We start from the raw sequence: 141086 nt of genomic DNA on the forward strand, positions 1-141086 counted from the left end.
GTCTGTTGGTGCACATACAATTTTAAATTAGACTAGAAAACGTGTGAGAACGTAGAGAATTTCTAGTGCTAAGGTTAATACTTGTTTAAAATTAAAAAACAGAGTTGAAGGAGTAAAATATATGAGAGGAGTTGTTAGCGGCGGGAAAAACAAAGTATCAGAAGATAGAGTCCAAGAAGTAATCTGACACATTGATCAATTTCCAAAATACAAGTCACATTATTCTAGGGGACAAACAAGCTGCATATATCTACGATCGGATACTACATTAAACGTTATGTACAACCTGTACAAGGAAACATCAGAGAGCCCAATCTCATTTTCAAAATATAAAGAGATTTTTCTGAGTAATTTTAATCTTAAGAGAAAGCCACTAAAAAAAGACACCTGCAGTTCTTGCAACAAACTAGAAGTTTTGAAAAATACAACAAATCTTGAAGAGCAAAATAGGTATAAGATGGAAAAACAAAATCATTTAACTTTATCTAGTGAGACGAGAAATGCAATGAACGCAGACAGAAAAAGGGCCGAGGAAGACGAACACCTTGAAGTACTCACCTTTGATATGGAAAAAATATTGCCTCTTCCTCGTATACCGACAAGTGTTGTCTTTTATAAAAGACAGCTCTGGTTATCTAATTTGGGTATCCACACAGGAAAAAATAATAAAGGGTATTGTTATTTATGGTTGGAAGGTATGGCAGGTAGAGGTACTCAGGAAGTGGGTTCCTGTTTACTTGTAAACATCTGATTTTATGGTCAGAAAGCTGCGGTGGCCAAAATCGCAACATCAAAATGGTTTTATTCCTTATGACAATGTTTGTTAATCTTTCAATAGAAAAGATAACGTTGCGTTTTTTAACATCTGGTCATAGTTATCTACCTAATGACACAGATTTTGGAGATATCGAATGCGCATTAAAACTACAACGAATATTGTATACAGCTGATGACTATATAAATATTATGAAATCATGCCGCAAGAAAAATCCACTTCTCCATAAAATGGAAAAAGAACATTTTTTTCTACTACTAAAATCGAAAAAAATATTAGTAATCGAAAAGTAGATGTGACAAACAATAAAATAAATTGGCTTCAATTTAAAGAAATCGAAATTCGAAAAGACAGTCTTAATATTCCTTCAGAATATTTGTTAAAACTTCTCTTAGGGATGAAACCAGGAAATTAATATAGAAAAAAAGCGTGGAAGACCACAAAATAAGGAAACTTCAAAAACCAACTTTAAAAATCTACTTGAAAATTTATGGCCAGATGGAAAGCCTATTCCAGAGAAAACACTGGAAACATAAAGTTTTTGCTTCCTCTGATACCAAAAGATATTTTATAAAAACCTCGTAGGTGATCCAACTATTGAGGAAGACTTGGAAGGGTATGATGGGCAACCGGATTTTGACATTGAGGATGAAGCAGAATAGAATTCTTGGGTAGCTGGTAATGGTAATGTTCCAAAGAAATATGCAGTTTTTTTTGACGTTTTAATTTGCTTATAGCATATATTATTAGTAAATAAAGTTTTTCAAAGGTGATTTAATTTTACTCTAATCTTATTGTTCCTTTTATTTAACTAGCCTTTTATTTTATTTTTAAACTATATGTTTCGACTAACAGCCCTACTGCTGATTAGGTTTTCGATCAGCCGAAAATATTCTAAGGAAGGCTGACTCAAAATAAAAAGTTCCTGTATACGTGGCTTTTTTTAGAACTGTAACATTTTAATTAGTCACTTTTTATTTTAAGTAAAAAGTAGGACTCTTAGTCAAAATATACAGCTTTAGAATAAAATAGCTTTGCATAAACGAGCTATGCGACAAATTTGGCGTGCGGTTCAGTTTTGTAAAATACAAATACCCAATAATATGTAAAAAGCATTACAAGACTAAGCGACAATTTTTATCATAACTTCTAAAATGTTCAATTTTTTGCTAAAAGCTTTTGTAGAATGATTTGAAATAGTGCCTTGTATATATCTTGCAAAAACTGATCTTCATTCTAATTTATCTACTTTTAAGGCCACTTGAAACTTAATTGTGTTTTCCCAAAATTGTGATTTTGGCGCTTGGTCGCGTTATGCATAACTGCGTCCATTTGTAACAAATGCTTAACAAAAAAGTTAATGATATAAGTTAAACAGTTTTCTTCGACAGAATAAAATACAGTCAAGTCCGCCTATAACGAACTTTTTTATAGCGAACATTTTTTACCGGCCATAACGATTTCGCTTATAGCGCACTTCCGTATATAGCGAACCTGTTTTTGCCGATCTAGAATACTGTTTGCCTTTTATAACGAACTTTTTGTGTGGTATTCACAGCGGCAAAAACAAGTTCAAAACTCCAGCCTATGGATCAAGAAGTAATACGTTCTTTAAATTGTAATTACAGAAAAATTGAATTTTTTATGAAAATGTTAAATGCAATGGACACAAACAAAAAGTTCTCTATAGACCTTTCAGATGCCATAATGGGATTTTCAAGTAAGGAGTTTGAATATGAGTCACATGATGATATACAATTTAAAACAGCATCAGTTAGAAGAATCGGAACCTGATTCAGATGTTGACATGGAAAATTTGGTGGAAGAACAAATTAAGGAGAAATTTCCGAATTTCCAATTTAGCAAATATGCTGAAATCGATAATGACATGGTTACAAGAGAAATTTCAACGGATGATAAAATTGTGGATAAAATAAGGAGTTGATGAAGATGATTCTAATAAAAATAATAATGGCCGTTCCTGAAATCATAATAAATATGTCAGAAATTCGTAATTTTTTGGCATCATGTCATCGGAGCCTTCCTTTTGTAATCTCGAAAGCTACATAAACACCATATTTTTCTTACAGGAATATTACTCAATCAAAAATTACTGATTACATAATGAATATTTAGGTGTTATTTTTTTATTTGTGTTTTCGATTAACAATATATTAATGTTTAATTTCTTATTAAATACATATGTATAAACATACAAAATTTATCTACATTATGTATGCACATTTAGAATTTAGACATATTAGTTTTTGGCAGTATATGTATTTCTAAAGGGTGTCCCAATAGGAACGCACGTTTTGAATTGCGCAGCATTCTTATTTTATCGCAGTATGTCAAAAAAAAAACTGGAAAGAATAATGTAAACAGTTTGCGGTTAGTAGCAATGGAACGATATACGGTCGAGCAACGAATTATTATTGTTAAAACACACTACAAATATGGAGAATGTTTTTCGGAAACAGTTCGTAAATTGCGGGGCATTTTTGGTCGACACGATGCACCAAATCACACGACCGTCCAAAGACTAATTGATAAATTTGAACAATATGGTTCTGTCGTGGATGTAAAAACACCAGTGCGTCACCGTACTACCGTTCTGTTGAAAATATTGCCGCAGTGCGTGAAAGTGTTGGCGAGAATCCGGGAATCTATCCGTCATCGTGCACAGCAGTTGCACATTTCGAAGAGCGCTACCCACCGAATTCTAACAAAAGATCATCATTTATATACCTATAAGATTCAATTGACCCAAGAATTAAAGCCAGTGGACCATGCGACGCGCCGTACATTTTCTTCTTGGGTATTGCAAAAACAACAAATGGATGTCGATTTTTCGAAAAAAAAATAGTTTACCGATGAGGCACACTTTCACCTTAATGGCTGTGTTAATAAACAAAATTGCCGAATTTGGGGCGAAGAAAATCCTAGTCATTCATGAGAAGAAAATGCATCCATTAAGAAGTCACTGTTTGGTGCGGACTTTAAACAGGTGGAGTAATTGGACCGTAGTTCTTAGAGGACGAGGCTGAAAATGCAGTTACCGTGAACAGCGAACGCTATCGTAATATGCTCACTGAGTTTTTATGGCCTCAATTGGATGGTATGGATACGGGCGGTATGTGGTACCAACAGGATGGTGCGACATGTCACACTACACGTGAAGCAATTCAATTGGTGCAAAGAAAGTTGAACCAGAACTGGCCCGCAAGATCATGAGATTTAACGCCTTGTGCCTTTTTTCTTTGGGGTTTTTTAAAATCCCTCGTATACGCTAATAACCCAACAACAATTCAAAAGTTGAAAACGAAATTAGACGTATTATTAGCGAAATTGGGCCGCAATTATGTGAAAATGTAATTGAAAATTTCTCAAAACGAATAAGAGTCTGTCACGAAAGTCGAGGCGGCCATTTGCCAGATATTATTTTTCACGTTTAATTGCAGTGTATTAGCTTTACATTAAAATATAAATAACACTCAGTTTAAAATAAATTATGACTTTTATTTACCAATTAAAACGCGCGCTCTTATTGGGACACCCTTTATATACTATATATACAGGGTATCCCAAAAATCAACGATAAGCCGAAAACGGGCAATAAACGACTCACAGATTTAGAAAACCGAACCAAGGACAAAATCCTGCCAGAACAAAAATCATGAGTCAGATGGGGTGCTCGAGTGAGAATTGCAATGCATTTTAAATTGGACAGACCGGTAGCAGGTTTTCTACACGTGTCAATGAACATTGTAGAGAGATTGAGAAGAGCAAGAACCGAAATATTTGCCCTACAAGCATCAAATCTAACTTTGCATGACATGTTTATACTAACAACCATAGTTTTAATCCAGCTACTGACTTAAAGCTTTTACATTTCTACCGGAAAAGCAATAAACTTGATCTGTTGGAAATACTCGAAATAAATAAAGCTACACAAAACAACCATTACTGTGTTAATGATCAAGTACATCATTCTTGTACTCACTTTTTCAACTCACTGTATCTTAGCTCTTCATAGTCTCTTAATACATTGTTCTTGCCCTTTACAATTTCTTTTATATAGTGCTGATTCGTTGCTTTCCTTCTTCACAACGTACGAATCATTATGTTAACCGCGCCATCTAATATGTTCTCTAAGAACCCTATGCTTTCCTCTTGGTTTAACCAGAAAGTTGTAGTAACACGCCATCAGGTACCATGGTACTTCTAGAACTTCTTCCACAGATGTCACCTACATTTGAGTTTAGAATATATATTTTTTAGCATACTGTTCGGTCCTTGCCAACAACAGAATGTAAATAAATAAAACTAAAAAAAAATAATAATAAATAGAGGGTTTTTTGCCATGGAATCAAACCCTGGGGCGTATATCCAATACCAATTTTAAACCGTGACTTTTTTGATGTTACTATATGGTGGCAAAGTACTTTTTTTAATACGAAAAAAATCCAGACTTAATAAACTAAATATCGAAAATTGATATTTTATATGTAAAACTAGGAAGCACATTTCTTCCAGTGGTGGGCAAACTACTTTTCCTCCCTAGAGAGAAAACGAAGTTCTTTCTTCACGAAACACAAGAGCAAGATCAGATTTTCCATCGTTACTTATAGTGATATTATAAGGGAGCGGTGTTAGATTACCTCCACGAATGAAAATTGCTTTCCAATTTATATCTACCTACCACTTATTTTTTTTCCGTTGTTAAATTATGAAGTGGTGTCCAATTTTATGAAATTTTCAGCAACAAAAGTTAGGGATGTGTCATTTTCTCCCTAAGGAGAAAGAATGTAGACGTGTGACTACACTGATCCAAAAAGTAAAAACAATTCATAAAAAAGGTATATTTTATTTAACATAATATAAAAATTATTATTACAAACTTTCTTTGGCTAAACTTAAGATAAAAATTACTCCATAAATATCATGAATAATGAGTCTAACTAAACATGGCACTTGCGGTAACATAACATATTTTACTAATTATTTTATACTTTACAGTTTAACGCCCTACAAACTATTATAATATGAACAAAGAAATGCATTATTTAATAAACGTAATGTAAGAAAATCATTTTAGTCTGACATATTTTGCCAGATACGTCAAAATGGGAAAAAGCACATAAGTAAAATTGCACAGCTTTTTTAAATGCCCTAAGTTTTAATGAAAATTTCCTTAATGTAAAATTTAACCTAAAACGTTTTGTACAATGTGCAAAAATAACAAATAAAATTGTACTTTATTTGAACATCTTTGGAAAATTTTAAAGCTTAATTTCTAAGCTAACTTGGATCGGACTTATTTGTTCACAACAAGCGTCTCAAGAAAAAAGCAAAAATTAAATTTAAATATGCTAATATTAATTAACTAGTAACAACATGCAGTTTGGTTTTTGGAGGTTTGGGAGGAGGTGTGGGCGGCGCATCCGTATCCAGCTCCTCATTGGTGTTGGTAGAAGGGAGGGGCATTTGTAACTGGGAGAATCGCGTTAGTGACGCGGTACGCGAATGTAAAAAACTCACGTTTTCGTTTATGCACAGGCTGCCGAAATTTTTGGAAAATTCAATCAGACTATCCTTGTGCTTAGCGGGAATTGGCGGAGGAATTTCCTCACTTATCTCGCTAGTATTAGAGTCCGTAGTACCTGCAAGTAATAGGAAATTTACTTAATTTAAGAGAGGTCAAGTTTCAAAGATAAATAAATATAATCTTATCACCATCAAATAGTATGAATGGCGAAAGAAAAAAGGGCCATCATAATGCATGCAATCACCTGAAAATAGCAATATTTTCGTCCGTGCCTTTGCATCCACGGTCGGCCAACACATACCAAACAGACATCCGTCTGTTTGGTATCTGTAGGGTGATACGTCGCTCGCAAGGAGACTACAGGAAAGAGTCCGATCTGTATGGTAAACGTACTTATCGAAAAATTAACGATAACGGAAAGTAGCCACTTTCTGAATCTGATTCTGTTTTGCTTTTTCTCTAATCATCAAAGGTGCCGCTCACGGAGACTTTCCAAACCCGGTTATTGGTCAATTATGCGTACGCGTAACCTAATTTGTGAAGCACGGAGATTAGTTCCTCTCTTCTTGGTGGAAGGTTCGTAACTATCCATTATTTATAATGACAATAGTTCCCTCCACCAATATTATTTTTTGTGGTTTATTTGTCAACGGTGCTGCTGAAAGTCTCCGTCAGCGGAGCCTTTGATGATTAGAGAAAATGCAAAATAAAATATTGATAGAGGCAACTATGACTGCATCTTAAACCCACATTATTTTTTTTTGCTTGCGTGGTTAAAGTAGAACAGTAAACGAGGGTACGAGTATAAATTGAATAAAAAAATCATAACATAACATTTGTATTTGTCATATGGTTTGACAATGAGGATGGACAGGAGTGATCATTTACAAGTTATTTAATAATCACTTGAAGATATGGTCAGTTAAAACTTCAGCGCAGAGCAAGAAATGGTTTTTCGCCGTGAATTTTGTGCGACTTCCAATAAGCAATTCATATTTATTTGTTTTTTAAATTATATACTATTTTGACCCTTGTCATTTATATAACTAGGGAGTGAACACTTTGCCTCACAACACTCGTGAAAAGGAGAAAATGGCACTGCAACCGAAGTTGACCAGTTTTTTCCTATTATAATAATTGCTTAACAAGGGGAGTAATTAGAAATTAGAATCGGGAGCACATACTGGGGTGAGTAGGAGCAATAAATTCTTAATTTTCGAACATTTCTACTTCAGGACACGATATTTTTTTCATTTGTGTCAGGAACCTTTGTTTACTAAATCACAAGATTGTGCCAAAGGAGAACTTTATGGGTTTTATGCAGGACTGTTATGAGCCATTGTTTTGTGGAAGGACGTTTAGAGTTCTTTAAAGTCTTTATTTACAAAGAATCACAATGCTTTATCAAGAATGATTTAATTCATCATTGGTTCAATGCAGACTTTCAACGCATTATACTATGTGGTCAACAGGATATAACTATATCCGACCATAGGATGATCTGATTAGAAATCGTTTCGGATAAAGAGGAAGCTCTCCTGAAAAGAAATTGAAGGGCCACCGACTGGATTAATTTTAAAGAGGGTCTAGTTGAGTCTATGGATACTCTAGGTGAAGCCATCTCCTCCAAAGAGGAGCTAAGTACAGAGGTAATGAGGCTAAACAGTATAATTATCCCTGGTGAAATGACACTCTGGACTGTCTTAAAAAATACTTAAGAAAGTTGCATCATCGCGCTCCCAAGGGGGGAATTCAGGAGAATTGGAATGCACACTTAACAGCTAGAAGGAAATTCAAAAATGAAGTCCGACGCTGTAAAAGAGACTGCTGGCGCAAGTTCTGTGGAGATGGAATCTCTCTCAGATACAGCACTATTTGTGAAGCTACTAGGATCTGACAGGAAAACTGAGATAGGATGCTTGAAGAAAGAAACTATGGACTTTAAACAAAGAAGAGACTATCGAGCATCTTCTTAAAATTCATTTTCTTAGAGAAGGATATGTTGCCCCTTGTGGCGAGGAACCAGAGCCAAAGCCATTCTGGAAACTCGCCAAAAAATAGTAACAAACGAAGCCATTGCTTAGGAAGTGGCTGAGTTTAGTCCATATAAGTCTGCGAGGCCTGATGAAATCATACCTATGATGCTGCAGGTAGGCCTCGAAACTACATTCCTCAACTTAAACAGCATTCTCGAGGCCAGCATTGCAATGGGGTATGTTCCATTAGCATGGAGGGCGGCAGATGTGGTATTTGTTTCAAAACCGGGCAAGAAAGACTACCGGCAAGCAAAGTGCCTACATGAAAGGGAAGTCGACGGAAAAGGCCCCTCTGAGCTAGTCAAACAGGGCTGTCGGTCAACTCAGAGAAGACCGAGCTCATTTTCTTTAATAAGAGGCGAAATTTGACAGGCTTTAAACCTTTCACTAATGTATCAGACTTGCATTGGGGCAGTATATGAAATACGTTAGACAAAAGTTACTTTAGACAGCAAACACGTTCAAAACTCACGTAGAGCAGGCATTAAACGAGCCCATATATGGCAAGTACAGCGAACAAGAGGTACAAGATGGGGTCTAAAACCCCATCTTCTCCAGTGGATTTATACTGCAGTCATACGACCTAGGATCCGTGGTATGGTAGCCAGTGGCATTAAAGGTCATCAACACTGACTCCAAAGACAAATCTGTTTGAGAGTGGTCTGTTTTCATTAGAACAACACCGGCACCTCTAAATATTCTTGGGCTATCGGAAGTCCCAATATGATCATCCAATCATAGATGGAAAGATCATGGATGGAAAGTACCAAATCAGTCGAAGCCAGATTGCACTGGATGAACTGGATGGAAACGAACACCGAAAGAACTCGGGAGTCCTTTCGGCTAGCGAAACACACAACGGGTGTCCAGGGCAATGAATGGGCTGACGAACTAGCAAAACACGATTCTAGTAAAAAACAAATTTTCCAGGAATTTAATAACTGGGCCTGGGAAAAAAACAAGGAAGAATTGAAGAAGGACAGAAGGATGTAGACAGGCCAAGGAAATGTTACCAGATGATGACGGCTCTAAAGTAAGGCTACTGCTAACAAAGAGCAGACAGGGAATCAAAGACTAGAATCTTAACTAGACATAACTGCCTAAACAGGCAGGCATCTACACATTCTTGGTATAAGAGAAAGTCCGCTCTGTACGAATTGTCGTACAGGGGAGAAAACTTATAACACCACATATTAGGAATTTCCGATAGGTGGAGTCGTCTGAGAAGGGACATTTTTGGAGCAACGACACTCCAACGGGAAAATCTGGATTTGGACACCGTGCAAGTCTTTATTAAGAGGACAGGCCGACTCAGTGAAGACCGTGCATTGAGACTGGAGGCGTGGTAGGCAATTCTGGAGTTGGCGAAAGGGGACTTTTAGGCCTACTTGCGGAACTCTAGCTTCCCCTTATTACTCGTACTACTACTACATGTGGTACACAAATTCACAAAACTGTTGATCAAAGTTAAAAAAATGTGTGTCAATTAAGACAAAAATCCGGCAATGCGGTCACAAAAGATTTTTTTTATAAGCTTTGCACAAGTAGTCAGTATGCAACAAATTCAACTTGAAACTGTTAGTTTAAGGTGTTTTCATATCGAAATTATGTGAAGTTTTTGACCACCCTGTACTTAAAATATTACTAAAGTCTACTAAAGTTTTCCTGTTTTCTTTTCATCGGAATTCTCACACATAAAACAATATAAAGATAATAAGACGACATTTCAAAATTCGGGCCGCATGAATAATTCAATCGTAAACATGTTCCTATTTAGCACGTACTTACCAACTGAATCTCTGTTACTGCTCGTTCCAGAACTACTATGGCCTCTGATTTGCAATGACACACTGCCTGGTCTAGAAAACTGTCCGCTGGAGGGGCGACTTAGTCTTTTTTCTTTTTCTACTTCTGACCTTAGCGGCCTTTTTGGATGTAGCTAAAAATTTTGTTTCGTTAAAAAATTGCTAACATATCGAGAATTATATATGTATCCAAGATATATTCCACAAAGTTCTTAATGCTAACTAATCGTAATATATTTTTTTAATTAATCCTTTCAATAAGTACTATATGAGGTTACAGAATGTAACCTCTTATAGTACTGGCTGTTTATACTCCTTCCGAAAGAGTTGAAATTAGTAAATGATTTTATGGAGGCAATGCGGGAATATAATGTAGGGATTTGTTTTCAATAACATTTGAAAATCGACCAATTCCTTGCGAAAAAACAAATTATGAGGTTTTGAATTTTGAGACACCATTTGTCTTGAACATTGTCACCTTCTTCTATCGAAAGGATCCAGGAACAAGAACGACTGTCGTAATTTTTGAATGTCTGCTAGTCGAATTCGGCCAACTTTCCATTTATACTATTAACATTTTAAATTTAGTAATAATTCAAGTATTAGTCTTAGTGTGGGATTTAGTCTTAAATTCAGAGTGACCACTAAACCCAACGTGTCAATTTTAAACATTCATATAGCGTCTTTTTTATTAAAATATAGGTTTTTTTCATAAAGAATTTAAATTTCTGATGATCCTAATAGTGGCTCTATAGACATAAAGTTATAAGGAGAAGTATTCTTTCTACAATACTGTTTATGTGGTTTAATGTATCTTTTTTAATGTAATGTTTCAAGATTCTTTTTAAGAAAAGGTGTCTGAAATCAAAAAGTTTACTTTACTAAATAATTTGATTTCGTGCCTATAGGACAAAAACATTAATTATTTAAAATCAACTTTTCTTGGAGAAATTGAGGTTCAATTTTCTACCATATTTTTTCGAAAATGAGTGGTATTAATTGGAACTTCTTTTAGTCTAACATCCCACCATATTACGACCTTCACCCATAACGTTACGGGATGAAACGTATGTTTTCATAACATGTAGTATATTTTAAAATGTATTCCGCAAAGGTTGCTTGAGAAATCTTGTGCAAAATATTAATTATTTAAAAATATTAATTACAATGATAACAAAAAATTTTTTAACAGAAGAAGCAAATAGTAGATTATCCCACCATACTACGATCTTCACCCATAACGTTATGGGATGAAACGTATGTTTTCATAAAATGTAGTATATCTTAAAATGTATTCCGCAAAGGTTGCCTGAAAAATCTTGTGCAAAATATTAATTATTAATGATTAAAAATTATTATTTTTGAAACATTGCACTCATTCTGTTACGCATTAAATTGTGTACTAATCGAAAGTACGTAACTTGTGAAATATGCATCCACTGGGTTGCCTTCTTTTTTCTTGTGCAGTTACTACGCAGCCCAGGTGCGCGGAGGTGATTCGTAATAGTAATTTGCCCCTATTGAGTTACGCAATAAAACATTACATTAAATTAAAGTTAATTTTATTGCAAACAATATGGCATAGGGTTGCTTGCGAAAAACCTGTGCATAATCCCGGTTGCCGATTTTTAAAAGTTCAAATTCTCGCGCAGCCTAATGCGAGCGACAAATATATATATATATATATATATAAGTATATATATATACATATATTAAATTCATTAATATATGTATATATATATATATATATATATAAATATATTAAAATTTACCCCTATTATCTTGCAAATTTTTATGAATATATCGCGAATTTACATATTTTAGGCTAAAAGTGCTTATAGGCATGTTTGGGACCAGTTTGAGGTGCGGTCCAAAGACATCATTTTATAAAGACCACTTCCAGGAAATATGATTTTTAGATTCTGTATAAAAATATAATTTATTGAAACAACAAAAATATTAGAATACAAAAATTTTTTACAAATCCAAAACACTTTTTAACCATTTTTTAGCACGTTTTTTTTTCAAAATGAGGTTAATTCACTAAGATGATGCTCCTACTACTAGCATGTACTACTATCGCTCTCTTTCTGTAACTCATACACAGAGCATGCGCACTCGATAAACTAGTGGAATACAGCTGTAATGCTGTGTCTTTTATCGTATTGGATATTATCCTCGGACCTCTCTATCGCCCGCATCAAGCCGCGCGAGAATTTGAACTTTTAAAAATCGGCAACCGGGATTATGCACAGGTTTTTCGCAAGCAACCCTATGCCATATTGTTTGCAATAAAATTAACTTTAATTTAATGCAATGTTTTATTGCGTAACTCGATAGGTGCAAATTACTATTACGAATCACCTCCGCGCACCTGGCTGCGTAGTAACTGCACAAGAAAAAAGAAGGCAACCCAGTGGATGCATATTTCACAAGTTACGTACTTTCGATTAGTACACAATTTAATGCGTAACAGAATGAGTGCAATGTTTAAAAAAAAATTAATTTTTAATCATTAATAATTAATATTTTGCACAAGATTTTTCAGGCAACCTTTGCGGAATACATTTTAAGATATACTACATTTTATGAAAACATACGTTTCATCCCGTAACGTTATGGGTGAAGGTCGTAGTATGGTGGGATACTCTACTATTTGCTTCTTCTGTTACTTAGGTAATTTTTATTCAGATACTCAAAATCATTCCCAATGGATTAAGGTCAAAAAAACCGGGTGGACCAACCAAGCCAACTCAACCCTTAAGTCTACATTTTCCAAAAGATAAAAAGGTACTTAAAACCTAGATCGAGATCGTAGAAGTTCTAAAACGATCATGCCCTTGGTGGTTTTGTTGCTTTTTTTTAAATAAATTTGTACAAACTAACATAAATTTGTTAACCCCTAAATATGCAATGGAGCACTCCAAAACGAAAAGAAAAGTATTTTATATCCGTTAACATATTAATTTTTCCGAAAACGTAAACTTTATGGACAATGCCGGGTTTATACACCTTTCTTAATGCACAGTAATAACTTTTATCTCACAATTCGTAACTCGTAAAAATAAACACAGTGTCGCTAAATACACCCATATTTTTACACCTTCGCTTTCATAACTCGTAATACATAATGCATAACTTAATTTAAACTTTTTACACTTATTTTTTATGTGTACCGAACATAACTGCCGTGTACCGTACATAACAGCTAATCACGAGGTTTATAAATTTTTCTTTGTGACAGGTGATAATTTAGATATAATTTTGGATTTTTAATTAATTTGACTCTGTCACATACATATTTTTCATAAAAAGTGCACCAAAAATAAACTCAAACTGGCAATAGATATCAAAAAATATTAATTAATTATTATTAATAAAATGGATATGAGTTATCACTATGAAGTTGTATAAAGCTTATCATAAGAATTCGTTTAACCTGGAGAAATAAAGATTATCATTATTGTTTTCTTTTACCGGTTATTGTATAGTTATTTACCGTGATTTAAGTTAGGCTTACGACATTTTTATTAACGTATTTATAATATAAATTTAAAACTACGTTTCTTAATGGCTTTTTGTCGTATATAGTAAATCCATTGACGCATATCATAGAACTTAGAAAGACTTACCTCCTGTGTTAACTCTATTATAGGTCCAGCAGTTCCGTTGGAACTAGTCTCGATACTCGACGCAGGACTATCGTAACTAGTATACCACAGAGTTTTGCCACTGGTAGACAATGTCGCTGGTAGTGTTTCAGTTTTGCTCCGCCTCCTTCTGGCCAATTTGTCCTTTTTCTTACTGGAAATTGGCGTTCCGGTAACACTTCTAGATGGAGAGTACATTAGGCTTTTGGTACTGTATGGGGTTGATTGACGGCTAGAAATTATAAAATATTATTATCGACTTTTACTTAAAATAGTTTTTACGAAAACTGCCATGCATATAATTCTACACCCAAATTAATTGGCAACCACCACATAAATACCAACTACAATTTATTCGAGAAAGATTAGTGCACCAAACAATACTGTGATAGAAAATATTTATAATAGTGTTTGTATATGGGGTGTCAATTCGAAAGCTTCCGACCCATATCTTTAACTTCCATATTTTTAACTTGCAGTTGAAAATATTTAAAAAAAACGGACAACAATGTCCCTTTCATTTTAAGATGGACACTATAATTGAATATTCTTACACTTCTTATTTCACCCCTAGGAAGGTAGATGTCACCTTAAAATCTTAAATGGGAATTGGAGTCAACTGGTACATCATTTTAAAACGTTAGATTCTCTTGTCAGTGGTGCCCTACATTGTTGCTTTTTATGTAGATGTTTCCAATTAATCGTTTCAAAGTTCCTGCCTTTTTATAAGTTTAATTAAAATGTTAATTAAACTATTAAACCTGCCTGCTTTAAGATTTTGGTTTTCACCTTAGTGTTAATTCGCTTTTGCTTGTTGGGTTGGAATCCCTGTTCAGCGATAACTTTTATTATCACTAGGATGAGAATGATTTGGTGGCAAAATTCTCCTAAACGGGTTCTGGAATAATGGAGAAAAAAAAATAGATAGAGTGAATAAAGAAGCTCATATGTGGTTTTGAGATTATTTGGTGCAGAGCTTACCAGCTCCTTGCGGACAGTAGCTGAACAGACAGGAATATCACTCAAGACGATAAGAAAACGCACTGAAAATGCATAAACTCCATCCATACAAAATGCCGGTACTTCAAGAACTCTATGACGATGATTTTGATAAAAGAAAAGGGATTCGTGAATTCAGAGTCGTCAAATGCTATTTTTTTCTAAATAGAAATGTTAAGAAAAAAAATTGCCGTTACTGTAGTGACGAAAACCCGCATATTTTTTTTTTTAAACAGCATACACAATATCCCATAAAAAGTTAATGTTTGGGCTAGCCTTCTTAGAAATGCCGTTACTGGTCCTTTATTTATTGAAGGAAATTTGACAGTTGATCTGTAGCTTAATATGCTTATCTTTCAGATCACTGGATTTTAGAATCTTAGACTTCTTTCTTTGGAGACATCCTAAATCCACTGTTTATAAAACACAACCTGCTAATATTGCTGATCTTAAAAGGCGAATTAAAGCAGAATGCTGAATGAAGTTTTTCGAAGTATTAGGGATGTGTTCGAAAAGATACTTTATTATTGTTTTAAGGAAAATGGACATTTTCAGTAACTTATAAAATAGTGCGTAAGTAGATCCCATGTGTTTTAGTGTAGAAAATTCTCTTTTGCAAATAAAAAGGTATTTTTGCCAGTAATGTAAAGATAATCAATAAATAGAAAATCAGTTTTTTAAACAAGATTTTCTTCCTGTTACTCAACGATCTTACGAGGCGTAACCTACTCTTCTAATTATTTGTACTACAATGAGACTCAATGCAATAGTTTTTATCTAAACACTATCCTGAAAACCAAAATCTCAATGCAAACAAAATTAATTGTTTCTGCAACTTTAAAACGCGATTATTCAGAAACCTTTGGACAAAAACCAAAAAAGTAGGAAACCACTGAAAAGAGAATTGAACCTTTAAAAATAATGTGCCATTTGCTCGCCATTCTCATTTAAAATGGTTCACCTCCTAGAAGTTTGAACCAAGAAGGCTAAAAATAATAATTTAAAGTATCTACCTTATAAACGTGTCTTTCCGATTTTTCATATTTTTGCAAGAAAGACATTAAGGGTGGAAGTTATCCAAATAGATCTCGGACATCCTGCGTATGTAATGATATTCCGTTGATTCTAAATACTGTTAATTCGCTTAGAAGTACATGTCTTTGTCCAATAAAAACCAGAGAAATAATTAAAAAATATGTTTTCTTGAGTTCTGTGGATGCTTTTAATCAATAGAAACGAGTAACCGCTTTTGTCTTAGTTTTTGTACTGTCTCTTGCGACTGAGATTTTAGGTTTTTTTAATCTTATAATTGTTATAGTACTTACTAGAGGAGCGTGTTCAACAAATAAACCCAATTTTGATATGTTCAAAAGAATATTAATGCAAACATCAATATTCATTTCGTTCCCTTCAAAGTAGTTCCCATAAGATAATAATACGCACTTTTTACTTTTGAAAATAAAAAATCACACATCTAGTAGATATGGAGGCTGGGAAAAATTGTTTCGATTTTAGCCAAAATGTTAAGAACCAGCGATGATGTGTTGTAATCAGGAGCATTAACGTAACTCAACAATCATAATAGTGGATGAGCATGGTACATTTTAATGATATTATATACACAATTATAATCAAAGAAAACAGTAAGTAAAACCTTCATCTGCTTATTTTGGGGATTTGAGTCTTTTTTTGAGAAAACTCTTATTGAAGAAGGTTCTAAAGTATATTTATTACACAGCAAAATTAAAATATCCAATTCGAATACTCGCAAATACCTGCTTTTTTTTGTTCATGATTAATTATGAATAGTTAAATGTACTGTAATAAAACCTATCCCTAAATTTGACGAAATGCAAAAGTCTGTCTATTAGACCGCAAGTCTTTTCTAAAATATCACCATCACAACACGGGTTTATTCCGAAGCGATCAATAGAAACAAATTTCTCTATCATAACACAATCAATTGCCGAATCCATTAACGTCCACGAGAGTTAGTTTTGGGACCCCTCTTTGTTGATGTTGTTGTAAATAACGTCGGTCTGGAACTCTCCGTAGATTACTTAGACTTTAAAGTTTACTGTGCAATTAAAACGCTTCAAGACTGAAAACCCTCGATAGATTCAATGTTTGATATGAGAGAAATATGCTTCATCTGAACATCATATGACATTTGCCTACAAAAATACCAAAATAGTTACTTAATAGACCACGATCTTGATATGACATTCGATCCTAAGCTTTCATTAATTCCACATATCGAGGATGTATAGCTTTATACGGTGCATTTTTTTATCTCGGGTCATACGTGTAATATTTTCAACCCCATGTCAAAATTTGCTTTTTCTGCACCTCGTAACCTTCATTACCTTTACACTTCAAAGCAGGTAGACAAATATCTGACAGTGACACAAAATAATTTCCTCAAAATCTCAAAAATATATTTTCAAAAATCAACAATAAACAAATAAAACCTTTCAAATAAATTGTTCAAAGTGACCTCCAAATTGAGCCAAACAAAAGCCCAGACAGTTGTAGAAATGTCTTTTAACATTTAGGAGCTGCCGGGGAGTAATGGTACGCGAAGCCTCGATAATTCTATTACGAAGTTCTTCGATATTGTTGGGTCTGCCTCTAACAATATCAAACACTTTCGATGATAGATAGCCCCAATAAAAGTTATCTAAAGGCGAAAGTTCGGGGCTTCGCGCTGGCCATTTAGATGGCCCAAAACGTCCAATCCAGCGTCCTGGGAACGTGGCATTCAAAAACTCGGTAACAGTCGCTGCACTATGAGCGGGGTCTCCATCATGTTGAAAAATTATCCTGTCATTTTGAACAGCGTTTCCTAATGCGGGAATGACCTGCACCTGAAGTAATTCTAAATATTTTGCAGTATTCAGGCTACCTTCTATGAAAAATGGTCCAATTATTCGATCTCCAAGAATTCCTGCCCACACGTTAAGTTTCTGTCTTGTTTGGGTATGCGTTTCCTGGATGACGTGAGGATTTTCTCGCGCCCATATTCGAGTATTTTGTTTGTTGACTGTACCATTTGTACAGAAAGTACTTTCATCTGAAAATAGTATTTTGTTTGTAATTGTGGGGTCGTTGTTAATTCGTTCCATCCACTATTCACAAAACTGCATTCTAAGAAAATATTCATTAGGCAAGAGTTCTTGAACATTTCTAACTTTAAAAGATTTGTATTTTTCTTTTCTGATTGCCTTATAGCAACTACTCCTACTTTTTCCGGTAACTTCAGCAAACTGAGTAAGACTATTTGTTGGATTTTCTTCAACGGCCAAGCATACCTCCATTTTAAATTCTTCGTCTATTACAGTTTCGGTTCTTTTTCGTTTTAAGTGAGAACTGGCAATGCATCCAATCGTAATAAATTTTTCATGAAACCGTTGTACAGTTGATCTAGACGGGACGAGACGGTTAGGATAAGACACTGCAAAATTATCTACCACTTCTTGCGCCGACATTCCTCTAATGTAGTTCGAAACCATCTCAATACGTTCCTCCGTAGTGTAAATCGACATTTTAAAGAGTGTTTGAACAATTTCAATGGAGCAATTTAAACATTATTTTGTCACTGTCAGATATTTGTCTACCTGCTTTGAAGTGTAAAGGTAATGAAGGTTACGAGGTGCAGAAAAAGCAAACTTTTTCATCAGAAAAACGTATTTTAAATAGGTTTCTCGCAAATTTTTTTGCAAAATAATGGGATTTTTAAAAGTCTTGATAGCAGTGTTTTTACACTATAATAGTGAATGGGTTTTACTTTTGCACACATTTGTACACAAGCAAAAAATTAATTCCCTTATGCAAAGGTTCGTAGCCTCCATATTTTCTAACATTTTGAGATTCTATTCAAATGAAAAAATATAGAGAGGGCTCGTAAATGTCGAGCACAAGGAGGCTTACGCCCCCCATATGCTCAACATCCTAACTTAAAACAATTTATCCCAACCCAACCCAATCCAACCCAACCCAACCCAACCCGAGCCAACCCGACCCGACCCAACCCAATCCAATCCAATCCAATCCAATCCAATCCAATCCAATCCAATCCAATCCAACCAATCCAATTCAATCCAGTCCAATCCATCCCATCCCATCCCAACCCGTCTCATCTCATCTCATCCCAGCCCAACCCAACACCGAGGCACACGGGGGCTTACGCCCCCCGTGTGCTAACGCAACCCAAAATCAACCCAATGCAATTCAACCGAGCCCAAAACACTAAAAACATTCATATAGAAGAAATAAAAAATTCTTTAATCAAGGAACATGTATGGCAACGCTGTCACCTTATGTCAAACGTCAATAAAAAAGAATAATGAAGGAAGGTGGAAGGGAATTTTGTTTTTGTTATTTATATGAAAAATATTCTTTAGACTTAATTTTAAATAGAATATGCCTATATTTCATATTATCTTTAAGTAGGATCGAAATCTAAAAAGTACCAAAACAATAAATAATATATTATGGGTGTCTTCGGTATGTTTTTTTACACGAAAATAAAGGGACTTAATTACAAGAAAAGGTAAAATCTTTTTTTTTTATGTTATATAAACAATTTCGTCTTTTTGGTCATATTTTATGTATAATTTCATTTAAATTAAATAATTTTTCCTAAACTACAAAATTCTTAGTCACAAAAAAAAAAAAATCTGAACCCAGGCCGACCGGCTCATATTTCACTCTCATTACCATTAAGCCATAAAGCGCTTACGGCGAATGTTCGAAAACGATATCGTACCATAGGTACACATTGTCATGATTTTTTTTGTTTTTATTATTTTATTAAAGAAAATGTTATTCATCCTCCAATTTTTTTTTGCTTAAAATAGTCCAAAAAAGATTAGCTTACTATTTCATATTCAAAAATGTTAAAATTCGGAGATACCTAAAGTCGACTAGAACCAGTCTGTTAACTTAAACTTCACTTGTTCCAAGTTTCAATCCAATCGATTAAATAGAACAGGTTCTAACATGGGGTTGAAAATATTACACGTAAGACCCTATGACCCGAGATAAAAAAAATGCACTGTAGTGCGGTCAACAAGGAATTCTCACGACTTACAAATATTAAAAAGACTATTATGCCATAGTTAGGTCAAAGCTTAAATATTTTCCGAATATCTGTTCTCCAGCTTATCAACTATATGTGAAGAACCTTAAAAATGTTTTTTTAAATGTCTATAAATTAGACAGATAGATCTATCCCATACAAGGTTGTCCACATTTGGAATTTATAAAAAGAAACATAACATAAATTCATTTCAAACACAAAAGTCGTGTATAAATATCTAAGACATAAAGTTGATTGTCTACAATTATTGGAAAAACTGGCATTTAAATGCGCGAATGTACGTATTCAGAACATCTCTAATATAAGTTTAATAGAAAATTTATTTAACTAACCTGGATGTACCTATACTGCGGTATTTTTTGCAGCACTTAAAATGGATTTTTAGTTTCAAGTAAGTATATTCATAATTTAAATGTTACATTATAATGTTTTTTTTTAAATTAAAGAATATTATCTTAACATTATATAATTATGTTCATTGCTCTGTAACCGGGCTTTAGCCTGTAGAGCATACGTATTAAATAAATAAATATTATTTGCTAAGACAAAAAACTGCATATAAATTTACAGGCATATAACGATTTTTTTTTGTTTGACTTGGTAGATTTTGCAATAACAGTGTTCTAAGATAAAACTTCTACTAGTATGCACGGGTGAAAGTAAACCGATTTAAATTGAGCCATGGCAATTTTTTAAAAAAACTCCAGCTTTAAAACGTGCATACAATAAAAAGATATTTGAATTCGAGTCTTAACTCTTAAAATTTCACGGCATATTAGGTGCACTAAAATCTTTTGGAAACAAACTATACAAGGTCCTAAATCCCGTGTGACACTATTCCACCAAAACGTGCTACAAGTTCAGTTAAATTAAAGTTGTTGTTTTTGATACTTATTCAAGATCTATTCACTCATTATTTTACTGTTTTATACGCTTCTTGAGCATTCTTTTCTTTGCTGCTTAGATTAGTTAATTACTTTAGCACAAAACATAATATGAAAAGTAACATCCATCTGTACCCCCCCAAAGTCCAACCTAAAGGGAAAACAAAGCGTTTATAGGCACCTACTTCACGTTACATAATTTTATTAATTAAAATTACGCTGGCTACCAGCCATTAACATTAAATGAACAAAGTTAAGCTAACCAAGTCTACAATATATTTAATTGTTTTCAATCTTTAATGTAATTTATTTAATGTCCTGTTATTAAATTTAGTGTTCTTTTAGCGATATGCAAAGTTTGATGTAAAGCAATAACTTAAATTTGTGTAACTTGTATAAAAACTAACTGCAATAGGCGAATAAAAAAGTGGTTTATATAAACATAAAAAATCCTAATTTTTTGTCTAATTTATCCAACTATGTAGCACTTAATATACAAATAGTGGCACACAATTTAAAACACCTTGTACTCGTACATAATACATAAAATACTGCATGCAAATTTAAAATTATCCAAGATTAATTACCAATATGTTAGAGTCCTTATAAACTAAACTGTTATTAATTTAAAAAGGAATTTATGCTAGAAGTTAGTCGCTCTATTAGCTACTACGGGTGGGAACCGCTTGCTGAAACTTTAAAATTATTTACAAATTATTATAAGCGGATATTTAGTTTCTTATTCGTGAAAATATTATCTAACTTACTCGGGAGTAATGGTTACATCTGATAACCGCGTATCGCTGTTAATACTGTAATGCCTTCGGATTTGTACTTCTGTTTCCAGTTTTATATCACAGTCCTAAAAAAATATATAATTATGTTTTCTTCTTGGTCTTATATTTTTCTTACAAATAAAAAAATGAACATGAGAACATTTTTCTCTAAATATTGTTTCTAAATATCTCTCCAATGATCAATTTTCAAGAATTTTCAGTTTACCAGAACTTCGCAAATCGGGAATACCACTTAGAAATTCTTGAAAGATATCATAGTAAATGTAATGCAGAAAAATAGAGGCGGTGAAAATACCTCTAAATTCAAACACAAACAAGTAAATAAGATTGCACCAATTTCAAATGTTAACCAAATTATTATTCAACCCAATTAATGATGGAAAATCTAAACAGAATATTCCAATTCATTTTTTTACAGGTACCGAGATGATTCACCGCGGTCCCAAAAGAAGAATGTATAATTTAACAATTTCAATAGTGAACTTAATTCTCTAAGAAATTAGAAGACCAAAATAAGTTATTACTTTTTTAACCTTCTGCAACGAAATATGTAATTTAAAAATTCAGTATTATACATCCATAATAATTTGCTTAGGAAAAATTCAATTAAAAAACGCTAAAAACAGACAAAAAAACAGAAAAAGAAACAAAATTTCTTGAAATAACTGAAAAAAAAGATCCAAATGCACTAAATTTAAAAATAGCGAATATAAAACAGATAAGCAAAATACAAATAAAAAATATAATATTAATAAATTTCATTCTACAGGATTATTCCTTATATTTAAACAGCACCTGGTGGGGCTATTATATGAGGTGGGAAAAAAGCTTTGAACACAAAAGTTGTAGAAGTCATCTTAAATCACATAAATAATTCTAAAATAAAGGATATTACAAAGTTGAGCAAAAAAAAAACACAAATCCGCTAACTTTTTAATTAAACTCCCTGATATAAAAACAAATATTATTAGACCTTTTTTTAAAATCACAACATATTTGATATGATGACGTTTGCTAAGCCTGTTTTGCATTTTAAGGTTGTAAAATTGTAAGCATTTATCTTTTTGCACTGTTGCTGCATTTATCTGAAGCCCTAGTTCTTTTTATAGTCAGCCTTAGAATATATTGAGGAATGAAAAAAGTGAGGACATGTTTGTCTAAGATAATAAAATAAGTTAGTATTAACATATTATTAATATTACCCTATATTTATAAAGACAAGACAACAAACTTCTTCTAATATTGAATTTAATTTTATTGTAGACAAAAGACATTGTTACAAAAGATTTCAAGAGACTATTCCAAATTTTGATTTTGTTCTTCATATACTTCGCACAGACATAGGGGAAATCTCTTACTTCCACAACACCGGCTTAGTCTGACCCATAAGGGCTATATGACTAATGCCATAAAACTTTTTAATGCAATACCCCAAACCACAAAACAACTACATTTAAATAGATTTAAGCAAGTAACGAAAAACCTGATTTTGGAGATCTGTCTATACTCATTGGACGAATTCTACAATAGTATTTAACCTAGATTAATCAAAATTTATGGAATATTATACTTTCATACCTGTGTAACAAATGTTTCATATATACTTAGTGAGCATTTCTGATGTGAAACAAAATTGTATTTTGTTTTATATTGTGAACAAAATGTAAGTTTTCTGTTTGCTATGTTAAGTAGGTAAAACTATGATACATTAATGTCTGCCTTTATGCACTGTATTATTGGCGTTTGACAGTCTATATTTTTTGACGATGCTAAGCTGTTGGATTTATATGAGCAAATAAAAAAGTATTATAATTATTATTATTAATATTCCGAAGAAAAATTTAACTTAAAAATATTTAAATTAAGATTTTCTTATGAATAAAAAAAAGCAACAACCTAAGTATATATCTGGAAAACCGTAATAAACCTATTAAGTATATTTACTTTTTTTATAGTCACTCGTTTTGATTGAGTTTTTGACTTAAATCTGCTTTGATTTATTTAATTTTCAAATTAATAAAATTTTGTTTTGCTTCTCCTGTAAAATGGATTTATTTATACCTATTATATTTTTCTTGAGGAGGTGTGACTTAATCAAAAAAAAGTCCATAAAACTGTCACAGTTGTTGTTTTGATATTGCCTATTGATTTAGGACCCAGATATTACTACTATTCTTTTAAAAGGCAATCGATAAAATGTCGTTATATCGATAATTTTAACTTAGCGTTGATAGATGGCGCCTGTGATATTTATTGTCAAACATATCTATTTAAAGATTTCATCAGTCGCTCGCACCATAACTTTATTTACGTACTGGCTTTGCATTGTTTTGTTTTAGAGAAAAAAATGAAAACTCCAAGTCTCAGTCTCAAAATGAGACTTGGAGTTTTCATTTTTTTCTCTAGTTACGTAGGTCTCTTTGAGATAATGGACGAGTTCTTTCAATTTGTTTTGTTTTTTTTATGAAACATGGATATCGCTGATTGGAAGTAAGTTTTTTTAGTACTTGTTAAACATAAGCACTTTAGGCAATATGATTTTGTTAATTCATTTACTTGAATGCAATTATAGTGTAAATATTTTGAGTTTTTTTTACATTCTTGCGTACGACCATTTTTGTTTTGTTCTTTTTAAAGGACAGTAGTAATATGTACTACAATGTTGATATTTTTTTAGGAGACCGTTAAAATTGCACGAGTTAGTTGCAGAACTTGGGACAGATGAGATTCCAACGCCTCCTGATGGTATAATTATTTTTCCTCCTGACAATGCAAATGATGATGTGACAGATTGCGACTCAGGAGACGAGGATGTCACAACTATCGATCATTTACCAGAAAGCCAGCTGAGAAATGACGTAGGGCTAATTTTTGATAAACAAGATCAGCGTGCTCAAGAATCGGATTCAGATGAAGACATGCCTCTTTCTGAACTACGCATACAAGAAAACAATGCTTCAATATTTCCGGAAAAACTAACATCCGCATCCTGGCTTGTCGGAGATCTTTACCAGCATTCTAAGGATGGAGACCAAAAATCGAACCCAAACAAAATCGTTTTTCAAAACTCCATTACAACTCTTCACGCTTTTCTTTGACGACGACCTATTCAGTAAGATAACTACATTTACCAATACATACGCGGCACAAAAAAACTTGATTAGTGATGTTACAGATAGCGAAATTCGGTGTTTTGTGGGTGTGCTTATTTTGAGTGGCTACGTAGTATTACCAAAAAGATATATGTATTGGGACAATCGTGATGACAGTCATAGTACCAAAGTTGCTGAGGCTATTTCGCGAGATAGATTTACCCATATAATGAAAGCTCTTCATGTGTGATATAATAATAATCAAAATAATACCGACAAGTTTGCTAAAATACGACCATTATAAGACGCATTGAATAAAAATTTTCTAAAACATGCTCCTTTCGAGCAAGAACATAGCATAGGTGAAGCCATGGTACCATATTTTGGAAGGCACTCTACGAAACAATTTATACGAAACAAACCCATTCGCCTGTGGCGAAGCGTGAACTTTCTTTTCGGGTAGACAAACAATAAAAATCGTTAATTAGAAAAAAATGTGTATTCAATATTATTTATTTTAATGAAATAGAGAATGAAAGCGCATGAAATATTAACTCAAAGAAAAAAATTATGTAGTGATATAAAAAAGAAAAAAATAATTACTACTAGCATAAAAAGATAGATAAATAAAAATAAATACTACTTACAAAAAAACACAACATAGATATAACTATAACTTATAAATCCATAATATCCATTATTTTAAAATTAATTAAAGACAAATAAAAACACAACTAAAATACAATAGAGAAAAGCTCGAATGTCTTTCCCGCGAGTAAATTTTGCATACGTAATAGGCTGAATGCTGATGCGGCCGGACCTCTGCCATCTGCTTGATGCGTATATGGTTCGATTAATTGCTCTAAATTTTGGAAGACAAATATCAATGTGTCTTTCTGGGGCTCGTATACAATAATTGGGTGTCAGCCCTGCATTTTTATTTTAATTGGTGCGTCAGGCGGGGCGCGCCTTAGATATTATAGATGGATAGATGTTATAGCCGTTAAGATACTATATAATAATAGTAATGAGCGACTACGTTCTGTGTTAATTTTTTTTAAAATTGTAATTCAACAATTACATGAAATAATTACGTAATAAATTAATGACAAATAACTGGATAATTTTGGGTAGACAGTGTCTACCTTGTCTACTCGTACGCTTCGCCACTGCCATTCGCTGGGGTTATAAACTCTGGGTGGGTACTCTTCGCCTAGGATACATTGTGTGGTTTACACCATATCAAGGCAATTCATCGCAGATAACAGCTTTATACAAAAACTTGGGACTTGGTTCGTCAGTTGTTTTATCCTATGCAGATGTGCTTCAATCATGTTGGCCAAAAACGAGATTCCACCTTTTTTTTGATAACTTATTTTCATCCATGCACCTGCTAAATGAACTAAAAACTAGATTTTAGGCATTTTCGGTTCAGGTACAATAAGGGACAATCGTACACTAAAATGCCCCCTAATCCCAGTAGCAGCTATGAAAAAAATGAAAAGAGGAACATACGATTACAGACTAGATAAAGACACAGGAATTGTGGTTTGTCGCTGGCATGACAATAGTGTTGTTACGATCGCGTCTAACTTTTGTTCAGTAACACCACATCATCTAGTGAAACGCTTCTCCCAGAATGAAAAAAAAAACAAATTTTTGTTTCTCAACCAAATGTTATAAGGCAGTACAATTCTTTCATGGGCGGCGTCGACCGCAGTGCTCAAAACATTAGTCTTTATCGAATCTCTATAAGGGGAAAAAATGGTACTTTCCTCTAGTTGTACATGGTATTGATATGGCTATTCAAAACGCTTGGCAATTGCACTGAAAAGATGAAGGAAGTCTTGATCAGCTTGAGTTTAGAAGGCAAATTGCTTGCAAAAAGATACCAAACGTGGCCCAACAAGACGGAATCCCACTACGGTTTTACACTCAAGTTTTGACGGTATGAACCATTTAATTATTTATCAAGCAAAACAATCTCGTTGTGGTTACTGCAAGAAAAAGGTTCAATTTTTGTGCGAAAAATGCAATATACCATGGCACCCAAAAGAATGTTTCAAGAACTTCCATACAATGTAAATTTTGAATAAATAATAATAATAAAGTTCTATTTTCCAGTACCTACCGGCTTTTACTACTGTCTTACTTTTTTAAAAGAACATGACGTATTTTCAAACCTAATGCAAAAATTAACCTTCCTATTTTTTTGTCGTCAAATAAGCCACATGTGCTAATATTTTTCATAAATAAAACTAAAAAAAAAATTGTTTCAGTAATATGTGGGTTAGGAAGTAAGTTTTAATAAGTAATAACGTTGCAATTGACTGCCTAATAACAAATTATTGCGTTGCTTTTTAATTTATTTATGGCAAATGCGAAATGTTAATATTGTTTTTAATATACAGGATTTTGTATTAAGGATTTAAGATGTTTTTGATTATTTTTTAAATTTTCCGATATCCCGGTATTATATTTTCTGGCGATTTAGGAAACATTCTACCAGCCGCCGTTTAAACATAAAGAATGACCCTGAACATTATCTTATCAGTTACAAATACATCAATTAATTGTAAAATAAGAACAAATTCTCATTGAAAAATTAACAAGATTAAGAAATGCCAAAATAGTTAATAGTTTAGTTGTGTCCCCCCAATGACTATCACGCAACTACATTTTCAATATATTTGACTTCATAGTTTTCCTATAATCTATCAATATTTCTCGGAGAACCCCGTATAACACAAAAAATTAACAATAAAATCTTCCTTAAGAACAACTTATTGATATAAGTTTTAGTATTTATACTGAAATCATATAGACCTATTTAAAATTAATTTTTTTTAGTTACTTGACTTACACTTTTTCCGTATTTCTTCTCAACTTCCGCTTTCATATCGGCGAAGCACTCCTCCAACTTCTTATGCAAAGGTTGCAACATTTCCGGTGCTTTTAATCGATGAATTTGAACGCATAAATCCAGCAAAGGAATTTGGTCTGCTATAAGATCTTTGAGGCGATTGACTAATACTTCGTCGTCAGGATGATATTGCAGATACTCCGGTATGAAAAAAAAGTCGTAGTTCTTTATACCTCCCATCACAGCGGCATCAAGAATACCTAAATTAGGAGTAAATATAGAATAGCGCCGTGTGGGTTTTATGTTAGGATTAATTACCATTAAGAGTCATCCCAAGTATATTTATTTGAACAGTCTTGTCTCTATTATAAATTGTTATGAAGCCCCTGAGTTCTTTGTTTGCTTTGTCTAAAGTGTCGATGGCATTCTCCAAAGGTGAGATCTCCCGTCGGTTGGAACATATTACAGGAAACCACCTGGAAAAGACATTGTAAAAATCTATTAGTTATCTTTAAAGAATTTACTTTTTGACTATATGTAGGTCGTTATACGAAGTAGTGGCTGAGTGTTAATAAAAATTAGGGTAAAAGGATTATTTTTTTTTATTTATCATTAATCGCAGAATATCACAAAAAAGACATACCTCATCTAAATGTAAAAACTACACACTTACTCTTACTAACATAAATAAAAATATAAAATATAATATGTCTACAACATCGTGTACCGTTATTGACTAAAACAAGAACTTAAACGCCACATATCACCGAAATCCAGTACATTTTATACATATTATCTTATAAAGAACCGAAACAAATACAACCACGAAAGAACAAAAGCGACCAGAGACCATTCGATCCCTATATAATAAAAAAAAAACTTTTTTATTTTTGTTCTTTCATCGTATTTGTTTTGGTTCTTTATAAGATAATATGTATAAAATGTAGTCGGTTTCGGTGACATTTGGTGTTTTAAAGATCATATTTTAAAACTGTTTAGTTATGTTAGTGAGAGTAAGTGTGTAGTTTTTGAATTTAGATGAGGTATGTCTTTTCTGTTAATTAAATTCGTTTTTAATTCTCTGCCTCGAAACTTAAGTAAATTTAAATGTTATCAGCAAAGGCCCAATATTGAACCTTGAGGGACGCCACAAATAATGTTTATTTGATCTGAATATCTATTATCTGAGAATATGCACTGACTTCTGGTGGTTAAATATGATTGCAAAAGAACAAAAAAATCATTGTTAAATCCGTAATATTTGAGTTTAGCAAGTAATAAATTATGATTGATGGTGTTGAAAATTATATTCTTATGCCAAACTCTAATTAGGTCATCTGTAACATTAGGCAATGCGACTGAAATATTAAAATTTTCCTGAAGCGCTCTGTGTAATAGGAATTAAATCGTTCATCGTACAATATCCATATAAAGTATTGGCCATAATAGTTAGAACTTTTGAAAATTTATTATATTTTGTGTGCCTTTTAATTAGCATTTTATTTTCTTTTATAAAGTTGTTGTACACGAAAAACTAGTGTTAATTAATTTAAATGTTGACAAAAATTCAGCACCAGTAGCAGTTCGGAATAAAAATTTAAAAAAAGCTGGACAAAATACTTGGAACTAAATGATTTTTATTCAAAAACGACATAAAACATAATTTATTGAAACCATAATATTATAATTAATATTTGGTATGGTAACCCTTAGCATTAATTACTGCCTGCATTCTTCTGGGCATTGATTCAATCAAATTTTCAATTATTTGTCTGTCAATGTGAGTCCAGGCTTCAACAAGCTTATGAAATAGTTCATTAGCATTTTTGACTGTTCCAGATGCCCGAATTTTGCGATCCAGATGTTCCCATAAATTTTCAATCGGGTTTAAGTCTGGACTCTGGGCCGGACACTTTAAAACTGTGATCTTTTCTTGGTCCAACCATTCTTTTACAAATGTGGATGAATGTTTTGGATCGTTATCATGGAATAAAAAATTTACTGGCATAGACTCAAATGTTTGACCTCTATGTTTAACCGTAGGTCAGATAAACTTTTTCTTGAGTCTTTCACCTTTCGGTCGTCTTACATGAAGTATTCCATCACTGGAAAACAGATTGAACTTGTCTCTTTCGATCTCTTCTCTTTTGATTCGTCACTGAATAGCACTTTTTTCCAAACTTGTACAGTCCAGTTAAGATGATCCATTGCAAATTGTAGGCGTAACTTGACATTTTTCTTCCGCAGCAAAGGTTTTTTAGCAGGTCTGTAGCTGTTAAGTCCACCAGAACACAATCGCCTTCTTACCGTTCTTGCACAGATATTGGAAGGCTCACCTTCATTTAATTTTTGTAAAATTTTGGAGGATGACAAAAATGGGTCATTCTGCGGAATATTTTAAATTCGCCTATTTACACGGGCAGTCGTGGCTTTAGGTCTTCCAGTGCTTTTACCTGGTACCACATTTCCAAATATACGATATTTCTTAATTATCCGTGACACGGTGTTCTTAGGAACGTTTAGTCTTTGAGCAATATTACGCTGCCTAACACCCTGATTATAAAAATCTAAAATTTTGGCGAATGTCGCTGGAATAGGCCTTGCCTTTTCCCATGGTAACACAAAATAAAATAAATAAAAAGAACCCACTTGCACACTGGTGTGTCAAAGACTGCCTGTAAAGGTATCTTTTATAAAAAGTTCCAAGCATTTTGTCCAGCACAAAAATTTAAACTATTTCTTATTGTCTGAAACAAGATAAGGTTGAAATTATGGTATGCTTTTTTGTTTACTTATAAATATGTTTATTGATTGGATGTACAAAAATAAAATATAAATTTAAAACATTGGAAAAATTTTAAATTTTTAAAAGTTCCAACTTTTATGGCCAATACTGTACTTGACTGTAAAGTATTCGCTCAAAAATCTTTGGAATTGCAGGTAAAACCCTTATTACATGCAGATCATTAAATGTGGATGTGTTTAATTTTTGTGTTAATTTTAGAAAGAGGTTTACCAATTGATATTTTTCATTGGTCTGGAAAATAACATGACTCAATGCAACAGTTTATAATGTAAGGTAAAAAATATGAATAAAAGGACTACAAAACCTTAACATTAATGCGAAATATAACCAACACCCACGGCATTTGTTTTTATATGATTTAAAATTGAGCTAACCATTCCTGAAAATGTTACGATTAGTAGAACGTAGCTAAGTAGTTGTATAACCCGTTGAAAAAAATTATTTAAATTTTACTTTTTCTCTAAGCTAAAAGACAACAATAATGGAAATAGTAGAACTGTTTGACATAAATCTCGGTTAAAATATAGACAAGAAAATTAGAAAAAATACTTAAAAAGACAAAGATAAAACCTGATGAAGGTAATAATGTAGACATTGGTTTAACAGAAAATATTTTATAATATATTGATTAGAAACTTATAATAAATATTTTGTTGGTACCGTCTTACCGCACATACCCACTGTGGATAGGGAAACGCTTATAATTGCAACATTTTTAATATCCAACCGTCAAGTGGATGCAAAATTTAAAACTTTATTATAAGAACGAACTACATACTTACTTGAGAATGCCAGGTAAAGGGTAAGTAGTCTCAAGTTCGGTCTGCTCCAGCCACATATGCGCAAACTCATTGTCACTTTCTATGTAAGGGTCTTTCCGCACAAACCTACGCGAAAAACTGAACTTCTTTATGTTGTTCACCCTGTAGAAACGCACGATTTGTTCACAGACCGGCTTTCCGGAAAAACGTTGCTTCTTCTCTTCCATTAAGGGAATTACCTTGTTTATTTGGATGACTGAAATAATATGTTAAGAAAAAAACATAATTTTCTAATTAAATGTTAGTACATATATACAGGGCGGGTCAAATTTCACGTTTTCTTATGGACATAGTCATGATATGAAATTTATTGAACTCCGTTTTCTGAAGTTTTTTAGAAATATATTTGCATGTACAAATTTTCTTATGATAAATTCTTTGCCTGTAAATTGACAAGATATAGATAGATAATACCGTTATTGAACAAATTTTTAGCAGATATTATAATAATTATAAAATAAGAAACGATACATTCTTTTTTTTTAGGCAGATTCGTGAAATCCAAATCTAGCCATAGACTACTCTTGCTCAACCCGTGAATTGCCGTCATCTGACCTAAATTACCACTAAGTTACGATTATCATAACAAACGACAACAATCAAGAAAAAATTACTTATCGCTAAAAGTACAACAATCATTAGTTTAAGCAAAAAAGAGTAAATAAGACAAAAAAAATCATTAATTTTTACAAGCCATTCACAGAATCCAAACAGCCAACAACCCAAACTGCCGCACCCAATAGTATACAGTTTGTTTTCACTATTGCCCAATTTGTTTTGAGAATAATGTTTCTCGCACCTTATATTTAAATTTTTGGATATTGAATTTTTTTATTTCGTCTGATAAGGAGTTGTAAAGTTTAATCGAGTTGTATGTGAAAGGTTTTTTAGTGTGATATTGTGGAGCAGTGAATGTATTTTTTTTGTCTTATATTAACGTGAAGTACTTTATTCCTAGGACAGAATTTACTTTTTTGAGATGAAGAGGAATTATTCGTCGTTCTTTGTTGATAAAGATAATAGATTTAAAAAGATAATAGTTGACCCAGAATGTAAATATAATCAAAAGGATACATTGTCCTTCGGCATTGATGACCTCCTCGCCTGGAGGGGTCAATTCCTTTAACAACTTCGCCCTGGGAAACTCATTCAAAATCCTATTGTTAAAATCTTCAAGTCTCTCGTACTCCATTCCCCTATAAACGAACACCTTATTTTGCAAAAACACGGGAAATCCCTTCCCGTAATATCCGACTCGGAAATATTCGGGTTCCGGTCGTGGGTGCTTCATAATACTATCATACAACTCTGCTAATCGTTGATGAAGTTCACTGAGTTTGTCGTACTCGAACGTTTCGAGCTCGTATTGTTCTGCAAGCTCTTTTACCCGATCTATAGCGTATTCCCACATCTGAAGTTGAAACATCATAATAGATGTACATACAAGAAATTTTACATTATATAAATATGATTATTACCTTTCCCTTACGGTAGTTTTCAATAATGGTATAATACAGAGCTTCTTTTAACTCACGATGGCTTTTAGCATGATTTGAGTATCGTTCGCTCTTTAACAATGGTGATAACGGTTCATTTGACCATTTGAGCAACTCAGCGTGTCGCAAAAGTGTAAACGCGGCTTCGGTGTAGTTGTCGCGCTCTTGGTGCAAGTCGAATAACTTATTCAGGTAACGAATATACATTTCACGTTTGTTGATTTTTGAGTAAAAGTCCTAAAAATAAAAATTTATAATTATTAGCTACCTGGTTATAATTATTGAATTTTTAAGATTTTCATCAATTTTTTAAAAAATACACAATTTTCTGTGTGCTTGTTAAAAAGTACATAATATTGTCAAAGAAAGAAAGCTAGCACGGAGAGTTCAATGGTAAATAAATAATTTTTTTGGGATACTCAGTAGGACGGGAAGCCGCTGAAGTAAAGGTGGTAACAGCCGAAACTTGTCTCTTCTTCAGTGCAACCAGACAACCACAGAAAAAATGAAGAAAAAAAACATAAGGGGTCATAAACAGAAACTTGTGCTAACTTAAAGAGTTAAAATTAACGAAAACAAAGAAAAACACAAAGTCGTTTAATTTATTTAAAGTGTTTCTAGAACTAACCTCTAATTTATCCCTGAATAAACAGTCTAAAGTACTAACTTCCAAGTGACTTAAAAATGAGTTTAACGTGTTATAGAGGTATTTTAGTAAAGAGTTCACCTTGTTTAAAGTTCTATAAGGGCACTTCACTTCTTCCCTCAACCAAGTTGTTCTGGCGACGTTCACAGCAGTTTTTGATTAATTCGTTCTTGTTTTACACCTTAGATTGATGAATTTCGGGGTCAAACCGAAAAGTTTTGAAGCATTGTTGAAGAAACCATATTTTTAGCAGCAGATTCTTCCGTGCAAAAAGGTTCTTTTGGTAGTGGCGGATGGGTTTAGCTTGAATAGCATTTTCAAATCCAAAAATCTCATCCATTATTCTCTAAGAGACCAACATACAAAATTGACGAAAACCAAGAAAAACACAAACAGGGGTCAACACACGGTCTCACAACATGTAATAAACGGGCTGCACGTGTTTCGCTCTAGTTAGAGCATTACCAGGCCTTTATAAGCCATCCACACACTTCATAGTACATAAATAAACTGGATTTAAAGAGTTAAGTTGAGTATGTTATCAATTCGTTAGCAATAAGTACTTTTTGCAATTAGGATTTTACTTACTTACATTACAGACGAGCATAAACACATAAAAAATCTATTCTATATTTAAAACTAAACACATTTTTGAAAAAATTATCTTAAATTACCTGTTATTATGTTTGAATAACAACATTAAGACTTGAGCACCTTAATCTTACTTTCTAGAATGCTTGTCTAAAAATTGAAAATAAATTTGTAATGGTTCAAGAATAAGCTATATTTAAGATTAAGGAAAATATTCCAGTTAAATCAATTTTAAGTTCCTGATATTATAATTACATAATTATAATCTTCTCTAAAATTTATTTTCAGTGCCTTCACACAAATATTTGTTATACTTGAATCAACGAATATAATTTTTCAAGTAGAAATAATTAACCTTTCTTGAAATGTATAACAGATTAATTAAATTATATTTCCATGCTCTGCAAGATGTCAAATTATTTCGCTCCATATTTGCTATACTTGGATCCAGGTACAGAAACACCACGTAGTAACGCTTGTTTCGAGTTTCGAACAATAGGACTGAGTGAATCGCATTTAGGCTCGATCCGTTCAATAACTTGTCATTTTCCTTTTCAAATCGTTTGTTTAATGATGTTGCTTATGAACTATTATCAAACTAGAGGCATATTCTCAATTTTTTTTTTTTTTAATAATTAACTTATTGAGTTTATGAATAGCCAAGATGGTACTTGTCTTTTTTTATATGAAAGTTATGCTTAATTTGTTTATATATTGAAATTTTGGAAAAAAGAAAAAATAGGTGGTAACGGAGGTGACAGGATCGATAACGGAATGGACAATTAAGTAATTTATTAAAAAAAGTACAAAACCTATTATGAGAAATAAACTGAAACTTCTATATGATATTAATGAAAGCGTTTTAGTAAACCTGTACCTTTTTACCAATTTTCCATTGACCAACCTAACTAGATCTGTTTTCTTCTTCACCGATTTTATGGTTTTAAAATTTTCCTTTAGCAGTTTAGTTATGACTTAAAGCAATTTTCGCTTAACCTCTTTTGTCACATCTCGTGAATCTTTCAAAAGTTTATTGACATCTGTATTTGGACTATAATTTGATTTACACGTTAACTTTTCTTGTGCCCTTGCGTATCTTTATTTATATTTTTCTACTTTTTTTGTTAGCTCCTTCACTTTTTCTTGCAATTCTCTGTTTTAAGTTTCTTTCGATTTTTTCGGGATACATCTTTACCAGTTACATTTTGTCTACTTGAAGTAGCCTGCTGACCAGCTTCTACATTATGAACCCATTCTAACGGCCTTGGGATTAAAGAAGCAGTTGCAGGTGGAGTATTAACTGCCAATTCTTTTTGAAAGTTTGCATTTTCCCTTTTTCTTAATCTTGATCTTCTAGCCCGTTCTTTCCAATCTTGCGAACGGTTTTTTTTCTCTATTACTTAATTGGGAAATCGTTTTAATTTTTCGAACTTGCTCTTTTCGCTTTTCAGCGGCTGCATCTACTGAAGATCGCTTTGCCTTTGGCATCCTAGTCTAAATTTAAGAAAAAATAAAATAAAAAGGGTTGTTATTTGTAAGTTGGAGCATCTGTTTATTTAATCAAATTTTAACCTTGGTAGGCTTAAACTATAAACATTTAGTTAGAAAATACAAAATATGGTCACCTCCATGATCACCTGTCACCACCGTTATCACCAGTTGATAACGGTGATAACGGTGTCAAACCATTATCACCAGTTGATAACGGAGGTGACAAAAATCGCAGTTCTTATAAAAATAAAAAGATTATCGATTACGTATAAATACGTAATTTTTGATTTGTGGTTTTAGCGACTGCTATTTGTTTCTTTCGATGCAATCAATCTTTTAGAATCATGTAATAAACATTAACTCAATTTTTATTTCTTGGCTTTATTCTTGTTCTCCGCTAGTCAAGTGATTAGTGACCCATAACACGCGTGTCGAGTGCACCTTGCAAGGCTGCCATTGCTACCAATTAAAATGGTGCATAGGTACTATTTTTTCATAGGTACTATTTTTCCATTATTTCTTGTTTTTTATTTATATAAATATCTAGTATGGATAAAATTAGTTTGTTGAAAAAATACCTATAATATAATATACAGGGCACCTCCGATTAAGTTTACCAACTTTAAATTCTTCCGTTATAGAATTAATTCACTCCGAATTTAAAAATATAAACAGAAAAAGTTGGGAAAACTGTGTAAAACATATTAAAGCATTGAAAAATCGTACGTAAATATAGATCTAATTATCAACTTAGAAGACGACCGTATGAGTGAAACTGAATTATAGTCAATGTAGTTGTATAAATTACAATACTGCATATATTTATTTTGCATTGCACTAAACATATTTATGTGTTAAAATCTGTAACTAGTTTTGTATATTATGCTATTTTATAAAATTTTATTTTACAATTCATCTTTAAAGATAGGTACATATACATTTTTGCATATTTTTCAATAAAATATTAGCATAAAATAATATATGTAAAAATATTTCAATAAAATATATAGCACTACACTTATTTTATTAATTCTTAGATCTATGGCACGACTATAATACCATCATATTGATTTACATACGCTCTCTTTCACTCAATATATTTTACTTTTTCAATATGAAATCAATATTATCTAAATATACTAGTATCCTTTTTTAAGTTTTTAAAGTGCCATTTAAATTAAAAAGTGACCGTACTTATGAATTCTATGAAAATGCGGTAATAATTATTGCTTATATTGCGATAGTTGGAAAACCGGTGAAAAGTGCAAAGTACAATGAAAGTAGTAATAAATAAAAATTTATTTTAAAAACTAAACATATGAATATGTTCTATCTAAATTTAGATATATAGGAACGAATTAATTAATTTATTTTATATAGATCACATAAATAAATTCCATGTAAGTGTTTCTCCAAATTAAGTTCTTCCCGGTCATCAAAATAAAAATATTTCTTATTTATTTGCTATAATATAAAGTAGACATTTTGGTAATGCATGTATTAAATGTGACTCAATAACAATTGCCTTCTACATAAAAAAATGTTTTAAAAATAACAAATACTGCTTTTTAAATTACTACATATTAAGATCCTATAAAAGTTTGGACCCCTTAAATGATTATGTATTTGCACATTTATCTAAATTTAAGACAAAACTAAACTTTAGACAACATAATATGCGTCTTTTTAGGGTTAAATCCAATTTAAACAACTTATTAATATATGACCAAAGAATAGTTATTGATTGGTTTAAGAAATTTTAAAAATATCATACAAGCAGCGGGCCTTAAACACTTTGTCTCTCAGGAGACTCAAATTACAAATCACTCTGCAACATTAATTGATCATATATACACATGACTATAACTTAATTGAAGCTTCTAGAATTTTTCAAAAATCAGTCATCATGAAATCATTGGTACTAAACCAGTGTTCAAATTTGTGCATTGGTATTGTCTCACTCTTAAGTTACCCTCGTAATTTCAACCCAGAAAATATCCATCAAATCATTGAAGCATTAATTGGACATGATTGGAACTATACCTCAAGTAATATCAATGTCATTTACAGCGATTTCAACAAATACATCTAAGTCAAGTCCCAAACCGGCAAGCACTATAAATAAAGTAGGACAGTTCCTATTCCAAAAGTGTCTAACTTTATGAAATAGGTGACCTTCTGACTTATTACCTGTTGTGGACCAAATATTGGACATTTTTGTATCAAGGCAATAACAAGAGTACTTTTAAAATCATGCAATTTAATATCAGGACTAATAGGGATTCAGAAGCAGACAGTGGTGTGAGTCAGCACTCCAATATGTTTGCACTTTGCAAGTGGAGGGATTATATTAGTGAAAAAATAACTTTAAGCGGATTTGTAGACCTAAAACCTGCATTTGGGACTATTGACAGAGATATACTTGCACAGAAATGCAGTTTGTATGTTGTAAAAGGTAATACCCTAATCTGTATACAAGAGTTTTTAAAGCATATATTTCATTGGTAGAAGAAGTATCTATCTATATATATTTAAAATCTTTTCCCGAAGATGCTAACATCGTTACCGAAACACGTGCCGACAATAAAATAGAGAGTTTTGGTTAACGGTAAAATTGTTTTGTGATAAATTTCATTGTACTAAGGTTGAGCATAATATGTCATCTCCAGGAAAAAATATGTGGGATCTGTCACAAGGAAGTATGTTGGGACATCTGTGGTATGCCATTTATGTTAATGATATACACATATGTTTAACCAATTCATTTTAGAATTTATTCGCTTTTACAATTTATCTCCTATTCTGGTACAGATTTTGGGCAAATTACCACCATCTTCAATAAAGGAAGTTCAATTATTGTACAAATGGCTTGGTCAAAATAAATTGAATTAAATAGCTTGAAGACAAAATATATGGTGATCGGTTCTAAGGTTTTATGCATTTTGAGGTTTTTGGTATATAAAATGCAGGTCATATTAATTTTGTTTCGAAACAACATGTTTCGTTGTCGAAAAATGCAATGAACGAGCGAAGGACGATTCCAATTTATAAAATGTGCATGACTGCATAAACACAATTTGGCATCAAATTAAAATTTTGATATTTTAATGGTAAGAACAGCTACAATTCAAAAATCATTATTTGATAAGGGAACGTACAACTGAATGGGTTAAATATGCAAGAACTTTGAAGGCTTTTTGTAAGAATACTTTAAAAAAATTGAGCTAGTTTTAATATTATTATTAATAGGATTGTATCTAAATTCGTTTCAAGCTAGTCAGGTGTTAAATAGATGATATTTAATGATTAGATATTTCATTTCATTATTAGATTTATGGTCTGAACTATTACGAGTAGACAGTTTTTTTTAAATATTATAAAGGGCAATGATAGCGGTCGAAAAAAGAGCATATCTAATTGTTATTACTATACCTAAACATTTAATAATTATTATAAATTACTTTGTAACATCTAATGTAGTTACAACCACTTACCAATAAGCTAACGGTACAACTCATAGTACTCTCCTTACTATCGCTATAAATAATATGCCTGTACTCCAACAACCTCTCCATCAGCTTGGCCACTATCGTAACGAACTCGATCCCCTCCTTCCTCATAGTGGTATGTTTGTCGCATAAATCTTTCATAATCGTGAAAAATAAATCCTTATACTCCCTATCACCTCTGCCCCCTTCGAATAAAGCATCCAGCTTTACAATCATCTCGTTTTCGAATTCGTGGAAATTGCCCTTGATATGTGAGGAGTCTCGTTTAGTGTCTCCGTAACTTTCGAATTCAAGACGAGAAGAGTAAAACTCGCACTGCATCATGTCGAAGAAGATGGGAATGGTGACTGTGCGCAAGACGTTTTCGGGGATGAGGGTCATTTCGAGGATGAGACCGACGAGTGAAGGAACGAATTGTACCTAAAATATAGATAATAGATAAGTTGTGTTGTATACTGATAAAATAAATAAAGTATACGGGGTATCCCAAAAGTATATTTCAAACAAACAAACTTCAGGGAGGGGTAGAGGACATCACAACAAATATTTTTTGTCCAGTAAACATATGTCCGCAAATGAGCCGTTTGGGCTCTAGAGCAAAAAATCTGATTTTGGTACTATTATTTTGCTCATTAACTGAATTGAAGTGCGGTTTAGTGCAGATGATACTATCGTGTAATTGGATATCAGCAATTACACGAACACTTGTAGATTGGTTATACTTCTTCTAGAAGCTGAACTGTACTAGCTGTTTTTGGGCGACCAGCTCCACTAGGACGTCTTAGTGTTCTAGTCTCTCCAAGGCGACGGAATAGAAAAAAAGGTTGTATGAGTAGTTTGCCTACAATTTGGTTATCTCTACTTCATACAAGCGAGCACTGCAAACAGCGATTCAGTGAGCAAAATAATAGTACAACAAACAGTTTTTTTGCTCTAGGGCCCAAACGGCTCAGTTGCGGACATATGTTTACTGGACAAAAAATTGTTTTGTTTTGATGTACCCTAATCAAAAGCTGGCCAGTAAGTGGTCGCCACTAACGGAATTTCCAACAAGCTATCAGTAGTCATTTAAATTACCTCTTTGTTGAAAAAGTTAAAATTCTATTTTTGATTGACAATATTTACAATGCATTATATAACTCAAATGCATTTAATGCATTTAACTAAGAATTGAAATATTAATTATGCTTGGCTGTGGCGAGAAAACTAGAGCATACAACAAAGTTAGAATAATCTTCAACAATACCTGTAAGTAGCTGTTAAGAATTCTAGCAGAGCAGGAAGGAATGGCGTTCCTAATAATAAAAAACTGGATATGGTTTCATTAAACGTAAATCCGAACCTCTCAATTACTCAGCTCCACGTTTGGATAACACGTTTTATAGAGCAAATGTAACAGAATTTTTAAAGGAGGAAAAGTGGCAGACTTCTAAACTTCAATCACTTTAAGAGCTACTTCGAAGGATGTTTCTCTCTCTTAGAGTTTAAATTATAATAAAACAAAGAAATATATTTTTAATATCAATGAAACGGCCTTTATGCGCAGCGTTTGCGGCCGTATTTCGCCAATATTGATTTTCAGATGTTCAATTGTCTCTGGTTTATCGCCATAGAAAAGTGACTTTACATAAACCCAACGAAAATAATCCAATGGGGTAAAATCACACAATCATGCTGGCCAATTAATTGGACCATTATGTGAAATTATTCATTCATCGAAAGTTTCTTTGAGGAAATCAATTGTAGCACGACCCGTGTGTCATATGGCTCCGTCCTCTTGAAACCATACGTCAGTAAGGTTAATGGTACATAATTGAGGTACGAAAAAATTTCTCCTATCATGTCCCTATACTGTTCACCATTGACAATAAGATTCTGAATATCATTGTTTTTTGAAGACATATGGACCAATGGACTGTTCGGCGTCGTTCATGGGATGCACATTATCATTAAGAGTAAACATGGTCCGAAAACAATCCACTGTTATTCGAAGTAGACACTCTAAAGGACGATTTTGTACTCCTTAAAATCGACGAAGTGCACGACAAGTTTGACGAACAGAACCGTTATTTTCATAGAAAAAATTTAACAAAAATTTGCAAGCGTTGCTCTGGTGTGAGTCTATCCATAGTAAAATGTCAGAACAAACTAAACAAAAAGCAACTATCAGCTGTTGTTAAACACAGTAGTGTTGCCAACTCAAAATTGTGAACCTCTAAAAACACCTTTTTGAAGATGATCCATATGGCAGAAACGAGTTTTGTCAGACCATGAGCGAAAGAATTGATAATACCCTAGATTAGTGAAATAAATATTACAGGCGAGGCAACTTTTTGTTTAAATGAACAAGTTAATAGGCATCATTTTATGTATTGGGTATCTGAAAATCCACACTGGTTGAGTTAAAGTAATCCTTAGAATTATGAATGGACAGGGATTAACGGGACATAGTTATCATGACTTTTTAGTAGACAACTTGATTCCAGCACTGGCGATACTGTATCACTATACTACGATTGTTAGAAGATTCCTAGATAATGTTTTTCCAAACCGGTGGATACTCACGGGAATCAACAGAGTGGCCCCCTAGGTCACCTTACTTTAATCCATTGGACTACTTTCTTTGGGGTTATGTCAAAAATGAAGTGTGCAAAGATAAGCCACTTACCCTTGATATCCTTAAAGATCGTTCATGATGTAATTAAGACTATCTTTCCAGACACAATTGAAAATGTACAGCACGAATTTATCTACGAAGCTGTTAAAGGCGGCTACTTCCAGCATTTGATAAAATAAAATTTAAGAATAAGGAATGTAATTTATCAATGTATGTTGCAATAAAGTGTTATAATTATTATTTTTACGTAATTATTTCGTAAACAGTTGAAGATACACTATCGGACAAAAGTTTATAAACTTTTAAAAATTATATTTTATTTCGGTAAAGTTATAAACTATATAACGAAAACCAAAGATTTTATTTCAATGAACAAATACTCTAGGAACAAAACCAGAGAAACCATTTTTTTTGCTAAATATTTCAACATAATACTTATTTCTAAACTAATAAAATTAATAGTGGGAGTGATATCTCTTATTGGCAATAACCTCGCGATATTGGTTTGGCATGGATACCAAAAGTTTCATAATGATTTCATCTCAATGATTTCATCTTCAATGAAATTCCAGGATTCTTGCAAAACTTTTATTAGATCATTTTTATTGCTGATCTGATGTTGTCTTATATACCGGTCTAGTTCCTCCCAGAGGTTTTCGATAGGGTTAAGATTAGGAATTTATGCAGGAAAGTCCATAACCCTAATCTTTTCTGGTAAAAACCATTCTTGAATTACCTTTGATTTATGTTTAGGGTCGTTATCCTGCTGATATATCTAGGTCAATAGTAAATTATCCTCAGCACATAGTAGGAATATATTTTTTATATAAAAACGTATGACGAGCATCTTTGGGAAAATGGATGAATTTTTCGAGTTATATTCACTAAAAAACTATTAATAGATGTCACGTAAAGCGAAATAAACTTGGTTAATTCTTATGTGAGTTTCTCCATTTATGTCCAACCTAAAATACTTCGATTCATACTATAAATAAACAACTGATAAAAGGAATGTGGAAAGTGATGGGAAAAAACGGCGTTATTAAGAGCCATAATATTTTTACGAAAAAGTAATTTTAATACAGAAGGTTTTACAATATAAGGAATTTTAAAAAGTTTCTCTACTTTTTGTCCGATAGTATAGGTATAGATAAAAGTGTATAGGACATAAAACACGTCTCGAGTTTTCTGGAAATCCGAAAATGCACAGTAGGTTAAAATTAAAAAAAAAAATATGTTTACTGTCACACTTATTTGCGGCACCCTGTATGTTCATATTTGATGTCAAAACATTCCGATCCAAAAATAAAATCGATTTCTCCTAGGATTTACAAAAAATCCCCCTCCCCCTCTTTTATTGAATTTATCCGTTATTAAATCACAACCCTGCAAGATATACTGTTAAAAAGTTTAATTTAAAGGCTCTTATTACCTTATATTGTCCCAAAGTAAACCACATACTCTTAATCTCAAATCCCATCTCTCGCCTCATATCCCTCTCCATACGGGAGTTATTGCACTGATTCATAATTCGCATTCTTTTATTAAAAGAGAACTTGTCTAATTGAAGGGGTTCCTGTGTCATAAACGCAATGGCACAATGGAAAAAGTTGTTCCAGGCGTCGTGCTCGAATTTATCGAAAAAACGATCGCGAATGGTTTCAGAAAAAAATCTAAAATTGAAAGCGATTTATTAATAATTAATAACCAAATATAAAATCTTACCTTAATGACTTTAAAATAATACTGTTTTGTAACATTATCATATCGCACCAGTCTTTTGGGAATACAGAGTTGTTAACTAGTTCTTTAAACACCACCAAAATCTCCATCAGAAAGTCCAATTTATCGAAATCCGTAGTGAATTTTGCCATATACATGTCGTAATGATCTTTGGTCATTTGCCTGAACACGTCGAGCATTACTGCCACCAAATGAGTCTAAAAACCGTATTTGGTAGTTGATAAACAATTTATTCCCTTTTGAGTGATGAAGTACATACAGCTTGCGGGTTTTCTCTTTCCATCTTAATATGGCTTTGTATAATGGTTCTGAGATCTGTGTGTATGACTTCCGTGATATCATTGAAGGTAGGCCCTATATCGTCTCGGAACAAAAGCTCCATAATATCGCTAAGAATTTTTATGCATAATTCAACCTATAAAAATAGGGACAAATTTGTATTGTTTTTATATTAACAAAATTGGAAGGTTGTCAAGGTTTCTGCCTAATTTTTTTTATATATATGCTGCCTTGGAAGCTTATGATGATACAAATGTTAGAAGCGTTTGTGTTGCACTAGATTATTTACAACGTCGAATCTAGTGCGTTCACTGAAAAAGCACTTTTTTGTCATATCTATGGCGTTTACCAATAAAAGATATTGCAAATGGATTCAAAAATCACTTTTTAAAAATTGTTTATATTTCAAAAAATCTCAAAAAAAGTATTTAAATTTTTCTTAGTGACTTAGCTTTAATACCAAACCTGTAATAACCTGTTTGTTGTTGCACATTTTAGCAGCTAACCTAAGATAACTTATGAAGGAATGTGCCATGCGTAATATGCATTGTGTAAATCGAAGCTACAGTAAAAATTCGATCGTCAGCCTGGTGGGTTGTATCAGGAAGTGTGAACCAGGTATCAAGGATAATGTAACCCAGTATTGTTGTCTGACTAAGAGAAAAAACCTTCTAGTTTAAAAATCTCTTTTAGTATAAGAACAAGGATTTTAAGCAAAATTTATTTAAACAAAGTTGAACAATCCATTATAGCCCGTTTTCCCGAATTCCGATTCCCAAGTTATGTTTTTTGGAATTCCTAAGTTGTGGTTTTCCCGAATACTATTCTCCCGCAGCCATTTTCTCGAATATTATTTCTACCGAACAACATTTTTCTCGACTAACAGTATTTTCTCAGTAGTCAAATTTATTCACGGTTGGATTGAGTTGGCTTGGGTTATTCAGTACTTCCATCCAACGACGCATATTATTATTGAGAATTTACGAAAGAAAAATATTTTTTTTTCTTGATATAGAAGAAAAACAACTAAAACTAAATGCATCATTTTCTTTGCTTTTTGTTTTTATTAGGAAATTAATCTCAAAAGGTGATCAAAAGAAATATCACAACCCTTAAATGATACTATCAATTCTATAACGATTTTTTTCAAAGTTGATATAATCATAGTTACTCATATTAGAAACGATGCAATTTATATTATATTAACTTATAGTACAAGCATATCAGCAAAGTATTTTCGGATATTTCACTCAAACTCATGGCTCTTGAACGAGGAAGTTAATGACTTATGTTATCAAACGCCTTAGAGAAGTCTATAAAGATAACATCTACCCAATAGCCCTTCTTTCTACGCGCTCAAAAAACAATATATTCATAACGTCCCTTGACAAAGCTATGTTGCTCATTTGCAATAATTCCCAGCAGATTGGTTGACACAATAATATAGCTCTCTTTCCAAACATTCAGGAGTTCACCAGACAATTGTGATTTATTAAACAAAAAAGACTGGTAACGATTCCATCAACAAGTCTGGGATTGACTGGCCATCAGCCTACCCTGGTAAAACAATTAGAAAGAGGCCATTCTGTATATATCATTATCAAATAAATATTAAGCAAAACTTAAGAGATAGTTGATTAAACGTTGAAATATTGAAAATTGCTTCCTTACTATATGATTGATAAATTTTTCCTGGCCCTTTCAATTCGGATTACTTTTTTTAAGATTACTCTTTTAAAATTTGGCATGACACTTATGTTCAAACAGGGTTTTCTGGCGGCATACATTTTGTCTCAACAGTTATTCAACTTAAGTATGATATGGCGTAAAACAATCTACGCACAATGGTAACTCACAATAAAGATCCTGCACAAAACTTCTCTTTTCAATTCTTCTTTAAGAGCACCTTCTTGTTACCAGTTCTCCCATATACTATCACTGAATGCGCTAGTTTTACAATATATTTAATGAAAGTAGTTTTTTGTGATTTGTAGTACACTTTTCACCATTCCTTTGCAGATTTTCCAATGATGTATAAATAAATCATGTCATCGGTAAGGTCACGCCGACATAGAACTTCTACTCTTAATATGTCTTTAATTTTTTTTTCGAATTGTAGTTATGGCCTTATAATCGTTGAAAATCAAAATAAAATATTGTATCTTGCCATCTAGTAGCTACAGTTACTCGATTACTAGATCTTATTTGGGATTACCTCCTTGCGAGTTTTAATTAATAAATCCTTACGGTTTTACATACTGCAGCAAATTCAATATCACTTATTAACTTGATTGCTAAAAATCTGTCAAAACATAGAACTACATTTTTATTTGCGTTTGGCGAATGGAAGAATTCAGCCTTTTTACTACACGTTTACAGAGGGTTCCTTCAGTGACTTCTGTTTCCCTGCCACTATAATTATTTAGGTCATAAACGTACCCTGTCAAAGAAGTACATCTTGTACATATTTTACTTCCACGTTTTACTGCCTTGTATTGTTTCATGGTTGATCTACCCTTAAATGTCTCAATTGATTGGTCGATATTCTGAAACGCTGAGTCACACTTTTCTTGAAACACGATAGTACTTCGTCCATATAGTAGTTTATTGAATTTGTCAGGTTCGTTGAAATACACTTTATATAAAAGTAATTGAAATTTACTCCTGGATATAGTTTTTTTTTATTGTCTTTTTATAATATTATACTAGCATTATTTCTTTGGAATTGGTCCTTTCTATTTTTTTGTATGATTTTTACATGATTCCAGGTCTTTTATTTGTGCAATTGGCTATATGAAGAAAGATATGAAGAGAGTTCTTGGAGTACCGTTTATATAGATTTCACTGAATAATATGTTTTACTTCAGAAAGTATAGTTTTTTCTAAGAACAAAATTTTCCTTCTTAGTAGAACACAAGAATTTTTTATCTCCCAGCTGTTGATCTTCCCCTTCAATGTTTTCATATTTTGCTATGTTATTGTCCTCGTCATTAGAAGGATCACACTCACTCTTCTTTCTCCTTAGGATGGAAGAAAATGCAAAGTCTTAAAACTTACTTTTCCACTTTCAGTTGCCAAATTTCTATACAACGCCAACAACTAGTTAATACAATAACAATACTAAAAAGTTCACAAAACCGTGGTTCAATAAAAAGTTGCACCAAGGCAGTTAATCACAAAAATGCTACTTATCGCAAATAGCGCCAAGACCCAAGCCCTGCAAATCGTATCAACTTTGTTGCATTGAGAAATGACGTGCAAACAGATGTTCGATACCTGCAAAGAAAAATATAATGAGAGAGTAAAGAACAAACTTCTCAATTGCCCAAATGGATCAAGATGTTCTAATCTGCAGTAAAAAGCAGTTTTTTACAGATAAAAAAATCCATCATTGACTAGGGAAGATGGTTCCATTGCAATGGAAAAGGCAAAGTTGCTGGGTTAGATGTTCACATCAAACTCTACCGCAGATCCACAACGCAAAACACCGAGTTTGCTAAGAAGGCTTCTTGCTTCTTCGATTCCAGACAGTCTGCCGTCAGAGATCTTGAAAAAGTTCACACTAGCAAGTCACTCTGATGGAATACCGCCAATAGTATTAAAAACAACTAACAGGTCACAAAAAGTGTTTGTTAATGGTGTGTACTCGGAGTCTAGTGCTATACTATCAGGAGTACCTCAGGGCTCTATCCTTGGTCCCCTTTTCTTTATTATTTACACGTGTGAACTTATAAGCTCTCTTCATGTCGGAAAGATACAAGCTTTTGCTGACAATACCCAGATGTACTTCCCTTCAAAAGACTTTGTTACTTGTAACGAAACTATTAATCATGAACTAAACAACCTAAACGGTCTCTCTAAAAAACACGGCCTTGAACAGAATCCATCAAAATCAAAACTTTTGCTGTTTGGCAAAAGAAATCAAAACGAATATTTAAAAAATATCAAAATCAAAATAGATTACCAAATATTACCATTTTGTAATTCTGCTCGTAATCTGGGTGTTATACTTGATTGTCAGCTTAATTTTTCCGATCATGTTAAGCAACTTCTACAAAGGTCATATATATCGCTAAAACAATTATATTCCAATAGAAGTACCAAGTTAATGGGAATGTTATGTAAAACTCTTGTACTTTCCCACTTTAACTATGCTGATTTTATTTATGGCCCTTGTCATCGTCAAGCGGAACAATATCGTATTCAAAAGGTGGAGAATACATGTATTCGTCTAATTTTTAATTTAAGAAAATCAGATCACGTATCACATAAAATTAATGAGTTGAACTGGTAAAATATGTCAAATCGTAGAACTCAACATTTGGGTGTTTTTATGCATGGTTTAATTCCTAATTCAAAATTCATATCTAAATCTCTAAAGAATAAAACCAATTTGAACGTCCATGATATAAATACCAGAAATAAATTTAAACATATTATTCCTCGACATAATTAATTAGCGATTAAAACATGTAATTCCTTGCCAAACAATGATTTACTACTTCATAATTTAACTAAGTTTAAGTCAGGTCTTAGGTTGTATTTGTTTAGAGAACAGTTGAGCTCCTATTTCTTAAATCATTAGTATCGTGCTCCAGAGGTGACATGATGGTTGTATACGATTGCATACAAGGGTATTTGTTTGTGTACAGTATTGATTTGGTGTGAGTTTTATATCTCCCCCGTGTTGGGTATAAGTATTGTTTTAGTGGGAACTATTTTTTCTTTATAATATTTCATCTTTATATTATTTTTCTTATATATGATTACCGAAATTTTTTTATTAGGGTTAAGTTTGAGTAGCCTTAGGCTAGACTTTTTTTTCATTTGTAATATTTGTCAATCTGTTGTTTTTTTTTTTAATAAAAGACGATTATTATTAAAAACGTGCGCGGTCGTGCTAATACCACCGTTGTGCTAATACAACTGTTTTCTCTTTCATACAAGAGAGGTCTCTTCCCTGGAGACCGGACTCTTGCACGGATTTAACCGATCTCCAAAAATGGCAAAAGAACGGTACCTGTCAAGTACCGTCTGATTGCTTTAGTCCTGGCAATTGCCAAGGTAACTTTAAAGTAAGGAACTTGTCAACCAGCAAATTTTGAAATACCTTTTGACATTCGCGAATGACATTCACATATTAATGCTCAGAGGCCAATGCACGTTCTGTTTATTGTACAAATTTAAAAAAATAAAAGAGGGCTTCGCTTAAGTAGAGACGTCCCTTAACGAAGTCATAACTCTGATGATGACATACGGCGAAAGCGCTAGGCAGACGTCAATATATTTCTTACGCTGCATACGTTCCAGTTTTTATTCCAGTTGACTCTCGATAGTAAATTACAGCGTACAACTGACGAAATTCATGTTAAGGCTTTTGTAATGATTTTGCTTAGCAAGCATGTTCGGCTGATCGGCCTGAAATCTAGTGGTTCAAATTTGAAGCCTTTCTTGTATATTGGAATTACATGTGCTGTCAGCCAAGTTGAAGGTATATTTCCATTTGTTACAATGTTATTAAATGCAAATGTTAGTTCTTTTATGCTACCAAGAAATGAGCCTTCGTAGCACTGGCGCTACTTGTGATACTCGAGTAACATAGGGCCAGTGTATTCCGGAAACAAAAAAAAACTGGCTAGATGTACTATAACATCGCGTTGCCAAGTCACGAATTATACCATAAAACACTAATATGTCCCAGTGGAAAGTGATTTAAATAAATAAAAGCAATTTGGGAGGTTTATGAAAAGCTACTGGAACAAATGTATCCCTACCGAAGTCAGAGGGCTAGGTTTAATTGAAAAATGTTCATTTACCTAATCAGCTGATTTTATTGCCTCATTAATAAGAACTCCCAAAAGGTTCACTCAACCACTTCCGACAAACATGCAGCAACACCATTATGTCCAGCTTCAATAATGTAATTAGCGAAAGGAAAAGAAGTATTAGTAATAAACCTTTAAGTTGTTTTCTGAACGCTTTTAGCCACTCAATTAAAGGCAACACATTTTTGGTTAATAGGATGGTTGGAAGAAAACTGAATTACACTATCAGTTGCTGTACTGTTTTGGGCCTGTTTATAATATATGTTTAATTACTTAAATCAAGGTTATTTCAATCTTAATTATTTATCAAGTTATCAATGCCAGACTGTAAAAAAATAGGGACGATGCTCCAGTCACACTGAAATAAGGTGATCCCTCTGTTTTCGACGCACACCCTCAGTGACTATGTAATGAGCGAAATAAAATAGAAACAAAATAAGAAGAGACACAATTTAACGTGAAAGGAAAAAAATGACTCGACTTACCATAGTAATACACGAAGTAAAGGATGTTGATATAAGGAACATCCCAATCAGCTTTCATTAAATCGACAAAGACATGATGCACTCCAATAGTTGCCGTAGTACTACTGCTTTACGGTATCGCACACATGTTCCGTATTTTAAGTTTTTGGCGAACACCTCGGTCAAATAGCTTACTCCTCTCGCCCCGGGGAGTCCATAAGGTAAAGTAGGATAAAAGAGCAAGGCTTTATGGAAGGAACATTGGAGTAAGAGAGTAAGAAAATGTAAGATAGGTCGAGTTTATATATTAACAATTTACCAAGAAACGCGTGTGTTATACCGGGTGAACTTTTATATGAAAAATCAATGTAAATAAACCAAAATAAACAAAGTATTACCGAACTAATTATTAAATATCTTAAACTTTAAAGAAAACTTATGTTAACTAAAAATAAGTAAAATTAGCAAAAGGTAACAAAAGGAGAGAGAACGAAACAAAGACCAAAAATTATATGGTCGAGTGGATAGAAAAGTCCCATTTCTAAGCAAAAAGAATATAAAACAAAGACTGGCATTTATTAGGAAAAAATTTAATGAAAATTTCAAAGAAATTGGTGCAACTTTCTTTTTAGTGATGAGACGAAGATCAACTTATTCGGATCAGATGGAAGATTATTCGTTAGAAGGAGGAAGATTAAAGAATATAATCCTAGGAACCCAATAGGCACAGTTAAACACGGAGATGGAAATATCAAACTTTTCCTACAATAGGGTAGATCCCATTTTGGATTAAAGAGGAAAAGGACGACAAAACTACGACAAAAGAAAATTAATTTGGATATTCGATAGAGTCATGCTACCATATGCCAAAGAAAACATGCCTATAAGGTGGGTGTATCAACAAGATAACAACCCTAAACATATGGCACGGATTGTTAAACAATGGTTTACACAAAATAGGGTTTCGGTTCTGGAATGGCCATCACAATCGCCTAATCTTAACCCTATTGAAAACCTTTGGAAGAAGCTGAAAAACCGAGTAGCTTGTAAAAAAACAACAAATAAGCAAGATTTATGGAAGGAAGTTCAGAAAGCTTGGTAGTCCATCCCAGTTGAAACATGCCAAAATTTGATCAATTCGATGCCACGAATATGCGCAGGCGTCCTCCAGAATAAAGGTTATTCTACTAAGTACTGATTCGCTTATCTAATGCTGTCGTTTGTTTTGCGGTACATTGAAATTATAATTTTTTATGGCCGTTTTTGAAAAATACTCTTATTTTTTTGTTCACCATAAAACGTGTAAGAAATAAATTATTTATATATAATTACAAATTAAACTGGCAAAGAATAACGTATATATATTTTTTTATCACTAATGGCATGTTGTACAAATACGGAATCGTTATTGTTTTTTTCTCTATAGGTAGCACAATATATTATTAGGAATATTCAAATAAAACCAGGCCCTCTTATTTTTTTGGCCACTACTGTAAGTTTGAACCTGAAGGGGATACTGAGGTACTGCATGTTTATCGGAAGGGATTGGGGTTGGATCTTTTGGAATAAAATCATTATGTTTGTATTAACGAACAAACCAAGTTCGAAAGCATCTTATTTTTTACTTCTTTGAGTCCTCTGAATCCTCATTCTCATATTTGAATTTAAAACCTTTCCTTTAAAATATAATCTTTTAATTTATATTTCATTTATCGTCCCCCTTAATAGAATCTAATTAGTCGAAAGTGGTTCGAGTTTCATCCTTTGATTACAAATACATTTCAGAGTCCGATGATGATGAATTATCTCATGAAAACTCTTAAAAAATTGGCATTTATTTTGTTAAGAAAAGACTTCCTTTAAGAAAACATCTTCCTTCTTAACATATGATCCTGATGGGACCACATTGCTGATGGTCACCGCATATTACACCATTTAAGTGATTTTAAAATACATTTACAATATTTTTAAGCTGGTATATACATTAGCAATGTCGATAAGCGATCATTAACAACTGTAGCAGCAGCATGTTTAAAGCACTTTTCCTAGTAAATATATATTTTTTTAATATATTTAAAAAAAATGATGAAAATGGAAAAAACGTCACCTCTTCCGAATATCCGACGTGCTGATTGACGCAATGGCGTGTCGTACCAAGCAGCTGAGCGACCTTGGCCACGGACCGGTTTTGTCTACTGCGCCCGTCTTGCGTCCGCATCACAACACCCTATAAGTTAAATCATACCCCCAACACTACTTTACTACTCACCAAAGCCTTTTGAAGATATTCGAAAATTGAATAATGTAGGCCCGTTAGTCAATACTGAATTATGTTAAATAAAAAAAAGAAACTATTTCTGAAGAAGTTATATTGCTTGGTTAGGTTATGGAAGATGATGAAATAGTATGGTGTTAAAGTAGCAGATTTACAGAGATATAATTAAGAGAGAAAAACTGTAAAACAAAGGATTTTAATGTCTACTGAATAACTTCTAGTTTAAAAGTATAACAGATAATGGTTTTTGATACTATAAGAGGATGTCAATAAAACATTTAAAACACTATTCAGATATTGTGTACTAATCAGACTATGGACAATCCAAAATAAACCATTTAATTTTAGAGAATAAATTATTGGAACGGGGTTCTAATAACAAAAATTAAAGCCATTTTCTTCAAATGTCCACGTTTCGACTTTTTAATCAGATTATGTTTATGAATGCAACTGAAAAATTGAACCAAATAGGCTGTTTTTATAATGGCTTTGTTTCCTTACCCTTTTTAAATATAGCTGTATAATATTAATATATCCCATTGAATTAGTATTAAAAGGCTAAGCAAAGGATCGAAGATTTGAAAATGACGCAAAAATTCAAAGAAATAACAAATTTTGTGTACTAATAGATCGAGGAAATGCCTCTATTTAGGAAAATACACTTTCCAAGTGAAGGTCTTTGCCGTTCTAAAGGTTGCATACAGGGAGAAGTTAAGACGGGTCTATAAAATGAGATAATTTTATATAAATACTGTACACACCCGATCTAATGTAAAACAGGAATTCACAAAAGAAGTTGTGTAATAATGCTTCAAAGTGGGGACAAGAAGTAAAATTCTTTCCTAACAAGGAAGGCCGGAATTAGCCTTACCAGGAATAGGTTGCTTGCCAGCAATGATGTCTCATTAGAGTTCCAGCTGTACTGAAATTGGACAAGGAGATTACAATGGGACGAAGGACATCTATTAAGAAAAATTTGATTCATCCCAAGAAGACAGAAAAATGTGTAGGGTATAGTTTATCCTTGAGTTTTACTTGGTTTTCGAACTAACCTCGTTCCTATTAAAGAATTTTCAAATAAATGTTGAGATCATATGCTCCAACCAGAATACATGCCCGCATACTTCCAAAATCGTGAACAACTTATTGGAGCAGCACAATATTCAAGTACTGCCATAGCACTATCCTCTGAATTGAATTCTATTAAGTCTGAACCCTTGGGAAATGCTAAAAAGATTCGTTGCAAACATTTTAATGTCCAGATAATCAAACAGCTGTTAAATTGCATGCAAAAGAAATAACCACATTTGATAGAGACGATGTTGAAAATTTAATATGTAAAATAGTCAAGCATATATCGAGCTGTCAGTAGAACAGAGCTGATCGTACAGTCCACTTGGGTATTGAAAAATGCATAAAGGTGCAATGACGGAATTGGAATAGGAGTATACCAAATACTCAGTCAGAGTCACTGCGTCTAAACAACACACCATCGTCTGTCAAGGGGAAAACACGCAATTTAAGAAGTGCTTTACTAATTCTTGAGAGAAAATACCTCAAGCAAAGCATCGTTATTTTCACCAACAGTCAAGGGGCCATATCAGCACAGAGCTCCTATATCATTAGTTCCAAGATTAAAGGGGAACGTTCACACCATCAAACTCTCAATTCGTAAAAAGAAAACAAGGAATTAACATTACAAGGAAAGCTTCACTTCATGAAAAGTCAGTCGGATAAGGAGATTATAACGACACGAAGAACATAAAATTTGTCAATAAAGAGAATCGATATGCATTCTTATCATCTTCATCATCCCAAGAAGGAATTGGCGAATTTGTAGGGTCATTTGGGTTGAAGTTTCGACTGGTTTTTTTAGAACTAATCTCGTTCCTATTGAAGGTTATTTCAAATACATGCCGAGATCATATTATCGAACCCAGTGTTCTCCCATATATTTCAAATAGATAATAAATCGGATAGTTAATAAATTGGAAAAAAAATGTGTACTTATGGACAACCCATGTCAATAAGTATACAATTTTTTAGAACACAATATTTAGGTATGGCCTGCGCTTTTCTCTGAATTGAGCACCTTTGGGATGCTAAAAAGATTTGTTGCAAATATTAGTGTTCCAGATGAAAAAACAGCTGCTAAATTATATCTAAGAGAAATAGTAAGAAATTAAGCAAAACGATATTGAGAATTTGGTGAGAAGTATGTACAAAAGATACTGTATTGCAAAGAGTCTATTACTTAAGAATCGGAAAAACTATCGACTTCCAGAAGAGCCAAGCCTGCTGAGCTCTATCTTAGCCTAGTAGAGAGGTCAGTAAAGACATAATGGAAATCCTACCCACTTACTACAAAAAAAAATTAATTTGGTACAAGGATGAGTGACAACTATCTACACACCAAATATCCGGAGTCACTGGGTAAACAATATACCAGTGTTTGTCAATGGGAAAACATGCAATCAAAAGATTTGCTCCTTGAGAGAACCTACCTCAGGCTATTTTCACCGACAGTGAAGCAGCCATATAAGCACATGGATCATTTGTTATCAGATCCAAGATAATAGGATACTGTTTTGGAAAACTCAATTAGATAGAAAAGAAAAACAACATTAAGCTGATATGTTGGAAAGAAAGGGATCAAGCTCTCAGTTCGTAGAATCAGGACTTGTCTACGATATGGTAAGAAATATATATGCAAGTGAGTTAAGCAAAAAGAAAAAAAACTTAAAGAATGCCTATGGAACAACCTCTTGGGGTTAATTGAGTCTACGATAATAGCAAAAGGTCTACGGCTTCAATGGGTTTAGGTAAATTGTCCTATTGACTGCATGCAAGGTTGTCGTTGCAGGTCGTGCGATACATCTTCGTGCCTATGAAATTTTAAAAAACCTATTATCTCTGAAACCGTTACAGTTAGTAGCCTTTATCAAAGCCACAGAAGGATAGTTGATATTATGATTTGAGACTCAGACATCAATTCAGCTGCTAATAGCTGCAGATGTTTCACCCTTTTCTAACCTAATATGCATATAGAGCCTATGACATGTGTTTTTTTTCTAAGGAGAAAACGGGTTGTCTAAGGTTAGCCAACTAAGCGCAACTGAAAGGGGTCTGAAGTGATATTGTCTAGTATTGAGTCTTCCAGGCTTACCCGCAACAGATTTCTATACGTACTAGTTCAATGGTTGCTCTTTTCACCATTACTGTTGTAGTGCTACTACTATATCTAAAATCAGTATCTTGGGATTGATGATACTATCAAGTATGTGTATTTTGTGTTTCAGTTATATTCAATAAAAAATTACATAGTATTGTATAAATGGCTAAACTTATCGATTGAATCTCTGTGTTCGTTAGGGAATCATCGAGATATTATTCGTTTTGTTTTGGCTTGTAGGTGCTTCACATAGTTGCACTGCAGAAGCATTATCTGCAACCAAATAATGACCCTGAGGATTGCCCAATAACCTGGACTATATCGCTCGGATCAAAGAAAATAGATTGTTGATGGCAATTTATCAAAACATAAATAATTATAGAAAAGCTGGGCCACTAACAGCATTTTATTTAGATAATTAACGACATCCTTTATTCCAATATTTGTTATATAAGACAAATAATTAATTTGATTTAAAATCCTTTGATTTGATGATGTATGATAGTCATATGGTGCTACATACCATGCTAATACTCAAAACCATTATTAGGTATTTGTAAGTAATTGTGTAACTATGTTAAAGTAATTGTGTAGAGGGGAAAAATGAATTTATTTTTGATAAATTGAAGATGGATTAAAATAAAGTTGCAATAATCTAAAAGAAAAAAAATTACAAAAACATATATTTTGGAATTTTTCCTACGTTTAAGACAGATTCGATTCAATATTTTGTAAAGTTTAGTTTAAAATCAATTTTTATCCAGAATTTCTAACCAATAAAAAATGACTTTTTTTGTCATACTTAAAATATTTAATTCAACTTTTAAAATTTTTATTTGAATACAAATTAAATCCCCATAACTTTTACAAAAAACTACAACTACAGGATACAAAACGGCACTACAGACAAGATACAATCTACGAGAATTCGGTGCAAAAGCCATGCCTACAGGAAAAAGAGCTAATTTCATAAACAACTTTAAATACTTGACTAAAATTTTATTTTGATGTATGAAATTACCTCCACAAATAAAAAAAGTAGTGCATAAAAACAAACTAAAGAGTAAAAAAGAAAATACCTAAAGGTGTAACTAGCTTGGAACGGTGGCCAAGGTGTCTCAGTGCAACATAGATTCCTTTCTGTTTTCAAAAATTCATAAAAAATGAACCATGCGTGAGCTGTACAAAATGTACAAATAAGATTTATAAGCGACAATAACGACTGACGTTTTTGGTATATTTACTTACAGTTCAAGAGAGAGTAATAGTTAAAACACAGGTTTCTGAAAAAGGTGAACGCTGAGAAAAATGTATGTGAAGTTACTAAGTATGTGAAAAATAGTGTTACATTCAGAAAATATCAAGTGCAATGGCTTAAAATGCACTGAAGTATGTTTTAAGTTTTGAATATTGTTATTTACACACCATCACCAATATTAACATAAACTGCCTTAATAGCAAATAGAGCAAACAGTCTTTATAACATTTAATGCGCTTTAAAGATAAGTCACATATAGATGGGAGGTTGATACGTGCATAATATAAGATTAAATGTGATTTTTTGTAACAAAGACAAGAGATTGAAAAATACATGAATATAGACTAGTAGATATTTAGTGTTTAGGATAGATAAAATAAGAACAAGTTATGAAATGTGTATGAATTATTCTTACAATTGCAATTTAATATTAATGTTTTTATGAATTTTTACTAAAATGTTTAACATTTTAAATATTTTTTTTAATACGTAATAAAGCTGAAAAATAACGGGGTCGCTGCCTTTCTGTTCTATATAGAATTAAAAAATAATTTTTATTTAAACATAATAATACACATTTTCTAAACATAATTAAAATAACATACAAGGTGCCTCATGATAGTAGGAAACTAGCAACCTAGTTAAACCTTTAGCAGTAGTGGATTCTAATTGAGTTTGAAGTCAATATTTTCAATTTGCTTAAATCAAGTATATCTAATATTCAAGTAGGATTTGTTATATTAGATTGGACATTGATACGATTTTCTGATATTTAATACCTAAAGTGCAGACTTTAAATTAATATATAGGCTCTTGCATTCTTGGCTTTGTAACTTATTATGTAATTGTAAATAGTATAATGTAACTTACTATATCCTGACGATAACCTATACTTTTATTTACAAGTGATATGAAAATACTACAAATTTAAGTTGTAAATTGTTTTATGGATTATATTATGTATACTATGGATGATATTATCTTTTTTGCTTATTAATTTAAAGAGAAAAAAAACTATCAAAATATCATATTTTATATATTGTCTTTTAATTGATATATAATTTTATTTTAAAGTTCTTTGACTGGGTTAAACAGTAACCAACATATAAATAGAAGAATTACCATTTTTAGAAATTTCAGGCATGCCCTATCTCTGCTGTTTTGGGACATTCTTTGTAAAGGTGTCATTAGAAAAAGAATAATGGTTTAAGTTAAAATTTGGATATATAATTATAGGGTGTTTCAGAACTATGGGATCAAACTTCTGGGGGTTGTTCAGTGCAACAGAAGAATCCATTTGAGTATAGGAACCCATGTCCGGAAATGCGTCACTATGGCACTACGGCCCTAAGACGCGTTAAAATTTATAAAAAACATTAATTACCTAAATAGGATGTGCTGCATTTATTTTTACCTTTTGTACATGATACCATAACAACAATTGTTTAAAATCAACGCTTATCAATGTCAATTCTCAATGTCAAGTTTAAAAATTTTATAGCTTACAATTTTTGAACATTTATTGCTAATGGAAAACTTCTACTAATCAAGAATTGGCGCATATGCATTTGGCATACGGAGCAACAAATTGCAATGCACGAGCAGCATCGCGGTTGTATTATGAGCGTTATCCCGAACGAAAACATCCTGGATACAAAAAGTTTATTGCGGTTCATCGGCGGCTCGCTGAGACAGGCATGTTTAAGACCAAGATGCATGATACTGGTGTTGCTCGAACCGTAAGAATGGTCGAATTTGAAGAAGAGGTGCTTTAGCGAGTTGCCGATGAACCATCAAATAGCACACGTGACGTCGCTAAGAATATGAATACGAGTTACGCTTCTGTCTGGCGGGTACTACACGAGCAACAACTCCATCCTTACCACTTCCAGAAAGTTCAAGGTATGACTGCAGCCGATTATTATCCTAGAGTTCAATTTTGTCGATGGCTTCTGGATCACATCATTGCACAACCAAATTTTTTACGATATGTTTTGTGGACCGATGAAGCCTCTTTCACAAGAGACGGTATTTTTAATAGTAGGAATAGCCATGTTTGGGACGAAGAAAATCCTTATGCAATTTTTCCAAGAAAACATCAGAATCGTTGGTCTGTCAACGTATGAGCAGGCATTGTTGATGATTATTTAATTGGGCCATACCTTCTACCGGAACAGTTAACAGGACCTATTTATCTGCGTTTCTTGGAGGAAGTTCTCCCAGAACTCCTTGAAAATGTTCCACTAAACCTTAGACAGCAAATGTGGTTTCAGCATGATGGAGCGCCGGCTCACTTTGCTGTACAAGTACGCGAGTATTTGGCTCAGCGGTTTGGGCACCGTTGGATTGCCAGAGGTGGAGCAGTTTCTTGGCCTCCTAGGTCACCCGATTTAACGTCGCTCGATTTTGTCTTGTGGGGACATGTAAAGTCTTTAGTCTACGAAACTCCAGTAGAATCAGAGCTAGACTTAATTGGACGAATAACAGCAGCATTTGAAATCGCTCAAAACGAGGATCAAATTTTTAGTGTAGTCCGCCGAAATCACGTGCGGCGTTTAAATCGGTGTATTAAGGTTGGAGGAAGACATTTGGAACAATTGTTGTGATGGCATCATTTCCATTTACATTTCCGGACAGTCGAGCACAAGCAACAAGTCGAGGGGCAAAATTCGCAGACGAATTAAAGAGTGCATTTTTGAACAGCATTCGAAATTTCATTCGCATACGAACATGAAATGTAGTGGCAACGTAGCAAAGTCGAGTGCTGTTGGAGGCTATGTCAACCGGGATGAAGACGATAAAGATTTTTTAACCTAACCTAAAATTTAAGTTTAAAAACATCAGGGAATTTTAAGGTTTTTTCATGGAGTTTCTTGGGTTTTTCAAATTGACTTTTTTTAAGATGGATTCAAAAAATAAAAAAATATTGCGGTTTTGTGTCGAGTGAGCAAAAGAAAGAACTAATTTCATTTTCGGAAGAGCATCCATAATTAAAGTCGGGCAAATTCACCAAAGATTTTTCAGCTAAAACTGCACAATCCTTGTGGATAAAAGTAGCGGACAGTTTACACAGTCTCCGGAGCACTTAAAGAGCACATCAATTCCAGCGTAATAGGCTTGCTTAATCTATATAAATTATTAAATTAAGCATCTGAATACATTTTAAAAGGGTCAAGAAATGAAGAGTACATCTTATTCCTTCTATCAGCCAGAGTTTCAGTCTCTTCCAGTGCATCGACGATGTTTCTTTGCACAAGATTGATTAATCTTGCCATTTGATTATAGTTGTTTTTATTCAATAAACAACAAAAAAAAAACTACGAAAATACTCACACAAATTAAAAAAAAAAAACAAAGCTAGTTTAAAATCAAAATAAGACAAGTGGCAGAATTAAATTGAAAATCGCACACGAACTTTGAAATTCGAATGTTATATACCCATTCGAGACACTGCATGCGAAAAAGTTCGCATACGAAGCGGTCAAAAATACGAATATCGATTTTTCGTGCGAAATCCTTTAATTACGTATGCGAATCAAAGTCGAAGGGTTTCAAAAATACGGCCCCTGGATTATACATTCTTGAAACATTAGGTAATTTCACGTAAATGAGATAAAATGTGTCTAATGTTTTATTACCAGCTGATTAGAAGCTGCATATTCAGCAATTATAATTCTTTGTTAAGTATGATGATTAGGTTTAGAATTGGTTTCAATTTATAATTTCTTTTTCATATAATTCTCACATTTTAATTACATAGCCCATTAATAATAAAAGTCTACTTCGCTTAAAATTTCTAATTAATAAATAATTTATGCAAGCCAAACACTTTTAATAATTTAATGATTATTTGATATTTTTAAAATCTAGAAAATTTACAATTTTTAAAATCTCTTACCACCTATCTAGAGCATATCCTCTGAAAAATTGAACATTATTTACTATATATTTAGATTATTCTACTCTATACCTTCTATGGATACGTCAAATATAATTGTCACTTTTTGTAAAAAATACAAAAATATTCTTAGAAAGATGTTTTTAAAAGCATTAAGAAATCTTTTATTTATATTTAAACAAATCTGTCGGTTTCATTTAACAGATAGTAACATAAGCCTGTTATAGTAACAAAGGAAGTCCGATCATTATAAAATATGCTCCCTGAAACCTACGTAAAATATAATTACTAGGTTTTGTAGGAGTAATTTACAGTAAAACTAAAGATAACAACTCAATTTCTAGTATCATACATGGTGGAAACAAGTATAGAAGCTTTGTAGATCGACGAATCTAACTGTTGTTGTCTAGACAAGAAATCAAGCAATGTTTAAGAGCATTTTTTTCTGGTGAAATTTGCGACCACTTTCATGATATTAACACTTGTTTAAATTCGAATAGGGGTATTTACGACGTCGCAAAGATTTCAATGGGGCTTAAGTCAAGGACAGTTGGGATGGCCATTGAAGAAAAGTTAAGTTTTCTCAGCAAACCAATTTTTTACTATCTTTGACGCGTATTTCTAATCATTGGCCTGTTGAAATATCCATAGCCATGGTACATCTTCTGAAAATCGCAAGGTCTCTTTGTATATAAATTGATCGATTATACTCTACACTTTATGAATTTGGGATTCAGTTTCAATATTCCTAAATTGTTTTATGAATTTGAAAAGTAGTTTTACTAGGTTGTAATAGAGAATGTACTCTACCCGTAGCCGATCGATAGTTCTAGCCTGGACACTTATCCCCGCTTCCATCGATACCTCACAACAGAAGCCGAAATCATGCGAGGCGACGACCGCATGCGATGGCAAAAATTCCGCGCTGGGGCACATATTTTGCGTTGATTCGAAATAATATTTTACTGCAGTTATTATTGTAGTTTATAGTAAGACTACGCATTTACAATTTTAAACTACCAAACTATTTTGATACTCGCTTTGAGTTTTAAAAAGAATAAAAATTCGGTATTTAAATTAGGTAGGTAAATTAACAATTTTATTTTTAACTTACATTTTACAATCTTAATTTTATTTAGAATAATGCCTACCTCTTGTTGCATTCCTGTTTAAGCTCAGAAAAAATTAAAATGGATTTAAAATTTTTTTTTTTGTTTTTTTTTTTATTATCTTCGGAATCATTCAAATTTTCGATTTTTTAAATAAGCAACAAAAATTTGCCGTAGGTACCTACCTAATTTTGTTTTCGGCATTAACATTTTTACGAAAAAGTAATACAGCAATGCAAAAACTTTCCCATAGCAACCAAGATAATCCACAAAAGTGTCAAGGATAAGTTTTTGAAAAATTGTTTTTTTTTCAATAATCTTCAAAACCACATAAAATATAATATATATTATATTTTTTTATATGGCATATTCTTTTACAAGTAAATAATGTGCAACTTTGGGGTAATTTATCCATTTTCGTATTTTGAGGGTAGACGAATTTGAAACACCGTTTATGTATATTTCTCCAATAAAATACATAATAAAAAATATTTAAAACATTTATCATATACCTAAAAATACGTAATAATAAAAAAAAAATATTATCTTGTAAAATGTAAAATATTAGGTCCCGCGGTATCTCCACTTAGTCGTTCCACTGTACGGCGTGCGCCACCAAATCTCGGCTTCAATTTTGACGCCACGAAACCAGTGTCACGGCTAGAACTCTCGATCGGCTACGCTCTACCTCAATACAATTTCACCTTTAAGAAACATCCGGTGCCTGTTTTCTTTATTTTCTCGAAATCTACGATTGTTACATTCTTGGCTAACCATTTACTGATTTTGTATTTATTTATTAAGAAGGTAAAATACAAGCCCCATTCAGCAATAAATTGTGATTTTCTACTAATATATTGGTTTCTTTGTCTACAAACCACGGGATAAAAATCCTGTTAGATCTCTTCGATTTCTAGCATTACTTAGATTATCACGATTCTCACATTATTGTACTATTTTCCTTAACTCACTTTTTCAAAACTTTGCAATTACCAAAATTTTTTCCAATTCTAAATAAGTATACAATTTTTCAATTAAAATCAGATGAATGAAATAAAGCTACGTCCTGATATGAACAATTTATATTTAACCCGATATATGTACTGTAAAACAAAGACTGCACACTTTAAAATGCAGAATATAGTTCAAGTTTCTAACTGTATTTTCAACTACAAATTCCTTACCACAAAAAAGTAAAAGCAACATTTCTGTTTCAGTGGCGTTCTTACATTTTAGCAATATTTAAAACCCTTTTTTATGATTATATAGTACAAACCGATTTATAAATTTTCCACTACTGCAGGTGCCATTCGAATATAAAACAAACTAAAAAATATATGATATGCTAGCTTCCAACTAACGTGAGACACTCTTTATGTAAAAATTTGCTGCAGATTCTTAATTAAAGATAATCATGATGAATTGAAGTTTTCTTAAATATATACAATTTACAATATCTGTAATTTAAAAGCGATAAAGCATACGCCAAGCGTTTAATAAACGTGAACTTACCTCATCTTTTTCTTCAAGCAAATATTTAACTTGCCTGGTAATGAGAGGCAATAGAATCTGCCTACACTCCGGATACGTGCATAACTTGCTATGTACAATATCATTTATCGTCATCATTTTTTGTTTGGTGAGTCTACCGGAAGGAATGCTATTAAGAAGGTCGCAAAGAATATTACTAAAACATGTACATTTTTAGTTTATTCCTTGAATCTTTAACAGATTTATTACTACACACCTCAGTTCACACTTATCAAATATCAATAAAATATCGGGAATAGTACAGGGTAAATATTTCAAACAAGCCCCCTGCTCCCTTAAGAAAATATCATTTTGGGATGACATCATATAACTTATGTCTCGTAACAGCTCTCTCATACTATCCTCAAATTCGTCTTCCGGATCGATTATCGGATAAACTTCGACAAATAGGAGCCTTGATCTCGAAACGAATCTCATGATATACTGGAAAGCTTTCATTGTTCGAAATATTAGGTTATCTTTGGATGGGGGGTGGTTACTGTAACTGGCCCTTCCTATGATTGATTTGAGTATCGATATAAGTTTCCTAAAAAAAATTTATTCGAGAATTACTTTACAATCTAATTTTTTTTTAATTTCAAGTAGCACATTATACAGGTTGGCAAATAGAAGACTAAACATAGGCATTATAAATGGCAACACCGCTTCTCACTTACTTTGTGGTTGATAAGCGGCGCGGCGGATTCCGATCGTCTTATTTGCTATTTTCGGCAGGGCACAATCAGCAGCACTCATTTTGGTGTGTGATTGCATACTGCACCGTTGAGTTTTAAAGCGCTATTTTAATTTTTATAAATATTTACCATTATGGCAGTTTATACCCCTTCCGAAAATGTTCAACTGATTAAATGGTTTTATCAAGGCAGTTCGACAGTACAGTGCAGGGATTTATTCTCAGTAAAATTTAAAAATAGACTGATTCCTTGTGCTAAGACTTTTAAATGTCGTGTCAAATTTTGAGACATCTTTTTGCCTCCAAGAATGTAGAAATTGCTACATTAAAGCTCAACCTATTGAAAAGGTCCAGGAAATAGAACGGCGGGAATAAATGGTTTGGAGTGCCTTAGCTTTGGATTCAAAATTCAATCAGAAGTGTTGGCGACGACCTGGGTATACACCATAAAACTGTGACGAATATTTGGAAAAAACATGGATACAAATGTTTTAAACAAATCTCGAGAGGTGTTTTCTGAAGCCCAGTGGCGAAGAATGGCATTTTGTGGAACGATGATGGAAAAGGCAAATAAAAATTTCTTAGATAATATTTGTTTTCAGATGAGTCCTTTTTTTCATTGCATGGTAAACACAATCCTTCCATTGTTCGTTAGTCTCAGAAAAACGAGCACAGTCTCCTCAAAAGTTGAATGTTTGAGCTGGTATTTTGGGCGACCACATTATTGGGAGGTTTTTCATTCATGGTACTTTGTACGCCCAAAAATATCTTGAGTTGCTACAAATCCAAGTTCTTCCTGCCGTTGAACTCCTCCCTGATACCGACCTGGGATCAGTCTATTTTCAACAATATGGAGGTCATGCTCATAATGCGGTTAGAGTAAAAGATTTTTTAATAAATAATTTTCCTAATCGCCTTATTAGTGGGACTGGTAAAATTAAGTGGCCTCCAAGATCTCCCGATTTGTCACCAAGTGACTTTTATTTGTGCGGTTAACTTAGGGAGACTATTTATATACATCATAATAGTGGGTTAACGAATTTAGAGGAGTTGAGAAACAAAATTTTGATCTTGAATCTGCCATTTCCATTTTCCCTCAAATTTATTTGGCAAGAAACGCTTTAATTTTCAATATGCAATGCAGAGCATAAAAAAATTGTAATTACGAATCTATGCGGTTTTTACACATGTAATTCCTGCATTAGAAAAATATTATACCAATGCCAGGTTATATTTTTTTAAATTTTAAAAGAGATACAGCTCTGGTACCTCTGACCGAAGTCAGACGCTTACTAAAAAATCGAGCTGGAACCTCGAACACCAGCGTACTGTCACGGCGGCGGCGTTGCAACATCTCGCCTGTTAGGAGCTTATAAGTGTAGTGATCCATACGCCAACCTGTATATTAACTTAAGAGTAAACTTATAGAATAGTAAGGATTTAGTTGACATTGGTAGACAAGTTTTACATCTAAAGGTATAGCCCATAATAAGATAATTATTGGCAGGCTGAAATTTGGATAAAGGATACTGGGTATAAACAAAAGTTTATAAAATGTTTATTGATAATTTTACTATTTACAAATTATAATACATATTTATCGCATTTCAGATCCAAAATCATAGCCAAATATGTAAATTTATTAACTTTTTTTAATCATCAAAACTTAAACAATTTATATGATGTACATAATTTGGTATTACAAGGGTTCAAATATTGCTCCATTATCTACAGAGATACATAACGAATTGAGAATACATAACGATATTGAGAAATTTAACACAAACTTAAATAATTTAAAAAAATTCACCGATGATCATAATTTAAAACCAAATTCCTCTAAATCCTATACGCTATTTTTTAATGCTAAATATCAGATTAAGAGAATTAGGCAATTATAATTTGTTCCACAAATAGATAATATGCCTTTGGCCTTAGTTTCTGAAGAGGTGAAAAATTTGGGTATACTTTTTGATGATTCGCTAACATTTCAAACACATATTCATAATAAATTAGAAATTGCGTATAAAAGATTTAAAAAAAATTAATTATTTTGAAAAAGGCTACCATCCAAAATAAAGTATCAATTATGTGACAGTTTAATACAAAAGAGCTGTGTCCGTTTTTCTTACAATATTTTATTTAGAGAACCTATTTAAATAATAAAAATATCCTCAATATGAGTTACCGTCAAAAACTTCTTATACTTTTTTACATAGAATCTTAAAAACTGAACAATTCTTATACCTAGCGTTATTTAATCCATTTTTCACAACAGCATCATACAAGATTTGTTAATAAATACAGGGTACCTCAACATCGCACTTTACATACATAAGGATTAAATTGTGGAATGATGAAAATGAGTGAAGGAATTTACTTATAAAGATCCTAAAATACGCTAAGCAATTTCTTATTAATGGGCAAAAAAGACCTATATTTCTTCCAAATCATGTGTTGTCAAACTTTTCCGCTAAAATGAGATAACCTGTAAAATTAATATATTTACTGTTAGTTTCCCTTGTTTGTCTCACGCACGCCTTTCACCTTTTTTTCTGCCATTTGCTATGCCATTCGAAACTTATATATGTAGGTATATTATTGTATATGTACTTGCATATGTATATTATTAACTTATTAATAATTTTGGTTACACAGGGGTACACAGCACAAATACACATCACTTGTGTATTTTGTGTTATTGGCCACTATGGTCGCGCTGTAGTCCTTTTTATCTTCGGGTATATATTTGTAAAATTGTTTGTGTGTAATTTGTATATAAAGGGCAAATAAAAAAAAATTGAGTTTGAATTTGAACTTTAAAGCAATTGAACATAAGATCATGAAAAAAGTGACGAAATGGCTTTCAGAGGCTGGGAATGGTAACATGATATTTAAACATTATTTGCATTTAATATCTGTCATTAACCAATATCATAACGTAAAAAAAACAAGTGTTTACATTACTGATTCTATTTTTTCAAATATTACATTAAATTTTCTTTAATTCCCCTTTTTTCGGAATATATGCGTTCGAGCTATTTTCATTGCAATACCCGATTTACCGAATTATATAAAGACTCGAACTAACATTTCAAATAATTCATGCGTTAGATTCTAAGTAAATATAAGCCCTTAATCTAGCAATTCCTCTCAAAATCTAGAACAAATATTAAAAGAAACTTACTTGTAAGCCAACGTTGCACTAAAACTCTCCTTAACATATAAATCCAACACTGGCTCAAAATGTAGATACTTCCAGTCATTTGTAACCAAACTGATAATGTACAGAAGACACTCAAATACCATAAAATCATATTTATCACTAGTAATATCATCTATAAGAATATTAAAGAGAGCATCCAGGATATCCTGCAAAAACTTCACTATTTCTTCACCACAAACGTTCATAAACGCTTGAAGTGAATCTGTGATGGTGTGCTTATGAGTAGCCCAATTCAGGAGGCCAAGAAGATTAACTGGAAAAGAAAACTTAGTATGGTTCAAAAATCTTATCTATCTGTCTTTACCGTTTTGTGTTAACTTTGTAGAACAAATATTTGTAGATATATTAAATGTATCTTTTATACTAAAGGTCAAGCCGGGCACAGTAACTCGCTGATCTTTCGCTTTACTGGCCAACCAAGGTAGCTTGAAGTAATCCAGCCCAGTCTCGTCGAACTTCTTATAATCTATTTTATAAACGGCTAAATTGTGTAAAGCGTCTGATAATGTCACTCCGTTTTCCTGCATAAGTTTAACGTAACTCATCGCAAACGGTTTTTCGGTTTTATCCTTTGTCTCATTAGAAGAGCGATGTTTGAAAGTGAACTTTAAATGACTAGATTTGAACTCTTCGATTCTTAAAGCGATTTTAAAAGTCTCGTGCCATTGTGGTTTGTCTTCGTGCCGGTAGATTACCGAACGGTATTCGTCTAACGGTTGGACACCACCACCTAAACGTATAACACCCTAAAAAGGAGAAATATAAAAATATATATGGTGATATTCAGTAAGAAAATGATATGTTCTATAAGAAAATTGCTAAGATCGCTCTGAAAAATCGATACTGGTATTGTTAAAAGCAGATAAAAGGTGGTTAATAAACCAATTCTTAAAATAACACTCTAGCTATCCACTGTGCTGTTATCCTCTCTTTTGATAATTGAAAATAAAAGTTATCAAACTAGTTTTCCATTTTCTGCAAACACACCTTAATTTAATTTATAAATAAATAATAATAAAATAATAATTTATAATAAAATAATAATTTAATTTATAATAAAATAATAATTTAATTTATGTAATATTGGTAATAAAGTAAATCTATAAAAGTTATTATTCAATTTAATATAAAGACTACTCAGATTTAGGTCTGCACACAGATATGTGCGAGTATGTAGAGTTAAAATAGGCATGTGACACAGAGAGATACTAGTAAAGGTAGTAATTTTTTGAAAATTTCCTTAACTGATACCCAAAGAAACTAATATTAATTACCATAGGTCAGCGTTATTCAAAGTGTGCTCCGCGGAGCCCCGGTGCTCCGCGAAACGTCCGGTAGGGCTCCGCCAGCAGTTATAATAAATGAATGCATGTATTAAAGTGGACCCTATAAGAATAAAGTTACCTAAGATAAAAATAAACAACCAAAACGAAACGCCTACTTATAGATGTTACTGGTACATATACGAAAATTAAATACATGTATTATTAAGTAAATGCCCGACCTATTACATCGAAATGTTACAGCGTTACTCGTACGCCACCATTCGCCCCCGGACTATAAGCAATCGAATGACCTCGGTTCGTCGCGCTGTTTCTCGTGCTCGTGCGTCGACGCGTACTTCGGAGAAAATCGTCTGGCTCTCCGAAGTTTCTGAGGAATTCGAGATGATTCGATGGTTACTGATATAATATAAAGAAGGATTGTTTGACGCGGAGAATTTATTAATCAAACAACGTACCGCAAAATTTACTCACACCCCGCTCAGTATTTCATGTTCGCTTGTCTTGCTGTTGTTCGTAGTGGTTGTAAAATCTTGTATTTCGTGCGTCAAGAGATACTATTTGTCATCAAATTGACCAAATCAAATTAGTGTGAAAGAAGAATGAAGCGCTGGCTTAAAGGTGTTGCAAAAAATGTGGTTCGCTTGGATGATGCATCAAATTCAAATCAAGGTGATATGACGGCGTCAAGTTCTAGTTTTATGGTTTCAAGTTCAAGTAGTAAAACATCTAATGACACACTGAAGGTGAAAAAATGAAAGTATGACGAATCATACATTAATCTCGGATTTGTTGATTCCAACGGCTCACCTCTTTGTATGTGGTGCAGCAAACTTCTTCCTAATAGTTCGATGGTACCTGCTAAGATGCGCCGACATTTATAAACTCTACATCCCGACTTCAAAAATAAAAGTAAAGAATGTTTTCTACGTAAAAAAGAACAATTATTAAGAAGCCAAAAAACTATGACGTGTGCGACTTAGACTGTGAATGAAAATTGCCCAATCAGGAGAAGCGCACACTATCGCTGAAAGGCTAATAAAACCATGTGTGGTTGACATAACAAAATGTATGCTCGACGAAAAGTCTCACGCGCCGAAGTGGGGATATCGCAGCAAACATAAAACAAGAACTGGTTTCACGGCTTCAAAATAACAAATTCGTCTTGCAAATGGATGAGTCGACTGACGTTGCTGGACTGGCCATCTTGCTCAGTGGCGGCTGGTGACTTTAGGAAGAGGTGAAGCGCCCCAAACCCAAAATATACCATAAGCAGCAAAAACAAAATTTTATTATGCAAATTGGGTCATATAACGGCAACATTTTATAAAAAAAAATCCCGAATGCGATGGAATTTACTTCCGATAAACAAGAACTAAGTCAATAGAATAAGAACCTTGCTGGCAGCGGCAAGCATACGCCGCGCCGTTCTGTAAATTACCCCGAGTGTTTGTCCGTCCGTTACCATAGCAACCGTCGTAAGCGCGGGGGGAGGTGTTGCATCGGATTATTGTTTCTGCTAATTGTGCTGCATTGACACATGCGGTGGCGGTCGCAGCTGCTCTTATGAGAATATGTTTAGCGCGCTCGGGTTTCTGAATACTTTTACAAATATATTCTTTATAGGATTACACTAATTTTGATAAATCAGATAAAATAAAGAATTAATTTGTTATAAAATATAAATTCAAACTAAATTGTAAACGTAAAGATGTCGATTTTAAAACTCTTAAATTTTTTAAAATTTGTGGTGAAGCGGCGCTCCCCTGACGAGCCGCTACTGATCTTGCTAGTAATTGTGCGATATCCATATAAACATTCACTCGAAGAAGACTTGCTTATGTGCTCATTGCTGCCTGCTAACACAACCGGAGAAGAAATTTTTAACACGATTAACATGTTTTTTGAAGAAAACCAACTCGATTGGAATAATTGCATTGATATTTGTACCGATGGAGCCAAGGCAATGACAGGTAGAACAGCAGGAGCAATATCACGAATAAAAATGAAAGCGCCAAATTGTAGTTCCAGCCACTGCATCCTGCATAGACTTACTCGCGGTTAAGAAAATGCCACCAAATCTAAAGTTGGTTCTTGATGAGTCAGTAAAAATAATTAATTTTGTCAAGTCACGTCCACTACAATCCTGATTGTTTTCAATATTATGTGAAGACTATGGTAGCGATCATAAAACACTATTGCTCCATACTGAAGTAAGATGGTTGTCCCGGGGTAAAACTTTGACAAGGCTTTTTGAACTAAGAACAGAATTAAAAGTTTTTCTTACAGTTGTTCCTTTAACTTTAAAAGACCGTTTGTCCGATAAAAGCTAGTTATTTAGACTAGCATTTTTAGCAGACATGTTTGGAAAACTTTACGAATTAAACCTGCCACTACAACGAAAACAGACAACAGTTTTCAATGCTAACAACAAAATAACTGCCTTTAAAAGAAAATTAGATTTTTGGATTACTTGTTTTGGTAAGAGAGAAATCGAAAGCTTTTCATTGCTAAGTGAGTTCCTTAGTCACCATAGTCTTAGTGATAAAGAAATATTTCAAAATTAAATATTTGTTGAATTGGTGCAATATCTCAATGATCTACAAGGGACTTTTGAATCTTACTTTCCTGAAAAACAGAATACAAAACTGAAAATAAACTCATTGGATTCAAAACCCTTTTTGATCTAAATTGCAGAAGCCTGAAAATATGTCAAATCAGATCTATGAATCATTTCTAGAAATGAGATCGGATACAAGCATGGAATCATTGTTCAAAACAATTTCAGTAAATGATTTTTGGTGCAGGGTTCGTGATGAATATCCACAACTTGCCACAGAAGCTTTGAATGTTCTTCTGCCGTTCCGAACAACGTATTTGTGTGAAACGGGATTTTCAGCATAATACAGCTACAAAAACAAAATACCGCAATAGACTGGATGCCGAACCAGACATGAGAATTCAACTTTCTTCTATCAAGCCTGACATTACCCAGTTGATGAGGAATAACAAACAATTACATGCCTCGCATTAACTGAACTTAGCGTTATCATTTGCTTACTAACTCACTACTTACTGTATCTATCTTTTTTTGTATGATTATTAATAAACAATTCACATATAACTGCTTTTGCTTTTAGTTTAGAGTTTAGGGTTCCGTCACGAAAAAAGTTTGAGTAACACTGCCATAGGTGCTTATTAAACCCATAATAGGCCACCATAGGGTGAGTACATAAACTGAAATATTCCATTTCCCTGAGCTTTTTGCACGATCCTGTATAATTCTTGAAATTTTTAGCGTTATTTCAGATCTGGCAGAGATGGTCTTGTTTGTTTAACAATAATCATAATGTAGTTAGTTGCATTGATTTAATATTTGCTTCAGCACTTATACATTACTTAGTTAATACGTAGACGTAGTTAATTTGAATTTTTAAGCTTTTGTGCTATTGGCTTTGTAATTTACAGCAAATTAACCTAAATTTCTGGCACTTAATAATGTTAATCGCCTCATGGAAAGCCGCTTTGGCAAATAAATTTTACATTTACAGTCTGTGAGCCTGTGTGTTACAAAAAAGAAACCAAAACATATATTACCTTTTATTGTTTAAGTAGTTAATAAATAATACTGTACTAAAAATTTAAAAACATGCTTTATTTAAAAGATACTAGCTTTGACTGTGACTAGCTTTCTGATAAGCAGTAAGATAAAATAAAAACTGATTCAGATTTAACTAAAAGTGGTGCTATCTTGGGGCTAAACCTGAACTATTTTTACAACAAACAACAAAAAAAACTTTACAGAGATATGTTGTTGTCAAAAATATACAGGATGTCTTTAAAAGGTCTGTACAAAATTCTAGGACATATTCCTGAGGTCAAAATAAAAGAATAGAAAGATACAGTTTTGCAGAAATGACGGATATGTTATTAGTTTTTGGGTATTGTGATGGAAATGGCCGGGAAAGTGTTAGGGTACATGGGCAAAGATTTTCAAATCAGCGTTTACCAAATTATTAAATATTCCCTGCTATGGAGTGACGCCTTCGAGAAGCTGGTAGTGTTACTCGTGTAACTGTCACATATGGATGGCGCTGTATGATAAGGACTCCTCAGATGGTTTATCTAAAAGGTACAAGACCTTTTGCCTACGTATTTTGAACAACGTTTGAGCTTCTGTCAATTTGTCATTGAAAACAGACAACAAAATTTAAATTTTGCTAAGCAAATTTTGTTTAAAGATGACGCATGCTTTACGAGAAGTGGTGTAACTAATCTTCCTAATGAATGAATCCCAATGATACTAGAGTAACTCATTTTCAACATGAGTTTAGGGTCAATGTGTGGGCGGGAATCTTTGGCAATTTTAAAATTGGTCCTGTAATTTTACCACCAACGCTAACTGGTGTGAATCATTTAGAACATTTACAAAATACGCTGCTAGATTTATTAGAAGAATTGTCATTACAATTTCGGCAAGATATGCGGTTCATGCATGATGGTGCTCCACCGCATTTCACTTTAATTATTCGGAATTATTTGCATCAATAATATCCAAATAGATGGATTGGAAGATGACGCTCCTATAAACTGACCACCACGCTCACCGGACTTGACTCCATTAGATTATTTTTTGTGGGGTACAAAAATAATTTTGGGGAGTACTTTTACGCCATATTAAGATGTGTATTCTTGTTGACGGAGGTCATTTTGAATAAGTGTTAAAAGTTTATAATAATTGAAATTACTTTAAATAAATAATTATTTTCATTAAATTTAAAAAAATATTTCTGCAAATTACGTTAAAAGTAACATCACAAAAAATTTCATTCAAATTTTGTATTATTTCGGTGCGGCATCAAAGACTAAAACAGGGAATATCTTGGTAACGGTTAATTTTAGCGGGTTCTAACATGAGTACCTTGTTTACTCAAAAGCGCTAGGGAATTGTTTCCTTCCTTTAAAAAAAAAACCATGTCTGCAAAAAAGTTATGGCCATTTTACGCCATCAACAGTGCAGTATGGAGCATCCTCTATCGGCCACAGCAAAAAGATGCCCATTTTCGAGTTTCTCATGCCAAATATCGCAAAATGTTAAAGAGATTAAATAAAATCAATTTTTATTTTTAAAATTTAATTTGCTATAACTAAGAAAGCATCCAATAACTAGTCCAGAAGCAACTCTGGACTAGACTTTAAAATCGGCTTATTCTGACCTCAGGAATATGTCCTAGGATTTTATACAGACCTTTTAGAGCACCCTGTATATCAGAGAACAATAATTATATAGGGTGCAAATATTTTAAGGGCGTATTGTTGGAGTCAAAATAAGACGTTTTTTCCTATGAACATGTGTCCTAAAATAATTCCCTTCAGAGCAACAGCCTTAAAATTGCTAAAACTTAAATTGCTTAAAAAAATCGATTATTTAGAATCATGTCTACAGTTATTCGTCAAATTTGCGAAAAATTCTCGTTTTTTGGCCGCTACTTTCATTTTCCGTCCCAAAAATGGTGTAAATCCAATTTTAGGTGAGGATTTAGAAGACCTTAATCTTCTGATTTCTCCTATGTTATATTTTCAATAAGAAATTTAAAAGTCTAACACCATCTAGTTTATTTTTTCTTTTGTATTTTTTTGATACAATTAACCGCTTTCGAGAAAATCGTTGATAAGCGAAAGCGTTATTAAACTTAAATAAATATCAAGTGAGAAAAACAAAGTGGGCCGTGACTGCTTTAATTTTTGTAAAATTAAATCAACTGTAACAAAAAATTACAAGTAACTATAATTTTAGATTTTTTCAAGGCTAACTAGATGGTGTTCTAGATTTTCAAATTTCTTATCGGAAACATAAGATATGGGACATCGTAAGCCTCCCTGAATCCTTCTCAAACAATGGCGTAAGCTTAATTTTCGGGACGGAAAATATCAAGAGCACCGAGAAAAACACCAATTTTCTTGTTAGTGTTTCAAATTATCGACTTTCTTCAAGGAATTTGCGCAGGCTGTAACTCTGAGGAAGTTCATTTTAGGACACATGTTTATAGCAAAAAAGTCTTATTTTGACTCCAATAATATGCTGTTAAAATATTTGTACCAAATTTTGTAACACCCTGTATATGCATTTTCTAATAATTATATAAATATTTATTGAAATATTAGAAAATTCATCTTAATTTTTAATGTTGCATTTGTGAGGTTATGATAAGTTTAAAACTCATAACAGCTTCTTCAATTTTTTGCAATTAACAGTTTTAGTATCAGAAGATAGCTCTTTATACAGCCTAAATGTTTAATAAATTTTTACAAATGAACTACGTGCATTTTCATTTCTTTGAGAAAAAAAGACTTAAGACAAATATAAATGCATATAATTACACTCACGGGAATTAACTGGCCTTTTTCGTCACACACTTTAACGACCACTTCAACATTTTTTTCGGTAGTTTTGCTTCCCTTAGTAAACTCCCCATTTACTAGGGTTAAGTAAAGATCATTTCGGACATCTCCTGGTAAAATAACTTCAGGGAACCCCATTTTTCTTGCTCGGGATACATTGCCTAAAACCAAATGTGGGTTTTCTTCTCGGACCTAAAATTTAAAAGAATATATATAAAATTTTTAGCAGCTTTTATGTGCTATTATTGATTTACCTGTTTTAGATCCCCTCGCAGTAGTTTCATGCTAACAAATAAAGATTGGTCTTTGTTCTCAATCTTCTCCCTTGTAATAATTCTTCTAAGAGTCTGATCTAAATTGTCCTTTTCGCAACTAAATGTTACAAAATACTTTTTAAATCTTAATAAACATAATAAATTATTACCTCACCTTACAAAAGGTATTGCAAACTCTTTTTCCATATCAGTCTCAAACTTACAATTAATACAACTAGTAACATCCATTGCAGCAACTCCACAAGGCCTTCGCATATTCTCATAGGCACTTTTCTTGTTTAATATGTTTAAAGAACTCCGCCTATGGTCAACTTCCTTAATGTCTATCAGGCCTACCCTTATTACATAGCACACCAAATATATTTTCTCTCTTTCAAGATCCTTTTTACCTAAATCCTACAAAAAGTTTAAGTAAGAAATTTTATTAAAAAGTAAAGGCATGATAAGACATACAGTAAACATGACCCTAAGACTGTATATCTGGTCCACATCACTCATGAGTCCCTCTTTGGACCACTTGACTACATAACTTTCCGTTATTGGTTTCATTTCTTTAGCATCATAAAGACACAAGAGTAATTCTAAGTCTTCAGCGACTTTACAAATAAAATTTTTTACAGCCACAAGAAATATGTTTGAGTATTGTTGTATAGCAGATTTTGGTTGGTATTCTTTTTCATCCACCTAGATATGGAACTTGAGTTAATACTAGTGCCTTAAAAAGAAATTGGTTGCATTGACCTTTGCCTTATTATTCATCCTTTCAGTAGCAATTTTATGATAATTAAAAAGCTGAATGGTGCTTGTATCATGCGGATTGATTAAATTTCCATCCTTATCTCGAACCACCATGTCCAAACCTAAAATTTTGTTACCTATGTCGATTTCTTGAGTAGCCTGTCTTGTCACTCTTTTTATTTCATCGAGTGGAAGTGCACCACTAATAAGTTGACTCCTTAGAGAAATCAGATCATACATTTTGTTCTTCATTATTTCAAAATTTACGTTCTGATTCTGAAAATTAAAATTTTGTAAACTAAAAACTTACATTTAAGAGACTTGAAAACTTACCACATAAAATTCCTTCCAATGACTTCCCCATTCCCTCAAAACCGAAGTGATTTCCTGACATATGGGAGGATCTTTAAACACTGGTATGCCTCCAGATTCAAATTTGACACAAGGTTTTCTATGGACATAATTTTTCGGAAATATGCCATAAACGTGCCGATTATTGAGGAGCGAACCATAAAACCAATCTTGTTCTTCTTGTTGGATATAGACCGAGTCTCCAACTGTAATATTGAGTTTGAATGGTTCTGGTGCATTGTAATTGTATATAACTGAAATTGATAAGTTTTATTGAAGTAAAAAACCTTTTTGTACTTTAATAGGTAATTATTACTAATAATAATATGTCAGGGTTTAAGAATATAAAATATCAGTTTATACATATATAAAAGTGCATTGCATCAAAAACAAAACACAAACACAAAGCAACTACATAATATCCAATAAATACATAATAATAAGCTCTTTCAATTAATGTCTTGTTTTCATGCTCCTTGATCTTTTTTAATTTGATAGCAATCTTACTGCAACAGGAAGGTGGTTAAATAATTTCTTAGTGACATAAAAAATTAAATTGTATGTCAAGGCCGATGATGGTACATCAATTTTAAAAGAGGAACGAGTTTGGTTGAATTGATAACTAAGGATTATTTTATTAATATTTTTTGAGAAACAAAAAATGTACTGGATTCTCTTCTCTCAATATTACATAAATATGTAAGTCCTCTAGAGCAATTTTCCCAAAAGCTGATAACGCAAATGGGAGTCAATGCAAAATAGGTACTTTTTGCTATCTTTTTGTTAAGTTGACTCCCGACATGGTAATCAAATTTCGTCTTATTATCTATTATTAGACCTAAAAGTGTATTCAAATTTTCCGGCAAAACAAGCTCTGTGTTCAACAGTACATTATCAATCAAACATTTAAAAGTATAAAATATTTGTTTCTGATGCATTAAAAACCAAAAATTCGAATCACACCACCTTTTTATGTTTGCCATGTCTTCGATTAACTTTGAATGAAAAGTGTTTGCATTCGTACCAGCAAGTTATTATCATTAGCAAGGGATGTGCATTGGCCATTCTTCATTATTATTGGCAAATCATTAAAGTTGAAGAAGTAGTCCATACTTGCAGTGGAGTTAATAGATCAATGGGTAACTAAAAGTGTTTCGGTCATCCTCCACTAAACTTTTTTTTTTTAGTATAAATTATAGTATATTTTAGAGTATGATAGTTTTATGAGTATAAATTTAGTGGAGGATGACCGAAACACTTTAAGTTACCCATTGACTGCAAATCATTAACATAAATTAGAAAAAGAAGAGGCCCCAGAACTGACGTTTGTGGTACTCCTGCTGCGACACTATAGGTTGAATGGAATCTTCACCTCCAAATATTATGATCTGGGGTATGTTTGCTAGATAAGATCTAAACCACTGCAAAATACATCCCTTAAATTCATAGATTTCAAGTTTTTGCACCAGTATATCATGTGGTAAGCAATTAAAGCTTTTGCCAGGTCACAAAATATAATCGCTGCAACCTCTCTATCATTGAGTTTCAGATAGAGCTAATAAAAACAGGAGTGAATCATTCAGGACCTTCTTGGATTCCAGAAATCTTAGTGTTAAGCAAATTCTAAGCAATTTCACTATAATGACAACAATGAAATAGGTCTATAATTATATGCAACATCCTCGCCTTGCTTGAAAATAGGAATTACAATGGCCTTCTTTATAAATTCCAGATAGTTGCCTGTTAAAATCGACTCGTTATTCAGTTTGCTAGTGATGATAATGCTGAAATAGAGAGATTTTGAAATATTTTAATGGAAATACCATCGTTTTTTATTTCAATTTGATAATTTTTCAGTAGGTTTAACTATTAAAATCTAACAAAACAAATTTCCAAATCTAAAAAATATACATAAATTATACACATTTGATAAATTGACTATGGGAGAAAGTACTAACAAAAAATTAAATTACAGAATCTTACAGATGTTTTAAAGATAAGATTTTATTCTTATTAAGAAAACATACAAAAATAACATTACTAAACAGCAAAAAAAGAAAACGCAAGCCATGTCTAACACAAGGAATCATTAATTCTATTATAGAAAGATATAATTTGAAAAATTCTTTAAATAAAAATTATAGCACTGACAATAAAATAAAAGATATAATGATAAAATATCAACAAATTTAATAAAAAAAATGTAAATTCATATTTTAAAACCACAATGTCATTGAATAAATGTATCCTTTAAGTCATCCAATTTACCTTTGGACTGGAAAATCTCAATTGTGACCCCTGTATTCGAATCAGATAACCGCTATGAAACTACTAATTATAGACCAATTTCTGTTATAAATAATTTTGAAAGGATATTTAAAAAGTGCCTATATTCTAGAATAATGAACTTTTTGAACAAAAATTAAATTTTGCATGATAAGCAATACCTACTGATTTTGAGATAAAAAAAAGTACTGACAATGTACTGATGTGATTTAGTTGATAGCATTAATATTAATTAACAAAATAAGAACAAAAAATTGGCAGTTTTTATGGATCTTTGACACTCTCCAACATGACATTTTGTGTAACCGTTAGAAAAAATAGGTTTTCAAAATGGACCATTGAGTTTGTTGAGAAATTACTTGTCCAGTAAAAAACAATTTGTGAAAATAGATAACCCAATAAGTAAATTTAAATACATTAATGCCAGAGTCCCACAAGGTACTGTATTGGGTCCAATCCCCTTTCTCATATATATTAATGGCATGACATATATCCTATGCAGATAATACTGCATTAATATTTTCAGCTGATTCCTGGGCTGAAGTTTATAATCAAGTTGAGGTGGGTCTCATCAAGATCTATGATTGGCTTAACAATAGACTTTTAAGACAAAATATAAAAAAATCTATTTTATGACTTTTACTACAAACCTGACAGATCAACCCGATATTAATATTATTTATTTATTATTATTATTATATGGGATCCACCCCATTACAAAAAAGAATAATACAACATAATAAATCATTTAATCTAATATATTGAATATAAAAAAGAACAATGACTAAAAGTGAATATCACAAATATTAAAAATTTAAATACCTGCCATAATCCAAAATAAAAAAAATGAATAAAAATTAACAAAAAGATTCAAATAATTGCCCTAATTTGATGCCTAAACCGAGACAGGTAATGCTCAAAATATTCACTTCCCCTGAGTTTAACAATCTTAAAGTTCTCTCAATTGGAGAGTGAGATGCATAATTAGTCCCACAAAAGGCAGGGAAAACAAACGATTATGTCTTAGGTTTCTAGTTGGTACATTAAAGAAAATCATCCTCATAAGTTCAGGGCAATTTATATGACCATTTAACAACTTGAATATAAAAATGAGATCTGAATGTAAATGTCTTTGTTTTAAAGTTTTTAGATTTAGCATCTCCAATGCATAGTCATATATAAGATTATCAGGAATTCTAATATTTAGCTTAAACAGACAAAATCTAACAAACTTGTTTTGAACCCATTCCAAGGCTAAGCAGCTAGCTGTTCATGTAAAATGGTGACCAAAACATTGAACAATAATCAAGCAGAGAAACTACAAGTAAGATATAGACTCTCTTGCAGGTCTCCAGTGAGAATCCCTACACTTGCGAACCACAAAGCCAAGAACCCTGGACGACTTTAAGATTATATTATTAATGTGTGTATTAAAGGTTAGTTGTTCATCAAACCATATCCCAAGGTCTTTTATTGTGCTGCAGTGCTGAATATTATGGTCAGCAACACTATAAGATGAATCATTCCTCTTATTTCCTTTGTAAAAACTTATAATATTTTACTTGCTAATGTTTAAAAATAAATTATTATTAATACACCATTCATACAATTTGTTTAAATCCTGCTGCAACCTAACTTGGTCAAGGGAAGATGATATTTGTCTATAAAATTTAACATCATCTGCAAATATCAAGAAGTTACTATTTTCAAAACAGGAGGCAATATCATTGATAAATATATCAAACAGCAATGACCACTCTGCGGAACCCCAGAGTAGACAACAATGTTGTCTGACCTAGCATTACCAATGTAAACTTGCTAGGTCCTTCCCGACAAGAAATCAGAAAATCAAGCTACTAATCTCCCAGGAAAGCCAAACAGTTCCAACTTCCTTAGTAATATGCCATGATTGACTCTATCAAAAGCCTTGGAGAAGTCAGTGTAGATCTGATCTATCCGGACCTGAACTGACAATTTTATCAAATGCCAGTTCAAGTGACAAATTTTCATTGGGAATGACTTTAGTATTTACTCTAGTCTGATCGCAAGCACTAAGATTATTTGGGCTATTCTGTTCATATACAGTAGAAAAAAATTGAGCAAAACCATCTGCAATTTCCTCAAATCCCAAGAATTCATTATCCCTGTAATTCATCAAATTAGGTATTCCATTTCCCTCCCTATCCTTATTTAAATTAAACCAAAAACCCTTAGGGCCAGTATAAAGCTGCTGACCTAACTTCAAAAGATGATTTTGATAGCAAATATCACTCAAAGTTTTACATCTTGCTCTGAGATTAGAAAATTTTAAATAGCTGCTCGATTACTGGTCCTGTAACAGTTATGAGCCTCTTTCTTTAACATAGCCAATGATCTCAATTCAGCCGAAAACCAAGAAGGAAACTGAGATGTTTTATAATAATAATAATAATAATAAGCCTTTATTTCCAACAGGCAACTTGCCCAATAACAGGAAACAGTTGCAAAACAATGAAAAATATAGTTAAAAAAAAAAAAACACACACAAACAAACCTAAAAGAATGAAAAGAAAAGAAAAAGAGTAAAGTAAAGTCACATTCTCAAAAGTTATCCAAAGAATTAGAACAAATAACTATTAATATGATATAAAAACCCAATTATAAAAGTTTAACAAGATAATCACATATTCAACAAAATTCAATTAAATTAAATTAACTGCAATATACCTACTAACTATAACTTAAACACATGGGTCTTAATCCCAAGAGTAATGATCCACCAAGATATCGACAATCACATGAACCGGAGAGAAATTTATATCGCACATGTGACAGATCCGATTAAATATAGCGCATATTGTATATAGTGGCGATTTCAACAGGATGTTAGTATGAGGCCTTGGCAGAAAGAATGTTAGGGGATGTCTAGCATTAAGCCTAGGCACCATGAAACGTACACCGGAAAGAAGTACAGGACTATCAATGAATCCATTCAGTAACCCATGCAGGAATTTTACAGAGAAGATCATTCTTCTGAGTTGTAATGGATGTAGATTGAAGCGTTCCAATAGTTGCCGATGATCAAACCCTCTTACCGGATATATGCCATCCTGCCTGAAGGCCAAAAACTTAGCAAATCTACGCTGAACAGATTCAAGGAGACCAACATGATTCTGATAGAGCGGGTTCCATATAACGCAGCCAAACTCCAGTTTTGATCTCACAAAGCAACAGAAAAGCAGTTTTAATGTAGACTCCAAAGTAAAACTCTGAGAACTTCTAATTATGAACCCAAGCCTTCTCAGGGCTGACTTGACTATGGTATTGAAGTGTGGAACGAATGTAAATTCAGAGTCAAAGGTTATACCAAGATCAGTAATTTGCTCTAATCTACTCAAAATAGTATCATTAATAAAGTAATTAAAATTTAAGGGTGTTTTTGATCTAGAGTAACTGACCATACTACACTTAGCCGCATTCAAGCCTAACCTGTTAACAGCGCACCATACCTCCAATGTATTTAGACAGTTCTGAAGAAAAACACAATCCTCCAAGCCATATACATTTAAATATAGCTTCAAATCATCGGCAAAAGCCAGCCTATGACAAGTGAGTGACTTGATTGAGTCATTTATAAAAAAACTAAACAGGAGCGGACCCAGGTTCGAGCCCTGTGGCACACCCGACGTTACGTTAAAAAGTTTCGATTTAAAGCCCTCATATTCGACATATTGAGATCTACCAATCAAGTAGGAATGAAATAAATTAAATAATCTCCCTGAAAAACCATACTGAGTTAATTTATGCAGCAAAATATAGTGATCTATCCGATCAAAGGCTTTTTGGAAGTCGGTATAAATAACATCGACTTGAGTATTAACATCAAGTGATTCACAGATGTGACTAGACAGACAGGATAAGTTAGTAACACAAGATCGCCCGCTAAAAAATCCATGCTGGTCTACAGAGATGAGTTCTTTTGCGTGACTAAATAGCGACCGATTCAGGATAATTTCGAAAAGTTTTGAGAAGTTACAGAGTAATGAGATTGGCCTGTAGTTCACGATTAAATCAGAGTCCCCAGCTTTTAAAATAGGTATTATTTTGGCAGTTTTCCAAATTTCAGGGATTTGTTCTGTTGACAGTATTAAGTTGAAAATGTAGGTCAGCGGATCTGCCAGGACACCAATGCAATCTTTAACCAAGAAGCTAGGCACACCGTCTACACCAGATGTTAACTTATTTTTGAGTTTTTTACTGGCCAAAATAATCTGGGAAGCATCAACGTTGGCAATGTCAAAGTGGGGCACATTATCAGACGTCGACGAATGGTTAATGAAATTTGATTGTATAAATGCCTCACCAAAGAACAGTGCAAAAGCATCAACTATGTCTTGTGGGTCTTTAATTACCACGTCATCGGGTAGCCTGATCATACCAGGAATCCTGGTGCCAGCCTTCTTAGAACCAATAAAATTCCAAAAGCTAGATGGGTCCAAAGAAATATTCCTTTCGGTGTTTGATATATACAACTTATATTCATTGCGTATTTGTAGTTTGATAAGGCGTCTGAGAGAATGGAATTTATTTTGAAAGAATGGAGAATTGTACATTTTAAAGTCCTTGAAAGCCTTTTCTTTCCTATAAATGTTCCTAATCAATTCTCGAGAATAATAATTTGGAAATCTTCTTTTACGTTGCTGCTTAAGAGGAATGTGTGCGGCAAATATGCCATTCAATATATCATATAAGGCTCCACATGCATCATTAACGTTAGAGGATAAATACACAGTAGACCAGTCAGCTTCAAGGATCGAGTCATAAAGGAGATGGAAGTTGGCCTTTCTAAAATTAAAAGAATGAGATAAGTTTTTATTAAGCTGAAAATTATGGACACGTTGACCTGAGACGGTAAAATCAATTTCCAGTGCAGGGTGATGCAAATCCTCCAAGACAAAAGGCACGTCACTACGCGAAACAGTACAGGTGAAGTTAGATAAAACAAGATCCAATAGTCTGTTATTATAGTTTAGGATGTGATTACATTGAACAAGATTAAAAGTGTTAGCAAAATTATTCACAGCAATAGACTTCTGACTAACATGATTACCTGTAGGTGAGTTAATAGAGAAATCAGACACGTTAAAATCGCCCACTATTATTACATTATGGTTTAGCTTTGATATTAAAAGTGTAAACTGATCCAGAAATTGCTCGAAAATTACAGATGTGATAGATGGTGGGATGTACAAAACAATCATGTAAAATAGTTTTTATGCCTTTTTAATGGCACAAAGAGTGCTATAGCCTATAAGTATGTGTAAAATTGACCTAATATTAACCCATGTGAATTCAAAGGGCAAGAAACCTCCAGCAGGCTTCAGGTTTATTAAAATCGCCAAAAATATAAAAATCAGTACCTGACTACTCCTGCCTAAGAATGTCAACTGAGTGGCCGTGCCCTTCATACAAACTCACCTCTGAATTTGATGGAATATGGAGAATGGAAAATCAATATTCATAACAACAACTGCTTAAATAAAGTTACTTGTAATTGCATAAAGATAAAGAAGGCTGAACAAATAAAATATCTAGGGGTTATGTTGCATCAATATTTAAAAAGTGAAAAGAACATATTGCTTTTTTTGAATAAAAAAATTTGGAATATATTTTACAAATTCTATCAACTATGTAAAAACGTTACAAGTTCTGGAACCTAATTTGAGATACTGATTATCATATGGGGATGTGCTTATAATACAACTATTAAAAAAATATTATTTACTCACAACACTGTTCTAAAAACTATATTTAAAAAACCATACAAATTCTCAACATACAATTTATATACTAGTCTCAATATATTGAATGATAGAAACCTTTATATTCACTCAGCACTTAATTATGTCAAAATTATGTGTCCAATGGATAAAAACTCTTGTGTATATAGTACTAGGTCAACAAAATAAAAAAAAAATATGAATATTCCATTTAAACCCACAAACGTTACTCAAAGATTTATAACCTACTATGGTCCAGTTCTATTTAAAACACTGCCTGCCTACTTAAAGGAATATGTTAAATACTAATCCATAAACCTTTAGGACTAAAACGAAACAGGTTTTTATTAGAAAATCAGACATTGTGTAGCATTATTTTAAAACTACAAGTATACTAAGTAAATATCTGAAATCTTGTGAAAGTTTCTGCCAGTTTGCCGTCTGCCTCATCTTCACCTTTATAATAATTATAATAAAAAATAATATGTATGTGCCATCTATTGGAGAAGGTAGTTTGCACACAAGCTATTTTAGCTTAGTTTGACTCCTCTTCTCTATTTTTTTTACTGGGAATTGTTAGAAATTAGCTGTTTTTTTATGGTATGTTTGTATACATTCCTATGCAGAAATAGTTTTCTGTTACTTAATATTTGAAATAAATTTAAATTTAAATGCAGTTTAACTATATTTGGCAAACATAATATAATATGGTTGAAGAACTCTTTGTTATTCTATAGTAAAACAATCCACATGCATTTCTAGTACAAATATATATATATATCTATATACCTTATAAAGTTACCAGGGAACAGATTACATTAAAACCTTTAAATTTCCCATTTCATAAAAGAAACATCAATGATTCAAATTTTTATCATTAACTAGTACAAATATGAAAAATCAGTCAGGTAGAAGCATGTCAACAGCAACTGAGTGTGTAATCTGTATTGGGCAAGATGGGAATCCCAAGTTTTATTTGATAGGTAAATAATATGGCATGCAATGTAATCATATGGCATCTTCCTGCCTTGGCATATAAATGTTTCTTTTTACTCATTTTTATACTACTAGGATTAAAATTTACAATATGATTCATATGGAATATGATTCCATATTGATCTTATTTACTTACGCAGCCTGTCCCAACCAATATACTATAGGTGACTTTAGACTAGGTATAATCAAGGATCAAGGGCATAGTAGTAAAACCCTGAGTAAAACTGAAAACAAGTGACAGGCAACTTACAAAATAAAGGTGAAGACTATGAAGAGATAGGAGTATTTAAAATGTTTCCAGTTTTCTGAGTCCTTAAGAATTAGTCAGCAATATAAATAATTAATAGGTGCAAATTGGACAAATTAGTTGGGAATTTGTAGAAACTGGGTTAATTGGTGGCTTATGGACATAATCAAGGGTTAAGGGGATAATAGTAAATTCTTTAGTAAAAATATACACACATTATATTTGGTAATTTGTGTATATCTAAGATTTGAAAAAAAATTCTCCCAGTCCTTGTTTCTGTGAAGGTTGTTAAAATTAAAGATTTTTTTAGAACCATATATAGTTGTTAACTATTTTCTAGTTGGGAAGGGCAGGAAAACTTTTCTCCACAAATGAAAATGACAATCTTTTGTTATTCATTTCTATGAGTTCACTCATCATCATCAGACTCTAACACTACAGAGCTGTGATGTTTACACTACCCGCTATATTATATAGCCACTCAAAGAAGCACTTCAAGAATGGACTTCTACTTTATATTTTCCTAGTGTTTCATAAAGGTCTCTTAATACGGAGAATTTTGCTTACGAAATAAATAGTGAATATAATATATTTTTAAAATTAGTAGGGCAATTTGGGGAATTAATGATAAAGTGTCATATACCAGAGAAATCAGAACCTGCTCGCACTGAGATACATTTAGAAAAACAGTTTTCTGTAACCAATCTTGCTTTATTCAAGTAAAACTACTCATAGGAAAAATAAACTCAATTAGTAAATTTGAGTTGCCCTGTTGAAAGAGGAATTAGTAGAGTAAAAAATGCTAAAAATGTACAATTTTCTGATCTTATAGTAAGAAGTACACAAAATTAGCCAAAAAAACACACAAGTATGATAGAGATGGTTTAAATAAAGTATTTTTGTTATGTTGTCTTTAGGCTGAATAATATACAAAACATTAGCTTTCACTACACACTTTAAAATATGTGGATTCTACAAGATACGTGAGCATTATTTAACAAGATCTTTCCAGTAAAAATTATTCTGGCAAATATCTTATGCCTGGAATTTTTTCAACTCATAAAATTCCTGGCATATGATATATTTCCTACTAGATTTCTGAGAGACTTTCTACAATGGAACAGAGAAATATAAAAACTGTCAAAGAACTGGTATAAATCAAATTATGCTGACAGTGGTAATAGTAAAATAGTGGACATTTTTAATCCCTATGTAAGGGCAGATCAGAAGATCCTTTTTATTTCAAACTGAGGGTTGACAGTATTTTCCTTTAATTTATTATCTTCATCTTTGTGCAAGAGATGTAATTTAGTGGAAACTCCTCATGGAAGCAATCTTGCCCCATTGATCTTTTCTATATTTGCCAATGACTAGAAGTGTTATGTCTGAGTCTCTTTTATTTGCCAATAACTTAAAAATATTTTGCATCATAGAAACTAATAAGGATTATGTTCTTCTCTAAAGAGACATCAATGCTTTGGCATACAATAAATAAATTACCTTTGAATATTAGAAAGCTCAAGTGTATGTCAATATCAAGTATTTTCAATGAAATAAAGTACAATTAAAGGTAGGTAAGACTTCCCTAAAACATGTCAACTCGGAGGGATCTAGGGGTCCCAATTGACCACAAACTCATATTTAACATATATATTGATGAAGTTGTTCCTTGAAAACTCTTGATTTCATAATCAGGTCAACCAAAGAATTTAAAAGGTTGGAGTCTTATTACCTTACATAATACCTTAATTGAGTCTAAATTACTTTATGCAGCAATGGTTTGGTTTCTCAACTATATTATCCATATAGACAGACTTGAATATGTGCGGCCCATGTTTTTGAAATATTTATACTTCAAAATTGATGAAATATACCCTCTGAGGTGATATGACTAAGCCATTGCGCTATTCTAAGAAGTCCGCTTTTTTTGTTTAAACTATAAAATTGATGCACCTCATCTTTTAAAAGACCACCTATCCACTCTAGAATACACCTTTGCTTTAGAAAATAGACCTACTAACTTAGCAAGAAATGCACCTTTACATCAAGCTCTTGGTTTAATATTTTACACAGCAATAACACTATCAACCTATTTAGTGGCATTATAGCTACATTTAAAAACAAAATGACCTCAATGATTATGACCCTATAGCCATCAAATTACCTCTTTCTCTATAAACTCTTCATTTTAATTTTCTTATATCTGTAGTATATTCTGGAGTGTTGAGCTTATATAAGTCGTTATTGAATCATTTCAGTTTTTATAGACTGTTAATTTTTGATATATTGTTAACTTAAACTATCTAAAGTATGTCCTGTCTTATTATTGGTAATTTCTGGTTAGACAATGTTAAATAAAGTAAAAATTCTATAGATATGCTTTTAGATTTATTCTATAGATTTGATTTGAAGTATTTTTTAGTTAGCAATGTAGGTAATTTAGATAACAAGATATTTAACTATGACTGAACTTTAAGGAGAAAACATTTACTAATTTATCTGGAACATAGAAAGAACTAAAGAAATCACAATTTATGAATAAAAATATACTAATATATATATAAAAACCTCTAAGCAATTCTGTTTTGTTAGCTACAAAATAATATTTATCTGACTCGATCATAGAGCCCTTCATATTAAAGGGGTCAATTATTTAGATTTTATTTAACAAGAACAGTAGGATGAGACCAATCAACTAATTGCTTAGATGTTAAAAGATTGTGACCTCATCGCGTATGAATCCAATTAAAAAAAAGCTCACGTACAGAATGTAAGAAGGTATTCTAGGACATTTAAAGGTATGATTCAACATATTGATTCTTCAAGCTTTCAAAGGAAAATAAGGGAGCCTGAATGCCCAGACGGGCCCGTAAATAATAAAGCCATATTGGGCGTATGCCGTTTTGCCTAATTAAATCCACAATTAAAAATAATTTAGCTTCATCTGTCCAGGAGGGATAATTATTATTGTCGTTTTGTTTGTTTTGGATGACTAGTGTACGAAAATCGGTACTTACCTATGCCGTAACTGTTGCATTCTTCCACTGGGGTCCAGCCGGTCATCTTGTTGGATGTTCTTTAGAAACAGCCATAAAATGATATTATTCCCATTATTAATTCATTCAATGTTTTCGTAAAAATCAAAACACAACACAACCTTCACGGTCGACGCACCACAAATGACGCCATGTTGTTTTGGGTCGGGAATGTCAAACGTCACTGTCATAGGTGTCAATGCAAATAAACTAACGTAGGGATATACAGAAGGATCGACGTATTCTCAGTTCGATATATAAAAAAATGTCAGGCGGTCATGTTCAAATTATTAAATCGCTTTAAGCCACTTTAATATAGTTTTAATGAAAGAAGAACATTATTTTATTGACTATTAAGAGAATGCTGCCACAGTATTTATGCCAAGAAAATTAACATACACGCCTAAAGCAAAGTTAATTAACATCCTCCATCCAAATTTAGACGGTCTCTTCTTTGTCATCTATCCAAAATTGCAGAGAGTCTAGTTTAAATGTAAATTGATGCATTTTCTCAATATTAATATTGTTTTGAGTTCCCCAGATTCTTGAAAGTGAGACAGTGAGTGCCTTCGGCAGCTTCTTGTGACTTACCTAAAGCGTTTGATTGTGTTAGTCCAATTCCCTTTTGTAATTAGCTCTGGGAAGATGCAATTTTTAAATCCCTAAATCAAGACCTACAGGTCTCTCTAGGTGATTTGCGACAAACATACGTAACAAACATGCTCTTTTCTATACAACAAAAACAGAATTCAAAAGATATTGGCTGCAGCAACCCCAAAAAGCAATTTCATAGCATACAAGTGGCTTTTAATAAGAGAATGTTACACTAATTTAATTCATCTGCAACAATCCTAACATACCACCTACTGCCCAGTTTCTCTCTCAAGTCTAAAATGCGGTCATGACATTTCAGACTATCATCGATGAAAATTCCAATAAATTTATTACAGTTATTTATTTCCAATTCTTTATACTATATATTTATCTGATCAGTGCAAACTTAATTTGGTTTTATGCATGTTTAGAGACAGAAGATTAGAATCCCACCATTTCCTAACCCTATCCCACATAATAATAATAATAATAATAATAATAATAATAATAATAATAATAATAATACAGGACGACAAAGCAACGTCATACAGAGGAGGATCTAGCTCCTATAGGATCCATTAATTTTTCTTATCTACAATTCATAGAGGCAATAGCCTTATATAAACAAAATAACAAAATTTAAAATAAATATTCTAAATATCTAACATAAGTTACAATTATTATCTAAAAGTAAAGTTATAAAAACATTTAATCTGCAACCAGTGGTAAACAGCTTTTTTAAATCGGACTGTAGATTCAATGCTTCTAATAACACCAAGGAAGAAAAGTATAAGGAGGGAAGAGTGAGTATTTTTAATATGCAGGAGTAAGGTCTACAGGAAGTTCTGTAGGTCAGGGCCAATAAATAACGAATGATATGCTTTTGCATTCTAAATATATCTAGAGCTCCTCTTGCTGATCCACAGAAACAGATACCATATTGTAAGATCTACTGTACCTGTCCGAAATAAAATAGGCGGAGATATCTCATCCCTTAATCTTCTAATCAATCCGCACAAGCTAGCTAATCTGGAATAAAGATTTTTTAATGTTTCTCCCAATTTAAATTGGAGTCAATGTGTATTCCTAAGAATTTAATTATAGAATTATTACTATTGGCTACTCCACACAAGTAGAGATTCTAAGACAACAGTGGCCTTCGAAAAATTAATCAACCCCGTTTTACTAGGGTTCAAAGACAACTTACTGTCCAGACACCAGGTCCTCATGCGCTCCACTGCGGTTGAGCAGCCTCGTGAAAGATCTGCCACTGTCCTCCTGGCAACTATAACTGATGTGTCGTCGGCGAATTGACAAATCATATCACAAGGGAACAGCTCAGGCAAACCATTGACATATAATAGGAAGAGCACAGGTCTTAAGATTGAGCCCTGAGGCACACCTCTTCCTATAATTTGGGGGCGGGAAAACGTTGGTGAGCCGGAATGTGTCACACAAACTATTTGTTCTCTTTGCTCTAGATATGAACTGAGTAATTTAAATGCTGCACCCCTGATGCCATACTGTTCCAGCAGGAAAGAATGGTCAACCGTGTCAAACGCCTTAGACAAATCGAAATACAGTCCAGCTACACTGGCCTTTCTCTCAAGATTCTTCAGGATATATTGTATTGTACTATAAAGGGCCATTTCCGTCGATCTTTTGGGAACGAATCCGTATTGGTGTTTATTTATTATTTGATGGTGAGTTAAATAATTCATAACTATTTGATAGATAACCCTTTCAAATACCTTCGATATGGATGGTAATACGGATACCGACCGATAGTTGGCAATATTCGTTTTTTCTCCCTTCTTAAAAACAGGCACTACTTTTGCCCGCTTAAGAGCATAAGGGAAAATTTGGGTAGCAAGACTCTCATTGATCACATTGGAAATAAGTCCGGCTAAGTGAATCTCAACAAACTTTAAAACGAATACCGGAATTTCATCCAAGCCCGAGGAAACTTTATTTGGAAGGTTCACCAATATCTTAAAGATATCCTGAGAATTAATAGGATTGAGAAATATGGTTGGATAATCATCATGCAAGTCATGTATATTGGAGTTACAGCTTTGTTGATTGTCAAAAGTAAAATGTTTGGCAAATAATTCGGTGATTAAAGCTGGGTCTTCAATGGACCGACCATCTTCCCTTAAAACAATATTGTTGTTAGTTTTATATTTACCTGAGTCAGATTTTATGATTGACCATGCCGATTTTATCTTGTTTTTTGAATTTTAGATTTTTTATAAGAAGAGATGTAACATCCATATTGTTTCCTTTCACGTTTGTATGTAACGTAGTATTCCCTAGAATTAGTATATTTGTATCAAACATAGAGAACTTTTATGTAGTTAGAATATCTTTTTATCTCTGGTGTAATCCAGGTTGGCTTCTTATTTTTCAACCTAGTTGTACAAAAGCCAAATCAAAATAATAGAATACGAAAGAAAGTATTACATTTTCCTTCAACTCCTTCAGCAGAATAGACCTCCTCCCATGCCTCACACATCAGCATATTGTAAACTCGATTCATGTTGTGTGTCGAGAATTTTTATCGCTTCACAACCATACCACATTGGGAAACCTCCATCTGTCTCTTAAAAACAAAAATTTGAGGATAATGATCAGACAGATTAGAAACAAGGACTTCAGAAGATATGACAATACTTGGATTCATATTTGTAAAGATGTTGTCACATCAGGATTACTAAAGTTAAAGTTAAAGTCTCTTGAAATAATAAAAGAAATTTTGTTATTATACATCTCATCAAGTAGGTTAGCAAGATTGTGGATAATCTTTGAGATTGCCTAATTATGAGTCTATAAAATGGTGGCATCATTTGTAAAAATTGTGAAACGACCTCTTATATCAAGAGATGCATGGTCATAATTATAGGGAAGAATTCAAATAGGACCTAGCACGAAACCCTGGGAAACTCCATGATCTATTGGGCATAGAGCATATAAGTCATTCATTGACTTGACAATTTGCATTCCGTCAGACAAGAATGATTCGAACCATTCCACAGCAACACCTCTGAAACCATAGCAATAAAAGAGCTTACCGAGTAATGCTCTGTGATTGACGTAATCAAATGCTTTGGAGAAATCTTAGGAGATCGCTGAAAAGTTTCCCAGAAAGACAAATATTGCATTATTCATGCTTAAACCCTCCCGAAAGCCAGACATTTCCTTAAAATGCAATGCTTAGTTAGGAAGCTCATAATTATTTGCTTAACTAGCAATTCTATGAACTTTTGAGATAAACATGATAGAAGTGACATAAGTCTATAACTAACAGAGTCACTTATAGTTCACCACCCTTAAATAGAGGTTTGAACATAGATACTTTGAGGTTATTCGGAAAAGTAGCTGTTTCAAAAGAGACATTTATTGCAAATGCAAAAAATAGAGATTTTTTGAAAAATATAATCTAAACAGACAATCCATAAGTGTGTTTATTCTTAACTGTATGAAGAACACTTTTAACCTTAAGTACATCTGTCTCAGTGAAGTAAAAGGTGTCCTTGATATCTATATTTCTTACGAAATACGAAAGCTGGAGGATCTAGTTAAGGGATTAGGTTAGCTATATCAGCTTCTCTCCTATTAAACAGTCTCTATCAAAATCTCCTATAAAACTGACTAAACATTTCCATGGAGTTACCTCTGAGTTAATTAAAAATACTCCAATTTTAGGCTTATTGTATGCCATCTGAAATCTAAGACCGTACTAATTTTTCTTGGCCCTTTCTATAATTATGCCTATAATTTTTTTTTATGCGCAATATAGTAATGGATTAGCTGTAAATTTTCTCAAGGCATATATGTAGACCACTTAGATATATTGACGATGTTTTTAGACCAAGAGTAATCCATGGTCGTTTTAATTTTACTTTGTTTTGTGAAGTGGGAACTTTTATTGAAAATGTTTAAGACAAGATCAATGAAAAAGTCGAGAGGAACAAGAGAACTGTATATCATTGTCCAGATGCAGTCTGGATTATGAGCCCAAATTATGGAAATATTTAAAATTCGACTTACTATAAAATCTACCGACTTTAGTTTATTAGAGCTGCTGAACTTCTTTATCCAGCTGAGTATACCTTGCCTTGATTAAGTCTAGGCTGAGGTATGGCATTTGTTTTTGGAAATTAACTAGCGAGTACCTGATGTGAGCCAATCGATAACGCCTTTTAGTTTTATAAATCGCTGAACTGACAAGACCGTTTTCATCTGTTGATACGTGCCTACTGTCTATATTTTCATAAGAGATAAAAGAATAGCTCCGTTGTTGCACGAAAAAGTGACAAAATTCATTTAGAGTTTCTTCTCATCTTTTGTGGTCACTGGTGGTCAATGACATATTAGTAACCATTCACCTGTACGATAGAATTAGTTTCGATAGAATGTCACCAAGATGCAAAAGGGAAGAAATGTCCCGAATTCGTAGGTTAAAAGTTGAATTACTAAGGCTTTAGAGGTGGTATAGGCGGAATTATACCTCTATATACCATATGGTCTACATTGGAAAGTCCAAATTAGATTTACTTTTTCATTAGAGAACGGAAAATTAGGATGTTTCATAAGAGTCTGTTTTGACCTCATTTTAATTTTTGGTATTTATAAAAATTATATAATTAATTTCAATGTTTTGCAATAAGACTTAAAGTATAGCTTATTCTTTGATTTCTTGTCTCTTCTCCTTTTTGTGGTCCCTGCTGGTCGATGGCCTATACTTGCCATTATTCAGCTAGCCGAGGTGGAAGAAGTCTCGATAAATTTTTTTATATTTTTTATTTTTTTTATATTTTATTGTTGACAAAGATGAATTAAGACGTCAAATATTGGACTGAATAGTAAGATAAAGAAAATACTAAACTCAAACCTAGGTGATATCTTGTTGAGTAGTCCTAAAAGCACCAGGGTATCTGATGATATATGTTACAAAAATTTTTGGTGAAAGCAAGAGGAAAGTCGAAGGTTCGCCGAGAACATAATAAATGGCGCGGCTAATACAATGGTTAGTAAATTGTGAGGGAAAGCAATGAGTACTATACAAAACGAAAATATAAAGTGCAAGAACGATGTATTAAAAGACTACGAAGAGTTAAATTACAGTGACTTAAAAAAGTGAGAAAATGTATTTGATCACTAACACAGTAATGGTTTTTGTTTTCTGTAGCTGTATTTATTTCTAGTAGTTCCAACAGATCAAGTTTATTGCTTTTGTGGCACAAATGTAAAAATGTTGAGTGCGTAGCTGGATTAAGACTGTGGTTGTTAGTATCAACACGTCTGGAAAAAGTTAGTTTTGATGCTTGTAGGGCGAATATTTCGGTTCTTATCCTTCTCAATCTCTCTGCAATATTCACCGATACGTGTAGAAGGTCTTGTACCGACCTATCCAATGTAAAATGCAATGCAACTAGAAAAAATGTTCCTGGAATATTCTTAAATATTTTAAAACATAGTTTCGTAACTGTATAATTTAAAGATGTAATTGAGTTTCATAGAAATAAAAAAAAAACATCCAACCAGATAACCATCTAACGAGTGCCAGGTAATATGCGCGTAATAACGTACGTATAAATAAAATTAATAGTGTAACACAGTTTACCGTACCGTAGGCTATGCTAAATATAACACTAGATATTTACTCCGATCGCATGCAATAATAATCTAAATGTAATTGGGAAGGATAAAGTAATTTTTTACTTTTATGAGTTTCATTATTTGTTATAAATAAATTTGATGTAATAAGTGTGGCTTCAGCTCACTCGCCTAGCAACAGAAATGTCGCCATTCGCTCCCCCACAAAGACTTCTATAATTTCTCTAACCAGCTCGGTGAGAAAAAATCGATTACAGCCCTTGTAGTTCGCACATTTGCATATCGTGGGGTTCATAAACGTCGGCTAATAGTCGCCAACATGCCATGTTTCACCTCTTTGCCTCTCCCATAAGGGATACGTACTGGACGATGTATTGTGGACATTTGGACAAAGCGCATCTTATTTATTAAATTTCAAACTGAAAAAAAAGTAAAATAGCTGAACCTGATAGTATCGTTTTTAGAATTAACATTTTAGGTAATAGTTATTTATGTAACGATTGTGTAAATTGAGGAAGTTATTTAAAAAGTGTCCCATATTTCACAAGGTGATTTTTTAACTATTTTTGAATTAGAAAATTAAAAGATTCGTGGCATGTCTTGGTACTATGGACTGTTTCTTTGCTTGCAACATCTCTGATGCATTAATGCCCAATGCTTGCATAGAAACTGCAAAAAAACCTAAACATTTGTCACCTAATTTGATAGGCTCAATCAATAAAATATCAAACATTTTTTTAAATAAACTGTGACAAGATAATCCTTAATAAAGTCGATATTCGACGTTAAATGTGTGTAGATAATGTATTTTAAAGAAATAGGTAATGACATGGCAACACCACTCGATCTCATTGTTGATGCTAGGGACAGAAGGAATCACTACCAGTGACGTCGTCAAAAAATATTTACATTATAAATATTTATTATTAATATAGTATGCTATTTATTTATTTATTTGTTTTCCACGGGTAATGTTCAATAAGCCCTGAGGCACACTTCTTTTTATAATTTGGGGGCGGGAAAACGTTGTTGAGTCGGAATGTGTCACACAAACTATTTGTTCTCTTTGCTCTAGATATGAACTGAGTAATTTAGATGCTGCACCCCTGATACCATACCGTTCCAGGATGTCCAGCAGGAAAGAATGGTCAACCGTATCAAACGCCTTAGACAAATCGAAATATAGTCCAGCTACACTGGCCTTTCTCTCAAGATTCTTCAGGATATATTGTATTGCACTATAAATGGCCATTTTCGTCGATCTTTTGGGAACGAATCCGTATTGGTGTTTATTTATTATTTGATGGTGAGTTAAATAACTCATAACTATTTGATAGATAACCCTTTCAAATACCTTCGATATGGATGGTATAGTTGGCAATATTCGTTTTTTCCCCCTTCTTAAAAACAGGCACTACTTTTGCCCGCTTAAGAGCAGAAGGGAAAATTTGGGTAGCAAGACTCTCATTGATCACATTGGAAATAGGTCCGGCTAAGTGAATCCTAACAAACTTTAAAACGAATATCGAAATTTAATCCAAGCCAGAGGAAAATTTATTTGGAAGGTTCATCAATATCTGAAAGATATCCTGAGAATTAACAGGATTAAGAAATATGGTTGGATAATCATTATACAAGTCTTGTATATTGGAGTTACAGCTTTGTTGATGGTCAAGAGTAAAATGTTTAGCAAATAATTCGGTGATTAAAGCTGGGTTTTCAATGGACTGACCATTTTCCTTTAAAACAATATTGTTGTTCGTTTTATATTTACCTGACTCAGATTTTATGATTGATCATGCCGATTTTATCTTGTTTTTTGAATTTTGGACTTTGTTATCATTTATAGACTTTTTATAAGAGGAGATGTATCATCGATATTGTTTCCTTTCACGTTTGTATGTAACGTAGTGTTCCTTAGAATTAGTATATTTGTACCAAACATAGAGATCTTTTATGTAGTTCCACGGGCAAATTCTCAATAAGGATAACAATATTTAAAATTTTCTAATAATATACTTATTTAACCCTCCTGATAAAAAAAATTAAAAAGTATACCTATATCGCAAATATCACAACAATCGATTTACTTATCCCAAAGTGTTACGATTAAACACCCGCCTCAGATCACCGGCAAACTGTGACTCCTGTACAAAAAAGTCCAGTCGCATGATTATTAACCCATCTCAATGTCTGTGACAGAAAATTGGGACAAACATGCTGTATTGGGACAAATATTTTTGTAACTATGTATTGGAACAAAAAATGTCTCACTCAGTCACGTTCGACAAATGGATGCATGTAGACCAACTTGTTCGAGTAACTGAGGACGCAATATAGTTGAATGGATCAAGCCATAAAGCATTTTGCAACGGTCACGGTCACTCAGAGGGAGAATAACATATTCTGCTTTAATTTGACGGTAAGTCACAGTAATTTTATTCAATAGGTATGTTTAATTTGTATGCTACATGTCTTAAAAACTTGTGCTGAACTGTTTCGATTTATAAATATTGTAGGATGGTGACCGCACACAAGAATCAACAGCGGAGAAGGCAATACAACAGTTTAATGGCACACTTTAAAAACCCATAGTGCATCTTTTTATGAATACAAGCATTTATAATGATTTAGAAACTATTGACATAATAAGTGATTGACATAAAAGTTTTTGATCTAAATTAATTCCTAAGTTCTGAAACTCGTTAACCCAGTCAATAGAAGCGTAATTAATTAATATTAAGATGCGCTCAGAGCCATGACATTTAGTTTGCACCACTCGTTTAATCTATTAAGATCAGATTGAAGATTTGCACATAATGATAATTCGATAAAATCAACATATTCTGGTTCACCCTATCAAAGTGGAGGCAAGCCTTGGAGATATCGGTATAAAGTGCATGCACCCTATAACGTTCTTTCAAGGCCCTTCCCAGGAAATCCATAAAAACTAGTAAGGTGGATTCAGTTAAGGCTACAGTTACGAAAATCAAAAAGCAAAAACCAATATATAATATTTATATAAGAGATTTTCATCATCAACATCACATCATCAATAAGGCTCTTTCGTTATCCAGATTTCCCAGTGAATGGAAAAAGGCGGATTTATTACCCATTCCCAAAGTAAATAGCCCTGCTGAGCTCTCACATTACCGTCCTATAAGCATCCTACCTACTCTTTCCAAAATACTGGAAAAAGCCATGCACCACCAATTAAAAACGTTTTTTATAAATAATAAAATTATTCCTATTACCCAGTGTGGGTTCAGATCCCGGCATGGTACGGAAACAGCACTATTGCATGTATGCCATGATTTTCTTCGCGTTATGGATAACAAAAAAGCTACCGCAATGGTGCTGTTAGACTATAGTAAAGCATTTGATACTCTTGAACATTCTATTTTGCTTGCCAAATTAAAATATTTACTTACACGACTCAGCTTTGTATCTTCTTTGTGATTATTTGGCTAATAGAGTGCAAAGAGTACGTCTCGGCTCAGCATTTGCGCAATATCTAGTTATTGGTCACGGAGTTCCGCAGGGTAGTATTTTGGAACCACTTTTGTTTTCAGTTTACACGTTTGATTTTCTTGAGTTTCTTAAAACATGCAAGTCGCATCAATACGCGGATGATGTTCAACTTTATCACTCATTTTCAATTAATCAAATTAATACCGCCGTAGGGAATATAAATTCTGATCTTGATGCTATTGTGCAGGTGTCTAGTTTTCATAAGCTGGCTCTTAATGCTAAGTCAAAACTATTGGTTTTTGGGATTCCTGTGTGGAATGATTTGGGCATGAATGTCTCCATCCAGGGAGTTAATCTGCAGCCGACTAGCTGCGAAAAAAACTTGTATAATTAAAGTATATTTATCGATAATAAACTTAATTTTGAATATCATATTTCTAATATTTTACAAAAAGCTTACTATAAACTAAAAGTCTTGTACATGTATAAAGATATTTTATCAACTAACATTAAGTTAACGCTCACTTAATCATTAGTCCTCTCAGTGATAAGTTATGGAAGCATTTTATTCTGGCCATCCCTTGCTCAAAGAGATAAATATATAAATCTTGCAAAAATTACAAAATTCTTTCCTATAATGTAGTTATTGTAAGCAAAAATATGACCATTTAACACCATTATTTATCGAATATCAATGGCTAAGGCTTGAAGAACGAGTCAAAGTTTATATGGCTAGTCTCATTTATAAAACTGGGGGACAGTAGAGTCCCTAGGTACTTGTATGAGAAGCTGGTAAGCTGAAGTAGCATTCATGGTGGTGATATGCGTCCTTCTAAAAATGTTTGTGTCCCAAAGCATAGAACTACCAAATTTCAAGCCTCATTTGGCCCGGTGTTAAAATCTATAATGCGTTGCCTCATGATCTGAAGTGTAAGCACTCACTCGCTTCCTTCAAAAAATCTGCCAAACTCCATTTTAATTGTAGTTTATAGTTTAGTATTTTACGAAAATCATGTTTATTCTTTTTTTCACTTTTTAGTTAACTATATTACTTAATTAAATGTATGATATGAGTATATCTGTGTAGGATCGTTGTTTAATTATTATAGTTTGAACGTATATATATATATATATATATATACTATATATATATATATATATTATTTTGAAGTACTATTTTTAAGTGTGTGGTTAGATAGAGTAGCCATACGCTAGATCTCGCCGTATTCATAATTGTTATTGTAATTTTTTATTTCCGTAATATAAAGGCATATTTATTAATTATTATTTATTTATTTATTTATTTTAACAAAACATGAAATACCTGTTAGTAAAACCATGAACAAAACTCCATTTTTCTATATTTTTTGGTTTATTAATAGTATTTAAAAAAAATATTTAGATTTAAAAATATATTCGTATTTCACTTATACTCATATTTTAAACCCATATTCATATTCAAGTTTTTATTTAGGCTGATGTCTATAAGACCCCCTATTCTACGTTTATGAACGGTTCCCCCATAATGTGATGTGATGAAAGTATTGGTATTTACTTATGAGAAATATAAGTTTTTCCTTAATTTAGCTCTTTCTTGTAGAGGGCGCTATCGGACTAAAAAACAAAATCATGGATCAAAAATTCCAGGCTATTGGGATCACGTCCGTGAATATATAAATAAAATAAAATCATGGATTTTGAATGTGCCTGGAATAAAAAAAAAATCTAAAATTCCAGGCAATTGAGATAGTTCGGATGGCTCAACTGGCTGAAATGAAAGAATAAAATAATATAAAAATGGTTACAGCCAGTTGGGACCAAGTCCGGAAGCTATCACAGCTGCTTTTTGTAAAACCTTTTATTATATTTAGAAACGAATGAAATTTATTAAGACATGAACTACTTAATCTTTTTACGTGAAAAAAATATTCTTATACAACGATTCAAAATACTTCAGGAATTTTCTCGGATCAATGAGGAGAAGATTGGATGGGTGCATACAGACAGGAGGTGGAAATTTACAACAATAATTATGATTTTGATCTGGTTTTTCACTGCGTTTTGATTTAGTGTTCGTCTGTTAAATTTATTTAAAAAAAATCATTTTGAATAAAAAACAGTTATTTTACATAGAAATGTTTCCCTTTTTCAAACATATGGATCAATTAATTCAAACTCAAATATTTTGAAAATGGTTATTCCTAGCGACATCTAACAGAGTAACTTTTTCGCAAAAAAATTATTAAAAAATTAATTTTTTTTACCAAAAATATAATACAAGGTTATACAAAAATGTCATGAGGCTTTGAAAGTCATAAATAGCGTCCTCTATAAGTAGGAGCTAAATTAAGGACAAATTTAAACTTCTTATGTCAAAAAACCCGCAAGCATTAATTTTCGTTCAGAAATTGGCATTATTTAGTAAATTAATGAAAAAAAAAAAACAAAAATAAAAATTAACCTTTGATACCCTGTATCTTAAAAACCAAGCATTTTATTTTAGTCATGTATAAGAACTTTTTACCTTAAAAATACCTAAAAAATCAATCTGTTCGGACACTTTCAAATAACACCCTGTATAGATGGAATCCAGGAGCTAAAGTTTTATCTGAGCTGTAGATTTGCGCTTTAAACACCCAGCAAAGATTTGGATACTATAGAGTTTAATGACTTTTATTAAAATCCACTTACTTCGATAAGCTTTTTTGTTAAAACGACTCATTATATTATTAATAATTTAAAAGTGACGAATCATTTCTCAGGTGTTTTGAGCATTATTAATGTTTAAAATAAAAAAGTTCACATATATGTACATACACAGGAATTGATGCGTTACTTACGAATAGGGTCAGTACATATTATAGGCATATGTTCAAGTGATTTCTATTAAGAGAAAAATTATTTTGTTGGGTAGGGATTGGGTTGGGTTGAATACGCATCATTGAGTTCTTTAACCCTGGTAATAAAAAGCCTTATAGATGCCTATTTCACCTTATGATAAACGTACTTAATTCCTTGGAACAATCAGTCTTCCGCAGGTATGTTCTGTGATTCATCAAACGCATCATATCACATTGTTAATAAATATGGCTTTCATCTTGCAGACTTCGAATATATATAGTCACATTTTCCTAAGAGAATCCAATAATCTACATGTATATGAATGCTGTCTGGAGTGTCAGCATTACGCATACGGAATAATACGAAATGAGCACACTTTACTAGTACGTGTTATAGGAATGATTTTAAATCACTGATTCGTCACTGCGCTGCTGGGACCGTCTCCTGTCATATTGGTTAAAACTATATTTTGAATAGTGCACAAAAAAATCTAATATGAGTAAAAGTTCTGATTTTACATTTTTCTTAAATACTTAAATATATTACTTAATTTTGACGAAAGAGAAAAACTAAAAAACTCATATCAAAGTTTTATCGTTTAAATTGAAAATTTGTAGTTTTCATGTATAGTCAGTTAAAAGATCTTAAATTTCACATTCAATCGTTCTCTTATTTAATTCTTATAATTTTTATACTAATGTCAACTAGGATATTAATAAAAAGAAAGCAACCTAACCCAACCCAATCCAATTATTAGTGCATTTAAGATTTGAAAGGTATTTTGTTAGTGAGATGGTGCTAAACTCTATTTCTATACAGTATACAGGGAAAGTTTTTTTTAAGTATTTCTAATAAAGCATAAAAATTTAGTTTTGCAATAATGTTTTTAGAGCTTTTAATTATTGCTTGAATTTTGTCTTAATTTGATTGGTTTTTAAATTGCAAAGTCGTCACTTGCATTTTCTATATACATGAATATTGAATTTACCAGGTACATTTTTTGGAAAAAAAGTAAGTAATTAGGACCTTTAAAAATAATAAGTTACAATTTAATTTGTCAAGTCCATAACAATTTTGTGGATATGCCAAAAATCTAAAATTATATAAATTTTGTCCATTACTATTTTTCATGTTTGTTCACCCTTAAGGTCCGATAGCTTAACATGAAGGTCTCTAAAAACCCGCCCAGGTTATGACGATTTATGGCCCAATTCAATATGCAAATGTATAATAATTAAGCGTGGTGCTTTCAAAAATTATAGAGAGAGCTTTAGCGTTGGCAATAAAAACATAATAACGTTTTTATCGTTTTCGCAAGTGACCATTTTGTAAATAAATTCTATATAAATTAATATAAAGGTATCAATAAATATTTAGAAACTTAGACCAATATGTCGCAGTTTTACTTAGTTAAAAGAATGAATTTTAATATCTAAGGTCCCCTATGAAACTAAGATAATAAAAAACTAAATTGTTTCACCCACACGCTCTGCTGAGTTCATAAAAGAGTAAATATTTAGGAAAACACTGGGTGGAGCCATATGAAGAGGGGTTGGACTATCATGGACCACTGATGCTGAAGCTCCGCAAGGGGAGTCTGGACCACTTGTTGCTTGATTGAAAATATCTCCCTGATTTGTCGTCATGATTTAAAATGGAAGGCTCGTAAAAGCACAGCTGGATTAAAGGATTTTTTGTTTATACTCAAAATACTGTATATATTATTTTATTAATTCATATTCTTATAAAGTACTTAACAAATAAGTGAGATTAACTATGTTTATAATTTTCCATTATTCAGTCTTTTCATCTTCGACATATTCTTGACCTTCGGGACAATCTTCGACTTCTCCTTCCTTGCACTCCTCTTTTGGGTCCTCATCAGGAACACACTCCAGTCCTAAAATAATGGAGAAAAGAGTTAATGGGCTGTACGGTACTATATGAAACCAAAAGTACACCAATGTCCAGTCCGAAATAAAATGGCGGCGTCATGGTATTGCTGGATTTTGCTATTCATCTTTCTAAAGGCTATATCGAGAATTAACTCTTTACTAAATTATAATAATACGCGAGTAAATGCGTAAGTATCAAATTATCCTCGCCTAATTTTTTTTAACCAATTGGCTGTTTTTTGCCATTTCGAATTTGATAACCATTATGCAAAAATATATAAATTTCTACTCTTACTCTTAGTCAAAAAGGGCGTCGCCAGCCGGTAAGCTAGGGAGGGGCAGCATGAAAGAACTAAAGACAAAAAAACAAAAATTTTAATTAAAAAAAAAATAAAAACCGAACAAAATATTTACATGAAAATCAATCAAAACATAACCTTCTACGATTCTTTGCGAATTCGTTAGTCACTTTGTTAACAAAATCGTTCAAGTTTTTAAAAATGTGTTGCCTGTGTACACTCATCATAGCGAGGCCATTGAGTCGAGTTTCAGCCATGGTGCTCCTCAACCAGGTTTTGATTCTCCTAAGGCTACTAAATGACCTTTCAACTGTAGAAGTCGTACAAGGTAATGCAACAAGGATCTGTAAAGCCTTCTTAATTTCAGGAAAGAAATCATCAGTTTCCTTGAGGATGTCCACAACACTCATTTTGACCGATTCTGGTTTTTCCTCCCATATTTTTTTCCAAAGCTCTATCTCATTTTGGATATTTGTAACACCGTAAAAATTTTTAAATTCCTCGCAAGCCTCTTCCAAAGAAATGTTTTTCATTTGCGCAGGATGTAGTTTTGACAAAGTAAATGATGGTCTATTTTCTTCAGAAAACCTTATTTCTAGGGAATTTATAATTGAGTCCCAATAAGGAATTGTTATGGACCTGCGCCAAAATTCTGAGGGGCTTTTTGATGGGTGGTTGCTACGGTGTTGTTGTCTTTCAGCAGTACGCGGTATTGATTTCATATCCAATCCAATTTTTTCCGCAATAACAGAAGCATCTTTGAAAATTTCTTCTGTTATTTTTTCGGGATTCTCACGGTGGTTTTTGATCAGTTTTAAAATACGATCAATATGCTGTGATGCCTGAACTGCATCCAAGGAGACTGATTGGAGCACGTTTACTGTTGGTTCTAAAAGAGCGGAATATGCGGCTATCAATCAAAGGCTAAAAATAAACGAAACTTTGGAAGCTGCAGCATGGAGCTGATATGCATGTTTCTTTGTCGCAATATTGCCATCTCGAGACAGGGTTTCTAGTGCCTCCATTATACCACAAAAATTCTCTTTAAAAACTCTGATGCTCTTGTATTTCTCGCTCCACCTTGTTTCGCACAGCTTGCGAATATTGGGTATTAATTTTCTTCTTAGAACCGATTCACGAAAAAATGTAATTATATCTTTGATGGCCCCAACTGTATTTCGGATCTCCGCCAGAGCATTCAGATCACTGATTACCAGGTTGAGTTTATGTGACGAGCAATGAAAAAATAGTGCTTTCTTGTATTTTTTACGCAAAATAGCCTGAACGCCACCTTCTTTTCCAGACATCGTGGAACAACCATCGAATCCCAAACCAACGCATTTATCTGGATCGAGATCTTCTTTCGTCAGGAATTCGTTTATTGCCGTGGCAATCGATTTAGCGTCCAAGGCTGTAAGCTCAGCAAATCCGAGGAATACTTCTTCAATGTTGCTGGTTTCCTCATCAAAATATCTTATGCCAACTAAGAGCTGTTCAATTAGCCGGACGACTGGTTTAGCCTTAACCTCTAGGCCTCTAGGGGGAGGGGGCGCTGCCCCTCTCTGGCGACGCCCTTGAGTCAAGCACTAACTCTTACATCTTAAATCGCTAGGAGAAGTATGCAAAAATTACAAAAATAATTATAGAATTTTTAAAATGCCGGCATTTTGTTCTGTAATTATTGGAAGTAATTGTATCAAATTTTAGAAAAAAAAATGTAATATCAATTCGCACTAAAATATTGAAAATTTCCTGATTTAATTATCCAGTTTCAGTACCACCTCTTATGTTTAAAAAATCGAGACTGCTCTAGCGCATCCACCTTTTTTTAAAGCTGTATGTTAGGCAGTTAGAACAATACAAATCTCAAGAATGTAGGTATGATTGTACCATACATAGATTATACTAGCAATGTATTGAATTCAAGCCTTCATGGGATACTCTTGACCTATCCCAGGAATATCTAGGGTTTTACGAGGATCTTCTGAAGGTCATGAATATTAATCAGTTTTGTGGAAGAATTCTATAATCCAGCATATTTCGTATTGTCGATTAAAATTCAAATGCCAATCTAAATTTTAACTGGCCTGCAGATTGGATGAGAATGGAAAATAATAAAAAGATATAACAAACCTTGGATATATTCAAGGATTCAAAGATTCATTAATTATCAAAGAGCCAAAAATTTAATCACCAATTTAACGTCTTACATTAGTTACGTTTAAAACACGCAGATCTATTAGGTCCATGGATCAAATGATAGACTATTTTTATTTAGTACAGCCCTGTTTACAAGGATTGATTATGAGAGTTAAATTAGTGCAGGATTATCTCTAGGATCAAAATATCAGTTGAATGGAATTTATCAGTTTAGAGGAAAAATTATAGGACATAACCTCTAAATCTTTAAAAGTGTTATTGTTATTTGAAAATAATAATTTAAAATAATTTAAAAATAAGCTAATAAATTTTTTTCAAGGCTTATGCTTGTCCTTCTCTTCCTCTTCTACCTTATTTTTGTATACAAAAATAAAAACCTTCCGTTAGTTAACATCCAATAAAATGTCAAAATTGTCAATTTGGTACTTCAAAATAGGTTCTAGCTGTTTACACCGAAACCTTAATTAACCGAAAAATTAATTTAATCTACCCTATTTGGGAAGCATCAAATTTTAGTGCGCAGCCATTTACACCGAAAAAATAGTCCACATGATGTCTGTTTTGTTGCTGCTCCGCTGCTGGATCACCAACTTGTATAGTGTCTCTGCTGCTGGGAACAGCAAGGGTTGTTTGTGGACTGTATTTTTTATAGTTGAATTAAACAAACAAGTCCATCGTGAACCACTTCTTTATTTAAGAAATGCACTTAATGTGTAAAGAAAGTGGAGGGCTTATTTGACGGCGTTAGTTCGTCGTTGACAACAATGTGACTTTTTTTTTGTCTGTCAAAAACGATTCAGGTGTTTTAATTAACGTAAACCTTAACAATGTCATTTGATCTAAGTATTAAATATTTGGTACACGCGTTGTAAACGTAGCTATTGAAATAATAGTCTTGACCGAGTAGAAGAAAATTTTATATTTCTAGATAAAATTCTATGGTACTAGCCTATCCTTAGTTTACCCCAAACGGGTAGTTTTTCCGTGGTAACTGCACTTTTTTAATGTAAAACCAATACGTACCATTAACGTTATAGGGATCTCCAGTAAGGTGAATGGTTCTTAAATACTGCATGCGCAAATCCTGGTTTATTAAAGATCGCCTATGAGGATTTCCCAGCACAAACCAATTCATGCAGTACGTGAAATATGTGGGTACGGCCATAGCGCAACCAATAATCAAAATCGATGGTAGAATGTCGTACCACATTTTGGAAACTTAAGATTATTTAAGACTTTGGAAAACTAGAATTCAATTAATAAAATCAGAGTTTTTGAGTGTTAAGAGTGTGGAGAAACGGCGAAATTACACCTGTCAAACTTGACAGTAAAGACGTAATTATGTCAGGGGACCTATTCCCAAAACTCGGCTGCTACGCATAACCTATAAGAAGATCGGATTTATGCGTGAAATCAAGCACGTGATAAATTTTTCACATTGATTGTTATGAGAGCGAACAAACAACATAATAACAAACTTATAAAATTAAAATTAATTATAATTGAGTTTACCTTTTAAACGTTTCTGAATACACAATTTAATAAAAATATACTTAGATAAATTTTGAACAAATTGGGATATGTCAAAAGAGGAGAAAAACAAACCTCATCTATGATTATGAAACTCAGTCATAATCATGGACTAATGTCAATTTTCAAACTTGACGGCACAAACTTAAGCCATTAGCGCCCAGCGTCATCATTTGATGACGCCAGAAATTGGTGGGAATGAGAGCGCCCGAGTAGGTTGGCGATTGCCGATGGCTGTCTAACGCATTAGAGCAATGCCCACGCAATATTCTGCAGGTGGTAATGGTGGTATTTACTAAACATTTTTACTAAATATTTTTTTGGTGGTATTTACTAATTATTTTTTTGTAGTATTTGTGTTTACTTGTCCGGCGAAAATCACGTTGTTTCTTAAAGATTTTGGCTAGAAAGACCTGCTATAGGCCCATAGGTCATATTTCCTTTAGTAGTAGGGGTAAGATACTTTCTTTAGTGTGTTTTACAACCAAATAGATGTAGAAATATTTTTAAAATATTATGATATTTCTAGTTGAATTTTTTTAGCCGAAAACCTAACCTAAATCTCTGTGCCTTCAAATGAGGACACTGGGTTATTACATATTTTTTTAAATTATTTTTAGACTGGCAAAAAATGAATAGACATAGTTTTAAGAACTTAGGCGATGCGGTGGAATATCTCTATTCTAACCAAATAGATGCTGATGTTGCGCTATTACCTCCCGAGGTGGATGAATTGACAGACGTAGACGATATCGACGATGGTGACTTAGGGGCGGTTGATGTCCAGGACGTGCCAGGGGTTGTGGAGATCGGAAGATGATCTACCGCCGTCAAATTTCATAAAAAGGAAAAAGGTTGCATGCAGCACTAAATCCTGGACACCAAAATAGACTGAGAAAGGAAGAACCCATATATGAAAATATTAAAGAAGAAGGTTGTGCCGAAGCTTTCCACAAAATAAAAGAAGAATTACAGGAATTAACACCACTACTAATATTTGAGAAGTTTTTTGATGACGATCTTTATAATCTTCTTCAAACAGAGACCATGAGATACGCCCAACAGAAAAATAAATATAATTTTTTTGTAATTTCGGAGGACCTCAAAATTTTTATCGGGTTTTTGATTTTTTCTGGCTATCATGTCTTACCAAGTGAAAGAGACTATTGGTCTGAAAGAGAAAATTTGGGTGTTCCTCTAGTGAAAAATGCGTTTTCCAGAAATGCTTACAAAGAAATAAAATTTTGTCTTCACTTTGCTGACAATTCCCTTGCAAATGATAACAAAGACGATAAGTCATTCAAAATAGGGCCATTATTTGGGGCAATAAATACTAAATTTCAGCAATGGGGAGTTTTCCATACATTTCTATCGAGTGATGAGATCACAGAATAAACGATCTCATGAGATCGTTTATTCTGTGATGAGATGATTGTAAAATATTTTGGACGTAACAAGTATGCTGGAAACTGTAAAAAATCCTGAAATACACTTTTTTACGAGTTACAACCTCTTGTGTAGCCTAAAAGAAAAAAACTTCCGAGCCAGAGGAACCATAAGGGAAAATCGATCATCCAAGTGTCCCAAGTCATCTAAAGTCATCCAAGTCATCCAAAGAACTCGAGAAGGAACCGAGAGGGGCCTATGACTGGCACTTTAACAGTAGACAAAAAATTCTTGTAGTCAAATGGAATGATAGCAGGTGGCAACCAACTTTGATACACTTTTACCAACCACTATTGTACAAAGGTGGAACAAAAAAGAAGGTGGTCATGTTCCAGTTGCACAACCTCTTTTGATTGCCAACTACAATAAGCATATGGGAGGGGTGGACCACCATGATTGGTTTGGCAAAAAATGGTATTGGTGCCTTTTTACTCGAGTGATAGACATGTTGATCGTAAATAGCTCAATTCTCTATAAGTAAAGATTGGTCATGGAAGAGTAACCTTTGGTCGTCCCTTGAGTTTGTCAAATACGTCTCGGAGTAATGTTACAGAAAACGTCAAATATGATGGCAAGAATCACTTGGTAGCCTTGGTAACCTTGGTATTTAACACATGCCAAAGTAAACCCCGCGCATTTTGTTCGAAATGTAATGTCACTCTTTGGGTACCTTATTGTTTTAACAATTTTCATAAAAAAAAATAGTTTTTTAAGTCATGTTTCATAAAGACCTCTGATTTTTTTATCAGTACATAGTTTAGTTTTATCTTGTAATATATGAAGTTTTTGCATTTACTTATTTGTTTTTTTTTTATATTTCAATATGGGATTACATATACACGTATATGTATTATATAAGCCCATAGCGGCCTCATATGAGGACGGTCTATTTTTTGACCCAATGATCAAAAAAATGACCCAAAAATAAAAACATTTTAATTTTTTTGAGTCAAAGCAAACATGCTAACCAAAACTCAAATAGAAATTTAAAAAAAAAGTTGGGCCTTAATGGGTTAATTATACCAGGGGACGTATTTCCAAGACGCTACTGCCAAGTATAACTAATTAGAAATCTGATTTATAGGTGAAATAAAGCACATGATCAAATGTTCACGTTGGTTCTTATGGGAGCAAACTGCAAATAAATGGCAATAAAATAGTAATTAAATTGGTAACACATATATACAATTAAATTAATAATTCAATAATAGTAGATTGAGTTTATTAAACGTTTAAATAAATGTGTACGTAAATAGTGGAGTAATAATGTTAATTATCACATTTATGGTAAATAGGAAAAATATTTTAAAGACCAGGTAGTTGGTCACCCAATCAGCAGTTCGGATTTCAGTTCGGAAGGCAATAAGAAGAGGTACACGTAATGGCTTAAATATTATACAGCATGTCCCGTAAATAATGGTAAAACAGCAGATTCCTTTAAAAAAAAAGAATGAGGTTAATTTAAATTTTCCTAGTCCGAAATGCAAGGACAACCAAGAAAAACTTAGTGTAATTTTTTTGAACTTTGACCAGAAATTTAGGATTTATTATTCGTTTTTAACAAAATTTGGTCAATAAGTTTTGTTTACATGGAAAATCTTAAAATGAACCTTTTTTTAAATTATGTCATAGAGGACACCACCAGCAACAGTTTGATTTTTTTTTAAACTCCGTAACTTTTTTAGGCTTGGCCTAATTTCATTTCTTATTTAAAATAGGCATAGTGCCAACGGTTTTGATTCAAAAATCTCGCTACGATTCATCCCTTTCGAGATTGTATTTCCATTTGAAGTTTTCAGTGCGTTCAAGATACGAACTTAATAAATAATATACCTGGACTGCCAATTCAATGGAAATCATAGAACACAAATATATAGTGGAAAAGATGGAAAGTAAATGACCGCTACTAGGTGGCCGCCATTTTGCGTGATTCTGTCCTTTTGATGTTGGTCACTCTGACAAGTTTCAGTTGTCCCAATAGTAGGGAAACAAAACAATTAATGTTTTTGGGAGGTTATGTTTACAAAAACAAAATAGAAAAGTACATTTAGTCAAGAGTTTAAGATATTTGCGTTAGATCTGAGATTTTTCTAGTACTTCTTTAAGACAGGAAGTAATCCTTATCTAAAATGAGATAAAGTTTCAATTAACTTGGGAGAGATACGCTTTAAAATATTTGTTTGATTATTCTGATAAACTTGAATATTATAAATCCTAATACCGTTGATTGAATATTTGACCAATATTAAATCAACGCTAATACCATGAAAATGATCTTCATTCAAATTTTTGCTTGTATTTACTAAACCTATTAATATGGAAACAGTATCCATAAAAGGGAAAGAAAGTCGTAAAGTAAAAATAGAAAGAAAATAAAAGTGTTTTTAACTAAAGTTGTCAGCGTCGTCAACTTCATTACCGTTATTTAATATATTATGTGTTGGCAACACTGAAAATGTTCAGAGTGACCAACATCAAAGGAAACAACCACTATAAAAATGGCGACCACCAGGCAGCGGTCATTTTTGGGTATGGTGGCCATATGCATTAGCAGTCCAGGTATATTTATTAAGTTTGTGGTTCAAGATAAGATTTTATTTTCCTACATCGACTTTTGAACCTACCAATTTTATAATATTTAAGTTTCTAAAAATCACATTAATTTATTTAATATAGTACATTTTTCGTAATGTGAACAAAGAAAATAAATTGGTGGATTCTTACTAGCACTAAATTACAAATCAATGATAAAAAATTATTATTAGACATTACAAAATTTAAGGAACGTGCTATTTGTACCACATTTCATTCCTGATTTAGCCTAAGACTAAGTATTCCTGGACTGTCTTATAATCCATCAATCTTAATGCTAAATGACTTTTAAATAAAATCGAAGCAGTTAAAAAAAATTATAAGTAAATAAATTAGCAAAAAGGCTGTAGGATAAGATGAGGAATATGGAAATATCGGTTTAAATCTTACGCTCCAGCAAGTCACAATTGTGTGAGTCTTATTAACATGGGATATAAACATCAAAATGATATTTTAACTGTCCAAAACGATACGACACGATTGTGCAAGACACCTCTTTATGCTTTTAACGCACGGGCTGGATTTAGTAGCCATTTTGACTTCGGCAGAGGAGCATGAATTACCGTTTTTTTTTGTTTTTTCGAATTCTTGTGACTTGTGATGGCGAATAACGGTAAGTTTTAACTAAAATTAATTTAAACCGTGTTTTTAATGTCAAATTATTTAAGTTATGCATTGTTTTCCCTAATAAGCTCAAAAATATTTCAAAATATTTTGCGGCCATTTTTAGAAGTGCGTACTATGTCGCTGTATCACAATTGTAACGGCTGGGAGCCAACCAATACAAAAAAAATTCGGTACCGTTTTTTAATAGTTATGTTTTTTCTAGGATCCAAGAGTTTATTGAACTTGGAGAGGCTCGCAGCCAATCCAGATGACGTGTATGAACTCCTTGATGACCTTGAGTCCCATTTCGAGCTGGAAAGCGATAATGATGATGAATTTTTTGCTCCACCCGAACGCGTTTTATCGGAAGATGAAGAGTCCGAAAGCAGCAGCGACAGCAGCAGCAGCAGTGACGAGGACGCGCCTAGACCTAGTACAAGCCAAAAAAAGTCTTCTGCTCCAACATAGGTAAAGCAGCCATTTGAAGGCAAAGAAATCCCTACTATATTTGATAACCATGAACCTGACCCAGTTTTGAGTCCATGGGGTTATTTTAGTAGATATTTCAATGATGAGTTTTTTGAAATGAGGGCAGCGTTAACTTCTTAGTATTACTTGCAACAACATGGAAGGGAAATCACTCCAAAATTGACTGATGAAGAAATTAGGCAATTTTTTGGTATGCATGCAATTATGGGATGTTTTAAGTTTCCTAGAATCCACCTTTACTGGAGTATCAAATGTCGATTACCTCTCATAGCTAATGTTATGGCGCGTGACAGGTTTTATAAACTTCGAATGAATTTTCACGTAGTCGATAATCTATCAGTATCGGATGATATCAAAAAGAAGAATCATCTCTGGAAAGTTCAACCAATGATAGACGGAGTTCGACAAAGATGTCTTGAAATTCACAGGTCAGATAATGGTTGTTTTTCAATTAATGAGCAAATGATACCCTTTTTAGGACGATGACCTATACGTCAATTTGTCAAAAATAAACCAAGGCCGGTTGGACTTTTGTCATTACAACGTCCTGTGGTACAATATTGGACTTCGAAATATACCAGGGTTCCTTGACGCCATTGCCAGATAAACAACTTGGTTTAGGGCCATCAGTTATTCTTCGTTTAATACAAACCTTGCCACCTGGAAGCTTTATTTTTTTGACCGATATTTTTCCACAATACCATTATTTGAAAAATTAAAAGAAATAAAAATGGAAGGAACGGGAACCATAATGATAAACAGAGTAAAAGGATGTGTATTTCAAAAAGATGCTACTATGAAAAGAGGCGACGCAGAAGTGCACGTAAAAAATAATACGAAAGTATGTTTGACAAAATGGAGAGATAACAAATCAGTCGTCATGGCATCTACGGCTTTTGGAATAGAACCAGTAAAAACTGTTCAGGGATAAAAACACAAAAAAACATATAGAAGTATCCTGTCCAAATGTAATTAAAGTTTATAATGAAAAGATGGGCGGAGTTGATATTTGTGATCAAATGACTGAGGCTTATCGAACATACTTTAAAACCCGAAAATGGACATTTAAAACCATTCTACACTTATTTGACATAGCTATTGTGAATAGCTGGATGGAATATCGAAATGACTGTAAAAAAAATGGATATAGCTCAAAGCAAATCTTAGATTTTTTGCAGTTTCGACTAGCATTAGGAGAATTTGTGGTTTGTGGAACAGAAAAAAGAAATCTAAACTATGAACACGCTCAAACGGATCAAAATGAAGAACCTTCTGCCAAGAAGGTAAGTTATACACCTCTACCTTGTGAAGATAAAAGATTCGATGGGTTTGATCATTGGCCAGCACATGAGGATCAAAAAAATCCCAACACTTGTCGCCTATAATCCTGTCAAAGTAGATCAAGAATCAAATGTATTAAGTGTAATGTTTGCTTATGTTTACAAAAAAACCAAAATTGCTTGAAAACATTTCATGTTAAGTAGTGTATTTTCGTAGAAATAAACATTTTCAATATATTTTTCGTTTTTTTCACATTTGTGCCAGTATCATTTTGACTTCTATCCAACACAATCGTGAGAGTCCCTAAAATCTTATCACATGTGATTTTTTTTTCTGAAAAAAATTAGAATCTCTAATGAGGTCATAATAAGCAATGGCGTAAAGTTTTATTTCAAAATTCTAAAAAAGTAGACTCGGGAGCGTAAGGGTTAACCGAAAAGATATCGTATAAAAGATAAGGGAACAAAGTTGAGGAGCAATGGATTATTTAAAATTTGCGTTTACGAGATACTGGGTAAAAATGAAAAATGCACGTTTAAAATAGAAATCTAAAAAAAAGAAGAAGAAAGTTCTCTGTTATTTAAAGTACATAACTCATTATATTTCTAGTAACTTCACTTCCATTAGCAGTAATTATTTCATCCTTATTACTAGAGTTCAACATTCTCAGGCGGGCATAAATAAATTTACTTTTAAAATGAATTTTGAACTGAATCTTTAGAGTATAAGGAGAATTTCCTTTCTTTAGACAGTAAGTAGAAATATTTGCAATCCCAGAAGCAATAAACTTAAATGATCTACTAAAATGAATATTTAATTAAAATAAAATTGGTTGAATTATTCCTACTTAATATGTAATCAAAAACCAAACACAGTATTAATTAACACAGATTAAATAAAGTCTAGCCTCTGGTTTCAAAAATAAAAATTTAAAACCAAAACTAATAAACGACATCATCAAAATGTCCGTATCAAAAAATACATGATATTTGTGGGTGTTGTCGATATACATATACACACCACGGTTTGTATTTTTAGATGTCCCAAATGTTAGAGATATTAGCCTGACACAATTTGGCATCAAGAACCGTTAAAACGTGGCGCTGAATCTAAACTAAATAATAAATATATCAACCAGTTTGTTTCTTTTTCCGTTTTTTTTAATATTTATTTTTAAAAACTAGGTAGGTAGAATTTTAAATTAGGTAGGTAGAAAAGCAATTTGAAAATGCGTTATGCAAGATAATAGGAACGAAGTGAAAAAAATACCAAGAAAAATTTTAGACCTACTGAACATTTCCCAAAGGGGCTTGAACGATTCTATAAAATGGATAATTTAAAATCGCTGCATATACAAACTTTTTGGGACAGTAAAATGGCCGTTGAATTATTCAAAGGATCCATATGAATTTCGGGGCAGTGGGTCTGAAAGATACCAAAAGAAGACAAAATAAAATAATAGTTTTAATTTTATATGCATGTGTAATGACGAATGTAATGAATGTAATTCATAAATCAATTCAAAATATATAATATAAATTATATAGATTTAGAAATACAACCTTAGGGACCTAGGTGACTTAAAACCTGAATGTACCTGTTTTTCATGTTACATACAAAATATTAATAAATTTATATGATGCTCGACTTAACTATATATTCAATATACCATACAAAACTATACAAACTTATTATTTTAACCAACCGTAATTTCTGCAAGATTTCTTTTTTTTTCTATTTATTTTGAACATCAAAAATATCACATAAGTTTAATAAATTGGTTCAACGTAGTTCACATTTCCGAAATAAGATTTATTTTTAAAATGTAATTTTTAGCCACATTTAAGGGTTTTACACAAATATGTTGTGAGTGATAATTTAAAAGTGTTTAGCGAGTTCCTTATCTTAAGCATTCCAAATTGTTGCTGTCTTTTACATTTTCCTAACTTTTTCCAAAACAAATTATTACCGTATCATCTGCGCACGCTAGACCCGTTTACTATTTTCAATATTGGCAGTGAGTTAATGTACAGTGTGGTGACTTTAACTCGAATAAATTCAGTTAAAACTAATCAAATTCTATCTCGCAAAATTCCTGAGACCCGTCGATTTTTGTTTATTTTTTTTCACATTTGAAGATTTTTGGCGTGTTTGTTTATTTTATTGGTATCGAGACATTTCCTGACATTGTTGTAGTGTCACTGTTAAAGTGAATTTCAACCAGTTGTTAAATAAGTTAACTTATATTGAAAAAAATGCCTTATTTATCCGAATCCCACAAGATTGAAATCTTAATGATGATTGGTTATGGGGACAGAAGTGGTACTCAGCTAGAGGTTGTCCACTTATTCAGGCAGAAATTTTAACTATTTTAACTAAATATTAACCAAGGTACGGTTAGTAAAATCGAAAGCAGATTTCGAGAAGTTGGGCACGTGAGGGATGTTTCAAGACAAAGGTCTTCTAAAATCGATGAAAACACCCAATTAAATGTATTGTTAGCGATGGAAGAAAATCCGGTAACTGCAGCCAGAAGAGTAGCTCGCGAAAACTCTATTCATCATAAATCTGTGCTAAAAATTTTAAAAAGTGCAAACAAACGACCTTATAAGATGCAACCCGTTCAAGAGTTATTGGAAGACGATCCAAATCGCAGAGTTCAGTTCTGTGAATTAATGATTGCCATTGACAATGCCATTGACATTGTCAATGAACGCCACTGACGAAAATCGCATATCTTCGGAGTGGATCCTTTTTTCTGATGAGGCTACATTCACCCTAAATGGCCATGGTAATAAGCAGAACTGTCGCTATTAGTCTGACGAGAACCCACACTGGGTAAGGGAAACTAATACACAATATCCCCAGAAAACTAATGTTTGGGCTGGCATAATTGGCAGGCAAGTTATAGGGCCCATATTCTTCAATGATACTTTAACTGGGGAAAGTTATCTAGAATTTCTTGAACATGACCTAGTTCTAGTCTTACGTGCCTCATATCCGAGTCAGTTTGATCCAGATTTGTATGATGAAAGAATCTGGATGCAACAAGATGGTGCTCCCCCACATTATGCCCGTAATGTACGCCAGTATTTAGTTTAGTTGACAATTTTTCAAACAGATGGATTGGTAGAACGGGTGCAATCGAGTGGCCGTCACGTTCTCCCGATCTCACCCCACTTGATTTTTTTCTGTGGGGACATTTGAAAAGTCAAATTTATATGAGCAAACCAGGAAACCTAGACGAACTTAAAGTACGTATTAGGCAAGAAATACGACAAATATCTCCAGAAGTGTTAGAAAATGTCAGAAACGAATTTTATTATCGTCTTGGGCTTTGCCAATAAGTAAATGGTGCTCATTTTGAGCATCTTATACATTTAACGCAACTTTTAATAATTTAATGGTTTTTTTTTCGTATTTCTCCTTTAGATAATCACAAAAGTAAATAGGGCAATTTGATCAAGAAAAAGAGCTCTTTTCAATGAGAGTTTAAAAAAAGTGGCTTTCCATTTGAAAAAAAAAGTTGGGGTTAATTTCGACCCCTGTAGGTAAAAAAATACAAAAAACTATCTTGAAATGTGAAAAAAAATAAACAAAAATCTACGGGTCTCAGGAATTTTGAGAGATAAATTTTGATTAGCTTTAACTGAATTTATTCCAGTTAAAGTCATTACACTGTATGTAATAAACAGTAAAGGGTCCAACAAGGTTTTCTGGGATATTCCTATATTTATTTTTAATTATTCATTTAATATTTCCTCACCTGTTTAAAAGTTACTATCTTTCAGTTAGATAATTAAAAAAAAAAATTAATACTAGGCCTCTTACTTCATTTGAAGATAATACGTCCAAAAGTCACTCATAGGGCACAGTATCAAAGACCTTTGCTAAATCTACGAATACAGGAATCCTTTTTTCGTTCTTTCCTATTTTATCTATTATTTGCTTAGTAAGTCGATATAGGGCATCTGTTGTACTTAAATAATTAAGAAAACCGTATTATCGTTTCGAAATATATTTATTACATTAATTGGTCGACAGTTACTTAAATTACTTTTTTCTCTGGATTTAAAAATAGGTGACACAATTGATATTTCAAATTGTTCAGGACCTTTTCCCTTAGTGAATATTAAATTAATAATATTAATAATATGAACGAAAGCGAGTGCTAAAAATAAATATTTCTCTTTGATAATAGAATAGATAATAGAAGAGGTAAAGTTATCTATTACTGAAGAGCAATTGTTCTTAAGAGTGTTAATCTGTTTAATTATTTCATTTTTATCTACTGGGCTTAAAATGGACTAGAATAATAAAGTAAGTTTTTAATTATGGAGAGTTTTATTTTTTTTGTACATTTTACGTCTAATGTTAATAAAGTAATTGTTACAATAATTCGCCAAAGCGCTTGATATCCTTAATAGTTTTATTATCGACAATAGGCTGTGTACTTTTTTTAGTTTTGGACTGATCATTAGTAGCTTATGTTAAACATTACGTCTAGCATTTTCAATTTCCGTTTAGTTTTATTTATTTAGGTTATTTTAATAATGTCTGTAAATCAGATGGGAATGATAATTCCCATTCGTTATCTAAGGTTTACGTTTTTTGTATTCTTTTTAAGTTTATTTTAGGTATTTCTCATTTTTCTCCTGAATCGTTGCCACAGTTCTTATATTATTTGGTTTTCAAAGTAATTCATATATTCCATACTTTTCAGTCATTTTCTATTTTATTCCAGACATTAAAGTTATCGTTTTATGCCTCTGGATATTTAATAGGACTTTTCATTTCTTCCAGGCATTCGAAGCCATGTAAAATTCACCCCCGCTGTAAGGCAGTTGAATGGTTTTGTTCTTCCAGGAATCTAAAGTAATTTTCTATGTATGCCTGAATATATACTACTCGAATTTTATTTTAAAAATTTTGATATATCTATTATTTGCTATAGTTTTCGAGATCCTAATATACGTCTCCCTTTTTAATAAAATTTAACTTTGTTGGATTTAAGTCAAAATGAAAGGTGTTTTATATATGTCATACCCTTTGTTGAATCCTGAGGATAATTTCATATAGATCGAAACGTCGACCAAGTATAATTTTAATCATCTATAAGACTCTTTTATTTCGACCTAAATCTAGCACAGTAGTAAAACTTATTACAAACTGAACAAAGTTTTTTTAAAAATATTTAAAGTCATCATTTTGTGTCTGATCTAGGTTTTTTAATTTATTTTCGGACCTAATTTCAGGCATCTGATTTCTTCAAGGCAGTTGATAGTTTAGTATATTTCTTCTAGATAGGGTCTAGGATTGTAGAGTAGCTTTTACTTTTATTCTTGAAATTTGAAGTAGTTTTAGGTTATTTTCTGATATAATATGAAGCTTTTACTTAGTTTTTCTGGGTTGTATATATGGTGTTCAAAGCAATCTTAAAATCCTTCGATGCAGTTGGAATCATGGCTTATTTCTTTTAAGAATTTGAAACCATTTTTTATATGTTCGAGGTTACTTTTTTAGTTTTCCAAGTTCTTGGAGTCATTTTTTATTTGTTCGAGTCATGTAACTTTATTATTCAAGATGGGTAGGAACTTTAAATTATTAAATTTTAAATTTATTTCTTATATAATGGATGCCTTGAATAAGAAGTCATGTCATGATACCGACAAATTATTGGACTTGTTGTTGAATAAGTTTGAGAAGAAAAACAAGTGAAAGAATAGAGGAAAGAGATCAGAATGGCCTGATTAAGACTATTAATTATTGAAAAAATAATAAAACCTTCTATAAAAATTAAAAAAAATATATTTTTTTCGTATAAATCCATCAATTGAATCCACTGTACACGTATTTCTTTCATATATTATATTTTATTCATCAAACTATACGTGAAAGCCATATTTGGTATTTAAATGACGTTTAGTTTAATATTCGGGTTCCGGTCGTCGGAGTCAAATTCGATGACACCGCAATGCCTCACCATCAGCAAGCAGACAACCATCAACTTGGGTATACGCTATTAAATTCTTATCGGCTTAAAATCGCGAATACCAAATTAAAGTTCTTTCTCACGGCTATTTTTTTATTCACCCTGTATATTAAATAAATTTTGATATGATAGCAGCGTAGGCTTGATTTCTCTGACATAGACTATAAAAAGAAACAATTTATTAAGTTCCACACCCTTATCGTGTCCTAGGGTTGATACATGTGTCAGCGCGAGGAAGCCCTTGTAAACGAGGGGTGGTGTTACTTGTTAGTAGTTGTTTGCTTTTTTCACCTATGCTTCAGATCGATAGTTTGTCCCTTTTATTGATTGGTATCTTTGCAGGAAAAATATCTTAACGGAATTATCCTTGAAACCTAAGGGCTTTGTACGCCCTTCGCGATGATTTAGCTTATTTTACAGCCTTGTATTAAAACAATAGGGGGTATATTAAACCTTAAATGTCACAGGGCATTCGGATCAACAACATTTCAATACAAAGTCGAAACTTATGGTAATTTTTTCGTATAATGGCAGTTATAAGAAATGGTAAAATATTCTGTATTCAGTGGTTGGACGTTGGCCGTTTTTATCTACCTAAAAGTCGCCTTTCACCGCATAGCAGCGTATGCTCATTAAAAAACGTGTTTTGTAAATTATTTTTACGTGTTTCGACCGGGCAATTAATGATTTACATTTACATGCTGCCTCGGTATCATATTGTGTGATTGAGGTTATAGGTATTTTGTTTCGTTTGAGAGCGTCTAATTAATTCGTTTTTTTTTTAATTTAGCTTAAAATAGGATAGATTTTTTCAACTTGTTTGCTGCTATTAGGATAGGTCTGGTATTTGTAAAGCACGTTGTTACAAAAAACAACCAATATCACATAGGCTAGAATAAATTACAATAAATAAAAAAAAAACACTGAAATAAGTGCAGTTATATAACTTTTTTTATTTAGCAAAATCTGCTACATAAAAATAAAATACATAGTATAGCATTTAATATAATATTAGAAACCAATAAACTAAAATTAAAAACCAAAACAAAACCAAAAAAATAAGGATAATATTTCAATAATAGTGCTGGTATGAGGTATGAGTATTGTTGGCAAACAAACATGTTTAAGATTATGCATTCACATATGAGTATAAAAATAATATAAAAAAAGATAAAAAAAAACAAACATATACAATGTAAAAATAAAATCATACAAATAAAATCTTAAGCTAAACGTAAATATGAGTTGAAATAAAATTTTAAAATATAAAATTAGAGTTAAAATTTAATAAAATAAGAACACAAACACACAATAAAATGAAGGTAAAATAAATAATAAATAAAACTTAAAATGACATAAAATAATTGAAACCTATAAAATAAAACGTATAATGATATAACACAGAATATAAAATTAATAACACAGAATAAAGATAAAAAAGACAAATACTAAATCTCTAGAACAAATTTTCTCAAGAGCCTTTTAAACACGTTAAAACTATCACAGAATTTAAGACTAGCCGGTAACCTATTGAATTCTATTAAGCCGATATATAATATTGACTTGAGCAACTGAGTTGTATTACATCTGTCAACTAGGAAATCTGTGACGATGTTTTAATTTAAAAATAAACAGATAAACATTAAACATAATTGTTTGGTTCACAGACAACATACCTAGGACGTTTTACAACTGGGGTATAACGATTACATTTAATGATCAGTCTCATAGCTCTATTTTGTATTATTTCAAACTGGCTTATTATATATTGGGGTAAATTAAATAATAAAGTCGAACAGAATTGCAGATGGGGAAAGGCAATAGCATTATAAAGCATTAGTTTTGTGTGCATTGATAGATTTTTCCCATGCGTGCTATAAATCCAACTTTCTTTGAAAACTTCCTCATGATGTAATTAGCATGGGCATGAAAGTTTAGGCTTGCGTCCAAAATAGTCCCTAAGTATTTTATTTCCTTTTCAAGAATAATTTTTTCTCCATCTACGATAATGTCCATAGCGTCAATGTCTACCCGGCTCAATCTTGATTTTCTGTTCATATCATATCAATAATGTATCATATCATTAATATATAGTGTAAACAATAATGGACCTAACACTGTGCCTTGCGGTACACCAAACATAACATCAAGAACACCAGACAGACAACTAACATATTTACCGCGCTGGACTCTGTTACATAGATAAGATTTAAACCAGTTTGTAGAGAGAAGACTGTACCCTTAATTCCTAACATTTTTAATTTTTGAATTAAAATATTCCTATCAATGGTTTCAAAAGCTCTTTTAAAGTCTAAAAATATGGCTAAAACATAGTTATGACTGTCAATGGCTCTCAGAAAATTATCACAAATATCGACAACCACAGATTCACAAGAGTGATTCTGACGGAAACCTGATTGATTGGAAACGATTATTGAATTTTGGTTGCTGCAAAAATCAAGAAGTTGCTCTTTTACACAAACCTCAAGGAGCTTTTCATAGACAGGTACGGTGTTAATGGGTCTGAATTCATTGTGATTAACGGTTTTTTGTACTTTTGGAACAGGAATAACAGTAGACAGTTTTTAGGATTCTGGAAACATACCGTTGCTTAAAGAACTGTTTATAATATTTAACAGACGGTTACCTACAGCATAAGATACATCAGACAGCTCAGCCTTGGATATACCACTCTCACCTCCTTCTATGTTTTTCAGGTTTTTTAGAATTTCTTTAATTCTTTTCATTGAAATTTTTTTAAACTCAGAAAAGATCTTATTAGGTTCAGGGGCCCTGGTAAAATGAGTTATCATATTTGGAGATTGTGAAATATTTTAAATGATACTGTCGATACTATCTACAAAATATTTATTAAATTTTTCTACAATAACCACTTCTTGATTTACCAGTTCTCCTTCAAAGTTTATTTGATTGGGCACTGTTTCCTTTTCCCAGGTAGTAGAATCTTAAGATTTTTCCATAATTAGGGATGTTTTTAATTTCATCTATGCATTCTGCATAAAATGTTTCCTTCTCTACTGTAATTTTATTAACAATAATATTTCTTTTTGCCTATACTCATCCCAGGCACCCTCACTTCTTTATAAAATAGAACAGCCCTTTAGAGATTAATAGAGAAGAACAGCGATCTTTTGTATAAAATATCCTTTTTATGCATAAGGTTTTTAATATCAGACGTTATCCATTTTTTATCCACATATTTTTGCTTTTAGATAATCTTGAATTTAGGGCACATTTGGTCTAAGATCGTCTCAATATCCCCAATCATAGAGTCAGCCAGTAAATTTACATCAGAGCTATAAATTAAAAATTTAAAATAAATAAAGTATAAAAACGGCTACAAATTTGAGTCATTAGACGAAAACACAAACACTTTGATGCCGAAAAAGGCTCTTCAGCAGAAAGAGCATTTTTCTTCTTTTTTCTTTTCTCTAATTTTCTTCTTTTATTTTTAAGTATATATAAGGGCTCCGGCAAAAACAGTGAAGCCTCCATGTATGAATTTTGGACTCTTCTTCTTTTTCTTTAGGTTCCATCTTTATTTCAAAGTTTGGCTATCATCAAACCTATGCGTATCTTTGTTTCTGCAGATCTAAATAGTTGGCAGTTGTTGCAATTATACAATTTTCTTTAAATCTTTAACCATAAATTTCTTTTTCTTCCTATGAACTGGTTTTCTCCTCCTAACATTTTTAACAACAAATTCTTCATTTAACAACATTTTCCCCTCCTAACATCTCTCCTCCTAACATATCTCAAGTATTGCAGTTTGTGCTTCGTAATAGAAAGTACTAGTTCTTTCCTTTTCTGCATTCTTCGCAAAACCTCCACTATGTCTCTTTTAGTCTTTTGGAGGTAGACTGATGAGTTTTTCTTATCCTAAATAATCTAAAATAATTCCAGGTAGTAGTAGTAGTAGTAGTAAGGGTGTGGGAGCTAGAGCTCGGCAAGTAGGCCTAAACAGTCCCTTTTAGCCAACTCCAGAATCACCCACCCCTATGCCTCCACTCCCAATGCTCGGTCTCCACTGAGTCGGCCCGTCCTTTTAATAAAGGCTTGCACGTTGTCCCAGTCCAGTTCTTTAAGATCTTCCCGCTGGAGTGTCGTTGCTCCGAAAATTTTCCTTCTCAGGCGACTCCACCTATCACAGATACCTAGTATGTGGTACGAAGTTTCTTCCCCTGTACCGCAATTCGGACAGAGTGGGTTTTCTCTTATACCAAGAAGGTGTAGATGCCTGTTTAGACTGTTGTGCCCAGTCAGGATTCCCATCAAGTCTTACTCTGTCGGGTCTTTGTTAGCAGTCGCCTTGCTTTAGAGCCGTCATGGTCTGGTATCATTTGCTTGGCCTATCTACATCCTTCTGTCCTTCTCTAATTCTTCCTTGTTTTTTTTCCCAGGCCCAATTATTAAGTGCCTGGGAGATTTCTTTTTTGCTAAGACCGAGACAAGGTTCGGGGCCTACGAACGGGTTAACGGAACCTTGTCTTGCCCTTTCGTTGGTCCGCTCATTGCCCTCGATACCCTGGTGTCCTGGGACCCACTTCAGGCTCACTTCCATGTGTGCTGAAAGCCTTTCCAATACGTCTCAGCATTCCTGGACTAGCGCTGAGCTGGCCCTGGGTTTTTGAATCGCCTTGAGGGTAGCTTGACTATCAGAGTAGATGCAAATCCCCCCCGTTACCTTCCAATGCCTTTCGTTTGTTTGCTACTTTGAGTATAGCAACCACCTCCGCTTGGAAAACTGTGTTGTGTTTCCCTAGCGGAAAGGACTCCCCTTTGTTCGTTTCCATCCTGTACACTCCGGCTCCGGCCGAATTGGTGCTTTTTATCCATGATCCATCTGTATACCAGGCCTGGAAACCACTTGGATCTTTTATTTGGTTTGTCGACCATTGTCCCTTGTCGGGATTTCGACTTAAAACCCTTTCTTTAACCTTAGCTTGCCACTTTCTGTAGTGCATATGGATGTCAGAATTGGTATGTTCTTACACATCCTGAGAGCAATCGTCATATGGCCTTGTCCTAAGTGAACATTGTGCCACTCTCCACTATCCTTCATCCTCTTATGCGCCGCCATGGCCTCCATCTCAATCCAGACAGGGAGGTCCAGTAGCCCAAGAATATTTAGTTAGAAAGAATATTTGGTGCCGCAGGTGTTGTTCTCATGGCTCCAGTAATCCCCAAGCAGACCAGTCTTTGCAAATAATTCCAGGTAGTTAAGAGCCTGGAATAATCCTTTAATTACTTATAAATCTCTCACAAGTATTTGAGTTACTTGGAGTATCTGGAATAATCATTCAATTACTTTTAAGCCTCTTTTGGTCACATGGAAATAATGCGACTTAGTTTTAGAGTTTTTTGAATTCTAGTTAGTTTAAATTATTTCGAGAATTCTATTCCAGGCATTCGAGAGCCTGAAATAATTTCTTACTACCTAGAAGTCTCTAATAGGCAATTGAGTTACTTAGAGTGCCTGAAGTAATCTTTTAATTACTCTTAAGCAAGATATTTTAAATCAATTGTAGACATTTATTCCAGGTAGTTAAGAGCCTGGAATAATTCTTATACTACTTATAAGTCTCTCTTGCAGGCATTTGAGTTACTTGAAGTGCCTGGAATAATCATTAAAGTACTCATATGCCTTAGTATTCTCAGTAATCTACGGTACATCCGCATTTAAAATGCTCCCATCCTCTTGGTATAGATCTTTTTATCTAGTTCACGCTTCCATACAGTCCGTAACATTTCACAAAGCAAATTTTAAGCTTAAGGCTAAGATCTCATCCACAGACCATCTTCTTCAATGTAGGAAATGTGGAACTTTTTCCAATCTGATCCTGACTGAATTCTACCATTCTAATAGTTCAAATACAATCTTAAGTTGTTTATTGGGATCATTTATCTTGCTTCGAAAGTACTCTGTTTTTGAAGTATTTTGTATATAGGTTAAATAAGATTGGTGAGAATATACGTACATGTCTTAAGTCTTTCTTAATCTCGGTGTTCTCCATTTTCTCTTGCTCTTTTCGAATATTCAATAAGTGCAAATAGTGCTTCTTTAGTTCCAAATCTATTTCGAAATCCAAACTAAGTATCACTAATATCCACATCTAGTGTTCTATGAATTATTGTGTAAAACACTTTAACGAATACTTCAAATGTGTGTCACTGCATTGTTTTGCATTTGCCTTTGGTGATGACAAAAATTGACAAACGTTATTCCTTTTTCAATGAATAACCTTCCACAACTTGAGTTCCGTAATTCCGTAACTCCATCTCGACCTGGTCATTTATAATTTTTTATTGTTTTTATAGCGTATAGTATTGCTTCTTTAGTTATTTCTGGTCCTTCGTTGCCTTGTATACTATCTATATTATGTTCTATCTATATTCTTTCATCATTCTTCCAAGTCAGAAGATTTTATTGCAGATCAAGTATTATTTCTCAATTTACGTTGCATAATAGATTGGGATGCCTCCGTTTGTGTATACCTAATCGTTTAATCTAGTGATCTTTTTATGTTTATAAGGTTATTAAGAGTAGTATAATAAGGTTCTTATATCTCAAAAAATTAAAATTCCAAGAAATTTGTAAACTACCTTTTTTTAAATATTAACCCAATTAAAACTTGCTTAAAGAACTAGTACAAAAAATCAATTTAAATTGAAGATATTTTTAAAAGTTTTAAGTTAAACCAGCAGGTACATCGTTAAAATGTTATCAGATTTATTGAAAGTCCTATGGTTGGAACCTTTGGTGTGACACTCAAATTACGAGACAGTTTTACCACTAACCAAAACTCTCAGTTTGAAACTAAACTAGTTTAGTTTTAATCTTCTCCCGAAGATGCTAATATTGTTAGTGAAACACGTGTCGAGAGTAAAAATAAAGAGTTTTGGTTAGTGGTAAAACTGTCTTGTAATTTAGATTTTTTGAAGGTTCGTAAAATTTTCCGAGTAATCCATTCAAAAAATGTTGGTGAAAAATATGGTCTAGGACAACGCAATCCATGAGGGGATACTTTGGTCAAACTTTGCCAAGAAGAAAAGCTAGTGATTACAAATACCTGCTTTTAGTTACCTTCTCGTCGACTATATACCTGACAATTACCTCAGCATAGTGAAAACTATATTGTAATAAATCATAAATATAAAAATCGTCTACAAGGAGAAAGAGGAAGAAGGTAGTTGTTAACTTATATGTAAAACTGAAAATACACTAAAAACCCTCTACTACTTTCGCCGATAATCAGAACTTAATGAATGCTTCCTTACCCGAAATATTCAGACAATGTATAAATGACGAATTTTTTCAAATAACTCATAACTTAATGAATGAGGCACATGCACATGTTGAGTTACACAGTATACTGAGCAACATAGAAAGAGAAGAAATTGGAACCAAGGACAGAAGAAAAAGGAAAGCATGGATAACGATAAGACAAAATACGGCAAATGATGAAAGCGTGAAAAAAACACAAGAGGACACAGAGAAATACAGCGACGTCCAGAGGAAATATAGAAAGGCCAAGAAACAATGGATGAATAAAAAATGAGAAAAAAGTGCTGGAAGAAAAAAAACGACCATTTTACTGTGCATAAGAAATCAACGGAAGTGGTAGGAAAAAACAGAAAATCTAACAAGTCTCCTTACTTAACGATAATAACAAGGTAATTAGATACTGACAATCTCAAGACGCAGTGGAAATTATACATTGAGCAGTTGTTCAAAAAGCGTAGAGCCACACCAGAGACTTCGACAGGAAAAAATCTTCTGGACCAGAACAAGGGCTATTTGAGATAATAAAGAAATAATATTAATAATAAGATATAATAAGTGAAAAAACACATAGGTACCCTGGTTGCACTTTTTAACAGAATTGATTCGCCGGCAGTGGCTAACGTGAGGGTTCATTTCAATCCCCAAGAAGGCAAGCGCAAAAAATGTAACGAATTTGGACTTATAAGCTTAATGAGTAGTCTCCTCAAGCTGCTTTTTAAAATCTTTCATACGAGGATATTTAGGAAATGCAAGTGGGATATCAGCAAGTTACAGGTTGGACTTCGAAAGAGAATGGGAACTCGAGAGGCACTGTTTGGCCTGAAAGTCTTGTTTCAAAAGTGAAGAGAGTAGCAAAAGAAGGTATATTCATGCTTCATAACTTATGAAAAGCCTTCTACCGAATCTTAATCTTAGATAGAAACGACATTGCAATTATTAAAAATTGGTATTGGGATCAAACAATAGTAGCAAAATATAACAACATAACAATTGAATCAGCAATTATACAAACAGGTACAAAAAGGTTGTATTTTGTCCCTAATGTTACTAGCTGATAGCCTAGAAACCCTGCAAGGCCCACTAAACCAACTTACTGGAGTTAGAGATCGTTATAGCCCTAAAATTAACAACAGTAAAATAAAAATCCCAATATAATATCAAGAACTGCAGAACAACTTAGTGTTCATAGGAAAGAAAAAATTAGTGTTCATAGGAAACTAATAGAAGTGGTGGAGAAATTCAAATATTTTGAAACCTGTATTAACAACAAGCTAGGTACAGGAAAGGGGATTAGAGCCAGGATCGAGCAAGAAAGTGCTGTGCGACCAGATGCGGTCACTACTATGTAATTCAGTAAATCTGAGTCTTGTATATCGTTTTGTGAAGTGTTATGTATATTCAGTCTTTTTATATGGCTGTGAGTCGTGAACTTAGTGCCATTGACAGTATAGAAGCCATTGAGATATGGATACTTCTCATGATATCTTGGACACCGCATGTCACACAACCGAGGAGGTGCTGGGACTAATGCAGTGCAAGATTCACATAGTCAAAAAACGAAACGCAGCCTATCTGGGTCATGTGCGTGGAAGTAAATATGAGCTCTTAAAATTAGTAATGAAGGGGAAGATTGAGGGCAAGTAGGCCAGGTGGAGGAAAAAGCGTTCTTGGTTGAAGAACAGTGGACGCTGGACAGATATGGATGCTCACTTTCTGTTTCGGAGGACCCAGGACCGTAAGATCTTTGCCTAGATTGTTGCCAAGCTTCATTGATGAAGACGGTACCTTGACAATAAAAAGAATTCAAAGAATATCATTACCAAACATTCCACGAAAATTTTCAAGCAAACCTGCTAAGAAAGTCCCACCAAGTTTCGTTTAAACATTGGTAACACTTTGGAGGGATGTATTTATTCATTTATTTATTTGTTGGCAGGTTAAGGGTTTTAGGCATTATCGAAAAATTTTAAGGTTCATTAGTGAAAGGTATATTATGTAAAATAGTTATAATATAATTTTATTTTATTTTTTTTGAATTTCCCTTTTAGAAGTGTTTAATTTCAAATTAAAATAAAGGTTTAGTACTTATTTCATGTTGGCAAAAAAATAGAAAAACGTCAATTTTACCTAAAATAAGAAAAAGTACTACGTAAAGTATTTTAATTTTTTAAATAAATATTTTATTTATTAAAAATAGGATTTTTGGGATACAATGCAGATTGATAAACTCTTTTTATTTAATATATCCTAATATTAATATATCCTTATTAAGTGCTTTTAGACCAGTGTTCTAGAACTGCATCATATTCTGTTCTTGTGTTGCCATTATAATTATTGTTACCTGAGCCATCCTGTATAACTTTCTTGCATATTTTTTTCAGATCGTTTTCATGTATGCAATATGGGAAGTAGCATTTACAAAATAAACTAGTATTATATACCTTATGAACTAATTTTGCTCTCTTAATAATAATCGAGTATAAAGAAAAAAGCTGGTTAGTTGGTTTTTACTAGAACCATAAATCGTACATACACACTGGAAGATGAAAGCGATCTAGCAACTATAAGAAAAACGGTCCTAGCGTAACTTTTAAGATAAATTCTTGCTTTAAAGTAACATCGATTTTCTTCCATACTTAAAAAAGTCATCGTTGATTCTAAGCCGAAAAAATGACATTTATCCTTTCGTCCTTATCTAAAAACTATTTTCTTACTATTTTTAGATATTTTATACCCAAAGGAAAACCCCAGGCACTAGAAGCTACTTATTGTATAATTGCATCTCCCTATTACATAAAACAGTTTACCCTCTTGCGTTCTATGTGACATCATATGCACGACTTATACTTATCAAAAAAAAAATTCTTAAATATTTTCTTAATGAATATATGAGTAGAAACCTCGCTGTACTGTTTCACCTTCCTATTCTTCCATACATTTATAAGAGGTTGATGTGGCTGTTGCAGTGTTTTGTGATCTAACAAAAGCATTTGATTGCGTGGAACACTATTACGCAATACTTTTTCAACCCAACCCAATAGCTCTTGAGCTGTTACCAGTACAACAGGACTCAGTACTATAGGATCTCTATTGTTCTTAATTCTATATTTAACATTTATTTATATCAATGATCATCTAAATATCGCCAATATGACTCAATAATTTTATAGCCCAACGAATTGGTAGAGGATCTTCAAGGAACATATGCTCAAGTATGATATCTATTAAAAATAATTCTTATAAAAAAAAATTGAGCAAGCTCAATTTGCCCTTTAAATGCTACTTCCCGAAATATATTTAGGATATATTTTTTTTTACATGTTTCACTGATATATTTTATATATGTTTTACTGATCCCCGCATTGACTACCAGTTTAGGATCACCGCAGTAATAATTTCAACCAAAAACTTAAATTATTTCACAAATCATTTTTGTATCATTGCGATATTAATCTGTAAGAAATAAGGTTTATATTCTCTATCGTAATCGGCATAAAATAAGATTAAATTTTAATCAAAGCTGACCTTTCAAAGAAATATACTGAGATAATCATATCCAAAAACCCAGCAAGGCATATATCAGTTTCGCCCATCTAAGGAAAAAAACAAAGGATATCGATTCAAAAATGTGCGTGTAAATGTAAAATATGTTAAATATAGAAAAACCTCTTAAGATTTCAAGGGAGTTAAGCCACTGGGGCTATTTTTCTCGACCTCCTTGCCCTCTCGCGTGTTTTGGACATTTCGTGATTTAGGAAAATGTATTATGAGCGATAATTTTTTTTTAAACCAACAGCGGTAGGTTTTCTGTTTTGTTTACATAAAAAAGGAATTAAAAAGATCTATGTATATTTTTATTTATTTTTTAATCGCAATCATATAGGCTTTGCTAGATGCCCATTGTATTTCTTATTGGATCGGTTCCGATTAAGAATATTTCTAATCTGCTCTACGTGAGCTTTCCTCTCCGGTAATATAATCCTCAAGTAAATATTGGTTTGTTAGTTAATAATAAATCATAATAGTTGGTTTGTTAATAGTTGTTATTTTTATATGTCGATCTTTTGTAGGTTTTCTGGGTATCAGTGTTTAGTTAGTAATCCTCTCAGAGCTTTGATTTCACGAGTTTATTACACTGGAACAGCTCCACACTTGCTAGTTACGATTCATAAATATGATTGGTTCAATAAAATCAGGTAAAAACAGATGGACTAATCTTATTTTTCTAGGTGTAATTTTAAATCAATAAATATCAATGGGAACTGCATTTAAAAAAATGACATCATCGCCATTCATTAAGAAGACAGTTTCTGCTGTCTTCAAAGCAGGAAATTGCGCCGTTAATAGTGATTGAGTAGAGTATATAACCAATATGATGAACACCAAGGGTGTTCCAAACTGTGACATACTTAGCGCAATTGCATAAAATCAACCTTTAATGCCAATAGCAGATCCTTTATTGAAATTGGTGGGTATGACATACGCTATCAAAGGCCTTAGAAAGTTCCGTATAAATAGACTTCACCTGAAAATATATAAATTATATTAGTATTAGGCTTACAGCTAAACTAGATGCCTATCAGCCCCCGGAACAAGCTGGCTTCCGAAAAGGTCATAGCATAATAGTAGGTCACATACAATCCGTTCGCACTATAATAAAAAAATGCAACGAGTACAATGAACCACTACACCTCGCATTTGTTAACTATAACAAAGCTTTTGACTCCGTAGAGTTGTGGGATATTTTTAAGGCCATGAACAATGCAAGAATCGACTCTCGATACAAGCAGCTTCTCAAACACTTTCGTATATGTGTCGTATATATGCGACAATCACCGTTAAAATCTCGGAAGAGATAGAAACAAACAAAATTCAAATAAAAAGAGGAATAAGGCAAGGGGACACCATCTCCCCAAAGCTGTTTACACTGGCACTGGAAGACGTTTTTAAAACTAAAGTCATGTCACCTGACAATATTCAAGTGCATATAGAAGACCGAATTATTGACAACGTCGAAGAATATGTATATTTGGGACATTGCATCAAATTGGGCAAAGAAAATCAAACTGCCGAAATAAACAGACGTGTTCGTTTGACATGGGCAGCCACGGGTAAACTGTCACACGTCTTGAGAAATGAAACTATTCCAATTAATTTGAAAAGAAAGGTCTTTAATGCCTGCTTACTGCCCGTGATGACTTACGGAATGGAAACCATGACACTCACTGTTAAATCAGCTAACAAGCTTAGCACCACCCAAAGAGTCATAGAGCGGATGATGCTAGGAATAAGCCATATCACAAATGAGAGTATTAGACAAAGAACTAAAGTTGAAGACGTCATAACACGCATAGCCCACCTGAAATGGAGCTGGGTAGGACACGTCGCCCGACAGGACGACTTGAGATGGTCAAGACACATCGTTCGATGGAGACCTCGCATACATAAACGCAGCGTTGGCAGACCACAGTTACGCTGGCTCGATGATGTCAAAAACAAAGTGGGCAACAGATGGCACCAACTGGCACAGAACAAAGAAACATGGAAGAATATAGGGAAGACCTATGCCCAGGAGTGGACTGTGTAGGGTTACTGAAAGAAGAAAGAAGAAGAATATTTAGGCAATAGATGGTAACTAACAACACCCAATAACTGTCATACCACAATAAAAAAAATTATTTGGATGACTTTTCAAGCTCTATATTATAAGGATATTGTTACGTATTTACAATTCTGTGTGAATTAAAATACTAGATATCACACAAATAGTCAATTGGCTTATAACGCACTTTTAATACAATTATACACAATACACTACTTAAAACTAGAAACATTTATTTATACTTTATTAATTTCCTAGTATTTATTTCGATTTAAAAGTTACGCCAATATTCAGACTTAAACTAATCCCCTAGCGTTGAGGGTTCCTTATATATTGGATAGAAGGTTAGGTAGCTATATAGTACCCTTCCAGAATATTCGCCAAACTTTCTACGTGTGTCCCAAAATGTCGCGAGATATGCCTTCCGCTCATCCATCCTTGAACACACCTTTGAGTCTAGGCTATGGACGAAATGATTCCTGAATGTTGGAGAACAGCTGGTATTTTCGCGGTTGTTAAAATCTTTACAATATGTTATTTATATATTGCTTTACTAAATACCTCAGCTCCGTTTTCCAAAATTGAAATATAATATGTTGTATTATGTGGCTTGAGCCACACAAGGCTGACAAAAAATATACTTTTCGCACAAATTCGTAAAAATAATTCGTCCTTTTCATGTATTAGTGAAATCCTATTATGTTATATTTTAGTCAATAGCCACAGGACTATATACTGGCACTCTTGCAATGCACCCCTCATATTTGCTTTTACTTGAATTGTCGTAACGGCTACAGAGGGGATGTAAGACTAACATAAGGTAACTAAATAAGAAATAGCTTCTATACTTTTAAACAATTTTTAGATTTTAATATGGATAAGTGCTTTAATTTTCCAAGTTTTTTTTTCTATATGTAAATGTGCTTGCCACAATTTTATTATGACACCGAATACTTGTTACAATACGCTTCGCGTATTGTAAGAACGCACCGACAAAAATTGGCGGAGGTTCCGACTTTCGACACAAAAACGCTAATAACTTTTTTTCTATGGCGAATTTTTCTTTCGGGTTTTTACCGTTATATGTAGGAAGGATAAGAGTATATAACGGTGAAAAAATTTTTTCGCCACGCCCACCCCGAAGGGGTGGGCATGGCAAAAAACGGTTTTTTGACAAAAAAAATTTGATTAAGTCGTTGTGGAAAACTGACCGGGCCGATTTTTCTGAAACTCATTGACGTTAAAGGCCTTTATATAAAGCAGCTCCTAAAGGGCGCTTTTTAAGATAAACCCTTTAGAAGTCGGATTTTTCTGTGAATGAATTTTGAACTTTTTGCGCGGTACCTCGCGGACTTAAACGGCCGTGGGGCCTAAACGGTAATGTTCCCGATAATGCGAATAAAACAGCTCTTTTCTACGTAAATGTAGCTTTCTTTTTTGTCTTAACTATTTTTTTCCAAAAGAAACTCCTTCCGAGATAAACGAGCTCAAACTTAAAATTTTTTTTTTCGAAAAAAAAAAAAGTGAATTTTTCGAGAAATAAATTTTTTTCTACTTCTAAAAAATTTTTTTAATTTTTTTTGTTTACACCGTTTGAAAGCTTAATCCTTTAGGATTAAATAGAGGTATTATTCATGGTGCTACGTATTATACGGGGTGAGCTGTGTTAACAAATATAAACCCCTTTTTGAGCCTTTTTTTGACCGTTTTTTTCTACTTTTCTTAATAACTCTTTATTGGCGGCACCTAGAAATTTCAAACTTTCAGCATTTTAAGAACTTTTTAAATCCTATTTTTCGACATAGTCTACAGTCTTCTACGTAGAGCAGTTTTTGCTCTACACCTTTTTTTAACTTTGACGCTTTATACCGGCATACCTATGACACCTACGGAAACCATTTTTTTTCTGAAATCACCGGACACTATCTGGCTATAATCCACTAAAAACCGTTTTTCTTCAAATGTTACCGTTGTTCCGCAATGCGCTGTTATTTAAGAAAAACCCCCAAAAATAAGCCGTTCCAATCAACCAGTCATACCCTCGAGACACAGGGAGCCAGCTCATGGTACAATAACGGTGGCGGTCCAGCACCAAATTGACCCAATGTAAAGGCATACGGACGACGTCATTATCGAGTCGCACATGGCCAGATGACGTAAGCGCGGGGTTTTCGGGGTATTGTGGCGGCAAATTCGGCCCCGTTTGCGCTACGAGTTAGAGTAGGAAAAGCGGTTTGAGAGAAGGATGGAGGATGTCTGGCAACAATTATAAACGCGTCGTGTTCGTCTCGTGACGTCATGAGTTATTTTATTAATGAATATTATTAGTATTATGGGGACAATTTTACGCGGTTTCTTGATAAATTACTAGGATAAATAAAATGAATATAAATATTAAGAAATATATATTTGAAATATACAGAGGGTATTGATATTACGGAACATTTATGAGGATAATAATAGTATATAAATAGAATTATACGGGGGGGTTTTAAGGTTTTAAGGCATTTATAAGGAAAATATTACTTATAATTATATTAATCATATTATAAAGGGTGTTTTAAGGTTTAAGGACATTGACAAGAAAGATAATATTTATAATAATAGTAATAGCAGCATAAAGGTTAGGACAAGGTATAAATATCTGGAAAAAAAATAATAGTAATAATAGTTTTATTTTAGTTAGGGTTCTTTTAGTGGGGGTTGCTAAATTGGTAATAAATTTATATTAATAGTTTATCAATTTAGAAAAAAAAGACATTGATGCGGTGTCAAAAAAAGGTGTATTTTTATATTTTTTTTACTATATTATTGAGATCACGGCTTTCATAGCTTCAATTCAATAAGTTGATAAATTTTTTTATTCGTTTTTTTTTTCTTTAAATTTTTTTTTATTTTATTATAATTGCCTTTTAAAATAAAAATTAAAAAAAAAAAAACAAGAAACAAACCACTTTTTCCTATCCTAATACATTGCTTCTTATGGGACCTGATCTTCCTCTTTAGATTGTGACACTCGTATGAATCGTGGAAAAATTTGTCATAAAGCTTTTTTACTAGTTTTTGAATGGTCTTTAACCAGAAAAAAGAAATTTTGAATTCGGAGCATATTTTGAAAAAATGGTCATTTTGACCCGGATTTTGTTCGAAAATCGAAAAATGCAAAGAAATAGGTTTTCCGTTCATTTAAGAGTCAAATCGGTAATAATCTTTTTTAAAGGTACTCTAAAGTAGTACAGGATAGGAAAATAAAAAATTAAAATTTTGCCATAGGGCTCTTGATAATTCGATATTTATGTTTTACAGTTTTTTTCAATTTTCTCCGATTCTATAATAGCTAGAACCAATTCGTTTTGACAGGCGAATACCTCTTAATATACCCAAGAACTTTTATTTAATACAAAAAGTTATCAGAGTTATAGTTTATTTATAAAAAAATAAAAACCATTTTTTCGAAATTTTTCGTGGGTATACCCCTTTCGATTTTCGACCAAAAAAAAATTATTTTTTTATTGGGCTTTTTTACTGGAAATTGTTAGTTTAGGGCTTACTTTAAAATTTGCCAATAATCGTTTTAGGAAAAAAAATTGTACGGTGGGAAAAAACCAGTTTTCTTTTGTTTTTCCCACATTTTTACTATAGTATCGCGGGTTCTGTAGCTTTGATTCAATTCGTTTATGGTTTCTTTTATTCCTTATTCTTCTCCTGTCAATTCTTTTTATATCCAGTTACTATTGGTTCTCAAAAATAAAACTGAAAAATCAAAAAAATCCACGAAAAAACCCGGTTTTCTTATCCCCAAACATGAATTCTTATGGGACCTAATCTTTCTATTTATATTGTGGCACTCGTATGGGTCGTGGAAAAATTTGTCATAAAGCTTTTTTACTAGTTTTTGAATGGTCTTTAACCAGAAAAAAGAAATTTTAAATTCGGAGCATGTTTTCAAAAAATTGTCATTTTGACCCGGATTTTGTTCGAAAATCGAAAAATGCAAAGAAATAGGTTTTCCGTTCATTTTAGAGTCAAATCGGTAATAATCTTTTTTAAAGGTACTCTAAAGTAGTACAGGATAGGAAAATAAAAAATTAAAATTTTGCCATAGGGCTCTTGATAATTCGATATTTATGTTTTACAGTTTTTTTCAATTTTCTCCGATTCTATGATAGCTAGAACCGATTCGTTTTGACATACGGATATCTCGTAATATTCCCGAGAACTTTTGTTTGAAACAAAAAGTTCTCAGACTCACAGTTAATTCAGAAAAAAATAAAAATCATTTTTTCGAAATTTTTCGTGGGTATACCCCTTTCGATTTTCGACCAAAAAAAAATTTTTTTTTTATTGAGTTTTTTTACTGGAAATTGTTAGTTTAGGGCTTACTTTAAAATTTGCCATTAATCATTTTAGGAAAAAAAAATTGTACGGTGGGAAAAAGGAAGTTTTCTTTTGTTTTTCCCACATTTTTACTTATATCTCGGCTTCTATAGCTTCGATTCAATTCGTTTATGGTTTCTTTTATTTCTTATTCTTCTCCTGTCAATTCTTTTAATACTTTATTACTATTGGCTCTCAAAAATAAAACTGAAAAATCAAAAAAATCCACGAAAAAACCCGGTTTTCTTATCCCCAAACATGAATTCTTATGGGACCTAATCTTTCTCTTTATATTGTGGCACTCCTTTAAATCGTGGAAAATTTTGCTATTAAGCTTTTTTACTAGTTTTTGAATGGTCTTTAACCAGAAAAAAGAAATTTTAAATTCAGAGCATATTTTGAAAAAATGGTCATTTTGACCCCGGATTTTGTTCGAAAATCGAAAATTGCAAAGAAATAGGGTTTCTGTTCATTTTAGAGTCAAATTGGTAATAACCTTTTTTAAAGGTACTCTGAAGTAGTGCAGGATAGAAAAATAAAAAATTGATATTTTTCCATAGGGCTCTTGATAATTCGATATTTATGTTTTACAGTTTTTTTCAAGTTTCTCCGATTCTATGATAGCTAGAACCGATTCGTTTTGACATACGGATACCTCGTAATATTCCCGAGAACTTTTGTTTGAAACAAAAAGTTCTCAGACTCACAGTTAATTCAGAAAAAAATAAAAATCATTTTTTTGAAATTTTTCGTGGGTATACCCCTTTCGATTTTCGACCAAAAAAAAAATTTTTTTTTTATTGAGTTTTTTTACTGGAAATTGTAAGTTTAGGGCTTACTTTAAAATTTGTCAATAATCATTTTAGGAAAAAAAAATTGTACGGTGGGAAAAAGGAAGTTTTCTTTTGTTTTTCCCACATTTTTACTTATATCTCGGCTTCTATAGCTTCGATTCAATTCGTTTATGGTTTCTTTTATTTCTTATTCTTCTCCTGTCAATTCTTTTAATACTTTATTACTATTGGCTCTCAAAAATAAAACTGAAAAATCAAAAAAATCCACGAAAAAACCCGGTTTTCTTATCCCCAAACATGAATTCTTATGGGACCTAATCTTTCTCTTTATATTGTGGCACTCCTTTAAATCGTGGAAAATTTTGCTATTAAGCTTTTTTACTAGTTTTTGAATGGTCTTTAACCAGAAAAAAGAAATTTTAAATTCAGAGCATATTTTGAAAAAATGGTCATTTTGACCCCGGATTTTGTTCGAAAATCGAAAATTGCAAAGAAATAGGGTTTCTGTTCATTTTAGAGTCAAATTGGTAATAACCTTTTTTAAAGGTACTCTGAAGTAGTGCAGGATAGAAAAATAAAAAATTGATATTTTTCCATAGGGCTCTTGATAATTCAATATTTATGTTTTACAGTTTTTTGCAATTTTCTCCGATTCTATAATAGCTAGAACCGATTCGTTTTGACATACGGATACCTCGTAATATTCCCGAGAACTTTTGTTTGAAACAAAAAGTTCTCAGACTCACAGTTAATTCAGAAAAAAATAAAAATCATTTTTTCGAAATTTTTCGTGGGTATACCCCTTTCGATTTTCGACCAAAAAAAAATTTTTTTTTTAATTGAGTTTTTTTACTGGAAATTGTTAGTTTAGGGCTTACTTTAAAATTTGTCAATAATCATTTAAAAAAAAAAAAAATTGTACCTTGGGAAAAAACCAGTTTTCTTTTGTTTTTCCCACATTTTTACTAATATCTCGGCTTCTATAGCTTCGATTCAATTCGTTAATAGTTTCTTTTATTACCGATTCTTTTCCTGTTAATTCTTTTTATATTTTATTACAATTGCTTTTCAAAATAAAAATGGAAAATAAAAAAAATCGACATAAAAACCTAGTTGTCTTATCCCAATACCCTAATAAATGGGACCCTCTTTTCCCTTTATCTTGTGGCACGTATAAATCGTAGAAAATTTACTTAATAAACTTTTCTACTAAGTTTTGCATGGCCTTTAAGGTAAAAAAAGAAGTTTTGAATTTTAAGCATAATTTGAAAACGCAAATAAAATTATTTTGAATTCAGCGATTATCTGCATACTTTGGCGAATACGCCATAACTTTCATCAGTACGACAGTGAATTAATTGATGAGTTGATTCAGCATATCCACCCTAGATGTCGCTAAAGAATTAACATTAATATTTTTAGTATATTTTTTTTTATCTTGGATGGCCTTTTTAATAGAAAGGTTTACTTTACTTACACTCATGAGACCTAAACTTTTTTGCTCTTGGTTTAACCTGGCTTTTTAGGGCAGAGCCTATTCCCTTCACCAAAAATGTAGGAAATAGAGAAAATAATATTGTCATTTGCCAATAACGACCTTTATTCTTCTTAATGTTTTTAGGCTCTAATGCTACATAACATACAATCATAATTTTTAATGAAGATATTACGTGTGTGTTTATATTATGTGTTATGCTTTAATACATGTTGTCCTTATCTTAATAAAAAAATTTATATATGTACATATAATTTCTGCATATTCTATGTGAAGTATACAATTATTATTTAAATAATATATAAAACTAATTAACTTAATAAGATTACAAAAATATTTATTACATGTCAAACCTGTATACAACTGAACTTTGTCATGATTATTTTTTATGTGCTCATATGAAAAACTTAATTTTAACTTCTGCACTTTTTTCTTTCACATCCTCCAGTTTTTTGCGGCAAAATGAATTTAAGCTCTGCTGTTGGTGCAAAATTGAAATCATGTCCCTTACTGGAATTTGACACCGGCTCACCTTCTACAAAATTGTTGACAGTGTCTCTGTTTGAAGTACCATGCTTCAAAGAAGTGGACGAACTTGTACTGGGTATAGATATGTTTGTACTAAGCAATTCTGTATTTACCTTGAAAAAAATCAAGCTTTGAAATAAATAAAAATAAGTTGGAAGTATAGACTTACCTAGGTTTTTGACAATTTCTTTAATTTCTCCTTGGTTAACCTCTTTGCATGTGGAAAAGTAGTGAGGCCATTCATTGTATTTTTGTCAACAATTACATACCAATGCATGGACTGAAGGTTTTTTATCCATTTGCCTACAAGGAACAATATTTATAAATTACCTCATTTAGGTATTAAAAAAAATGAAAGATTAGTAAAAATACCTTAGTACCTATTCCTTGGCAAAGATATTCATTTTTCTTTTTCCAGGGGCTCTTTTGAAAATTTAAAGATATGACAGGTCCGTTTTTCGCTATGATGCTTTCAATCTGGTGCAAAACACATAACCTTTGTTGGTGTAGTCCACTAAAATAACAAAAACAAAATCAAATATAACAATCAAAACATTATGACATAACCTTAAAATGTATGTATTTTCATAAATTTCAGGATTATTCACTAAAAATTGGTAATTATGAAACTGAATTAAAAAAAAAAACTTGTATGTGTGTAATTGTGATACTTACATTTTATTTTCATATAGGAAAGTAAGAAAGATGCGGAGACTTAAAAATATCTTCCAACATTTGTTTGGATTTTGGGAACTTCCGTTGCCGGTGGCGTTTATGCTTGTGGGCCGGAAAGTGACATTGAAATGACAAGTGAAAGTCTCTTCGTCTTCTTCTTTTTTTCTTCGATTTTTATGGCTTAAGCCCGATAGCAACCAACGTGAGTCAGAATTATGCAAAAACATGTTAAGGTGGCTTTACATAAAGGAATTAAGCTGTTTACCTTCCAAACAATACCAAAGTTGTTAATTCGTTTTTTTAGGCATAATTAACAATTAAATTATAAATAATGGCTAAGAGTTAAACGATACACTTTATAATATTAAAATTAATAATAGACAGAATTTTATAACTTTTATTGCTACAGAATAGATGTAACTATTTGGTAGTATAGTACTTTTTTCAATCGGACCAAAGCAAATTTTTTAAATTATTTCCAATGTTGATCTGGTTTACGATTTTATTACCGATTCATTTTAGAACCCTGACATAATTTTGATATATGTAGGTTTTGAGAATATTTTCTACTAAACTAAAATTAAAGAGCGGAGCGTATTGTAACACATCATGGTTCTCTGAAGCATGATACCCAGAAATAAGTTAGTAATATTTCAATGAAATTTATTTTTGATTATAATATATAATAAGACCTTTCCTTTTCTCTCTGTATTTACTATAGATTGACGAAAAACAAAGAAAAACACAAAGTCACGGTCTCACAACATGTAATTAAACGGGCTACACGTGTTTCGCTCTAGTTAGAGCATCATCAGTTACAGCATAAGTGTGTGGATGGCTTCTAAAGGCCTGATGATGCTCTAACTAGAGCGAAACACGTGTAGCCCGTTTAATTACATGTTGTGAGACCGTGACTTTGTGTTTCGTCAATTTTGTATGTTGGTCTCTTACAGAATAATGGATGAGATTTTTGGATTTATTATAGATGTTAATGTTTTCCAAGTACTAAAAAAAGAAAAAGTTGGGTAGAGCACCATGCCGAGGCTAAGGTTTGAACTCAGAGCCTTATGAGGATACAGCAGGTCTCTTCCCCACTGCGTGTTTAGACTCTCACGAGATGTG

The 141086-nt window shown here is 32.7% G+C and overlaps 2 protein-coding genes and 1 long non-coding RNA gene across 5 annotated transcripts in view; all 3 read right to left on the reverse strand.

The window, feature by feature from the left end:
• Positions 1 to 5622: 5622 nt before the first annotated feature.
• Positions 5623 to 88527, reverse strand: LOC126741968 (dedicator of cytokinesis protein 1). Of its 2 annotated transcripts, XM_050448455.1 has the most exons (25): positions 88355 to 88527; positions 76032 to 76303; positions 75702 to 75974; positions 75414 to 75644; positions 75115 to 75356; positions 74940 to 75057; positions 74671 to 74877; positions 67305 to 67746; positions 66962 to 67253; positions 63298 to 63627; positions 63063 to 63237; positions 51946 to 52065; positions 43530 to 43685; positions 43253 to 43467; positions 42960 to 43200; positions 38896 to 39330; positions 32656 to 32910; positions 32252 to 32588; positions 31139 to 31373; positions 27869 to 28026; positions 27551 to 27810; positions 21566 to 21660; positions 13797 to 14046; positions 10148 to 10298; positions 5623 to 6438 (listed from the first exon to the last, which is right to left on the reverse strand). In XM_050448455.1, the coding sequence occupies exons 1-25, from the start codon at positions 88398 to 88400 to the stop codon at positions 6158 to 6160; spliced, it is 5817 nt and encodes a 1938-aa protein (XP_050304412.1). In that variant the 5' UTR covers positions 88401 to 88527; the 3' UTR covers positions 5623 to 6157. The 2 variants fall into 2 exon arrangements, with proteins under 2 accessions (XP_050304412.1, XP_050304413.1); XM_050448456.1 differs by lacking the exon at positions 51946 to 52065.
• Positions 88528 to 102617: 14090 nt separating this feature from the next.
• Positions 102618 to 106582, reverse strand: LOC126742256 (uncharacterized). Its single transcript, XM_050448884.1, has 2 exons — positions 106275 to 106582; positions 102618 to 102797 (listed from the first exon to the last, which is right to left on the reverse strand). Exons 1-2 carry the CDS (start codon positions 106459 to 106461, stop codon positions 102691 to 102693), a joined length of 294 nt encoding a protein of 97 aa, XP_050304841.1. The 5' UTR covers positions 106462 to 106582; the 3' UTR covers positions 102618 to 102690.
• A 32499-nt stretch (positions 106583 to 139081) lies between these two features.
• The window catches only part of LOC126742286 (uncharacterized), a 7602-nt gene continuing 5597 nt past the window's right edge, over positions 139082 to 141086 (reverse strand). The window contains exons 2-3 of one of the 2 annotated variants that reach the window (XR_007662521.1): positions 139459 to 139592; positions 139082 to 139402 (exon numbers count right to left, since the gene is read on the reverse strand). This is a non-coding gene — a long non-coding RNA (uncharacterized LOC126742286). The remainder of the gene's footprint in view (positions 139403 to 139458; positions 139593 to 141086) is intronic. The other variant, XR_007662523.1, reaches the window with a different exon arrangement.

This window comes from Anthonomus grandis, chromosome 11 (assembly GCF_022605725.1).
Source record: "Anthonomus grandis grandis chromosome 11, icAntGran1.3, whole genome shotgun sequence".
Classification (NCBI taxonomy): Eukaryota; Metazoa; Arthropoda; class Insecta; order Coleoptera; family Curculionidae; genus Anthonomus; species Anthonomus grandis.

Bases quoted from the DNA above. Each gene is read 5' to 3' on its own strand.
- LOC126741968 (XM_050448455.1), bottom strand. From the start codon at position 88,400: ATGACCGGCTGGACCCCAGTGGAAGAATGCAACAGTTACGGCATAG. The intron at 63,238-63,297 runs GTGTGTAGTAAT...TACATGTTTTAG, and splicing joins TTTGATAAGTGTGAACTGAG to TAATATTCTTTGCGACCTTC. The intron at 21,661-27,550 runs GTAAGTCAAGTA...ATATTTTTTTAG, and splicing joins AGAAGAAATACGGAAAAAGT to GACTGTGATATAAAACTGGA.
- LOC126742256 (XM_050448884.1), bottom strand. From the start codon at position 106,461: ATGTGGTACGACATTCTACCATCGATTTTGATTATTGGTTGCGCTATG. The intron at 102,798-106,274 runs GTACGTATTGGT...CCATTATTTTAG, and splicing joins AGATCCCTATAACGTTAATG to GACTGGAGTGTGTTCCTGAT.